The following is a 115361-nucleotide window of genomic DNA, read 5'->3' on the forward strand; positions in this document are numbered from 1 at the left end:
CAGTATTTGGGCCATAGACTAGCTTGAGAATTTGTTTCATAGCTTGAAATTCATTGTTGTATAGAGAGAAATAACCGCATTTCCCGAGTTCTCACCCGGTGAAAAGAGAGACACTTTTTAAGAACTTTAATTTTGCTTTAGTTTATTCTGCATACTTTTTTGTACATCTCTACCCATGAATTATTCTATACCATTGAAAATAAAATTAAATTGTAATGTGCTTATTTAGTGCAAACACTCATCTTCAGCTAAACTAATTATAACCATTCCATTTATTTTTTACGTCATTAGCATGGAAGATCTTGGGAAACTTTGACTAAAAAAAAATAATCCTATGAAAAATTCAACTTTTGTTTGTGTCAAACTCGTCACCTTTACATTGCATGTTCAATATGCTATCCATTGCGATAAGCAGACTTGAATATAAGAAAAAATGAAACAGAATGATGAGAAAAGCCATATTGTTCCAAAATTAAGGTTCTCAGAAAATTTTCCCAAAGTCGTGGCCTGTCTAAACATAAGAAAATAAGAATATTACTCATCATGATTGTACCAATTGACAACCATCAGGTTGAAAGTTGGTATATAATCCATTATAATCCCCCTTTAGGTTGGCGGTTGATTCCAGTCAGCTAATACCTACCAGAACAATTTATGAAAAATTTTCAAATGTGTTTTAAACTTTTGGCTACTATAGGTCATGAGTCTTTCTTTGCTAGGTTGTAGCTGTCGCTACAACCAGAATATAATATGAGTTTTGGAGGAGGGAAACGAAATTTTTAAGAGTTTTGACCTATCTAGATTTTTTTTTACTGCTGAAAATTGTTGTATGCCAATTTTCAGGGAAAATTATCGAACTAGGGAATAATATGTATGTATATAAAAAATACACATGCAATATAATTATACTCGACTATTTCTCGTTTAATAAAATAAATCTGTTTTTAAATAGCAGGCCATGAAGACATCTCAATCGGAAATTTAATGCCAAGAAAACTTCATTCAGGAAATAAACTTGGATTTTTCGATTCTCAACATCTTTTTTTAAGAACAAAAAATATTTTTAACAAATGATACAAAAATACTTTTATTTAAACAAACAAGCAGTCAACACAGTGCAGCCAGAACAGTAGAGAATAAACATAGCACATCGGAATCCAATCAATTTTGGGCATTGTTCTATTTTTTTTTACATTTCAGGATACTATAAAAGTTTATTGATAGCAGTTTCGAAAAAAAGTGATGGGAATTAAGCATCATCCTTCATTGTTTTCATGGCAACTGAATGTGAAATATTCTTTCTTTGTTCTTTCCTTTGCGGGTGGACACACCGATGTGAATGTTTCAATAAATGAATTCGAAGGTTTTATTACTTTCAGAAATATTTACTCTCCAGAGTGGTATTTATTTTCAAAAATAATATGTTTTACTGTGTTTTGCTAATTTTTCACAGTTTTTTTTAGTTTTCTTTTACTAGCTTAAAGAAAATTTTTAATGGCATTAGACCAGAGTAATTTCGATCCATAAGGCATAAGATTAATAAGTCAATCATATAACTGGAAAGACGAAAAGTATTTTTTTGTTCCTCAAATGATTAGCCTAGGGAGATAAAAGCCTAACCCATAATTATCAATGACGTTCTAATACTTGCAATTTTCCTCTATATTGGAGAAAAAACATTTTGAGGTACTCCCCATGGTCCGGACTCCTTCCTGAAAGGTCATTAAATTTTCTAAGGGGCATAAAGCGGAAACACCGAATGAAGTCTCTCTTTCCCATCGACAATAACATTCGAGTTCATGATGAATAATAGGGTAACAGACACAGGACTTTAATCCCACGGAAAAACTTGCGAAAGGTGCAAGTGTTGTAGCAATCAGAACAATGTAAAATTTTCCTTCTGAAGCTGATCAAGATTGAGGCTGAGTTAGAGAGGTACCCAAAAATTGAGGGATCTTTTTATTAGATAAATTTAAAGTGAAATTCTTAATGTAGGATTGCTAATATGAGATTTCTAATTAAATCAAACCTCGGCATTGGTTTGCTTTTTTTTAGTCTTTCCAAGGGGCTACCTACTCCAGTTCCTCCCAAGAACCTATTTTGGGCTGTGTGTATAAGATGGGGCGCAAAATAACTCAAGCAGGACAAACCCTTTAAAGCTAGGCTCGTGTTATTATTCATGGTGATAATAAAATTCAATAAACGAAGAGTATAATACAAGAACTCGTATTAGTTTTCACAATGCTGTTACAATTAAATTTCTCTCACTAACACCCTAAAAACTTACCCCCCCCCCCCCCCAAAAAAATGAGAGATAACTCGACAGAAAGAAATCTCTAAGAAATAATACAACATGTGCACATTATACTTACATACATTTTAAACTACTTCTAAAACTGGCTTCTTTTTTTTCTGATAATAGTTCACAATTTGGCCAAAAATTATGAAAAACCACTATTAAAGTTTTTCCTTATGGAAGGTGCTAATATACATAGAAAAGGCCGTATCCAAGATTTTTGCTCAGGGGAGTGAAGAGGTCATGAAATAAAAAATTTCCCGTGGACTTAGTCTTTTGGTCGACCCTATACCGTCGATCTGACCATTGTGAACGAATACACATCCGCTAATTATACTGTACTATCTTTAACTTCTTTATCTTTGTTCTAACTGGTGTATCTATTTTTTACCATAAAATGTTTACAAAACCGAGTGTATAAGCATTTGTACATATAAGATAATATATTTATAGAGCCAAACGAAATGTTTTGCAAAATAAACTAAGTACCTACAAAATGAATTCCAAAAGCGATGTTCCTCCCTGTAAAAACATCTATGGCCTTCTCGGGACGGACATATCTCTATGGATGGCAAGCAGGGCTAAACTACTCGGCCTTTCATGTTCCATTGTATTTTTCACTAGGTTCTTAGCTTTCTAAGTGCTGAGAAGAATTTTTCTGGAGAAGGAGTATTGACAGCAGTGTTGCCACTACGAATTTTCAAAACCTGTAAAAAGAAGTGCCAAAAAACCTGTGAAATTAATCAAGAAAACCTTTGACGTTTCACAGGAAACCTGTGACCGTGGCAACACAGATTGATAGGCAACGTTACAAGGACAGCCAAAAAAAGAAAAATATTTGGAAGAAAAGCGGGGAGTCGCATTTGTAAAGAGAAGATACAATCGAAGAAGGCCTTTCTTGCGGCACCATATCTCATGCTCTTGCTTCAAACAGTCTGGCTCAGGAAGAATATACTGATATTAATCAAGAAAAGACTACAAGCTCCTAGTCTTGGGATGAATAGATACAATTTTTAAAGGGACAAGAATACTAGATTGAAAAAATAGATTCTGATGAAGTTTAAAGCGCTTTTTCAACCCCAATATTAAGTAGTCTATACAGAAAGCGAGCTTACATAATTTAGCATAGATAAAGTGCTCACTAATAGTGAGCATACATAAAGGATCGATGTAGTTCTTTATGCGGGGATTATGTATGTTTCCTTAGTATCATGGTTGTATGAATAGCTGGAATTAAGCAAAGAACTAACAAAGATATAAAGCAAGTGAAAGCTTGGAAAATTGGCTTTTCTGGAGTTTTGTGCCGTATTTAACTTACTTAGCTGCCTTATTCTCTAAGTATAGAAAGAAACGAATGAGAAAAATACACGAAACAACATAATTAAATCTATCAAAACATAATTTGAAAATAAGGCGCCTTCGAAATCGTCAAAAAAAATACTGACAAAGCTAGTGCAGACAAGTCTAACAATAAAAGAACGTAACTAAGAATATCAAAGCATAACTTTTATAAGGGCACCGTAAAAAAAGGCAGAAACCATCAAAAACGCTAGCACCGACAAATCAAATCAAACATTAAAACAGTACGACTATAAATTTCAATGCATAACTTTCAAATAAGGCACCTTCTTAATATACGAAAAAACACTGACCAGACAAAAATAGCAAAGAAAGTAAAACTAATATATAGCATAAGTTAAAGTATCAAACCATAACTTTAAAAAAATTACCTTTTAAACAGACAATGAAACCATTGACAAAACTAGTACAGACAAGACCAACTTTGAGACAGCATAACTAAAAACATCAAAATACAAGTATCAAACAAGGCACCTTCGAAATAGAGACAACTCAAACCACTATAAATCATAAATAGACATATAAACCATAACTTGAAAAAAAAAAACATTAGAAATATACAAGGAAACCAACGACAAAACTAGCACTGACAAGTCAAACCCCTGAAGAGCATAACTAAATACATCAAATCATAAATTCCAACAAGGCCCGTTAGAAGTCACTTTCAACAAGGCACTCTCGAAATAGACAAAGGAACAACTGGCAAAATAGAACAGACAAGTCAAACCACAATACAGATTAACTAATTACACCGAACCATAACTTTCAAAAAAATGTCTTCAAAATATACCAAGAGCTCAACGGCAAAAATAGCATCTACTAGTCAAACGACGAGACAGCATAGCTAAACATATCAAATCATAAATTTTGAGCAAGGTACCGTTGAAATAGACAAAAAAACCATCGATAAAGCTTACACAGATGAATCCATCAATAAAACAGCATAACTAAAATATTAAAGTACAATTTTAAAACAAGGCACATTCAAAATAGATAGAGAAACCGCTTACAAACCTAGCTGAGACAAGTCAAACCACAATACAGGGCAGCTAAACATATCAAACTATAACTTCCGATTAAGACATCCTCAAAATAGACAAAGCAATGAGAAATGTACAAGTAACCTCTGACAAAAAAAACATAGACAAGTTAAAACCGAAATAGAGCCTAACTAAACATATCAAACCATAACTTTCAAAACAGGCACTTTCGAAAAACACAGAGAAACCAATGACAAAAATAACACTGACAAGTACTACAAGTGTAATAGTATTAGCCTAACCTAACATAACCTAACCTATCGTGACCTAAAAAACCTATCCTAGCCTAACGTAACCTCTCGTAAACTAACGTAACTAATCGTAGCCTAAGGTAACCTAACGTAAGCTTAACATAAAGTAACCTAACATAACCTAACCTATCGTGACCTAAGAAACCTATCCTAGCCTAACATAACCTCTCGTAAACTAACGTAACTAATCGTAGCCTAAGGTAACCTAACTTAACATAACGTAGCCAACTGTTACCTAACTTGACCCAACTTAACGTAACCTAATGTAACATAACCTAACACAACCTATCCTAACAAAACGTAACCTAACGTAAACTAGCATAACCTAACTCAAACGACCCAGGCTAGTCCAAACTAGACACATCTCCAAAATCAGTATCTTTCAGATGAATACTGATCCTACTGATCAATCTGAATCCATCGATTGATAAAGTTTCTGATAATACCGGTGCTCCCAGTTAATTTCGGCTGTTTTTGTAGAATTTTCAGTTCTTAAATTAGAAGAAGGCTCTTTTCTTGAGCACAGCTTTGTACCATACTGCAACAGATTATCTAGAGGTGCTGTGGCTGCACATTCTACTTGTTTCATCTTCTCCACATCTTTTTCCAAGTTGACAATGGTTGAATTCAGTTTTGCAATTTGAAAGTTAAAGCTGGAAATCATTCCTTTTAATTCGCGTTTTCCAAGCATGCTCTGGTAAGTTTTCAATTTTCCCGTAAGTGAATTACTAAGTCGCATAGTATCCATTATTGCTTTTCGTAATTTGAAGCTTTTCTTCAATTCTGGTGATCTATACAACATAGATAGCTTTTCCTCAAGTATGACAATCTCTTCGTCAAGTTTTTTGAACGGATCAACCTGTTTACTTCCAGCAATCTTTTCAATTTTTGATAAAATGTACGTCTGACAGGTGGCCTTTTTGTACGTCTGACCTGAATAGTCATTTTTTAATTCTACTTTTTTAGCATCTTGTCGCAGTTTAGAAGTTACATCGCCTTTAACAGAATAACGCCTTGAAAATTCATTTACACTTCTTTTCATTATTTCAAAACTTCGAATATTAACTCAGTGAAGATGGTTTGACATCAAGATACTAAACGATTCAAAGCTGAATTCAAAAATGGCAACTCATCTTCAATATTTTTGTTTTGTTTTAGTTGATGGATCCCCATAAGTTTAGCTCAGGCCAATCGACAGAGTTTTTTGCACTTTCCCCCAAATTACCTCTTGTTCTTACTTTTTTGCTAGTTTGATAGCTGCTTCTTAACAGCTTAAATTCTTGTAACGTCATATCTTTTTATTGTTCAAATTTGTCAGTAACATCTTATGAATATTTTTATTAAGCTTAAAGCTCAAGTCATCATCATGAAGGATAAAATCAAGAATACCGCAAGAATTTAGGAATTTTCGGCGGAAGGTATGACATCACACTTGGGCATCATCAAAGCAGGGCTTAGTGATGCCCTATTTTGTTCCAGAGACTGTACCTTCGACTTTCATAAATTGACCTTATTTCTTAGGTACAGTTCAGCCTTCTGATCTACAAATCTTTTAGCTTACCTTTCTTGTGACTTTCTTGTTTCATTTTAAGGAATTTCCCCAAGACCAGACAAAGTTATGAGGTAATCAAATTGTGACACTACATCAAAAATCGTAAAATTAGAGCTCATCAAAATGGCTTCAGGGCAGTTACAGATAATATATAGCCACTATAATATATTGTTTCAAAATTGAAAAGATAAGAGCTCAACTATAAGAGGTTAGAAGTAAAATAAGATTCTGGCCTCTGACATGAAAGGTGAAAAAAAGTATGTTTGCATTTACAAAAGTCTTTATCAAAACTCCTGTTTTTGGAGTTCAGGCTACTATTCACACGAATCTCTCATCACTTAAATTTCATTACAACTGACTGTTTGATCCTCTCGAAAATTAAAGCTCTTCTCAATATATTGCCAATATTTCTATTGCGGTTGTGAAAATTCTGGGCACCTTTAATTTTGAGAAATTCGCCAAAAAATGGAAAGGACACCTGACCAAGTCTTAATAAGTGTGCTTCCCCCCACCCCATTTCTATCCAAAAATTAAAAATTATGGAAGGTTGTGAGACGAATTGTATATGAAAACCTTAAGGTTGAAACAATTTATTTAAAACAATGTATGCAATATGGTATGCTATTTAACGAAAGCTATGGACCACGGTTGATGTTGTCTGTAAGAGTATTTGTACCTCATAACGACAATATCTTTATAGTTTTCCTGTAATTGCCTTTGCGCTTAGTATTATTCACCAAACTGTTTTGTTTTTTTAACGTGCATGGAACATTACCTTACTATATAAATTATATTTATTACTTTGTTAATAATAGCATAATATATTACTATTATTATTAGAGTCATATTTAGGAAGTGCTGAAAACCATCTTGTGACCGAGATGGGCCTAGGATTGCACAAGGCCTCCATTCATGGAGGCCCCAGGGACTTCTTACTGTCTGATTCTAAGCCGGCTTAAGCACTTCGTTGTAGACTTGAGAAGATATGTGATCCCCGTCCTGCACTGGTATTCGGGATCATTGCTTTTCCTGAGGCGAAAATAATTTCAATGATTTAAAGAATATAAAAATTGGAACTTAGAATTTCGTTAAAAATGACTATCGTATCGACATTGTGGCTGACGAATTCAGACGATTCGTATTGGATTTACTAGGAGTTTCAGAAACTCATATCACAGGGGTAGAAAGACTTTGGAAAATTCTTTGAGAACCTTATAGATAAATCAAAGGATAAGATTTTAATGCTGATTTCAAATATATAAGCTGCATCAAGTTTAGTCTTACCCATCAAAAATTACGCGCCGGAGAAAATTTGGCCGGCCGTTATTTAAAGGAAATGGGAACTTCATTGGCGGGCATAAAAAGGGAGGCTTTGAATAGATTGGGATGGAGGAGGAGCGTGCATAGCTGTGTTGGCCTCAGGCGGCTTGGTGCTGTGGTGAGTTGTTAGTAGTAGTAGTAGTTGTAGTATTTCATTATAAATCTATTTCGTTACAGTTAACATAATGCAAAAGCATTGATTTGTCATAATTACTTTGGATAAAAAATTCAAAAGCATTTCTACATTTTTCCATCTGCCATGTTTCTTCTGTCAGCTTTGATACTTTTCAACATATAGGTGAAATGGCAGGTTTTAAGTGACCTAACCAAATAAGAAGAAAACATGGCAAGTTTGCTTTGAATTTTTTTATTCAACTTAGTTTTGCGAAATCAATGTTTGTGAATTATACAACATTAAAAAAATGAATTTATAATGAAATAGTAAATTTGAATCAAATGTCATAACCCATTTTTATATCCAAAAAATATAGAATGAAATTATTATTTTCAAGGGTCCTAAAAGGGCTAAAAATTAAATTGGCAAAAAAAAAATTATATTCAGAAAGACCCTAAAAAATGGCATCTCTACGAACAAGAACACATAATCTAACTCTGGGGCTTCACCTGTCGGAACTTTTAGATTCTTGGCTATTTGGATAGTGAAGCTGATCCAAAAAAACAGCCCCCAGATGGTTTTTTCACTCCCACTTTCCAGCACTTTTCAGAGCTTCTACAATCATTTTGTCTTCATGTTTATTAAAGTCAATTTTTAATTTCTTATGCTTTTCTTCCCCCATTAAAATATTTTCTTTAGCGCAAAGGCTCCCATAATCCAGAAATTTGGAAGCTCAAAAGTTGCTTTTTTCGGATTGGTCCGGGGTACTTTGATCTGGCTTCACATTCCAGGTCACATGTGAAGAAAACAAACACAAAGCCTGGAAGCCGATATTCTGGAAATTCAAGGAGGTGATGCCCCAGCTTAACTTTTTTTCTATTGGATTGTATGACTCCGTTACGGTCCAAAAAAGCCAATTATTTAGGCTTATATATTTTTGATCATCCATAGGCTTCGTTCCAGGTCTGCCAAAAAGCATATAAAAAGTAGCTACTGTTGCGTTTTAGTTGAACCGATTGGAAGGAACTGTTGAATAAAATAGACCCTAGGTTTTTGAAAAGATCAACAAAAAAATTATTAACTATCTCATTGGGGATTATTTGATAAACAATCGAAAGAAAATTTGAATAGTTCTTAGCAGGATTGCGAAAGAAAAATTAAAGATTGCCATTGATACAAATTGGAGGGGGAATGACATGTAGAGTTTGAAAATTACCATCCTTTTTCTATTTTTTTTAGCTGTGTATTGAGGTACAAGTTCCCTTAACATCTTTCTTGGCAGGATAAAAAAAAACTAAATCTGAAAAAATTACACAAAAGTATTATTTTGTGTGAATCAGGGTGTAAGGGTATATTTCTGTAGGGGTACACTGAATGGAAAGTGTGTAAATCTTTTTTTTTCAGTTTAAGGAGACACTGCCCATAGAATTCGATCATTGCTGCAATGACCATGACATTTGTTATTCAGATTGTAAAAAAGGAAAAAGGGACTGCGATGACATTTTTGAAAAATGTCTACATGACGTTTGTCGTGACTCGTCACGGTATTTTGAAGCAGGCGGCGTGATTTTTTAGTTAAGAAATTGGTTTGGAAGTATTGTCTTTGATTTTCAATTTAGACGGGCACACGCTATTCTGGAAGAATGTATTACACGTCCTAATATTTTCCAACACAGAATCTGGATATCCTGCCATTTATTCGGGCGAATGGGATTTTGGCGAACGGGAACATTGGGAACACATAAAGAAAGGGAATCTACAAGAAGATGATTTGGGTTATTGCTTGGATGTCTTCCACGATCTCATGGATTATTATAGGATTCCTAGAATAGAGATAGGTATTTATATTTTCTTACTTTGTAAAAAACGGATTTTTTTAGTCTTGTTAGGAATCTTGCATATTTTATTGCACGCATGCTATATGTTCGTGCTATGAAAGCGAGAAATTACTTCCTTTTTCTCCTTGCAGGCGTAAATGTAAAATAACTGAAATAGCAATTATAAGAAATAAAAAGAAGAGAAGCTTAGATTTTTTAGAGATTTTTCAAAAGCTTTGCGAATCTGTAAGACTTGAAGCGTTGAAACAAATTTTTTACGTCAGATTAACCAGCAGCGCAAGTGGTGCCGGTGCGTAGCAACGATTTTTTTTAATGTCATCGTGTCCCTCATCGGCAGTGCACCAGTGATAAATGGATAAATTGGGTCTTGGATATAATAACCAAAACATTCATTAAGCATAAAATTTCTCATTTTGGGATTAATCCCTCATTATTCACGTAGATTCACGATTAAATCAAATAAATCATCCAGTAAACTAATTAATAAAAAAACGTGCAAAATATGGGGATCCATTACACGTCCTAATATGTTCCCTATTAACATTTATTAAAATATACCGCCACAAAATTTTGGCGTTTTATAAGAATAGTACCGGGAGCACGGCAGCTTCGCCGCCAGGCCCCAGCACTCGGCATGCGGCAGGCTTCTATATATGGATTCTCACTGTTGCTTGTCTTCTAACTGCAGACAATTTGAGACGATTTGCTGTCTTTTCATATTGCGGTCTTTTCAAAGATATTTGGCTACTAAAGCAAATCCAATTTTTAACAACGATATCTACCAACCTTCAAACTTCTTTTTTTTAAGGTTTTTGAATTGTTGTAATCCCTTGTTATATATACAAATATTTTTGCAATTACCAGCAACAGGGCCCCGGCACTTGGCACGGGGCAGGTTTCTATATATAGATACTGATTGTCGCTTGTCTTCAAATCGGAGACTATTTGCTGTCTTTTCATACTGAAGTCTTTTCAAAGGTATTAGAATATTAAAGCAAATCCGATTTCAAGAAATGATATCTACTAATCTTCAAACTTTTGGGCTTCTTTAAGGTTTTTGAATTGTTGTAATCCTTGTTAAAATATAATCAAATAATTTTGCAATTATAAATTTTTGCTTTTTAAGCAATTTAATTTCATTTCATACTGTTTTCTGTTCATAGTATTTGATTATTGAAGTGAGTCCGATTTCTAACCATAATATGTACTAAGGTTCAAACTTGTGGTTTTCTTTTTTAACCAAGTGATTAAAGTTTTTATTACCATTTGTAATAATTACAAACTATCGTTTTTTGGGCCTTCCTACAGACTTTATATAACTTGTTGCCTTAATAAAGTTTTTTTAAGGTCTTTGAATTGTTGTAATCTATTGTTAACAAATATTTCTACAATTAACAGTTGTTTGCTCTGTAAGTAATTTAATGTCTTATCATACTAAAGTCTAATCAAAGATATTTGATTATTACCGCAAGTCCGATTTCTAACACCGATTTCTGCTATACTTCGAACTTTTTGTTTTCTTTTCTTAGGGTTTCTAATTGTTGTAGTGTTTTGTCAAAATATATACAAATATTTTTGCAATTACCAATTTGTTGTAATTTACACAATTTATTTTCTTTTTATAATATGTCTTGTCAAAAATATTTGATTATTAAAGCATATCCAATTTTTAGCAAAGATTTCTACTAAGATTCAAGCTTTTGGTTTTCCTTTTGAAGCTTCTTGAATTGTTGTAATCTCTTGTTAAAATATATACAAATATTTTGCAATTAGCAATTTTTTCTCCTCTACACAATTTAATGCCTTTTCATACTGTAGGATTTTCAAAAATGGTTTGTGATTGAAGCTAGTTCGATTCCTAACAACGATATGTACTAAGCTTGAAACTTTTGGTTTTCTTTTTTAATGTTTTTAAATTGTTGTCATACCTTGTCAAAATATCAAATTCCTCATTTTGTAATAATTGCAAATTATCGTTATTGGGCCTTCCCACTGGAATTATGTATCTGGTTGGGTTCAAACCTGCAAGCTTAATCACATAGCGAGTGGATTTTGTCTAACATAAAAAAAAACTAATTTTAAACTTTTCAGGTATTTTACTAGTTTGGATTAAAGCATTAAAATTATTACTCAGACACCGTATAAATTTTTTTAGTTTACATAATAATCTTAGCAATTCTGAACTGAACTTAAATTTTTTCAACTTTTTTTCATGTCTTAAAGACATTGCTTATACATGTAAGAAAAGAAATTCGGTAATGATAATTTTCTAACGACAATTTTTACTAATTTTCAAACTTTTGGTTTTCTTTTTTTATGTTTTTAAATCATACATGAAAATTTTCAATTTTTCTACGTAAGTTTGACAACTCTGACAATGTCATTGCCATATTGATGTATATAAAAATGACGTCACTCACATAATTTTTTCCTCCTAAAATTAAGGTTCTTAACGAATATTCCCAAATACCGACCTATCTAGATCTTTGTTTTAGGCCAGAATATCTCAGGATGCCAATTTTCTCGAAAAAATATAGAGCCGTTTACGAGAAAAAATACATACATACATACATACACAGATATTGCTTGTTTATAAAGATAGTATATCATCTTTTGAAACCTTTGAAAGCGGTTATAAATATACCCTCTACATCTTTAGATAAAACAGAAATGAAATCATTAAAAATAAAAAAGTAGATATACAATATATATAATTTTCTGAATGAAAAAAAGAAAAAAAAATCCTTGAAAAAGAAAATAAGATTTACTGCTTTTTATAATAATATTTGTACTTAGCTAGATAGATTACATCGGGTGTAGTTTGATCATTAAAGTTGTAGGATTTAAGGGGGGTCTGCTTTGAGATATATTAATTTTATTTTTTAATTTTTAATCTTTATCATTTTAATTTTTACTTCTAATGGTTAATCAAAACTCCAATAATTCTTTGGATTCTCGTATTTATAATTAAAACGCCTACATGCGCTGATAACTTCCTATTCTTTGCGTTTTGTATTCATGTACTAACACATAATCGTAGAATTGTATCTATTCATAATACCAAGCTGACTTCTGTTTATTTTAACTATTCTATAAATTTCTTTAAATCAGCTCCAAAAAACGAATTGACATGAATGTACTAAAGATTGAAATTAGTTGCATTTCACACGACGCCAGCTTTACTGGTTATTTTCAATATTTTTTAATAAGCATAACAGTTTCATCAGCATCAAAGTTTCATCAAAGCAACTTGTAGTAATATTAAGAAACTTCCATAACTTACAGCCCTTGCCCCGTAAATCAAAGTTGCCCCGTAAATCAGTGAATCCAAGTATTAAAGTAACAATAATCAGCTTGCGTAACTCATAGCCCTTTCCTCGAGGCTGGGAGGAGGTTTCAGCCCCAGACGCATAGTTATTTTGCCTTTGTACTATTTTGAACAAATTGGCAATACCAAAATTTTGAACAAATACCTTTGGAGAAAGGAGGAGGGTGTCTGCTCTTTAATCACGTTATACTCTCAAAAAATAACTCCAAGTTTCAATTAACAATCGAATGAGCCCCCTTCAAAGTTAATACGACCACCCCTTCCCCAAAAACCTTGTATATTAAAATAACGAAAGTTACAAACCTTGCCCTAGGGGCTATGCAGGTTTTTAACTCCTAAGTTATAGTTATTTGTATTCTGGATTATTTTGAACAAAATGGCTATTTCAAAATTTTAATCGAATACATTTGGGGGAAAAAGCGCGCGAGGGTGGTGGGGGGGGGGGGGGGCCTCGTAACCCTCTGATGACTTTTGACTCTTAAAAAGGGCAAAAGAAATTTCAATTTCCAATCGAATGAGCCTCCTCGAAAATTTATACTACCACACCTTCCAATAGTACATGTTAACGATTGGTAACTAGCATAATTTATAGCCTTTTCCTCGAGGATTGCAGGGGGGAGGGTTCAAGAGAAAAGAAGGCGTGGAGGGGGGGTAGATGCCCTCTGATCACTTTTAACTCTTAAAAAGGAAACTAGAACTTTCAACCAATCAAACAAGGCCCCTCTGAAGTTTATACAGCCAGCCCTTACTTAAAAAAACCTTATGTGCCCTACTATGACTTAAAAAATTTTGCTCCCGGGCTCTGAGGGGTTGTGTCAACTCCGGAGTTTTCGTTATCTTTTTTTATAACTATTTTGAAAAAATGGCTATCTCAAAATTCTGATCGGATACATTTTGGGTTAAAGGTATTGGGGGAGGGGCTTGTTGGGCTCCGACAACTTTCTACTCATAAAAATGGCACTAGAACTTCTGGTTTCCAATTGAATCAGCCCCATTAGAAGTTTATACGACCATCCCTTCCATGAATACCATATATCCCCCGGGGAATACCTTACAATACCAACCCCAACACTCTGGGGTGGGGGGGGGTGTCGACCTCGGCGTTTTTTATCTGATCTTTGAACTATTTCCAACAAAATGCCTCTCTTAAAGTTTAGTCGGATTCTTTTGGGGGAGATTCACTCCGATCATCTTTGGCTCTTAAAAGGGAACTAGGACTTTGAATTTCCAATCAAGTTCCCTCTTAAGCATATACAACCACCCTTTCCATAAAAACCTTGTATGTCCCCAGAGAATAACTTACAACCCCCCCCCGAGCTCTTGGGGTTTGTGTCGACCCTGGAGGTTTTGTTATGGGATCTTTGAACTATTTTTCACAAAATGGCTCAAAAATTTTCTCGGGTGCATTTTAGGAAAAAAGGGCGGGGGGGGGAGGGAGGCTATCTGCCCTCCAATCAATTTTGGCTCTTAAAAAGGGAACTAGAACTTTTAATTTCCAATCAAATGATCCCCCTCCGAAGTTTATACGAACACCCCTTCCATAAAAACCTTGTATGGCCCCGGGGCATAACTTGTAACACCAGCCCCCAGGCTGGGAGTGGGGGGGGTGTCAAACACGAAATTGTTTATCTGATCTTTGTAATAAAGGCAACACTATAGCGTTGCCTCTAATAAAATTATGATAATCTTTTTATCTTCCCAGTTCTTTTTTTATTATTATTATCATTTTATAGATTGCATTAAAACCGCCATTGTGCTGGTGAAGGCTGTGAGAACGTTTGGATGCCGTTCCTTTAAAAATGCGAAGAAGGAGAATTGTTTATGCCGCAGACAAATAGAAGGTATAGGTAGAAGTTTTCGGATGCTGTCTGGTTAAAGGAGAGAAGATGCCTTGATGTTGCAATAAAATTTTTACAGTAGTAGTAGTATTGTTGGCTAAGGCCTTTTTAATCCATTTGAAATTGCACGTGAACCACTGTAGAAAGAAATAAACAGTATGATCATTCCCTATCCCAACCATTAGACAAAACCGGACCGAGATGCAACTGATCCATAGAATATATAAGCAAGAAGAAATTTTCTAGATTTTTTCATGGGTAGGCACGCGTGTGACATCGGTAAATTCGGTATTCACAGCCTGGAGAACCGGAAAAGAAATAAGAAAAATGGAGCGTCTAGGGGATAAGGAAGAATGCAATACGTTAAACAGATAAAAAAAATAAAAAAAAATTGGCATGGCTGTAATAATGCAAAAGGTAAAGACAAGATTGGTTTGAGACTAGAAAGAAAACAATGAATGAATTTATAAGGATAGTTGATGACATTTGATTAGGAAATTTGGTGCTTCGCATTTATTTTTCAGTTCCTTAGTTTTATCAATTTTTTCTCAAAGGAAAATTATGTGGTCGGCACGAATGCAGACTCGCAGCTAAATTAAATTTAGTCGCTTCCTTTGTCTTTGGACAGTTGTCTTAGAAAGAGAAGCAAATTATGCCAATACAGGTAAAACAAGAACTGAATGTAAAAAAAATCAACCCTTTCTCTTTCTCCAAAAAAGAAAATCCTAGAAATGCGCATGACTAAAATCGTTTGTTTTGGCATCAGGAAAAGTCTTGCTCTTAATAATTAAGCTACAGCATATTATGCAAGTAAGGCCCATTAACGGATCTGTTGAGGGGGGCCGTACCCCCCCCCCCTGGCTTGATACATGCTCTGGACAAAAAAAAGCTTGATTAGCAACTGACAATAAACTTGGTAACTAGAATGATTAAATAATTTTAAATAGTCATAACAGCATTCTGAAACATTCCGAGTTTTATACCAAACTTGCGCGTAACCCGAGACTGGAAAGATAATTAAAAGAATCGTAAGAGTAAACTTAATAAGTTATAAAGAAAATGTTTTCTGATGAAAAGTTTTTCGTAATTTGCGAGTTCGTGGCAGAATATCTACAACAATAATAACAACAAGCATTACTTTGTATTCTTTTTATAATACAATTACAATTCTTTTGATGTCCTTCAATTTTCTGGAAAATCACTAAGAATTTCTCGAAAAATACTTCTTATCAGACATTTGGTATTTTCTAGAATATGGTTGTTCCACCAGTTATTAGAAGAAAAAAAAGGTCCTACATCAAGTTTGGAAGGAAATTCTTATGGCCCCAAAAAAAGAGTAAAAAATAGGAAAAGTTCAAGGGAATATTTTTCCTTACCAAGAAGAAAAATGCCTTGAGACACTCCATGGCGCAATATTACTATCTAAAACCACCGATTATGGTTAAACCTAAGAGATAATCTTTGCTAAAACTGATTGGTTGCCCCTTTGTGGTAAAACATTTTGTGGCAAATTTCAAATAATTCCACCACTTCGTGGATCCCTCTCCCACTATTCATAAAGTTCCAGTTATTTCCTTGCTGCAGTGTTGATTAGAAGTTAACACTAGAAATTTCCGTATTTTCTTAAATTCCATCTAAACTTCCCTTTTAGAAATCATGGATGGGCTACTCAGCTAATTCATATTTCACATCTTTGAGATGGGACAGTGGTGAACCACATGACTCACTCACCCCATTTCTTTTTTCTTTCGCAATCATGATTAAGACAATTTCGCACCATTATTCAAAGTTGTTTGAGCTAATGAGAAATATACACTGGATGGTTTAAACCAAGTTTACACATAGAAAATGGAAGGAGCTTTTATACGCGCCGAGACTGTAGTAGACATATATTTTCGAATATGAATATCATGGTTAAATTTCTCTGCAGTGGTCTGAACAGACAAAAAAGGATTAAAGCGCTCCATGTAGAGAACTCGGTCTATGAAAATACTTTTTAGCAGAAAAACACTGCATTTTAAATTTTGGCGTTCAATTCGAGCTTAAATACTTGATAGTATGGGGGAGTGGGCATGAGGATCCACGGGTGCAGTTCTACTCTGAAATCATAGGAATTGAAGATCCTCAGGCCATTTTGTAAAAAAAAATATACAGCACTCTTTATTGCCAAAAAGTCGCTATTTGAAGTCCAGGTATTCACGGTCCTACTTTTTGCCAATAGCTTGCTTTGAGCAACAAAGTCAGCCTTAGCTCATTTCTAGCAGTTAATTACTAATTCCTTTTTCGAAGTGTGCCCTAACAAAGAAGTTCGGCTTCAGCCTTCAACATCAGCTCCTCAACACTTCTAAAATGGCATAACTTCAAAACAAATTTGTGCATCAAAAACTGACGCAATGTACATCGTTAGCTCTTCTAGGAGCATTCATCTGCATTAAAGAAAATTTAATCTCTTTCAACTCAAAATAATTTGATTACCATAGGACAACTTTCTAAAATCCCCAAGAAAAGAGCAAAGGCAACCTCCAACTTCCTTAGCAATAAGATAACTATGAAATGTTTAGTAGGCGCAAGTGAGACTTAGCCTCATCCTAAAACACAAACAGTAATGGTTCCTAAATGTAAAAGGCAACACTTTCGGATTCCTTAAAAATGCTCCGTTTTGAACCTATAAAATTTTGCTTTTATTTTTCAAATAAAAAATTATTGGCGACAGTAAAAGGGGTCGTTAGGAATCCTAGTATTTTTAGATTTTAGCAAAACTTCTAGTTGAAACGGCTACCTGCTAGCTTGTCTGCTTAAACAAAGCTTTTCAAAAGCAGAAACATGGATCGAATAAAAAATTATTGGCGACAGTAAAAGGAAACGAAACCTTATCAGAATGATTTCAGAAAGTCTCTCTGACATTGATCAAGACAATAACCAATGACTTCAGCCTTCACACTGTAAGCTTTGGCTCAAGGACAGTTAAAAACCACCATGTATGGCCCCAGCCGATGATTATACACAGCTATCTACAGGGTCACGACATTGACCCCCGTTCCAAACCAAATAACCAGCGACACCAGGACTCTAACCCCTGACCTCAGGATTTCAAGTCCAGAGCGCTAACCCCTTGGCGAAAATGTATACAACTTTCCCAATATCAAATACTATACGTAAACAATGGATTTGAGTTTAATTTTATAACTTAAAGACGTATCCCCAAGGGGTGTGGGGTTCATGTTATCTCCAAAGGTCTACTTCTTAGACTTTTCGACTATGTTGAACAAAATGGTTATGTCAAAATTTTCATCAGACGAATTTTGAGGGAAAAATGGTGGGAAGGGAGGCTAGTTTCCCTCCAATCTTTTTCGGTACTTAAAATGAGCACTAGAACTTTAAATTTTCGTTCGAATACAACCCCTCCCGATCTTCCAGAACCATTAATTCGAAACGATCACCCCTGGGAAAACCAACAAACTAAAACAAAATAATTAATATACACGCTTACAGAATTCCACATTTTTGCAGATAGGAGCTAGACTCCACTAGCGTAGAGTTTTCTGATACGTTAAATCTGATGATGTGATTTTCATCAAGATTCTTTGACTTTTAGGGGATGTTTTCCCCTTTTTCAAAAATCTGGCAAATTTTCTCAGGCCTGTACCCTTTGATGGGTAACACTAGGTTTATTGAATCTTATATATTTGGAATCAGCGTGATTAATATCCAATTACGATGGAATCAGCGTAATTAATATCCAAAGTCCGCTTTTTAGAGTTTTAGTTCCTATTGAGCCGCTTCCCTTCTTACTTACACTTCGCTACCATGAACTGTTTGAAAATTTTCAAAATCAAGATAGTTCATTATCCAAATTTTTTTTGCACTTGAACGTTGGTTAGGTTAGTATAAGGGATTTAGGTACAAACTCTGTGAGGATTATATATGCAAAAACATATACCAAAATATGTAAAATTTCACATTTCGTTCTCTTTAATAGCTTAACATTTCGCGCGAAATAACCAATGAAGTCGTTCTTTTGCACTGGGATGAAATCACTCAATGGATTCCTTAAACCAGGTTTAAAAATAAAATTTTTTGTCTCTCCAGAAGTTTGGAAAAAATGCAATTTCCTTACAACAATATGCTACGAGGATCAACTAACAAAACTAAGCACGCTTTTCGCTACGGAAGTAAAACATAATAATCTTTCCTTTTCTCTATGGTTGAGCTATGCTGTAATTAAATAAAAAAAAAACAGTTTTTCTTTAACTGAAAGTAAGGAACGACATTAACGAAACTTAAAACGAACAGAAATTATTCCGTATATGAAAGTGGCTGTCCCCTCCTCAACGCCTCGCTCTTTACGCTAAAGTTTTTTATTGTTTAAAAGAAAGCGAGGCGTTGAGGAGGGGACAACCCCTTTCATATACGTAATAATTTATGTTCCTTTAAGTTTTAATGTCGCTCCTTACATTAAGTTAAAAAAAACTTGTTTTTTTATTTAATTTCTGAAAGTTTTTGAATGAATGCAGCTTTGATTTTGGCTCCCCGAACATGAATAATTAAAAGGAAATTTGCATATTAATTTTACTTTTTTTTTTGGCTAAATGGCTTTCTCGAAATTTTGTTCTGACGTAACTTACGAATTAACTTACGTAACAAACTTATGTATTCGTATATTTTTATTACGTATATTAGAGGGTTTACCCTCTAGTCAATACCTCGTTCTTTACGCTAAAGTTCAAATTTTTTTCCAATTCTTTAAGACTAACCCCTTAATCACAAAGGCCGTTAATTAGAATAAATAGCTCTATTAAAAGTACAAAAAATCTTTTGCGTAAAGAGCAACGTAATGACTAGGGGGCGAACCCAATCATATACGTGATAATTTCTTTTCGTTTTAAGTTTTGATGTTGCTCCTTACTTTCAGTTGAAAAAATTGTTGTTTTTTTATTTAATTTCTAATAGTTTTTTTTTTAATAATACTGGGAAATCCCGCGCCCCTTCAGAGCAATGTCCCTTCCCCCATGAAAATTTCCGTCATAGAACAATCCTCCCACGTAACCCTATCCCCCCTCCAACTAACAGAAAAAAATTCCCCTTGAAAACATCCGTATACTTGTCAATAAACAACACTATATGTAAACATAAGGCGCAGTTCATAACTTACAGACCTTCCCCCGGGGACTGTTTGGGATTACGTTATCCTCAAAGACATAGTCATTGTATTTTTGGACCATGCTGAACAAAATGGTATCTCAAAATTTTGATCCGGTGACTTTGGGGAGAAAATGAGTGTGGGAGGGGGCCTAGTTGCCCTCCATTTTTAGATCAATTAAAAAGTGCACTAGAACTTTTGATTTCCGTTCAAATGAGCCTTCTCATGAAATTCTAGGGCCACTGAGTCGATACGATCACCCATCGGGAAAAAAACAACAAATAAATACGCATCCGTGATCTTTCTTCTCACAAAGAATACAAAATTCACATTTTTGCAGATAAGAGCTTGAAAGCTCTGTGATATGCTGAATCTGATGGTGTGATTTTTATCAAAGTTCTATGACTTATAGGGGGTGTTTCCCCCTTTTTTCGAAAATAAGGCAAATTTTCTCAGACACGTAATTTTTGATGGGTAAGATTAAATTTGGTGTAGGTTGTATATTTTAACTCAACGTAAAAATCTGATTCTTTTGATGGATCTATTGATATCAAAATTCCATATTTTAGAGTTTCGTTTACTATTGAGCAGGATCGCTCCTTACTTACAGTTCATCACCACGCACTGTTTGACTTACAATGATCCACTTACAATTCAGGACTGAAAAATCATCCCGCACGTAACAAGTGAAGAAAATGGATCTTGTTATTAGGTTTAAAAAAAAAATGTGATAAAGATAATCACAGTAGAGAATGGTCAAATTTAGGGTCATTGAGGAAAGACAGACCCAGTAAAACTAGTATGACTGCACCTTGGTAAAGAGCGAACCATGGCCAATATTAGCCTAAACTTTAAAAGGAAGTTTTTAAAGGAATTACAAAATCCTGGCATAATTTCGCTTCGAAAAGGTACAAAACCTTTCTTTTAAAAACGTGACAGTATGGGGGAGGGGTATGAGAATCCAAGAGGTCACTTTTACTCTGAAATCATACGAATTGAAAATCATCGAGTCCTTTTGTTTCAAAATATGTACAATACACCTTATTGCCAAACAGTCGGGATAAAGTCTAGGTAAGGTGTGAAGGGCCTCTTTCTTGCCAATAGGACCTACCTTTTGCCAAAGTATTGCCGAAGCCAAAACTTGTTGCCTACTTTTGCCAGTATTCTTGGGAATATTTCTTCTATGTGTCTTGTTGGGTAACTGATATTTTACAACTTGCTTATGCTGATGATATTCTTTTAATTAGCCGGTCTAAACTTAGACTATCGCAGATGGTTCATAAAGTTGGTTCAAATACATATTTTGTGTTGCCCATACTCCTCAATTGGTACTTCTGTGTGTATTATGCATACCACAGCCGAGAAGTGAAAGATAGGTCGTCACGAGACCTTTTCTTGGCAACTACGATTTTATGAGTTTCAACTTTTTAGCATATTCCAATGTTAAAGAATATTTTATATTGCCCACAATCCTCAATTGGTATTTGTGTGTATTATACAAAAAATTAAGCAAGAAAAAATGGAAAAGCTTTCTTAATTTTTCTTGCTCGTAAATGGAAAAGCAGTGTGGCCTAAGAAATTATTTGTGTGTATTATACAGACCGCAGCCGATAAGTGAAAGCTAGGTCAAGTCACGAGATCTTTTCTTGGCAACTATGACTTTATTAGTTTCAACTTTTTTAGTAGCCTCAATTGGTACTTGTGTGTGTATTATACAGACCATAGCCGAGAAGTGAAAGATAGGTCGTCACGAGACCTTTTCTTGGCAACTACGATTTTATTAGTTTCAACTTTTTAGCATATTCCAATGTTAAAGAATATTTTATATTGCCCACAATCCTCAATTGGTACTTGTCTGTATTATACGAAAAATTAAGCAAGAAAAAATGGAAAAGCTTTCTTAATTTTTCTTGCTCGTAAATGGAAAAGCAGTGTGGCCTAAGAAATTATTTGTGTGTATTATACAGACCGCAGCCGATAAGTGAAAGCTAGGTCAAGTCACGAGATCTTTTCTTGGCAACTATGACTTTATTAGTTTCAACTTTTTTAGCATAATCCAATGCTAAATAATATTTTATGTTAGTCGCACTCCTCAATTGGTACTTGTGTATTATACAGGCCACAGGCGAGAAGTGAAAGCTAGGTCAAGTCACGAGATCTTTTCTTGGCACCTATACTTTATTAGTTTCAACTTTTTTAGCATACTCCAATGCTAAAGAATATTTTATGTTAGCCGCACCCCTCAATTGGTACTTGTGTATTATACAGCCCACAGCCGAGAAGTGATAGATAAGTCAAGTTACGAGATCTTTTCTTGGCAACTACGACTTTATTAGTGTCAAATCTCTAGCATACTCCAATGCTAAAGAATATTTTATGTTGCCCACACTCCTCAATTGGTACTTGTGTGTATTATACAGACCACAGCCGAGAAGTGAAAGCTAGGTCAAGTCACGAGATCTATTCTTGGTAACAACGACTTTATTAGTTTCAACTTTCTAGCGGTGACAAGGCGATCTTGCGACTTGACCTAGCTTTCACTTCTTAGCTTTGGTCACTATAATACACAAGTACATAACATAACATAATGAGGAGTGTGCTCCACTCTCAATTAACATAAGTGAACCTAACCTTTTTGTATGTCTCTCTTAGAGGTGACAAGGCGATCTTGTGACTTGACCTAGCCTTCACTTCTTGACTGTAGTAACTATATTACACAAGTACATAATGAGGAGAGTGGGCAATATAAAATATTTTTTTAGCAATGGAGTATGCTAAAAAGTTGAAACTAATAAAGTCCTAGGCACCAAGAAAAGAATTTTCCGCTAATATTTTTATATTTAATTTGCCATATATTATTTTAACACATATGTGTCTCTAATGATGTATGAGAATAATTAAGATTTTTCATTATATTTGCTGAATATATATTATTTACGTATTGGAACATAAAACTGGTATAATCTCTCACTTCATAAGGAATTTGACTAAATATAATATGAAATTTAGGCTGACACGCTATGTTGTGTTACAAATTGCTATCGTATATCTTTATTTATTAAGAATAACCGTAAATCATAATATACTCCGTTACACCTTTATCAGTTTCAACTTTTTAGCATAATCCAACGCTAAAGAATATTTTATGTTGCCCACACTCCTCAATTGGTACTTGAGTGTGTATTATACAGACCACAGCCGAGAAGTGAAAGCTAGGTCAAGTCACGAGATCTTTTCTTGGTAACTACGACTTTATTAGTTTCAACTTACTAGCATACTCCAATGCGAAGGAATATTTATATTGCACACACTCCTCATTGGTACTTGCGTATTATACAGAACACAGCTGAGAAGTCAAAGCCAGGTCAAGTCACAAGATCACCGTCTCACCACTAAACGTTTTCACAGATTGATACCCATGACGTTATTCTAATCATATTCTAACATTTATGTCACGTTGCGTGAGACTTACCACCCCCTGAGACTTACCTCAACTGCTAAGCAGTTTTGACCCTTTTACCACTCTCATTCTATCCAAATAAAATAATATTCGTATTATTCTTATAGTAATTTTGGTTATGAAGTTGATTCTTTTTTGATTTTTTGACAAACAAATACACGGCTTGGAGTTAGGATTGTTTTCAGTAAAATACAAATTATGTTCTGGTCTTTAGAAGGCACGGTAGGCGTCAGCCTAACTCCTCTTAGTTTCCGATCGTTTTAGTTTGACTTGTTTATTCCTCATTTGTATTGACCTGTAAAATTGGATGTAAAGACTCGCCCGTCAGAAATCAAAGAGCGGAGTTTTACACCAGAATTTATTGATAGCTAAGCTGTTCAGGTAAGAACTTAAGAAAACGTTTGATAGACCTGGACTGTAGGCTATGTATGTACATTGACTTTGGAAAAATATTCAAGAAACAGATGAACTATAAGAATATTTTGATATTTCGGGGAGAAAAGGGGTTAGACAGTGACGCCAATTCACTAAAATATAGGGAGGGGGGAAATACTTGTCATTTTGGTACTTGTGTATTATTCAATACACTCGAGAATTTGGATCTACAAATCAGACAATAACCAGTTTATACTTGTCAGTATCCGAAGAAAATTAGCTTAGGCTCAGTTGAAATCTACGTTTTAGGTATATTTTTTATTAAATATTTAATATATAGAGATGGTATTTTGGTTAGGTTTGGGATTTAATATAATGTGTTCTGTGCGGCCCCATAATTCTTTGTTGTAGTTTCCATAATTTTGTTTCTAAAGTAGCCTATTATATTTTCATCATATTGGGGGGGGGGGGGTAAATAACAGAAGTATAGTGGTTGACCACATATAAAGGGAGCATAGTAATAAAATATAAATAATGCCATTAGATTCCTTATTTTAGGTTCTTTCCAAACATGATCTATTTCCTAGACCTACGTCCTAGGGCTATATCTGGACCACAAGGAGGGGGGGGCATTGTAAGAAATAGACATCATATTTGGAAAAAGTACATAGTAAGGAACCTAATGGCACTACTTTTATTAGCATGTCCCCTTTAGATGGGGTAAACCATCTAAATTTGCCAGGCATTTTTTTTTTATTTTTAATGAAAATACCATAAAATGGATTTCTCAGTAAAATCATAAGAAGAGTATTTTTGAAATTTAGGAGGGGCAAATACCTCTCCGCCTTTGATGCCATCGGGCATGGGGTCAGACCAAAACGTGCCCGCTTGGGTAAATGTATAGTTTCTTATATTAAATTTTTTTTTTTGGTACCCATTTTCTTCAGGCAAATAATAAGGAACCGGATGTCCCTTTAAGGATATCTTATTTTGAACAGGATGTCATATTTTTAAAGAACATTGAAAGACGCATAGAGTGGTGTATTTACCTAGCAAAATAATGCAATAAACTATAAAATTACCAAATTTGTTAGGAAAATTGAAAAAAAAAATCTTGAGAGGGTTGGACCTGGAGCCCTTTCTAGTATAGGGGCAATAATTCATGAAAATGAAGCGAAAAGGAATGGATTATTTTCGATTTTCAAAATGAAGACGCAAAAAAAATATTTTTTCAAAGTCTTGGGGGACGTTTGCCCTTCAATGTGCAACTCCTGCTCTGGTTCACTTATCTAACAATATTTAACAGGGCTTGACGACATGACTATAATGAGGTCTTTTTAGAAACGGAGGTGAAATTAATCTGTACCATGAGGGAAAAAGTATGAGAGAGTGGCTCTTCACATTTCACACCCCAACTCTTTTCAAATATACTATTTGTTGTTCTGACAATGAACCCCACTTTCTTGATCCGTCAAAAGTATTCACTATACCTGATTGCAAATAAATTTAAGAAAATTTAAATATGATTCAAAAGTATGGATGACAATTGTAGGAAACATGATAATTTGTTTGATCGAAACATGGTGCATGTTGTAAAGTAAGAATTTCTTTGTTTTTGTAGTCTCTTTTACTACTAATACTAGTAGTTGTTTCTTAAACAAGAAATTCTATCGGGTTAGCAGTTGTTTCTACTATACTATTAGTTGTTTCTTAAACAAGTTTCTTAGACTAGTAGTTGTTTCTTAAACAAGAAATTTTTAGTTGTTTTTTAGAAGTAGTTGTTTCTACTATGCTAGTAATTGTTTCTTAAACAAGTTTCTTATACTAGTAGTTGTTTCTTAAACAAGAGATTTTCTCGGGTGTTCTTATATTCAAATAAGCGGAAGTAAGGCCAGGTAATTAAATAGTAACTAAGTCATTCGAGAAATTTTGAGGGGAGGGGACTTGACAAAGCAGTACAAACACATTATTTGAGCATGGGGCTATAAATAAGGAACTTTGTCTTCGAACTTCGAAACACATTTTATTCTTATATTGATTATGATGGATGCGTCTTCTGAAACTGAAAAATCTTCATCACTTGCTGAAGATGAGTGGAGCAATGGGTATCTTAGTGGTGAGGAAAGGACGAGGGAGGGAGGAGAGAAGATTAATAGACGATCATCTGGGAAGGTTTCGTAGAAGATCTTTTGCAAACGTTCTGAAATTCAGGACTGGTGGGTTAAAAATCCTAGAGTTTAGCATATAGCGGAAAAAAGACCCTTACTCAGAAGATAAGGTTTACTGTTACGACTGCAAGAAATCTTTCGTCTGTAGGAAATCGGAGCTGAGAAAGCATATGGGTCCAGGCAATCACAAGACTAGGGTCAAAAGTCTAGACACGGAAAGGCAAGCTATTATTTCACTGGGTCGATACTGTAGTATCAATAGCCATGAAGTTGAAATCGTAGAGGCCAGGATTACTGCTTTCTTGGCAGAAAATGATTTTCCACTAAGCTTTAGCGATAAGCTTGTACCTTTGTTCGAAACCCTCCCTCCAAAGTACGTTCTTGAGAGGGTAGCCCTCTCCCGATCTTCTAGGATCACTGGTTCGATACGATCACCTCAAGAATAATATAAACACGCAACATAATCAAAACACCATTTTTTAGAGTCCAGTCACTACTGAGCTGAGTCACTTCTACTTACAGTACGTTATTACGAACTATCTGATATGAATCTCTTTTTTTGGACCCTTTTTTTTGTTTTTCCCTCATATTCTGTTAAGTTAGTTTTTTCTTTCTTTCTTTTCGTTAATAAAGGGCTCCAGATGTGAAGTCGAAATCTTATGACTTTTATTGTTATTTTTGCGTTAAAAAGTTTTTTCTCTGTCTTATTAAGACATTTTACGTGTTTCAAATAAATTTTTGGTTTAATTGTAAATGGAAAGGCAGTGTGATTTAAGAAATTATATAGTTAAAGAATCCTTTCATCAGACACATTTATTAATTCTTGCGATCGCTGAATGTAGTGAAAAAATTATTTTGTCCCATAAGTGAGCTCATAAGTTAATCTAACCGTATTGAACTGGTTTACCCGCAGAGAAACATTTCAACATATTTCAAATACATTTAGTTCTCTTTAATAGCTTAAATTCACATATAACAGCCAATCAGGTTTTTCTCTTGTACTGAGATAAAATCATTCAATAGATTCCTTAAACCAAGTTTAAAATCAAATTTTTGTCTCTCCAGAAATTTAGGGGAAAAAATGCAATATTTCTCACAACAATCTGCCACGATAATTAACAAATAAAATTAAAGCACACTTTTCGCCACGGAAGTAAAAGACAATAATCTCTCTTTTTCTCTGGGATTGAACTATAGGGTAATGTACTAAAGTGCATTAATTCAGGACTGGAAAACTCATCCCGCATGTGACAAGTGAAAAAAATAGCGAAAATCGATTTTGTTACAAGGTTAAAAAATGATGGGACAAAGATGTTCACAGTAGAGAATGGTCAAACTTAGGCTCATTGAGGAAAGACAGAGTACGTTAAACTAGCCTGGCTTTGGCTTAGTAAAAAGGAAACCACAACCAATTTTAGGCTACATTTTCAAAGGTAGTTTTCAAGTTTAGGTAGGGTGTGACGGTCCTACTTTTTGCCGAAGTATTGCCAATGCCAATACCTTTTGCCGCAACAAAGTCAGTTTTAGTTCGTTTTTGGCAGTCATTACCCAATTCCTTTTCCGGAGTGTGCTCCAAAAAAGAAGTTCGGCTTCAACATCAGCTCGTCAACACTTCTAAATGGTACATCTCCGAAACAAATTTTTGAATCAAAAATTGACGCCATATGCATTATTAGCTCTTCAAGCAGTATTCATCAGCACTAAAGAAAATTTAATCTCTTTTAATTCAAAATCTTATTTTCTTTCCAGAAGGCAACTTTCTAAAATCGACAAGAAAGTAACAAAGACAAGCCCTGACTTCATTAGCAATAAGAGAACTATTAAAAAATTAGTAGGCACAAATGAAACTTAACCTCAACCTCACCCGAAAACAAAATCACAATCAGAAATGGTTCCTAAATATAGAAGACAGCACTTTCGGTCCCTTGAAAAATGCTCCTTTTTTGGACCTGGAAATTTTACATATTTATTTTTCTAATAAAAAAAATTGGTGATAATGAAAGGAGTCGTCAGAAGTCTTAGAATTTTTAGATTTTAGCTAAACTTCAAGTTGAAACGGTTTCCTGCTAGCTCGTCTGCTTTTCAAAAGCAGAAACATGGCTCGAAGAAACGAAAGCTTGGCAGAACGGCTTCAGAAAGCCTCTCTGACATCGATTACAAAACTCCGCTTCAGCTTTCACATTATAGTCAAGCAAAAACCACGCTATATGGCCCCAGCCAAGAGTTATACGCAGCTTTCTCAATTGTAATATCATATTCATCAATTCCTCCAGAGGCCTACACCTTCTGTAAAAACTACGGATGTTAGCCTCTTATTGCAATCTTGCAATAAGCTGAAATTGGTGCCCTAAACAAAAAAGAAAAAAAAGTATTGCTCCATGAAAAAAAAAAAAATCTACAAACCCAAAACTGTAAACCGAAATGCTCGATCTTTCATAAAAAATTTACCATTCAGCAATAACAAGTTCATTTGTTCGGATAATATTTTCAACCTGATAATACCCGAAGTTAAGGTTTTAACCACCTAAGCTTATAGATAAATTCGAAGAGGAAACTAACTTCATTAATCCAACTACAATCGTAATATAGACATTTGTTTTTATATAGAAATTATACTGTCATAAGTTTATACAATTTAACCACAAACGCAACTTATCACTTGTATCAGCCAAATAAAACGGAAGATATGTCAGGAATTAAGCAAAGACTCTTCTTGGAAGTTCTGGTGTGCCCTGAAAAAAAGAAGAAGAAGAAAATTAAAAGAGAAAATATTAACAAAATCCTGAGTCGAATTTTCAGGGGGAAAAGGAAAATCAAATTATCCTTTCCGGATAGAAAGAAGAGGAGCTGAAACACCAGGAAAATTTTAATCCAACGTTGTCCTGAGGGAGTCCTTCGAACCAAAATTAGAATAAAAGCCTATCCCCTGCTACTTCACACAGCGATTTTCCAGCTATTTCTAGGTTTGCTTATCCTTTGGGGAGGATAGAGGACGGGAGAGTAAGGTACAAATTAAGGCTACATTTTCCTGGGAGAGCCCTTCAAATTGGGCTTTGGGCGAAAATATTATCTCCTCCTCAGAACGTACGCAGGGGGGGGGGGGAAGCTCCAAACCCAAGCTCCTGAAAACCCCCATTTACCCTGAAAACTCCATGAAGTGCTTATTATTCAAATTATAAATTCACATTATTTATTACCCCCGCCCACCCCCTCCTCCAAGAAAAAATCATGCGTATGTGCGTTCCCCTACCCGATTTCCGACACCTTTACTGTCATTCATATAAATCAGTTGTGAATGCCATAAGAAGGCATTTCCCTCCCTCTCTTCTGAAAGACAGAATATCCTACACATAGAGTATAAAATCTTGTAGTAGGACCACTTCAGACTGCCACTGCAATTGGTTTTGTGGTAGTGCTGGCGAAAATGACACAATCACATTTTGACGATGGTGCGATTCAGCTAAAGAATGTAAACGCTAAATTATTTGTCAGGTATTGTAAAATCACTAACTTGTTAATTTGCTAGAAAAGCTAGAGGCGGAAATTGTGCCATTTTAGTGAATATTAGAGGCTGGTAACTAAAGGGCATGCAAATCTTTTCATATTGCTTTTTCTTTTGGCTTACAATATGAGTTCTGTTAAATATTAAAGGAAAATTGTCCGAAAAGCGAGTACTTACCATATTCTGCATAAAAACTACATATTTTACTTAACAAAGGCTATTTTCTTTTATTGTTAAAATAATGACTGTTAATACATTTTAAATGTAGTTTAATTCTAGATTAACAACCCTTATTTTCTTTTTCTTTTTGTCTAATCTGCCTTTCATATTTTAAACATTGATTAAAAAAGCTTTTCGCTTCTGAAGTAGATTTTATCACAAGCCAAAAAGGCTTGGTGTCACTTTATTTACACAAAAATTATTATTTTTACTTCAGTTCTGTAATTTCAGACTAATCAGCAACAGTATGAATAAAGCATCATTAGTTTGGCTTAACATCTTCTATACCATCGAAGACCATCATACAAATATTTAAATCGATACGGTACTTGAAAAGGTCACCCTATCTCGTCCATTATAAACTGTTTAAGTTTGTGCGGCCAAACTAATTAGAACTGATTGGGCGGTCTTGCCATAGCTCGTAGAGCTTGGATAAGAGGTCCGAATAAACGACAGAAAATTAAACGTTAACTCTTACTTTCCAGGATTCTTAGGCAAACTATTTAGCCACTCGGGTTTTGAAGAAGGGGGGAGAGGGTTGGTTCTAGCCCCTACTCTCATGTACAATTATACAGGTCACATCTACAGTCAGGCCACATCTAAACCAAATAAGAGGTTGAAGGAGACCGGCCAGAACTAGTGTAAACGACTATTCTGAATCTCTTAAGTTTTATGAAATGTTGTAAGAATTGCTCGTCTTTCACCAAGGAGAGGGGTTGCCCCACCCTTTTTTAGTTGAATCATACTTGGAATACAATTAATTTACAGACTGAATCAATTACAGTTTTTGCATAAAATAAATGAAAAACAGTTGATATAGCCAGGAGACACAGCCCATTTCAACACAAGACGCCGAAAAATTACGGAGGTAAAAAAAAATTACTTTAGAAGGACCACATTCATTTGTTTGAGGTCTTCCTAGCCATATGAAACACACTATCCTAACCACAAGAGAAACTATTAGTTCTAGTAGGATATAGAAAATTATTGGCTAGATTCTAAGTACGTACATGAGGTTAAAAATGTTTCGTTTCAAATTGTTAAAATTTTTGTTTACTGAACAATTACCCTTACAACCTTAAAACAGCCGCTATTAGAACATATGGTTGTAGAAATGGGAAAAAAAATAATAAGGGAAATAAAGAAATAATATTAAAAAATTAAGCTCCTATACTCAAAGCCATAGTTAGTTTTCAACATATAATGCGGATTAATTTTAAAAACATTCTAGGAGTTAACAAATATTGGAAGAGTTCATTTAGAAATCCAAATGAATATATCCCCGCCAATAGCTGAAGCTTTTGAAAAAATTCCTTGTGACGCGGTACTTTTAACTCTAGCAGATTTAGCTATCCTTTATTACAGACCCACTAATTTCCTTTATGTGGTATACTAAAGGGAACCGGATGGTCAATCGGGGCACCACCTCGATTGCTGAGGAGGGGCATAAGGTACTTGGGCTCTGTTACCCATTCGAGGAATTTACTAACCCTTAGAGAAATTTGTCAATAGCACCGATGGACTAACTTCAAACAGAGCACAATTGGATTATCTACAAGGAGACACCCCGTACAGATTGCTTTCAGAAAAGCTTCGTGAAACGCTGTACCTCCATTGAAAATGGTCTCCTGAGATTTTATTCCTGAAAACCAATCTATTGATTTTGTTAGAAGGGGGTTTATAAAAAAAAAACTTTAGGACCCATATCTAGATAACTGGTAGAATAGACTGGTATCACGACCTAGTTTTTAGCCGCATAATAAATATGCAGCAAAATAATAAATATATAAAAAATAATAAATAAAAATTAACAAAATAAACAAATAAAAATGCAGCAAAATAATAAATAGCCTAAGCAGCAAAATAATATTTTAGCAGCTTGACATAATGATTTTTACCATAAAAAAACATCAGCTATTTCAAAATGCTTGTTGGAAGGGATTCATGAGGTTAATTGGCCGTACAGTGCATTTCTTTTCAATATTGCAAAATAGACATTTTTTTAAACTTGTCACTTATTGACCAGGTACATCTTGCTGAAGAAAATGTGGTAGTGGGCACGCACATATGCTCACAAAAATCATAAGTGTGTTGAGTCATGAGTCATAAAAGTCTCTGTAGTTTCCAGAAAATACCAGAATCATTATCGGAACAATTATTACACTAGGTTGTGACCGGAGTCAAATTTCGCTCCGACACCCAGATTTAAAATTCACAAAATAAAAAAAATGTCTTTATAAGGACGAATATTTTTTTCCGTAAGAAAGGGCAGATAAACGAATGGGAGCCAAAATCAAATGACTTTACTGAGAGGAGATTCTTCAGAATTCAGGAACCGGAGAAGAGATCACTTTATCAAAAAGCAGTGTAAGCTATTGATCATCAGACTGATCATCGGACTTTTAAAATTATACATGACATTAGGATATGTCAGAGGTCGATATTTCCACATCGTTAAATCAGTCTGAATATTGATACTGAACACCAAAACGAGATATTGAAAATCACACACGATATTAAGATATGTCAGAGGTCAAAATCCCTCCATTGTTATGTCGCTCTGAATATCAATCCTAAACAACAAAATAAAATACCATAGCTCGAGAACAATATTGAAGTTTGAGATTTGTCGTGAAACATTTTATATACATCACTGGATAGACACTCGATAGAAATTATAGTGGGTGAAAAATGGGAATTGAAACATTGAAATGAAAGAAATTTGTTGGAAGAAAGTAGAAGAAGAAGAGAATAAGAAGAAATAGGATAAGAAACAGATTAGATCATTCCCATTTCCTTTTCTCTTTTTTTGTTCTTTTACCTTATATCCTTTTATTTTTCAGCATCCTTGTATCTTTTTTATTTGTCATATTTGAAAGAATGATGTATTATGAGAAATGGCCGTGAAAGAAAAAAAAAGAATAAACATGATATATTATGAGAAAAGACTGTGAAAGGAAACAAAGAATAAGGGAAACAAAAGCGGTAGTTTTGTATTTTCAACATTCAATTTGACCAAAAAAACTTCAGAATTCTAAGAGTGCAGAAGAAACTATTGTCTAAAAAGGGGATGCGTAATATTTGGGCTAATATTCCTATATTGACATATTAGACTAAATATCAGTATTAAACACCAACATGAGCAATCAAAAATCACAAACAATATTAATATCACGCAATGAATTCACGCCAACATCCCTCTATCAATATATCAGACTGAATAGGATACTAACGGCACAATCAACTATCAAAGATCCCAAACGAAAGCCACGTATTTGGAGAAAAAAGAAGTAGGTAAATGTTAATAAGCACAAGGCAAACCGTGAAAAATATTTATATTTTGGGGAAATGACGAGAAAGAACCCCCCCCCCACAAAGTGCTATGATAAGTGTTTTTTTTTTTTTGGGGGGGGGGGGGGAGAGGTTGAGTTTAGAAAACCAAGCTCTTTTTTTGTCCGAAAATGGTCGCGATACCCAAGTTTTACAAATGAAACACTTCTTGTTTTTTGGTAATCTTGGTGTGGGGGTGGGGGTGTGGGAGGGGTGAAATACCTAGTTTAACCCTCTCACCAGGATTCCATGGAATTTGCATGCATTTGTCTTAGAGGTGGAGAGATTGGCATTTCCTTGCCGAATTAATATATACATATATATATATATATATATATATATATATATATATATATATATATATATATATATATATATATATATATATATATATATATATATATATGGAATACCTTTTGGAATACCAAAAGAATAAAGAAAAAGAGGTAAACCCTTCGTGGACTCTGCATACCATTCTTAAATAAGATCTTTTTTTCTTACCTTGTATTTTTACGACCAGTTTATGAATTGGAGACATATTTTTGGTGGAGGGGGGGGCTAAAACAGGATATCCCCTCCCTTAATACGGTAATGCAAGTTACATTACAAAGAAATCATTACAAATTATTGTAACCATAGTTTTTTTTTGTTTTTTTTTTGTTTTTTAAGAAAGTTGTAGAGGTGTTTAATGACTTTTAAAATTACACTTGGACGTGGACTAACTTCTTACACAAAATTAACAGTTGCTGGTGCAATGACTAATAGCCTTTGGCGAGCTCCATTACTTACAATTAGGGAGTATTAGAAAAGAAAAAAACTTCTTTGCATTCTGACCAAAGGTCTGTGTTGCTAAGGTACTGCCTTCAGCCGGGAGTATAGTGCGTGGTTGGGGGCAAATCATCCGACGCTCTACGTGTTTTCCCTTCAGATCTCATGGAGCACAGGATTCCAGTTTTTTCGGGGGGGGGGGGAAAGCAACGAGGGCGTCAAATATGGAAAAGTAATTTGTGGTATTTTATGCTAATATATAATAAATAAGGCACATCTTTGTACACTGTACAGACTTGGAATGCTCTACCTCAACAAGACACTTAGTCGCCCATTCATATATTCATAGGGTCGAAACAAACTGGACGAAAACGCAAAAGAAAAATGAAAAAACGAGGATGTGGATACATAGAGGGGGTGGATTTATATGCCCACAGAGAAACATGTCTTCATGACGTAAATGTATTTTATTTACGAAGATCTAATTTGGAAAATGAAGTAACTTCCATTGCCAAAAATAAACTCAAAACTATAAACCGAAAATAAATTATATTTTTAAAAACATAACATAATATGTAACTAAACTTGGAAAACATTCAGAAACGGCTATTACCTTTAACATTACAACACGAACTGGACGTTTCATTTTCAGATCCAGAAAGTTTTTCACCGGGAAAGCAAAATATGAGAATAAAATGTAAATTTTTCTTTAAGTACCGAGTACATGTAAACAAAAACATTTCCCCTCCCCAGGACCAATTTTATTTCTAGTCACATTTTAAAACTTCAATTTCTTAAGAATTTTCTTCTAGTTGTTTCAAAATTATGAAGTTTTTAGGGGACTACCATATTTTTTCAGGGTTGCCACTTTGAACCGGAAAAAAATGAGGCAAAATCTACTACTACTACTACTAACAACTCATCGCAGCACCAAGCCGCCTGAGGCCAACACAGCTACGCACGCTCCTCCTCCACCCCAATCTATTCAAAGCCTCCCTTTTTACACCCGCCCACGAAGTTCCCATTTCCTTTAAATCTTTCTTTATGACGTCCTCCCAACCCAGACGGGGACGACCTGCTTTCCGTTTAGCCCTAGATGGTTGGCCGAAAAGAACAATCTTCGGCAATCTGTCATCCTTCATCCGAACAACATGCCCTAACCACCTCAACCTTTCTTTCATTATAGACCTAGAAAGCGGTATTGAACCACATTTTTCGTATAGCCTATTGTTTGAAATAAGGTCTGTCAGTCGCGTACACAGAACACTCCTTAAGCAATTTCTCTGGAAAACATCTAGCAAATCTTCATCCGCTTTTCGGAGCGTCCATGCTTCATAGCCATATTTGACCACTGTCATCACTGTAGCTTCTAAGAGGCAAAATCAGTTAGTTGTAAACACATTTCGTCCGGTAGAAATTCAAACATTGACAATGTGTGCGTTCCCAAAGACAACTGCACCTTCAAAGAAAGGCTACACCTTCTTAAGCTGTTTGATGCCTCATGTGCTTATGAGATTGTTGCGCTTTCATTCAGTTTCTATTGGCCATATAAATATATTAACGGGCAACTAAGTATCATGTTGGGGAAGGCATTTCCAGGCCTTTCCCTCTAAATGGGGAAAATTGTCCCATTTCCAGGCCTTTCCCTCACCTAATAGCATAAAAGACCACCAACAACTTTTCTGTATCTGACCCCACTCACTACTTACCTCCCTCCCCCCAAAAAAGACTCCCTAACTCATGCTCTCATATCTCAAATATCAGACTAAGAATAATCAGCATCCTTTGTCATCGTGCACCACTAGTCTTATCGTCACGCACCTCTAATATGAAAGAACAGTATTGCCAAACGTGGGGGTAAATTTTGAAAAGTATGAAACAGAAAGATTTCGGTTCCCTTTTTGCTCCCCCTAATCAAAGACGAGTTTATCTGCTTACCCAGTCTCCGTTGATGTCAGCCAGATGCTCTTGAGATGCAAGTATCTTTTTATTCGATGTTGAGTTTCGCCGGCTTGTGCAGGAATCAGTGGATGACTTGCTCCCTCTCGATCTATAATAATAAATAATATTGATGAAACTATAATATAATAATAATATTGATGAAAATGAAGATAAACACAACGATTCAAATCATTATATTCGCTTAAAAACATAAGAAGTTCCGCAATATTTGCTACGCTAAGCATAAAAAACGTAATTCCATTTTTCACGATTTTTCTTAAACTATTTTTTAATAAAAAACTTATTTTTTTGTTTTTTTAGTCTTCTCGCCGAAGACATTTGAAGGAAGCGACCACTCAGAACCGAAGTTAGTCAATTTCGGTTCTTATTATACCTAAAAATCTAAATGATAAATCAAATAATTAAACATAAATTTTTTAGTCATTTTTTTTAGGTTTTAGTATAAAAACAGCTAATTGACCGTTGATTCTGTAATTTCATGAGGATTTTCTCTCTATATAGAAACAAATAGAGAAAAAAATAATCCAAAACCCATTTTAGCCATCTTAGAACGCTTAGAACGCTAAATAAATTTTATAGTATTAAAATATTCTTTTATGGTATAATTATATAGAGAAACAATCCTTTGGGAATAAAAATATGCATCAAACAAAACGTAAGGATAAGTACAAATTTCTAAATAATTAAATAATTAATTATTACTAAATATACTAATATTACTAAGATACTAAATAATTAAGTGACTGTTAAAATCTCTGTTTAAAGGAATGGGTGGGAAACTTTTTCCAGCGTAAAAACGGGAGAATACAGCAAACATAAAAAAAAAATAATAATAATAATTTTCGCAATCAAACACTAAGTAATTTTCTTTGCAATAAAATTTTTTGTATAAAAACATAAAAGTACAAATCAAACAAAATATAAGGATAAATACAAAAAGAAACTACAAAAAAATATTTAAGCTGTTGGGTACTAAACAATAATGTTGGTATTCTTGAACTTTTTTCTGTGTAAGAATACAAAAATACACATCAAAAAAAAAAAAAAATTACGACAATTTTCCCAATTAAATACTAAATCAGTTTCTTGGCATTTAAGCCCCGCCCGTTGCTTATTGAAACCCATAAATAAATAGCCCTATTCTAACTGGTTCTTGGCCAAATTTCCTGGCCAAAGGAAATGTCTCAAAAGGAAATCGCTCCAATTTTAAAACCAAACTATTCCATCAAATAAAAAAAGAGTTCAGTATAATCCATTACTGTAATAGAATTCTGACTTTAAAAAGGTATTTCAAACTGGAGTTTAATTTAAAGAATTGTGATTCTTTGGTGACAAATAATATACGCGTTTGACACAGAGCCATTCGAAGATCAAATATCTTTATTTCTGTTTTAAGATTTTCTAATTAACTAAAATCGAACTAATAGTCTATAGAATGTTTCTGTCTATAGTCTATATCTTAGTCTATGAATTATACTTTGAAAATTAAAACAGTTACAAATCCTTACTAAAAATTTTAAATTTTGATGAACAGTTTCAAAATATTTAACTAATATTTATTTCAGCATCAGTAGGTCCATGTCTCTTTAAGCCTAAATATTGCTATACTATTTTAAAAAAAGACGCCCTGTGGAAGCAAACAGGATCACAGTAAAAGTAATATACAGTAGCGAAAAGTCCTATACTCCCCATTGGAAATTTCTGACACAGATCTAAAACCACACAAGATTCATGACCCCGCCTTCGCGAACGCGCAATGACAAATGTTCCCGATGGAAAACCAAGTAGCAACTGAAACTATGGCTCTGATGTATATGCTCAGAGTCTAATTATGCGCTATGAAATGTGTGCCATGTTTAGAAAAAAAATTCACTACTGGTATATACTTATAATGTGAAACAGGGTTTACGCTCGAGTTGGCAATTCGGGATCCAGAGATTGTCCACCCTGGCGGTAAGGTGGGGCGTCAGGATTGCTACTTGTCCCTTAAAAAAAACTGCAATTGCTCTGGAGGTTCTTTATCCTTTAAAAGAGAAGACATTTCCTAAAACAGAGGGAAAGGTTTCAGCAGGTTTATCTGCCCTGTAATTCAGACTTTTGTCTATTACGAATAGCAATAACTACCACTACTGAAACTATAAGTCGATATTTTAAAAAATTCAACAAAACAGCTTGACTAAAAACTAACATTCTGTTTAGTCGAAAAATTAACCTGACTTGGCTGAAATTATGAGAACTAAGATTATGAAGCTTCAGCGGGTAAAAATTCAAAGCAAGTTTGTATGAACTTCTTTCGTCTTTTCCAACATGTCCTTGAGTAGAAACAGTGTAACCAACTATGCTAGGTAAATATCAGAATTTTTGGCGAAAAATAATTTAACTGCCCGCAATTTACCCTTTTTATAAGGATAGCAGTTATTTCGTTACTGAGACTAGAATTTTATATTTAAGAACAGCCTACAAAAATAGCTTGACTAAAAGTTAACGAACATTAACTAATTAAGCCCATTAGTCACAAACTTCAGCTCAGTAGGCTAAAATTATATGAGCGATAAAATTATGAAGGGTAATAATTCAGATCATTTTTTCTGTAACTTCTTTGTTTTCTCCACCTTGTCCTTGTAAACAGCACTGACAATGTGACCAACCTACTAAAAAGTGGTGAAAAATAATACAGGCGTTCGTCACCACAGAAGCGCTACAGCTCAAATGGAATACGCAAATAAAATGAGAGTATACAAATAAAGGGTGGCGCTTTTGATAGTGAAAAAACTTTATGTCGACGGTCGAGTTTATGTTTCTATCGCAACCTTTGATTATCTCCTTTATTTGAAGTACTACGGTTTAAACGTGAAACGACAATTTCACAATCATTCGATAGCTGAGATTCCGTTACATCCACTTCCCAAATTAAATTTTTAAATTTGTGTTGTTTTTTTTAAGACAGAGAAATGCTTTGAGAACATACGAAAAACCTACAAATGCAGGAAAATTTTCCATTTTTTAAGCAAGTTCAGATTCTTCTCTATGGAAAAGTCTAAGAAATACATTAGTTCCCGCCAATTAATCGAGAGATTTGAAATTAAAAAATCCAGTGATACAAGTATCATATCCTTCCAGTGCAAATTAAATATGAAGGCCTGTCGCAAAATCGCATTACTCGCAGGGAACATGAAGCTTTAGACTGTTTTAAAATAATGAATTTTTTAGGGCAGTAACATATTTTACTTGCAGGGAACCTGAAGCTTTAGACTGTTTTAAAATAATGATTTTTTTTATATTTTCGTCAATGCTGCTATATTGTACGATGAAAATAAATAATCAAAACTAATTAGTCAAGTATGACATCGTTTTTCGTCTGTCAGGTAAGCTATTCAAAGGTAAGCTATTCCCCTTAAAGGTAAGCTATTCCTCCTTGCACTGTTTGTTCTAAGCAGTTATTTACACATATTTCTTTTTTTATATTTTAGCGCCCGTTACTATTTAAACCTGCATAACTTCCTACGGAGGTCTGACATTCTGGTCCCCGATTGAATTCCCGAATTCCCTTAAGATATCATGCGGTTGTTTGAGTTCCCATTTAGCATAACCAATTTAAAAAATCCGAATTCAGTTACGCTCTCCATGGTAATTTCATTAAAAGTGCGACCTTTTATTTACATATATTTTCGTTACACTTTATTTATATATGGAAAAACAGCGTAGTCTAAAAAATTATTTATTATTTATATTATATGAAAGACAAATTTTTTAATAATTTTTATATTATATTGATATTATTTAGCAAGCACTAAGTTCTGCTTTAAATCAAGATTTATACTTACACTGATGGCCTTCTGGATAGAGGTCTTCTCAATTCTGGTAGCTTCAAGGACCAATGGCTATAATTAGGAGTATTGGAAGCCAACGATCGTCTTTGGTAGAAAAGAAGATAAGCTGAAGATGTAATCAAATCTTTCTCATGAACTTGGGTAACGTGGGTATCATCAAATGAATACCATTCCCCATTGACTGGGTTGCGACAACTGGCTGTATAATGGCCACCCTGAAATAGAAGATTCTGATCTTTGAACCATTTTCAACTCTATCTTTCTTTCTTTTTGGGTATTTGGCCTCTTGAATTAATGTGATCATCTATCTTAAGTTTCTTGGTGCTGAAGAGAAAATGTGACCTGTTTGATTTACCATGTTTTTATCGGAGTGAATGCAATTTGCTACCCCCCTCGGACAAGTTTTTATTTTTCAGTGTGGTCGATCAATTCAAGTTGTATCTTTTCGATTTTTTGTTAAAATTAATTTCTCTCTCTATAAAATCAAAAGACTGGAAAAAAAAATACCTAACAACAAAAATATATCTTCAAAGAATCATAAATTCCATTTACAGCTATGACATTCCTAGTTTTTCAGAAGTAGCTATGGCTTCAGGTAATTTTAACGAGAAGTATACGTGGCCTCGCAATTGAGCTTTAAAAACAAAATTTTTAATCAAACCGTAAAGCCAATTCTGGCAGAACATGGTAAATATGACTCCACGTGGATGTTAGATGTCGTTGGTAGTTGTAGACGGTTAGTAATCGGTTAGTTTTACCTTCCCTTTTTCCGTTTCATTTTTCTGTTTTCTTTTGCTAAGAAAAGAACTAAAATGCAATTTAAACACTTTTATTTAACTTTGTCAGTTTAGTATATCATTACACTTATATTATATTGTGATTTTTGCTCATCTCGTCTTTTCCTTCTCTCTTTTTGTGAGAAAATTTTGTCCAGAAGGGTGGAAGATATTTTGACCTGAAGCTCTGAAGGATTCTTTTTTGCAGGGGGTTTGAAGAATTTTCATCCTGAAATATTGCAAAAATTTTGGCTGAAAGGTTTGAAGGAGTTTCGTTCTTAAGGTTTGAAGAGATTTTGGCCTGAATCTTCGAAGGAATAATTTTGCAGGGAGTTTGAAGGAATTTTTACAAAGTTTTATAGAGAATTTCGTCCCCAGGAATGAAAGAAATTTTGGACTAAACCTTTGAAGGATTCTTTTTTTGGAGGGAGTTTGAAGGATTTTCAACCTATAGGATTGGAATAATTTTGGCTGAAAGGTTTGAAGGAGTTTGTTCCGAAGGTTTCAAGAAAATTTTAGCCTGAAGCTTTGGAAAAATATTTTGTGGTTTGGGGGGTTTGAAGGAATTTCAATTTGAATGGCTGTAAGAATTTGGGCTTAAAGGTTTGAAGGAATTTTTGCAAGATTTCTGAGAGAATTTCGTCCCGAAGGATGGACGAAGCTTTGACCTTCAGCTTTGAAGGACTTTTTTTTGCAGGGAGTAGGAAGGATTTTCATCCTGAAGGATTGCAAGAATTTTGGCTGTAAGGGTTTGAAGAAGTTTTATTCTTAAGGTTTGAAGAAATTTTGGCCTGAAGCTGGAACATTTCCTCGGAGAGGCCTGAAAGTTTCTGAAAGTTTCGAAGGAGTTCTGTTATGAAGCTTTGCAGGATTTTTGCAAATAATTTAAGGAGCTTCGGTCTGAACGACATAAAATAAATTTTGCAAGGGGGCCTCAAGGTACTTTAGCCTAAATATTTAAAGCAACTCTATCAATGAGCTGTAAGAAATACAGCTCATATATTTAAGAGCTGTTATTCAGGTTATATTTAGGTTATATTTAATTCAGGTTATATTTACCTGAAGGTCAGTGCCATGATGATTGCAAACAGCATAGAGATCATATATATCCTGGTCCTTGATAGCTGGCTGAAACATTATCGGTTGAGGGCGACGTCTTTCACGCGTTGACCCACGCTTAGATAAACGAGACCAATCTAAAGGGAAAAAAGGGTTAGAAAAATTAAAAAAAAAAAATTATTAATCGACTAAAGTGAAATAGAAAATATATGCTCGAATGCAAAACTGGGGAGTAGGAGTCAAGGGTAAATAGGTTAAAGGGGGCTGCAGCAATTCAAAATACTTCAACTGACACTTTTTTGTTAAAAGAGTATATATAGCCTGCCTTATTTATAAAAAAAAGAAAAAAAATTCGATCGAATGGACTAATTCTCGTTCTCTGATCTTATTTGGGTCTTAAATAATCTGGATTGTCAGTCCTTTTTCTTCAAATTTTTTTTTTTATGTGTTATATCTCCTATTCGAAAATACGGCAAAAGTTAGAGTTCTGACGTCAGAATTGTGTTGTTTCCTATCTTAAAAGTTTGATCAAAACCTTCCTTGCACAAAGAAATGTTCTTCAATAACAATAGAAAAATCCAAACAATGTTTTATACTTAGGCTTTTTTGCAGCAGTATGTAATTTATAATGTGTAACATAAACTCTTTTTAATTACCACGTGCCTTTTTAATTTTACATTTTTTAATTAACAGCTGCCTTTTTTCTTTTAATTTCCTTTTTAATTACCAGATTACCATCTTTTTACTTACCATTTTTATTTTAATTACTTTTTTCTTTTAAATTTTCTTTTAAATTACCAGCTACCTAAGGATGTACAGCAACGATTAAATAGAATAAAATACTTTTATGCTAAAAAATCTTATTCTTGAACCTTGCCCTGGAGATGGCGAATCTTTTATTGGCACCATTTAACGTTTTAAGGCAATAGTCTTTCAGGGAGAGAATCCTTTAACGCAGTGTCGGAAGGGGTCCCCTTTTCATTTTTTTCTTTCCGACAGGTAAGAAAAAAGGGGAGAGGGAAAGGGGACAGGTAAGAGGGAAAGGGGACAGGGGAGGGGAAAGGGGAAAGGGGACAGGTAAGAAAAAAGGGTGTAGGGGAGTGGTCTAGAGCAGAAATATAGAGCCTAAGAAGTGTATTACGCTCCGTCCCTTTACCAGGGAGCGGGTATCATGCAATTTCAGATTGATAATAATTATTATAATAATTAAAAGAAACTTGAAAAGGTTCTGCAGCGTCTATAAAAGTTAAATTTCAGAAGACTAAAACAGTGTTGCTCATTACGACGAGTCCCAACTCTCAGTTTTTGGTTTATTTATTTATTTGCCTCAAAATCAGAGTTTATTTATTTATTTGCCTCAAAATCAAGGTCAAGGAGTATATCAAATACATAAAACAAAATATATCAACAAAGCACTGTTTCAAAGAGGCTTTATAACATAACTGAATAAAATGCGTAAGAAAAAGACCCGAAAGATATCAAACATTATTTAAATTCTAGGAAAAAGGCAAAGCTTATACATAAAGAGAAAATTTTCAGACTTACAATAAAAATAATCCTAGCTAATTCCTCTTAAATCCTAGGTAATTCCAGTGACTCTTTAATTTTAAATCCCAAAACAAATTCAGCGTTTCTAAAACAAATTAGAAAACCAAGTAGAAATTTACAGTATTTAAAATAGCAAACGCGAATTGAAGAGAAATCGCAGATTTCAAAATCTCAAAAAAGAAGGGCAGGTTAGAGAGCATGCGAGAGGGCAACTACCTTAAAAAGAGAACTTAAAATACTACGATGATAGATACCACGAAGCCATATTATTGAGCCAAGTGTTTTTCTAATTTTGTCTTGAATATTGAAAATTAGCACTGACTCCGAATCTCGAGCTGAAGCGCAATAAGGTAACCCTAGATAAAGAGCAGTATCAGAACAACTGAATTTTTGACTTGTATTTTTTTATCATTTATTTTGTGTATAGTTTATTTATATTATTTAGAATCTTTTACATTATTTAATTTTGTATATTTTTAATATTCATTATTTATATATTTTTAATTTTTATGTTTTATTTATATTATTTTTGATATTTTACATATATTTTTTCTTTTACTTCCGTCTTTCGGCTCACAGAATGGACCATTCTTTTCCCCCTATTACTAAAGGGGGGTTTACTCATGATGAGGAGTCGCAGCCCTTCGTCTTAGTTTTTGGCTCTTTCAGCCTTTAGACTTTATTTTCAGTTTTTCTTTATGCTTCCTTCTTTTGGATCGGAGAATGGACGATTCGTTTTTCATTACTATTAGCCTTCGGTCCACAAAATTGAACTTACTTGAACGTAGCCAATGACTGCTTGGCTCACCCTCAGCACTACTGGCCAATGAGGATGGGGAACGTGGAGACACGTGAGATGACATATCCAATGCATGTATGGGAAAATCCACAACAGTTGACAACTTGGTCATTGTCCTTTGATTAGCATTCTACAAGAAAAGGTATATGTGAAAAAAAAACCCAGCAGATCTCAAATATTGAAAATAGAGTTCATGATATTTTTTTTTGGCTAAGACAAGGTAAAAGAATACGGCATTATACTTTACAGTCCTTACCTGTGGTGGTGATATATGTTTCACAGCCTTTCAACCAATAAGTACAATAAGGGGTTGGGGGCCAGCTATCCTGTGCTTTCGCACACTCTTCCTGTTTACCTTTCCCAGATTTCCCCAGGTACTCTTTTAGAGATGAATCGACTCTGGGAGAGCCTACAGAGTCACGCCACTAAGACTAACCAGCAAAGCCAGAACTCGAGCTCCTGTCCTCAAGGACACAGGATTTTAAGTCTAGCGTGATAACAACTCGGCTAGGATAGCTCAAGACACAACTAATTCTAGTTTTTGGAAGTCTAGAGGGTCTTTAGTTACCTCAAGAAGCCTTGAACTTAAGCATGGCCGTAACTACGCCGAGTTGGAATGGCCAATAATCACCATACCTGATGTTTTTGGGCCACTTGGGCTAACTTTCTGAGATTCATCGTGAAGATTCCTCTCTTAAATTGACTATTAGTCTTATTTTAAAAAAGAAAAAATGAAGAAGAAGGAAGCACAGCTCATTTACTTTGTTTGAAGAAAACAGATTAAGCATCCCTTGTTGGAAACAAGCAGTAATTCAAAATGAGAAGGAAGAGTAAAAGACCCTAAGAGCCGCTACCATATTACCAAAAACCATCACCATTCTAATTGGGCCTCAGCCCCCCTCCCCTACTAGGGTTGCATATAGCCTGTACAAAAATCTGCTTGAAAACTACAAATTCCCACGGTACAGTAGTATGTTCTTATCACTCCTTAATTTGGCTAGAAATTTAGGGAATTACTCGTTATCATTCCTTAACAAAACAAAAAAAATATGTCTATTCCATTTAACTACAGTTAACGTCAATCCTTAAAAACGCAGATGGCGAGCTAAGTAAAGAACGAAGTGGGCTTTATGTATTATTTACACGGAGGAATAACAATTTCTTTTCATTGTTCATTAGAAATATTACCACATATATTAAATTCAATCACATCTGAAACTACGAACACACGTGTTTTATTTTATTTATTTTCCTTAAAGTCATTACAAGTCAATTTTTTTTTTGCAAGACAGCCCCCCCCCCTATAACCAAATACGTATATAACAAAATCAGTTCACTCAATACCCCGTGTTATAGTTAATAATTTGACCATTATTTATGTGTTTTTGGAAAGTTTTTGTACAAATTTAAACAAGGCAAAAATCATCTTCTAAGCGAGAGGCATTGTTTAATTAAAAATTAGACTAAATTAATTACTTTTCTATTGTGTTTTTATAATACGGAGAAATTCTTACATAATTTTAAAAAATATTATATTTTAGATTTTTACAAAATATTTCTTTATGTTTTTATAATATAACATTCTTATATTTTTTTTTCTAGTTTTATATACTCAAGACGGCTTGGCAAAACTTGCCAAAATATCTGATTTGTTTCTTGTTTCTTACACATTAACTCAACTTCTTTATTATTTGTCCTTCTCAGATTACAAGAAGCTCATGTCTTTCGTAAAACGCATTATACTCGTTATACTCATTTTCTCAATGCTAAAATACATACAATTTTGGGGTTTCGAAATTGTTTTTGTCTTATTATTATTAATCTCGTTTTGTCTTTCTGGTTTTTTTTTTGTTTTTTTTTCTTCTCTGTTTTTAATTCAAATTATCAATATATAATCTTTATTACTACAAACAGCTCATCCCAGCACCAAGCCACCTTGCATCCTCATGCTTAGACTACGAAATTATTTTTAGCGTCATTTTTAGGCGGCTTTCATACTACGTACGCGATTTTCTAAAAAAAAAAATTGGAATATTAGAAGCTACAGTGATGACAGTGGTCAAATATGGCTGTGAAGCATGGACGCTCCGAAAAGTGAACGAAGATTTGCTACATGTTTTCAAAAGACGGCGCTCAAGGGGGGTTTTGGGTACCTAACTAACTGAGTGCATGTGGATCAATAGACTGTGCAAAAAATGCGATTCGGTAACATTAACTATGGCTATAGCGAACGAGCAGATGAGGCCGCTAGGGAACATTTTGTAAATAAAAAATAAAATATTGCAGAAGATGTCTCTTTTTGACTAACCATCTAGGACGAAACGGAAAGCAGGTCGCCCCCGTCTGGGGTGGGAGGACATCATAAAGAAAGATTTAAAGGAAATGAGAACTTCCTGGGAGGGTGTAAAAAGGGAGGCTTTGAATAGATTGAGATGGAGGAGAAGCGTGCGTAGGTGTGTTGGCCTCAGGCGGCATGGTGCTGCGGTGAATTGTTAATAGTAGTAGTAGGCGATTTTCTAAGCTACGTAGTTACGTTACATATAAACTTTCTCACTTAAAACAAGCCCTGTTACAACAAACTAACGTTCAAATCGATAAACCATCAGAATCATTATTTAGAATCATGACAATCATCATAGGCATACTATTCGAAAATTACAAATGTGGAGCGGATATGGGAATCCAAGCACTGATGATTATGCAAACTATTCAAAAATAGAAAATGTGGAACGGACATGAGGATCCAAGCCCTGATGACGCGTGAAATGCTTTCTAGGAAAAGTTTGTTGATTTATTTTCAAAATTTATTAATTATTCGTCAAGAAATTACGTTGTGTTGCCACTATGATGACTTTCCCATTGCGTAACACTTACGTCACGCAATATCACGTGAACACATTAGATCACCTTTTCTCAAATGCAAAAATTGTTGGAACTTCGGAATTTTATATCGAAATTGCTTTTGTTTCATCTTTATCGTTGCTGTTTATTCATTTGTTTCTTTATTATTTTTTTTTTCTTCTCCGTTTTTCATTCAAATTATTAAAATGTAAATTAGTTTGTTTAAGAAAATAATTGTACTAAAATGAAAAAGGAGAAATAGACCATTGTAACTACAAGAACGTGCCGTAATCAGCATTTGAGGAAGACAAAACATAAACGGTGTTGTATATTCTCGCCATCTATTTATTTAAAGGCAAATGCTTTTCCATAGGACAGAACTCAGTTGCGTCTTCATAATTGGGCTATGTAATTATTTTAAGATTATCTTGAAGCGAGTTTCACACTCCTCACGTAATTTTCCATGCTACGTAGTTACATGGGCGTAGGCAGCATATTGTTTAGGGCGGGGGGCAGATATTGTGTAGGGGGGGGGGCAGTCAATAGTGTGGTGGAGTTTTATCAACTGCCTTTTCCAAACCATCTGCTTTTTCAGCCATATCTAATGTAAATTTGAAGGTGTAAAGGGGGGGGGGCAGTTGCCCCCCCCTGCCCCCACCCCCTCCCCTCCCTACGCCCATGCGTAGTTACATTACGTTAAATATAACATTTCTCACTAATAAGTCCTTTCACAATAAAGTAATGTAAAAATTTATAAATAATTAGGATCATCGTTCAAAATCATAATAGGCAAACTGTTCAAAAATTAAAAATGTGGAAGAACATGAGGATCCAAGCTCTAATCACGCAAGAAAGGCTTTATAGAATAATTTTATTTAATTCATGTTCAAATTTATTAATTACTCATTCAGAACTTACATGTTTCTGTCATGAGTTTTTCATAGCGTATCGTGAACTAACGTCGCGCAAAATTCTATGTAGAGCTTAAGTCTAGTACGCACTGTCTAAGTTACGGACATAATTTACTCCGTAAAATTACATAACGTAACACAAAGACTTATGTTATACTGTGTGGAAGATTCTACCGTCAAAATTTTCAGTAGTCTTAAACTAAACTTCACCTGTAAGTTTCCTGTAGTTGTTTCAACTCAAGTCTGTTATTTTCCGAGTAGTTTCAAAACAAACATATTGCTATCTAAGGCTGCATTCCAAATTCAATAAAAAGTAGCTAAAAGTCACGAAAAAGTAACTTTTCATTCTAACTGACGTAGTCGTTGTAGCTGGAATTTACTTTGGAATTTACGTTGTAGCTGGAATTACTTTTCTAGTAACTTTAACTAAAGATAGTTAATGGGCATCTTTAGTGAACTAACTCTGAACCATTAACATCACTGGTATTACTATCAATTGGAAACATATTGAAGACTAAATTTTAATGAAAGAGTAACGAATACAATTGAAACTCATGAAGATAATCTGCGAACCTAACGAATCCTTACGAACCTAATATGCCCGTAGTTACATCACAACCCTTCCCGGTGGATGTCAACTTAAAGTGACTTCTGCAGTTAAAGTAAAGTTACTATGGTTTGCAACCTGGAATACACCCTCAAAATATCTTTTCCTTCTTGATATACTTATGCTTTAGCTTCACCCACTTGGGCGTTTCCCTTAATGATAAGATAAATTCAAATTCTTCAACATAAAACAATTCAAAGCTTACTTTTTTTCTTATTTTTTATTTTAGTTGTTTTCATATTACTAACTGAATGAGTCGTATATGTAATTGCCAATTATAATTAAAACGTGTCGATAATACCCATCCAATCTCTTATAAAAAAAAAATCCGATGATGTTATACAGCGAGTAACTAAAGTGAATATTTTCAGAGTATTTTCAACATCAGAGTTAATAGGTTTCCAAATACTTATCAGAGAGTATACGTTCATTAGCAAGAAGACAAGTTATGCTGGTGTGAAAGATTCAACGGTCAATATTTTCGTTAATCTGAAATGCAGCTTTAACAATTAGTATGCTAAATATAAAAGGTAGGATGTTCTTGAAAAACGATAATTTGATACATGTATAAATTTACATGTATTTCACGAAGATACGATGACTTCATGCTACTACTACTACTACTAACAACTCACTGCAGCACCAAGCCGCCTACGGCCAACAGAGCTACGCACGCTCCTCCTCCATCCGAATCTATTTAAGCCTCCCTTTTTACACCCTCCCAGGAAGTTCCCATTTCCTTTAAATCTTTCTCTATTTCGTCCTCCTACCCCAGACGAGGACAACCTGCTTTCCCTTTAGCCCTAGACGGTTGACCGGAAAGGACAATCTTTGGCAATCTGACATCCTTCATCCGCCTAACGTGCCCTAGCCACCTTAACCTTTCTTCCATTATAGCCCTAGAAAGCGGTAACGAACCACATTTTTCGTACAGCCTACTGTTTGAAATACGGTTAGTCAGCCGGGTACCCCGAAAAATCCTCAAGGAATTTCTCTGAAAAACATCTAGCAAATCTTCATCCGCTTTTCGGAGCGCCCATCTTTCAGAGCCATATTTGACCACTGTCATCACTGTAGCTTCTAATATTCTAAACTTGGTTTGCAGACTTATCTTCCTATTCTTCCATACTTTTTTTAACTGTGAAAAAAAAAACCCACTGAACCTTGGCTATTCTACTTTTAAAATCCTCACTGCTCCCACTGTCTTTACTAATAATACTACCAAGGTAAGTGAAGCTGCCCATCTGATCAATCTTTTCATTATCCAACGTCACCTTTTCACCTTCACTTACTCCTAGCCCTAGTGACTTAGTCTTCTTAACATTAATTTTACCTATTCTAGCACCCTGAACTCGCAAAACCTCTAAAACTTCATTCATTTTGGTCACACTTTCATCTAGGATACTTAAATCATCGGCATAACAGAAGTCCAGGACACTCCCCCCCCCCCCATTTGATTCCGTGGTCTCCCATTGCCTTTCATATGCTCCTTAAGACAAAGTCCATCAAAATAATCCTATAAAAATGGATAGAACACAACCCTGCTTAACTCCTGATTTAATAAAAAACCAGCTGCTAACCTCATTTCCTACCTTAAGAGCAGCAGTGTTAATACAGTTGAAACTCAGTTGAAACCAGATAAATACAGTTTAATGTATTTATCTGGTATACCATACAAGGATGAAACCTTTGCTAAAGCTCTTCTATCAACAGAATCGAACGCTTGTTCATAATCTATAAAACTGAGCACCAAAGGTGTTTGACAACCCAGGCACTTCTCAATTATTAACCTAAGAGTGAAAATTTAGTCGACACATACTCTACCTTTTCTAAAACCGCACTGTTCTTCTCTTAAAAATTTGTCTGGTGTATCTCTCAGTTTAAAAAGTGTCATATTACTATGTAATTTGCTACCTACAGAGACCAGACTAATGCCTCGATATGTACCACACTCACTCTTATCACCTTAATTATAAAGTGGCTTAATTAAGGTTTTCCTAAAATCGTCAGTTACTTCCCCTTTTTCAAAACTCATTTTCATAATCTTCAGTAACTTATTTCTAACCTCAGAGCCACCATATTTAAGAAACTCATTATCACAGTATCAACACCTGGAGCCTTATTATTTTTTAATCCTTTTAGTACTGTCACTAATACCTCCTCACAAAAAAAATCTTCCTTCACATCCAAGGTATCACAAACTTTTTCATTTTCCTCTATATCTTTTCCTGCAACTCTATCTCAGTTTAGAACCTTCTCAAAATGTTCTGCCCATCTCTTTTTAACACTTTCTTTATCGATAATCGTACTCCTGCTTTTATCTTTATCTGGGACAAGTCCTGATCAATAGTACCATCCCAACTTTTGGACATGACAGTAAAATACGTGAATGTTATGCCATCTAGCTGCATCTTCAAGATTTTCAGCAATTTTATCTATTGCCTCCATTTCACACCTTCTTAGTTCATATTTTAATGTTTTCTCCACTTTCTTTACATTCCTTTTATTTTCATATGGTCTATCACTCAGATAATTCTTGTACACGTCCCTTCTCCTTTCTATTAAACATAAAGCGTTTTCAGTAATATTCTCAGCCGCAGTCCAAGCTTTCTTCCCTAAGACACCTTAAGCAACTTCACAAATTATTTTTCTATAATTATTCCAAATATCTTCCACATTGTCAAATTTTAAAGTCTCAAGTTTAGTTTGCAACTGTTCCTGGAAAGTTTCTCTCAAATTCTCATCCTGGAGTCTACCAACATCATAACTTCCTGGGAGGTAGTTACCCTTCCGATATTTCAGCTTTAAATTAACCCTTGACACTACTAGATGGTGATCTTTACTTTTAACATCAATAACGGCACTCCTATATACCCTAGTATCTTGTATTGACCCTGCCAGTCTTCGGTTTACTATAACATAATCAATAAGGTTTGCTGTCTTACCATCACGTGAATACCATGTTAACTTATGATCCTTTTTTGACCAAACACCGTATTGGTCATAACATGATTGTTATACCTACAAAATTGCAAAAGTCTGTATCCATTACTGTTTCCTTTTCCTGCATCAAATTTACCTAGGCTAGAATACGATCTATTCCTATTTCTACCGACCTTGGGGTTAAAATCTCCTAGTGAAAACATCATATTTCTACCTGGGACCCTATCTATTTGCTCCCGTAACTGCAAGTAAAATTCATCTGTGTCACTAGTATCTCCGTCAGTCAGTTCTACAGGGGCATTTACTATTATAACTGATACCCTAAGCTTTCTAGTCATAAAATCAGCAATTAGTGTTCTATTATTAATACCTTCCCAGCCTAAGCTATACTTAGCAAATTCCTTATTCATCGTGAGCCCTACTTCCTGTCTATGTACTCCATCCTTCCTGCCTGAGTAAAAAAATTCTTTAACACCTAATTTCATGCTTCCTACCCCTGGGATATGAGTTTCTGAAACTCCTAATAAGTCCAGTTCGAATCGTCTGAATTCGTCAGTCTAAGTGTCGATACGATAGCCATTTCTTTAACATCGTAACATTCCAAGTTCCAATTTCCATGTTCTTTAAATCATTGAAATTGTTTTGGCCTCAGGTAAAGCAATAATCCCAGATACCAGTGCAGTACGGGGATCACCTATCTTCTCGAGTCTACACCTAAGTGCTAAAGTCGGCTTAGAACCGGCTTAAGCCGGTTATCTCATGAGATATATTTAACCAGAAAAAGAATGCTTACCTGACGAAACCTTTTCAAATGTACCACAAGTATGTCGGGTAAAGACCAGAGACCCAGAGTTTTGACCCCTTCCTGTTTTCTGTTACACGTAGGACAATACCAAGCATCATCGGCACTGAGTCGTTCAGCCCTTGTATAGAGCTAGAAAATAATCATATATTATTTATATATTTATTAATGTTCATCAATTAATTAATTAATTAATAATATTTATTTCTATTTTATCAAGTTATTTATTATGAACCTATCACTTCTTTATTACTATTAATTTATTATTTTTGCTTTTAATGTGCTAATTAGTTAGAATTAAATATAATTCATTATATATCCTACAGATAATTAATTACATATATATTTAATTTTATGTATTACTTAATTCAATAAAAGTCATATGAAATACTCGAAAATGAACTTGAACCAATACAGTTCAAAATAATGGGATGCAAATTTCAGTTTGATGAAAATTCACATAGCGTCTTTTGAATTACCTGGGCAAATGTTTAAAAATTCCTGTTGGTAATTTTTTTAAGAAAATACGAAGGACGTAAAAGAATGAAATTAAAAAACAGTTTCTACCATGGAACTTACGAAATGTAAGATTTTTTCTCTTGGGTTGATGGATTAAACAAAATAATATTTGTAGTAATAGGAAGTTCACATTAAATTTAATTTAAGATACTACTTATAATGCAATAATGGTTTAGAATTTTTTTTTAATAAGAGCTGAAAAACATATATCCAGCGAATTTTCCCAGTTTTCTAATATTTGATATAATAGCAAAGCGATGATCTCATCTGAAAATGATGATCTCAGTAAACAAATAAATTTATCGATATGATTAATTCACTATTTTGTAAAGACAAAGAACTGACAAAGACCACAAACATCTGTTTTATTTTATTAAAAACACATTTTATTTTCAGTAATATTTTAACAAAAATGAGTTGTCAGAAATAGGAATGTTAGATAAAAATTTTACTCATAAGTAAGTAACTACAAAAAAAAATATTTATAATATACTTATATAACGGTATTTAAAGCATTATATTAAACTTATGCAACATATATATTTAATATATTTTAATATTGTTATATAATATTAAGGGTGAAATAAGTTTGTTAAATAAATCCTTCGTAGTCCTACAGTGCTTGTAGTAAAGTTTGAATTTTTTTTACAAAGCTTTTCCCTCAGTTCATAGAAAAACAAAATACGTGAGGTTATATTTGTATACACGGAAGATTGAAGCCAAACGGCTTTTGTGACCTGAGCTTTGACCAAGACCGTAGCCAGGATTTTTGTTCCGGGGGGGGGGAGGGGCAGGATTTGGGAGATGAGGGGGAGGTGTACAAAGAGTTCCAAAACGCATCAAAATGTTTAAATACATTTTTGAAACGTTTTTACGATTTGGACAAAATTTACCGGGAGGGGGGGGGTGGTTTCAAACCCCCCCCCCCCAGATACGGCCTTGACTCAGTTTTCAAAGTCTACCCATAATAATACGAGAAGGTGGAATTCCCTCAGAATGCCTCCCCCCCCCCCCGAGAATAATTTGAAACAGAGACCTCGAAATAGACTTTTCTTGGAATTCCACCCCTTCCAAGAAAAAGACTGAGACGTCAACTCCCATTCTCCTCAAGATATTCAATACGCACACCTATGTTTGTTCAGTTTCCTATCTGTAACTCTTTCACTGAGTAGCGTGGTTTGGACTAATGTGTGCTGCTTTGGTTGTTCACCATAAGCGAAAACCCCTAAAAGTATTTTTTTTTAACTTTAGAATATCCCAATAATTTTTACAAACTGTAAAAACATACTCTGAAAAAAAAACAAGGTATTCATAGGAAAGCAAAAGGATTCTAGAAATCTTAAACATTTCTTGAATTCTTTCAAACAAGAATTGACTGCCACGGTTGCCACAACGGTCAGGACTTTTAATTACACGCTTCATCGCTAGATGGCGTTGACTTTTTTTGTCAGCAGACGCTTCATGATGATTGCAGTTATGTCACAATTGATTCATGACTTGCTTCCAAAGACAAAGACTATCATAGGAGAAAGGTCCACACAAAAATAGTGTAGATCAAATTTCTCTATAGCCAAATTAAAACGGGTTAATAGATGAAACAAAAAATGCTGAGCAACTAGCATAAATCAACAGTTTCTTTAACCAATTCAGCAACTCGATACTTTTTTTTTAAGTTAGTTGTCATGGAAACATATTTATATTTTTACACATTGGGAAAAAGACCTTGTTTAGCTTTTAAAAATTGTTTGGTCTAACTAAAGTTTACCTTGGACACAATTAGATGAACTGTAGTGGGACTACTTTCGAATAATTTTCACTCACTTTTCACCGAAGCTGTTGAAGAAACATAATAATGATTAATAATTCTTTAGCCATTTATTTTTTCAAAAGTCAAAAGGAGTAAAGTATCAAATTTTTCTGTAACAGTTATTGTAACGATTATCTGCAACACAAGTACTGTGGCGATATGTGTGTGGGGGGGGGGAGGGGTCTTCATTTCTCTAAGCCCCTTTTTGTGGGTGTACCTGCTCACACTTTACTAGCTTATGACAAAATAAACATTTGCAAGTCTTTCAGCTATTTAATAGTCAAAAATTAGACTATCAAAATTAGGAAAATCTCAAGTTTTTCTGAAGTAATTGTTTAGGATGATGATCTGCAATAAAGTATTTGGCGGCGGGGGCTTCCTCTTTCTAAATCTCCTTCTTTGGGCGTATCTGATTATACTCTACACCAACGGATATTACATTTTTTTTTTCCAGGGAGAGGCAGAAAGTAAGAAAAAAGAGAGGCATAGAGAGAATAAAAGAAGGGCTTAGGGTATAAAAAAAAGAAAAAAAAATTATAAAAAAAAATTGAAAACAACTTTTCCTGTTCTTCATTTCAATAGTTCCACTACGTTTCTACGTTTTATGTCAAAGAGATCTTATCATAATGATGTCATTGGCATTTCCATACCCAATTCTCATTTTCATTTTTTTAGACCATTAATATGTATTAATTCATTTGTTGTAGTTTTTTGGGGGAAGGAGCTAAGATATCTTCCTTAATTTGCAGCAAGGTTACATAATACTCACATCTAAACACTCTTCAAGCGTAACAGGCATTTCTTCAATCCCTTCCGTCAGACGTTTGACACTAGAATGATCTTCAATCCTTTCATCAGATTCAACAATATAGTCGTCCATTGTATCCTTATCCCACTCCAATTCTAGTTTGATATGAGTTGGGCCTGCTATGTTATCCTTTTGGTCCTCCATAATACTCAGGGCTGTTTCAACACACTCCATATAAAGAGGGTGCTGTAAGGAATGATCAAGGTAGCTTACGACCGACGAGTCCAACACTCCAGTAAGGTCAACCACTTTCATTTGAAAAAGAGGTACCTAACAAAAGAAAAAGAAAATACAAAAAAGAAAAAAAACTATTGGCTTTTCATATTTTCATTAATACAGCCATTTGGCCTTAAGCTGAAATAAAGTTTGGAAGAGCGAGAGGCGGAAGCACATAATTTAGGGGGCAGAGGGGTAAAAAAAACTACGAAAGATACCAAAAACTAATGAAAAAAACTAATAAAAATCATAAGAATTTGAAGGGGGGCACTTCCAGAGGAACGATATCAAGCAACACCAATCACTTTCAATTAAAAAAGAGGTACAAAAGAGAGAAAAAAACTTTCAGACTTCATGCTGTATTTAAATAGAAGTTTTTAAAGCAGAATCAAAGCTTGGAGGAACAAGACCCAGAGAAAGGAGGGAAGGGAAAAGCTTGAAGGGATTCAGGGGAAAAGGGGCCAAAAAAGCCAAAAAAATACCAAGAATTTGAGAAAGAAGGGCAGAGATGAAGAAACAGTATATAGTAAGGTAAACTGTTTTTAGTGGGAAAATGATAAAACGAAATGAAAGAGAAAGGAAATGGAGATAATCAAAAGAAAAAGGAAAATATAGACACAAAAATTGGAAACAACTACCGTACATTTATTATAATTTCTGTAATCTTCTAAAAACAAAGTATTTCGAATGACATTAAATGACTATACTCAAATTAATGTGACTATATTGTTTAGAGTAATTTAGCAGACAATAATATTAGTTAAAACTAACTTTTCAAAATAATACTTACAAAAAAATTTACTTTAATACAGTAATTATTGTTTAGTAGAAAATAATGACTAATCAAGAGAATTCTTAGAACGTAGCTAACTTCGGGTCATAAACCTATTAAAACAGCTAATGTATTAGAGATATTATCAATGAGAACCTGATTCAGCTGTAAACCTAGGCCTAATTGTAATTCACCCGGAAAATACGTTCCATAATAAATAAGAAAATACGTGCCATTAACAGTCACGTAAGAATAGGGGAGGGGGGCTCGGGACCAGGGTCCCCATCGTAATTCTAAATTTTCGGAAATCTTTTGGCAGTTCTAAGTCAAATTATCATTATTTATTATCGCCACCACTCCCCCGAAAAAATGGCCTTCACCTTTAAACGGCAGAGATACACAAGAAGAATGAAAAAAAAAATGCAATGCCAGATACATAAACAAAAATTAGTATTAATTGTGAAATTTTTTTTTTGTCGAATTTCAAGTTAACAACTAGACATTTATACGAGACACATACAAAAGGACATGAGTCTTTGGATTCTCGACCAGTACGAACATCCCAAGAGGTTATAATTTCTCTAATTTTCCATGCAATTCCCAAATTTTACTTTTTGTCCATATTCCCCCCCCCACCCTTCCACAATCGATTGATACATGCCAGGCATCAGCCTCTTATAACTACCGCTCGTCTTCTCTTCATAGTTTAAGCTACCACAAAATAGGCTTGATATTACATTTGTAGACTAAATTCATCAACACAGACTAGCCTCAACGACAAACATCTATTGATTAGTCATCAAATTTTTACAATGAGGAGGAGATGGCCGCAATTAAAATATTCAATGAACTATCAATGACTTTTGTCTAACAGAAGAAGACTGTATCAAATAATTCGTGGTAACGAACTGTAAGTAAGGAGCGACACGGTTCAATAGTAACCGAAACTCTAAGAAACAATGCCTTGATAACAATAAATATGTCAAAAGAATCGAATTTTCATGCTGATTCAAAATATATAAAATTCATTAAGTTTAATGTTACCCATAAAAAGTTAGGAGCCTGAAAAATTTGCTCAATTTTTTAAAAGGGGAAAAACACCCTGAAAACATCAAGTGATCTTACTGAAAATCACACCATCAGATTCAGCATATTAGAGAACCCTAATGAACAGGTTTCAAGCTCCTACATACACAAATGTAGAATTTTGCTTTTTTTTTGTCAGAAGAAAGATTACGGATGCGTGTTTATTTGTTTTGTTTTTTTGTATGTTTTCCTAGGGGTGATCGTATCAAACCAGTAATCCTAGAAAATCGGGAAAGGGCTCATTTGACTGGAAATCAAAAGTTCTAGTGTCCTTTTTAAGTGACCAAAAGATTGAAGGGCAGCCTGTCCCCCTCCCATGCCCCTTTTTCTCCAAAGTCATCTGATCAAGGTTTTGGGATAGCCATTTTGTTCAGCATAGTTGAAAGGTTCAATAACTACGCGTTTGAGGATAATATGACCCCCCCCCCCACAGACCCTGGGGAAAAGGGCTGTAAGTTACAAAATTTACCCATTGTTTAAAAGTGTTTTTCAGCGAAGATAGAATTGGGAACCCTGCGGAGGGGTATTTAACGTGGGAGGAACTTTCCATGGAGGAGTTTCTCGTGAGGAAGGGGGGTAAATCTTTCATGAAGAGGGAGCCTGCTTTACAGACATTATTTGAAAAATGATCAGAAATTAAATAAAAAACAAGTTTTTCTTTTAACTGGAAGTAAGGAGCAACATCGAGACTCAAAACGAACAGAAATTACTCCGTATATGAAGGGCAGCTAGCCCCCTCCTCAATACCTTGCTAATTACGCTGAGTTTTGACTGTTTGTCCCGATTTCTTAAGAACGACTCGTGAAAAACAGGGGTTGTTTAATTAGAATAAGAACTTTTTGTAAGTGCTAAAATTTTTTTTTGCGTGAACAGCAAGGTATTGAGGAGGGAGGCAACCCCTTCATACACAGAAAATTTCTGGGCATTTGAGTTTTAATTTTGCTCCTTACTTTCAATTGAAAAGGCATTTTTTTATTATTTAATTCTGCCACAAGACGTAGCGACTGTCGTTGATAATCGATAGGGTAGAAAGCCTTATCTTACAAAATTGGTACTCTGAAAGTCGTTTCTGAACAGCTCGAACTACCCACAGAAAGTAGACACTAGTATGCACGACGCCGTAGGACAGCAAAAGAATGGCATGTACCTTGTTAGTGAAATTTCTTACATACCTTTTGTCTTGTCACGAGTGTTTTGTGGGTTATCATGGAAGACATTTCTTTGAGGAATAGCTTCTGCAAATCTTCGTAAGAAGTCTCTCTGCTTAATTGAAGAACAAACGGCCCGCCAAATCTGCAAAAAAGAGATAAATAAATAAATTAGAGATTAATAAATAAATGCATTTATTAAATATACATAAATTTGTAATTAGCAAAACACAAACACACAAAATCGGCAAACATAAAACACAAGTCCAAAGTCAAGACATAAAATAGTCTATATCTTTAACCATTAAACTAGACGTGTCATATACAAAAAAAGAGGAGAAAAATACCATCGTAAATTATTTTTGCACCAATATTTTGGGGTTGTCTCTTGCTTGTTGTCCCACTGTTGGTTTGAACAAACTTAAAGGGACGTACGATGATTCCCTATGTTTCCTGCGTAAACCACCTCGTTACGCTACTCCAACTGAGCTGTGAGTGGATTTTCGTTTGCCAACGTTTAAGCAACTACACGTATCTACTCACTTTTTGTTACATAAGCGTCTACTGATGTCAGATAATGGCTTCTTCAACCATTATGTTGAAACTCATGATTCCGGCTAATTTCTCCTGCATTTTGTTTCTTCTTAGTTCTTTTTATACCTTTGCTTTATTTTTTTTTCCTCAAGTAGTTCTATATGTTTTATGTATTTTTTTTTGTTGTGAAATGAGAACCCAAATGCAATGATATAAATTAATGCATTTTTTGGAGTGGCAATACAATCCCATGTTACTGAGCTTCATGCTTTTTGTTGATTTTCTGTAAATAAATTATGTCTCCATTGAAAAAAAACCCGTTTGGTTTTAATAAAATTACTAAACTGAACTATAAATCAACATCTAAAAGGGTTTGTTTTTCTAATTGTAATTACATTAATGTTGTTTTAAACGAACAGTAACAAAATCAGTTGACTTCCCGAGTCCTTCTTAGTACCTTGTTGCTTTGCTATTTATACTCTTAATTATAACTTTTCTTTATTTTTAAATACACACAGTGTCCTTTATTTCCACTTTGTATATAACCTTGTAGGCTTTAAAATAAATTTCATATATCAACAGTAAACGGTCCTTTAGTCTCAATCGATAGCGTTTTACAAAGTAAACATACGGAGTGCCCTTTATTATACAATGAACGAAAATCAAATAATATACAATAATATATTATGTCTATTGAAACAGAATACATCACATTATTCAAGAAAATAATTCATGCTAAATTTTAAAAATTATACTATAATATAATAATGGCTAGCAAAAGAGCTAGCCGTAGCTATTTGCTCTTTCTTAGCCTTCATCAGCTCTTTGCAAAGCCTTCTAGTGCTTGCTCGGGACTTTGATCCTCTATTGTTTTCCTTTACCAAAATGCATGAAAAGGGCTTAATTTAAGAAAATGTATGAAAAGAGCTAAAATTATTTTTTTGGAAGTTGCTTAAAATCAATGCAAATGTTTATATAAAGGTCGTTCATGCAAATTCCTTTTTATGACATAAGATCTCCAGTATATACGTTTTCTTTTAATTTATATGCACTTAAGTAATATATATATATATATATATATATATATATATATATATATATATATATATATATATATATATATATATATATATCAGGTATCCTGTATATCCGAAAAGACCATACGTAGCATGAAGTTATTTATAAACAAGCAAATTTCAACTCAACTACAACTGTAATTGAAAGTTATTAACAACTTTCAAATCAACTACAACTGTAAGTGAAAGTTGTTAACAACTTTCAAATAAACTACATCTGTAACAATAAAAGTAGTCGAGCCACTACAACTCCACTCTCAGATGATGGCTTAACTTTCTATCATCTTCGGAGATAGTCACAAACTGTGTAATGGCTGGACTGGCCTATTGCAATTGCAAAAATACTTAGTACAATAGAGGGGCCACATAGTTTAGGGTGCAATAGGTGCCAGACTGTCTTAAGGTATTAGGGTGCATTGTTTAGGGTGCGATACGCCAGCAGATAAAAACTATTTTTTTTCAACTAATTTCACTGAAGCCATGCCTAAAAAAAAAAAAGTAAAGTCCAAGTTGATGTTATTTTTACTATCTTAAAAAGCAACTCAGTTTGGTGAATGAAACTTTCAGGAATAAATTCAGAGCCCAAACTATATCCAAGAAAGGTATTTTTAAACTAGTATTCCTACCCTTTCCTCATTTCAAGGACTTTGAAGATTGCATAGATGGCAGTTCTAACCAATCTAAATTTTAACAAAAAAAAATCATCGTATTTCTTCATTAGGGAGTTATATCTATTTTGGGTGTTCATTGGCTCTAGTTTTGGAAAATAGAATTACTATTATTATTTAAGCAGAATTCTAAGCCATGTCAAGACTTTTTCCTACATCTAAGATATTCAAATCTTAATTTTGTTTAAAGATACTAATTTTAAAATATTAAAAAATATTAATTTCAAAATATTCAAAACCTAAAAATCAGGACTAAGTAAAGGCATGATGTTCAAAACACTTTCCTTGTGCCTCATTTGAGCCGAACATCTATTTCTCAAGGTTTTACCTTTAGAATAAAAACATTTGGAATATCGTCAAAGGTAGTGCCCAATGAAGGGGGAGAGGAAAAGTCATTAAAAATACATTCCTAGGAGATGTCTAAGGATCATGACTCATTCCTGAGAGTTTCATTAACCTTCCTCAGCTAATTTCCAAAATAGACAAAAGCTCCTCATCCAGAATTTTACCCAAAATAATCCCAGGCATTTCTTACATCAGACGACTGATTGGCACAAAACAATAATGATTAACCCTTTTTTTAAAAACTACCTTTTGAGTTTTCTTTTCTTACTGTAAATAGAATAATCTCCTTGTGTTTTTTTTTTATTATTTCTTCAAATTTGCGCAAACTTTATTCTACACCCATTTTTATAGCAAGGGATTATGTAATTTATTTGTTCATTCTTATTAAGAAACATTTTATAAGAATTAATTATTCCGGAGCGTGCAATAAATTTAAAGGTTTGACTAGTTTTCAGGTGAAGAAATGAACACTTAAGAATGTTCAAACAAAGCGCATATTGCGATAAAAATTAATTTGAAAGCGGTTTTGTGTAAAGTTCAACCGTAAAAATATAAAAATAATCCCATAAGTGCAAAGGTCCTAGCCTTCGAGCGGATGAGCTGGAGGGGGGGGGGTGAATCAAATGTTTTTTCCAGGGGTGTGAAAATGTTAAGTTATGCTTTTCAGGCCTTGCAAAAGTTCCTGGATGCCCTTGAGAGTAATCTTAAAGGAAAGAAATTCAAAAGCTGAAAGAGCGACCTATGTCTCATAGTAGACCGGGTTGAAACATGGATCGTTGGGGGAGAATTCCAGGCAAATATGTTCTATTTTTGAAAATTGGTGGAAAGACCAATGACACAATGAACAAAGACATTGATATTAGACATGACATGAACAAAGACATGAACAAAGACAAAGACATTATCAAATTATATTAAGATTGGAGCCTCTCACAAAGAGCCGTTTACGTAGGTGACCCCCATAATAAAAAGCGGAGGAAAAACCACACGAGATTTAAGTAACCAACTTCCAACAAAATCGTGCCAGTGTACTCTTGTTAAAGTTTTTGAAGCACATTTCAAACCATTCCTCTGTCTTTCGTGCAGGCGCAGCAAATTAAATGTCAAACTCAGCCTCTGAAATGCCTTGAAACAGCAGATGGTAGCACTTTCAGACCCACAGGAAAACATTCCTCTTTTGGACCTCCAAATTGTTTGATTAATCATTCTAAGACAATTTTCGACAACGAGGTGTTACGGCGTTTCTTATGCTTGGTAGAACATCTTCACATTTTCATAGGTCAATACAATACCCTTTTTCGAAAACTTCTCTGTTTATATAGGACTAAGACCTGAACCGGCCGGCTTTATTCTTTAAGAAATAGATTGTACCTTTTAACTTTTCTTTAGTGTGGTAAATTTTATTTTGGAAACCAAAATATTATGAACACTAATTTGCCTGGTAACAGTGTTCCAAGTTTTCGGAATATTTGACATGTATATTGCACTAAGGCTTCCGGGAAAATTTAAATTAGGTCTCTAAGCTGTTGTTTACGTAGGAACCAAAAAAATATTGTTTCAACTTCAAGCCTTTTGTAGGCTTTACTAATAGCCGTTAAATAAAATCATCCCATCGTATACCAGGCTTAGATAAAACTCTCAGTTATTTTTATGCCAGAAAAAGTAGCTTGAGTAAATGAAGGTAAGTTACTATAATAAAATTAAAAGAAACTTAAACGAGACAAACCCGTAAAAGGTGAATTTGTAAGAAGAGGGCCTTCCTAAGTCTGTATAATTTTTGAATGTCTCTAATTCAAACGGTAATTACGTTGTACACAAGGGCACCCTCAGGGCTGACAGGCCCCCTAAAGATTTGTTAGTAAACTTTTGTAAGATTTCGTAATTTTTTCATTCTCTACTGGCAATATTTTTTTTTTTTTTAACTTGGAACCTTCTTAGAAAAATTCTAGAGATCCACCTATCACCCCTCAAAAAATATATCACTCCCTTGTGTGCAGATATGTTAAAAAAAAAGGTATACCTTTGCAGGAGAACACATTTTTCTCATGGCTAGTAGCTCCAGAAAATTTTCTGCGTCGGCTGATTGCATGGGAAGTCATTTCAAAATTCAAATTATTAATTATTTCAATAATATATTTCAAAATTCAAAATTATTTTATTTATATTATTTTATTTTTTATTTGGTTATTTGGAATGTACTGGGATTTTTGTTTTTTGAAGAGCAACCTTTTTATTCCAGTATCTTGAGATGGTAATATTTATTTATTGTTGAGTGTATAAACCCACACACGAGTTATTCTCACTGTCGGTGATTAATTCGATAGTTTTGTGAAAGTATTGTTTATTGATTAATCAAGAACTTGAACTTGAACCACAAAACTTAATGAGTAATGTTTATTAACGTAACTATACTTTTCTTTTCGTTAAAAGTTCCTTTTTATTCCTTATAAAAATGTCGCCTTACGCTAGGCTTATGGCTTTCGTTTGAACGTAGAAAAGGATCCAGGGAAGCAAATAAAGACAAGGGGGAGCTATGTTCCTTCCTGGTAAAGGAATCAAGACAGGGATGCCTCTGAAAAGATTGTTTCACAAGGAAATGCGAAGCTTCGATGGTGGACAAGTGGTTTGATCCCTACCTGGAGATAAGTGATCCAGGGTTCGATCTGGCTATGGCAAGGCCGATGTAAGGACCTTTGCAATCGAAAAAGCACCATTAATCAATGAATGAAATAAAAGTATGTGATGATTTCAGTATACAGAATCCACCATGCCTTTCCCAACGAATCGGTAAGTGAGGTCCCTAATTATTAAAACTCGAGTTAAATACCTTCTACACGATTCTTTTTATCCTCCAAACATGGGAGTGACTACTGAATTTCAATAAGAAACGGATGACATCAGCGAGACATGACAAGAATGACAAATTCTAGTATTTGCTTCACTTTTGAAAAATGACAGTAATTGAAATGCTACCTGTCTTGGCTATTTTCTACTTCTTTTTGTGCATGATGACTGAAACTATATCCAACGGAGTTTAGCAACAGCCCTATAGAAATATTTACATTAAGAGGATTCTTGGTATGGCTCCGAATTGCTGGACGAAGCTTTGATACATATTCCAAAAGATGATCCGCCAAGCGACTCAGGTTGGATCAACTTTGCGTCGAAGTCTTCTCTTGACGATTGCCAAGGAAGTTATCAGGCTGTCAGATATGCCCTTTCAAAATTTTCAAGTTTTCTTAAAAACAATATCGCTGTTACGTCTAAAGGTTTCGTCCGATATTTCAAACATCTGAGGTGGTTTCTAAAAACCGCTTGTTAAGCTGTTCTCAAATGGAGGATAAGTAGGTTCATGTAGACCAGGAAGATGGAAGCGTGATTGAACATTAATTGTTTCTGATCCTCCTTTAGAATACAGCTCAGCCAACAGCTTTTGACAATTGTTTCAGAAGTTTGAAAACGTCAGACATGACCTTTAGGCGTAACAGCGATATTAAGGCAGAGCAATATCTCACCGCTCAAGGTACTTCAGAGTCAAAATAAGCCATTCTTGTAACCATCAGGAACGGCAGCACGCAGCTTGTTATAGTCTTAGTCTGTGCGCTGCCAAATGCAGCTTCGAGCGCATCACCTTCTGTTTAGAATGCCAATAGCATATCACTGAATTGCAGTAATTGATACCCTGCTGGCTTCAGCAATTATATTTTTCCCTATATAACCAAATTAACGGAATTTAAACAAAAGCCATATAGATATAAACTTTTTGGGGAAGACGCTCCACTTGCAAACTGACCGCCAGTCGAAGCCTAGGTAAACATCCCAAGGAAGCTTGCACAAAGTTACTTCTGATTTTTCGCCTCTAGCAGAAATTGTAATAAAAATTGTAATAAAAATTTTGGGGAAGACGCTCCACTTGCAAACTGACCGCCAGTCGAAGCCTAGGTAAACATCCCAAGGAAGCTTGCACAAAGTTACTTCCGATTTTTCGCCTCTAGCAGAAATTGTAATGAAAATTGTGCAGGGTTCATAAGGGGATTCGATACCTTTTAATCTTTTTGCAAGCCTCGGCTGACCGTCTCAAAGACAAAAGACCAATTAACGAATGCTCCCTTGGGCAAGCAACCATCAAGAGCCATTGATAATCTGTGGCTTGACTATGGAATTTGATTGAAAGACAATAAAACTTTACGCCGCTTGTGTCGACAAGGGTTTTAATCAAAGTGGTTACACCATAGAGAACTCCCACAGCTGCTAAATTACCCAAATAATTAGGCAAAATTGATGGCTGATGTTTTGAAAATGTAAAGATAGGAGCTTGGAACAATAGTTTCGATGATCCTCAAATTATCATCATTGACTAAGCTGTTTTTTGACACATCCAAGAGACAACAACTACTAACAAATTAATTCAAGCACCGTGTAAGAAGGAAACACCCCATTTAACGCCCTTTACAAAAGCCTAGAAGTTGAAATAATATTTTTTGGTTGTCATATACCGAAAGTTTAGAGGTTTAATTATCCTTTTCCCTGGAAACCCATTATATAATTTATACGTTACATATTCCCACCACTTGGAAACAATGTTACCATCCAATTGAATGTTTATAACACATAGGCTTTAAAAATAGACTTTATTGTTTTGAGGGAGAGTCACACGGTACAATTCATGATTAAAATGTAAGCACAACATGTTTTCCTAGCAGCAAGATCTTTCTATTTCCTTTGCCTGTTCATAACGTTTTTAGAGAAAATCTGAGGGATATCAACATTTTGACTCAGTCTTTCCCTAGATCTGAAACTTTTTTTGCAAGCTTATTTTGCGAGGATGTTTTAACCATGCTCTACTTCTCAAGAAATGGGTCTTGGCTACGATTCATTCAAAAATGAGTATCTTATATTGAAGTGAGCAGCCCTAACCAGGCGACAAACTTTCACAAGGGAAATTGGTACGCATAAGCTGTACCTTAAGGAGCAAAGTCTACGAGCACAGATCTTATTCCTTGACATGCGATGAAAAATACCTAATATCTCTGTGTCAAACACCCTTTTCCTCTGCCCCTTCCCTCATTATCAATTTTGGTTTAGATACCTTCAAAAATGTTCCCTCTTCATCTTAACTTAGAACACTGGCATTATTTATGTTCGGTCGTAAACGCATTTTATTTTTAGTATAATTCGTGTTCTTCTTTTAGTTTCTGTTCTGAATCTTAAGGCCCCTTAACACTGACCTAACGGGGCCAAAGTTGTCAATTTTTCAGAGGGGAGCTGAAGTTATTAGATTGGGTGTAACCCAGTTGCAGTGTTCTCAAAGGAACATTAATAGGTCCTGAAGGCCCCTTTCTAGCATTTTATACGGGGCTCAACTCCCCCTCCCCTAGTGTTTTGGCGGGGCATAGCCTCCCATTTTCTAACGAAGTTGGTCCCTGCTTGCTGTCTTCTGTTCTAGGAAGATGCTTCTAGCAAAAAATTTAAAGCTATATATAGCTATTTCTGTAGATGTTAGTATTTTCGTGTATTTTATTATTTTCTAAAATAACGAAACCTGTTAGTATTTTTGTGGTCTTTATTGAACCGAACAAGGAATTTTACCGATTTCTATTTTTTACCGAGTGAACAAAAACTTCGGGGGGGGGGGGCTTCCCCCCTACCAACTCACAGAGAGTACCAAAGAAAGTGACACAAGAAAGTACCATAAGAGGTGAATTAGCTTCATGAGTGGTGTTGTGCGTTATAAACTAATACGAGATTGAAGCAATTAACATCGACTATATCTGCTTCTGATTTGATTCTTGCCAAAATCAGATTTTTTTTTTCTTATAAAAATTTGCAGTTTTACCAATTACTTTACCAAGACAACCGGGCTGCCTCAAGCTTAATTAATAGGGCGAGGGGAATTAAAAATGAAAATGATTGGTTAAAAACATTCACCAAAAAGATCACTGAGGAAACTGACTGGATTAAAAAATACTTTTATGTATTTACCTTCCTTTCCTCTATCTTTGGCAAATTATTAGTACCTCATACGATAACTGACCGTTTCTTATGATAACTGACCATCAGATGAAGCATTTTAATAAAAAACGTATGCAAAGATTCCCTTCTTATCAATTATTACGGGGATTTTAGCACCATCATAGGCAGGGCGCTAGCGCTGCCTAAGTAAAGAACGATGTAGGCACAATGTGTTTTTTTTTCCTCCATACCCGGGCACTTCGTATCGAAGGAGTTTTCGTAGAAACTTCGAAAAGGGTTCATTCGATTGGAAATTGGAGTGGCTAGTGCCCTTTTTAATAGTCAAAAGTAATTGGAGGGCAAGTAGCCCCCCCCCCACGCCCATCATTCCAGCAAACATATCCAATCAAAAACTTGAGATAACCATTTTGTTTAGCGTAGTTGATTTCCAGATAGAAAAAATATTTTTGAGGAGGACACTCCCCCACAACCCTCGGGGCAAGGGTTTTAAGTTATGCCCTGAGGGCATATAAGAACGGTTTTTGCACAATGTACTATATATTTATTATTTTTTTTTTTTAGAGAAGGGCACTTCATATGGAAGGGGTCGTCGTAGAAACTTCAAAAAGTTCATTCGATTGCAAATTCGAAGGGCTAGTCGAAAGGGATTGGAGGGCAACTAGCCCCCCCTCCCACGCCCAACATTCCCCCACACACAACTAATAAAAATTTTGAGATAGCCATTTTGAAATATGTTTTTGAGGAGAATACTCCCGCACAACCCTCAGGGCAAGGGTTTTGAGGTATGCCCTGGGGGCATATAAGGTTTTTATAGAAGACATTGTCGTAGAAACTTCAAAAGAGGCTCATTCGATTGGAAATTCAAAGGGCTAGTGCCCTTTTTAATAGTCAAAAGTGATTGGAGTGCAACAAGCCCCCCTCCCACGCCCATCATTTCCCCAAACACATCCAATCAAAATTTTGAGATAGTCACTTTGTTCAGAGTGGTTGATTTCCAGATAGAAAATATGTTTTTGAGGAGGACACTCCCCTACAGCCCTCAGAGCAAGGGTTTTAAGTTATGTCCTGGGGGCATATAAGATTTTTAAAGAAGGCGTTGTCGTAGAAACTTCAAAAAAAGCTCATTCGATTCAAAATTCAAAGGGCTAGTGCCCTTTTTAATAGTCAAAAGTGATTTGAGGGCAACTAACCCCCCTCTCATGCCCACTTTTCTCCCAAACACATCCAATGAAAACTTTTAGATATCCATTTTAGTCAATGTAATTGAGTTTTGAAAACTAGGTCTTTAAGGATGACCACCCCTCCCCCCACAGCCCTTAGTGTGAGCGCTTCAATTTTTACACTAGTGGCATATAAGGAACTTATTGAAATGCTTTATCGTAGAAACTTTAAATTGGATCACTCAATTAGAAATTAAGAGGCCATGTGTCTTTTTTCATAGCTGAAAACGACTTTAGAGCAACTACCGCCCCTATCATGCCCACCATTTTCCCAAACACATCGAATTAAAATTTTGAGATATCGATTTTGTTCAACGTAGTTGAAAGTTCTGGAAATTATGTATTTAAGGATGAGAGCCCCCTCAGAGCCCACAGTGCAAGGGTTGTAAGTTATGCCCTGGGGGCATATAAGGTTTATATAGAAAGTTGTTGCATAAATCATTTGCAGCAGGATCGCGCTGCCTAAGTAAAGAACGGGGACACTCGAGATCAAGACAAGAAACAGGGACTAAGTAAAGAGGAGGACACTCCCCCACAACCTTCAGGGCAAGGGTTTTAAATTATGCCCTGGGGGCATAAAAGAACGATGTGGGCACTATGTATTATTTATTAATTTTTTCCTTTAGAGCAGGGCACTTTGTATCGAAGAAGTTGTCGTAGAAGCTTCAAAAAGCACTCATTCAATTGTAAATTCGAGTGGCTTGTGCCCTTTTTATTAGTCGAAAGTGATTGGAAGGCGACTAACACCTCTTCCACGCCCATCATTTACCGAAACACATCAAATCAAAATTTTTGATAGCGATTTTGTTCAGCGTAGTTTACTTTAAAATAGAAATTGTATTTTTGGGGGTAGTCTCCCGCAGCTCTTTGGACGCGGGTCGCAAGTTATGCTTTGGAGCGCTCTGAGGTTTTTTATAGAAACTATTTGCGTAGAGAGTTCAAAAAAGGTTCATTTGATTGGAAATTCAAAGGGCTAGTGCCCTTTTTAATATTCGAAAGTGACTAAGAGGGCACCTAACCCGCCTTTCACGCCCACCTTTTCCCCAAACACATCTAATCAAAACTTCGAGATAGCCATTTTATTCAACGTATTTTTAAGTTCTGGAAATTATGTATTTGAGGATGACACCCCCCCCCCACACAGCCCTCAGGGCAAGGTTTGTAATTTATGCTCAGGGGGCATATAAGTTTTTTATATAACGCATTGTCGTAGAAACCTCAAAAAAGGTTCATTCAATTCAACCTTCAGAGCAAGGGTTTTAAATTATGCTCTGGGGGCATAGAAGAACGATGTTGGCACGATGTATTATTTATTAATTTTTTCCTTTAGAGCAGGGCACTTTGTATCGAAGAAGTTGTCGTAGAAGCTTCAAAAAGCACTCATTCAATTGTAAATTCGAGTGGCTTGTGCCCTTTTTATTAGTCGAAAGTGATTGGAAGGCGACTAACACCCCTTCCACGCCCACCATTTCCCGAAACACATCCAATCAAAATTTTGATAGCCATTTTGTTCAGCGTAGTTGATTTCCAGATAGAAATTATGTTTTTGAGGGTAGTTTCCCACAACCCTTAGGGCAAGGGTTGTAAGTTATGCCCTGGGGGCATATAAGGTTTTTTATAGAAGGCGTTGTCGTAGAAACTTTAAAAAAGGCTCATTCGATTGGAAATTCAAAGGGCTAGTGCCCTTTTTAATAGTCGAAAGTGACTAAGAGGGCAACTAACCCGCCTTTCACGCCCACCTTTTCCCCAAACACATCTAATCAAAACTTCGAGATAGCCATTTTATTCAACGTAGTTTTAAGTTCTGGAAATGAGGTCTTTGGGGATGAAACCCCCCCTCCCCCAACAACCCTCAGGGCAAGGGTTGTAAATTATGCTCAGGGGGCATATAAGGTTTTTATATAACGCGTTGTCGTAGAAACCTCAAAAAGGGCTCATTCGATTGGAAATCGAAATAGCTAGTGCTCTTTTTAATTTTCGACAGTGATTGGAAAGCAACTAACACCCCTTCCACGCCCACCATTTCCCCAAACACATCCAATACAGATTTTGAGATAGCCATTGTGTTCCACGCAGTTCAAAGTTCAGAAGAATATAGCTTTAAGCAGGACACTCCCCAAACTGTCTTCGGGGCAACAGTTTTAAGTTATAACCTGGTGGCATATAAGGTTTTTTATTGAAATCTTTGTCGTAGAAACTTGAAAAAGGACTCATTCGACTGGAAATTCAAAGGCCTAGTGCCCTTTTTAATAGTCGAAAGCGATTTGAGGGCAACTAACCCCCCTCTCACGCCCATAAGGTGTTTATAGAAAGCGTTGTCGTTTCCAAAAGGGCTCATTCGATTGGAAATCGAAAAGCCTAGTGCCCTTTTTAATAGTCGAAAGTGATTGGAAGGCTTGACATTTTTATAGTACAGATCGATATGGGTATAATGTATTATTTTGTTGTTGTTGATGTTTAGACCAGGGCACTTCGTATCGAAGGAGTTGTCATGGGAACTTCGAAAGGAGCTCATTCGATTGAAAATAGAAAGGGCTGATGCTCTTTTTAAAAGTCGAAAGTGATTGGAGGGCAACTAATCCCCCTTCCACTCGCACGCCAACCCTCCCATTTCTGTTCTTAAAAATTAACCAAATCAAAATAGCGTAAGTGTATCCAGGCTATCAAAGAAAGTAAACATATTTTTTTGCAAATGGTATCGAGTTTTCCATTTCAGTAGATAATTTCGGAGGCCACACTGCCTTTCCATGACGATAAAATAAAAGTTCAAAATAGGGATAAAATCCTTTTTAATAGACAGTGTTTAGAAAATTCACAAAAAATACCAGATATTTCGGTCAAATATACAGTGACCGTCATCAGTAGTAAAACTATACTGATGACGGTCACTGTATATGTGACCGAAATATCTGGTATTTTTTGTGAATTTTCTAAACACTGTCTATTAAAAAGGATTTTATCCCTATTTTGAACTTTTATTTTATTTCCATTTCAGGTCAACTAGAGGAGGTATGAAACTAAATTAAACAGTACTATTTGTGTCCAGATTTTTAAAAGGGTGTATGTTGTTAAATATTGCTGAAAATTTTTCTCCAGCATACAGATAGCAGGCCAAACTGTAAATTCTTAAAAAACGAAAATATTTAAAGTATTACTTGCTTTTTCCCTGAAAAGACTATGTCAATATAAAACGAACAGAAATTATTTTAAAAAAAAACTTTTTCCACAAAAAAAGTTTTTCAAAGAAAAGTAAAGAACTCCATTAAACAAAAAATGAGCAAAAACAAAAATAAAACCACAAATCAGCATCGATATATAAATTAAACCCAAAACGAACAGAAATTACAACAAATAACTGATTCAAACTCAAAACGAGCAGAAATTAACATAAGTTGGGCGCAAAACCCCCATGCCTTCCCAAGGCCAGAACAAAATTTATAATTTACTAAAAAAATACAAATGAATGAGCATTGTCAGTTGAATATAGATATACTAATATTTAGTAATCAAAATTTTGATATTATTTGATTTATTAAAGTTATAAAAGTAAAAACATTTAGTAAAGTTATAAAAGTAAAAGTTAAAAAAAGTAAAATCACATCGAGAGGACGAGATCTTACATCATTGGATTCATTTTTTTCAGACCTATCCATCGAATGAGCTATATTTATTATATTATTTAAGAGTTTTCCTTAAAGAATTATCTAAACTTGCTTAAAAAATAGGAAAATCAACCGATTTGTCATGGTTTCAACGTATTTTTCAATCTAAAAAAATGCAAAGCAAATATAAAAAATCTTATTTGGTAGATGTAGAAAGCTGAATATCAGCAATTGAATAAATATGAACCTTAATCGGGAAAAGTCGTGAGTGTAATCCAGGAAGGAATTTCGAATTAATTCGTATTTACTTCAAGTTTAAAGCAAATTAACAGCGAACCTCGTACGGTTTATTAGCTAACGCTTAATACGCATTATATTTGATTGTTAAAATATGAGTCTCGATGCCTCATTACTCATTTTAGACTGGTCATTTGCCTCCATTTTCAAAATTTGATGATGATTGTGAAGAAGTTAAAACACAAAAGATGCTAGTTAATCGTATTCAGAAAAATGTAATACAAAGTCGATTTACAATTGATCCAGTTGTTATTTTGCTCTCATCTGGACCGAAAAATTTAGTCTTTATTAAATACTATTCACTTTCTGTCGAACCTGGAAAACAATTTTTATCAATTTCATTTGCCAAGTACAATTTTACTAGCCAGACCAGGCGCTCATAAATGGTATATTTAGCCCAAATTTATTTGGGCGAATCTGGCCAATTCTAACAATTGACATAGATTGACATACACCTATCTAATTTATTACCCTTAAACGAGAATTTTTTTTTATCAATTTCAATTACCCAGTTAAAATTCACTGACCCAACTGGCAGAAACTAGCGTTCATGAAGTGGCATATTTAGCCCAAATTTTATCGGGTAAGTCTGGCCAATTTTAACAATTGACATGGATTGGGATGAATCTATCCAATTTAATACCCTTAAACAGGATTTTTTTTTCTTATAAATTTTAACTACCCAGTTAAAATTTACTGACCCAACTGGCAGACACTAGCCAAACCGGGCGTTCATGAAATGGCATATTTAGCCCAGATCTAATTGGAAAAACCTGCCCAATTTTAACAATTGACACGGATTGGGATGAATCTATCAAATTTATTACTCCTTTGTAAAGGAATTTTTTTTTCGATTTCAATTACGAAGTTCAAGTTTACTGGCATCATTTGCAGTAACTAGCCAAACCTGGTGCTAAAAAAAAAAAAAGCGGCCTATTTAGCCCAAATCCAACAAGGTTAATCTCAGTGGCGAATCCAGGGGGCGCACCCCCCCCCTAAAATAGTCTAAAGTAGTGGAATTTACTTAATTAACGCAAGTCTGCGTTAAATAAACCTGTTCCTGACGCAAGTTTATCGGATCAACCTATTTTGCGCCCCCCCCCCCAAGAACAATCCTGGATCCACCCCTGGTTAATCTGGCCAATTTTAACAATCGTCACCAGTTTAGCCGAGTCCCTCTAATTTACTACACTTACTGGGGAAATTTTTTATCAATTCAATTTATCAGGTTTAATTTTACAGGCACAATTAGCGGAAACCAGCCAAACCTCGTGTTCACAAAATGGCCTAGTGCATGACGCCTTGACTGAATTTTGATATGAAAAAGTTGAAATCAGAGAAACATGCTCAGACTATCGAAATTTTTGTTCTTGCCACACTTTAGGAGGACGGCAACGAATTGAAATGCATCACTTCAGAGATAGCACATAAAATAACAATATAAAACGACTCGCGTCATTTGTTATATGGTGAATGCTAAACCAAAACAACTTAGGCATAATCTTTGGCCATTTGAGTAACTTAGAAACTTCGATATGCGGATGTAAAATAATAGAAATAATCAGCGAAAAAATATATATATAAGTAATTTATAAAGAAACATATTCAAAATATAATATAACTGATGAGTAATATATTCCATAAGCAATTATTTAAGTAATTTCGAAAGAAATAATAGAGCTAATCAGAGTTTTACGCTTTTTAAACATAAGATTAGAAATCGTAGTTTAATATGACTAGTTGATTATAGGAATCTTTATAATAAATGACGTAGCAAAAACAACGCATTTTTGCCATGTACAGAAACATTACTAATAGGACACTGCGTTGGAAAAAAAACCACCAACACTAGGAATGTAAGCAGGGGGGAGAGGCACGGCCCCCTTAGATCCTAAATTTTCTTTTATTTCTAGGCACTTCTTGTTCGAATCACAATTAAAACGAAACGAAAATATTGAGATACAGATAAAACTTCTTATAAGATGGTGAAACAAAAGGCAAAAACAAAAATTTCGGTACAATAATGATAATAGAAGTACGAACATTTCGGCGTCACATATGGAAGCCTTATTCAAGAGGGCAAAAAATATAGCTTAATCAAACATACTAAAAAATATGATAAAAAAAGAACACACGCACAAACTCTACAAAAAACATCTACAGGCAGGATCTAAAAGCATCTACAAAAAGCAAACTTTACAGGCAGGATGTCTGCTATAGATCACTGTGCTCTCCCTAAAATTATGTTATTTAATAAAAATACCGATTTTTCTACTTTCCCATCGGTTTTTCAGACTTACCACATCATGGTGTTTTAGTTGTGTGTTTTTTTATGTTTCAACTAATACTATTTACAGTTATGATTGTCACTTTTTACTATCCACAAAGACGTTGGAAAGGGATTTGTCCCTTCTGAGACTTTATCCAAAGATTACTATTTCAATTTTAAAATACCAACATTATAGATGTGTTTTTGTTACATTTGACACCATCCTCCTTTTCCCCCAGGAATTTCCAGTTAGAAATTCTTTTCCTCTCGATGGATTCACGCCCAGAAAAGGGACAACCACAACAAATCCTGGCAACGCCCTGCAGGCTGATTAGTATAATTAAACCTTATTAGACTTGACAGCTATCCGAGAAAACAAGTCATTTTTTGGAAGAATAAAACGAGCAGCACGTGGTTGAGGGGGCACCCACTTTCCTCCACCTGGTGTATATCAGAACGCCATGGTTTCACATGGTTCCGCCATGCTTGGCACAGTTTCCGCCACGCTTGGCACGCACCATCTGATGTAAATGATTTCTGAAAGTGAGCACCCCTTCGTACGTGGCATGGAATCAGCTTAACGACATCAAACAATTAGAGAAGCCATAACAAAGACAATCTAAAGTTGGAACAATGTGTTTCGGCCTTTCATAAACAAAGCTTACATACATACTTTTATTTTATTTTTTTTTTCTGGAGGCCTTACTTTATATGTCGAATTTCTCCAAAACTTAGAAACGCTGTTACCACGCAATCTCATATTTAGACAAATTTAAGTCTGGGCTATGAAAATAGACTTTATTCCATTAAGAAAGAGGTACAAGGTACAATCAAGCGTTTTTCAAAAAAAAAAAAAAAAAAAAAAAACTGAACCTGCTGGTGCAAATTAGCAAGTGAAGGTTTAACTTATTCTGAGACGGGAGAGTATGGCTAAATTTCGTTTTAATAAAATTAGATAACCTTCTATATAATTATATAATTTTTATTATTTATTATTAATTATAGCTATTAACTGTATAATTATAAATTTTATATAGCCATCTACAAATTTACATACCCTCTATAAACATAGCAAAAAAATCGGCCAATTTTTTTTTTAGGGAGGAAGGGGTCATAATATTTTCGAAAAAAACTGATTTTACCGTGAAGGAAATCCTTTTTCAGAAGTGAATATCCAGATTTTGAAAATGTTTCTGTTTTTTGGAAGATTATTTTTTTTCCTGACGAGTATTGAGAAACTTACCCAAAAATTGTCCCCTCCAAGACCAAAAGAAAATTCAAGGGAAAGCTAAGAATATTAGTGAAAAAGCTTTATGTTTAATAGAAAGGAGAAAGGACTTGAACAAGAATTATCTGAGTGATAGATGGTATGAAAACAAAAGAAATGTAAAGAAAGTGGAGAAAGCATTAAAATATGAAGTAAGGAAGTGTGAAGTGGAGGCCATGGATAAAATTACCGAGTATCTGGAAGATGCAGCTAGACGGCATAATAGTAAAATATTGTACTGGCACGTTAACAAATTGAGAGGGAGTAGTCAATCCGGACTTGTCCCAGTTAAACATAGGAATGGGGTCGCAATTAGCGATAAGGAAAAAACTAAAGAGAGATGGGCGGAGCATTTTGAGAACTTGCTTAAACGAGATAAAGTTGCAGGAAATAATGCAGAGGAAGAAGAAAAACTATGTGGTCCGTTATGTGTGAATGAAAACTTACTTCAAGGTAATGAATTGGAGGCAGTTTTTAAAATGTCGAAAACTAGTAAGTATTCAGAGACAGACTAGGCGGTAAGTGAGTATTTCAAATATAGTGAGTCTTTGGTTAGAAATTGGCTACTGAAGATTAGGAATATTACTTTTGAAAAAGGGGAAGTAACTAACGATTTTAAGAAAACGTTAATTAAGCCACTTTATAAGAAAGGTGATAAAAGGGAGTGTGGTAATTATCAAGGCATTAGTCTGGTCTCTGTAGGTAGTAAATTACTTAGTAATATGATACTTTTTAGACTGAGAGATGTCGTAGATAAAGTTTTAAGAGAAGAGCAGTGGGGTTTTAGTAAAGGTAGATGATGTGTCGACCAAATTTTCACTCTTAAGCTAATAATTGAAGAGTGCCTGAGTTTTCAAACACCTTTGGTCCTCAGTTTTATAGATTACGAGCAAGCATTCGATTCTGTTGATAGAAGAGATTTAGTAAAGGTTTTATCCTTGTATGGTATACCAGACAAATACATTAAAGTGATTAGTGCTATGTACGAGAATAACACTGCTGCGGTTAAGGTAGGAAATGAGGTAAGCAGCTGGTTTTGTATTAAATCAGGAGTTAAGCAGGGTTGTGTTCTATCCCCCTTTATATGGATTATTTTGATGGACTTTGTCTTAAGAAGCACAGAAAAGGCAATGGGAAACCACGGAATCCAAAGGGGAGGAAAAGTTTGCAGAAATTAAATTATGCTGATGATTTGAGAATAATAGATCAAAAAAAGAAAAAAATGCATGGCGTTTCAGTTGTTTTACAAGTTAATTGTACTAATATTGGTTTGGAAATTAATTTTAAGAAGGCTAAGTCGCTAAGGCTATGTATAAGTGAAGATGGAAACTCGACGCTTGGTAATGAAAACGTTGATCAGGTGGGTAGTTTCATTTACCTTGCTAGTATTATTAGTAGTGGATATGTGCGCACTTAAGATGTTAAACGAAGAATAGCTAAGCCTGTGGGTGTTTTTTTCACAGTTAAAAAAAAAGTCTGGAAGAATAGGAAAATAATTCGTAAAACCAAGATTATAATCTTTACAATGATGACAGTGGTCAAATATGGGTCTGAAGCATGGACGCTCCGAAAAGCGGATGAAGATTTGCTAGATGTTTTCCAGAGAAATTGCTTAAGGATTGTTCTGGGTACCCGGCTGACTGACCGTATTTCAAACAATAGGCTATATGAAAAATGTGGTTCAATACCGCTCTCTTGGGCTATAATGAAAGAAAGGTTGAGGTGGTTAGGGCATGTTGTACGGATGAAGGATGACAGATTGCCGAAGATTGTTCTTTTCGGCCAACCGTCTAGGGCTAAACGGAAAGCAGGTCGTCCCCATCTGGGGTGGGAGGACGTCATAAAGAAAGATTTAAAGGAAATAGGAACTTAGTGGGCAGGTGTAAAAAGGTAGGCTTTGAATAGATTGGGGTGGATGAGGATCGTGCGTAGCTGCGTTGGCCTCAGGCGGCTTGGTGCTGCGGTGAGTTGTTAGTAGTAGTAGTAGTATACCAGAAAAATACATTAAAGTGATTAGTGCTATGTACAAGAATAACACCGCTGCGATTAAGGTAGGAAATGAGGTTAGCAGCTGGTTTTGTATTAAATCAGGAGTTAAGCAGGGTTGTGTTCTATCCCCCTTTAACAGGGTTATTTTGATGGACTTTGTCTTAAGAAGCATAGGAAAGGCAATGGGAGACCACGGAATCAAATGGGGAAGAAAATGTCTCCTGGACTTAGATTATTCTGGTGATTTAAGCATCCTAGATGAAAGTGTGAGCAAAATGAACGAACTTCTAGAGGTTTAGAATAGGTTTGAAAATTCTAGGCTAGAATATATATATATATATATATATATATATATATATATATATATATATATATATATATATATATATATATATATATATATATATATATATATATATATATATATATATATATATATATATATATATAAATATATATATATATAAAGATTACAATAATAATTATACTAATATTATATACAATTATATAAATTAATTATCTAAGAATTAATAGTAAATTAATTATTTTTGTATTTAATTTGTTTTATTGATCTAATAAATTTATTTTAGATATCTCTAACATGGGCTTGGAAGTGATGATAATAAAAATAACAAGGTACAAACATAAGGCAGACATTACAAAACCGATAACAAGTACTTTCTGTCAAAAACTGATAAGACTCTTCATTTCAAATTTCTATCCATTCACAAACAAAAGGTTTATTTTTAAGTAAACAAACCTAACATTCACAGACTAAAATAAAATAAATTTCCACAGAGATTTGGGGAGGATAACAAATAAGGAACTGTTTATTACTTTCAAATGATTTGGTTTATTACATGATTAACAAAATTAGTATTCATTTTGATTTAGTTTTGAAACAATATTAATTTAATGACAACTTGATGATCTTGGATCAAAAGGTCCCCTCCCTCCCCCCAATGGAAAATATATGAAAAAAGCAACGAGCTTGAATTTTTTGATAGTTATTCTTGGCTTAGAAACCAGAATTAAGAGAGATCTTAAGACTGTTTAAACAATAGTGCAATCACAAGAAACACCTTGAGCTAGTACTTGAGCCAAAAAACATGAGGAGATTATAAGAAACCAATAAAAAATAGTCCAGGAAATCGAAAAATAGGGAAGGGTAGGGTAGGGAAGGGTAGATCCCTTCCCTAGTTCGTTCTAAAGTCTCCGAAGAAAATTACCAATGCATTAAGAGCTTTATTTGAATGGTAGAAGGCCCAAAGTTATCTTTAGCAGTAATCCCCCCCCCCCCAGAAGCAAAGACCAAAATCCTGCCAAAAAATCTCCAGCTTTTTAGAACAAACCTTCCCGGGGATTTTGTCCAACTTTGTTCATCAAGTCCCAAAAACAAAACTAAGCAAATCCCACGAGAAACCGTGAAAACCTAGATATTTACATAGTTTAAGCCCAAAAGCCCCCCCTCCTTATGTACGTGCTTAACATACTCCATTCATTGATTTATCATATGGTATTACATTGAGAAACTGCTGCAGCAACTGACAGCTGCAGTCAAACCCACCTGAGGCCAGAAGAGCACAAAAAAACCTCAACAGCTTCTTGGTTTACCAAAGGGTCACAACTCCATTAGGAAAAACATACTCTCCAGAGTTTTCAGGCATGACTTTTCTATTTCACTATTACACGGTATAAGCCTACAAATCAGGCTATTAACTCCCGCAACTACAAAATCAATTACTAACCTTTGTCTTTTATCGCCGTTGACGAGTACATTGCACCACGTTATTATGAGTGAAGCTCCGTCATCATCGTAATTCAGCTTTGGAAGTTCTAGTGCGTATAAGGATGTACTTTCATCAATTACATCAATACTAGATGTCTCTGAAAGAAAAACCCTCAATGTAATCAGTCATAATAATAATGGGAAAAACATGTTTAATTTGGAAGAAGAAATGTCATTTATTACTACAGCTACTATGTCTGCTAAAAACTCACTTCAGCACCCAAGCCACCAGAGGCCAACACAGCTGCACACGCTCTTCCTCCTCCCCAAAAGAAACAGACATAATAAATCACATAACTAGAAAGATGCTATTCAGCAAAAAAAAAAAAAAAAAAAAAAAAAAAAAAACCTGAACACCTGAACAAACGAAGCCCACAAAGAGTTACTGATCAATCCTAATCCAGTGCAATGCACTGTCATTTACTAGGCTATATTTTCCTCGAGGGGTGTCACTCCTCAAGGTCACCCTGTATTGCTGTTAGCAGTCAAAGTTCTGATTAGGCGAAGTCACGGAAGGTCCACCCGACACCATTCTGAGGCCACAAAAGCATGTCACGCCTTCCGGAAATAGTGATGGAGCAAGCAGCTTATGACATTGAAGATCACTCTGAACCATCTCACAACACCAAAACAGGTCCAGCCTTCTATACCAGCTTATCCTCGTCAAGGTATTCGCGAGGAACTCACATTTGGCTAGATGCCACTTGTCCCTCTAAGAAACATGATCTAAGACTATCTTTCGTCTATTTAGCAGGCTAGAGACCCTCTTCCGGTACAAAAAGCAACCAGATAAGTCATCCCACCAACTAAGAATAGTCATGCAATATCACCCACTGACTCAAATGAGGTCTCAGTCCGTCAATTTTTCCAAAGTCCGGGTCTTGTAAGGTGAGATGAGGCCTAGTTAGGTTTACTGCGCTGATTCAAAAGTCGCAGCAAATTTACATTATCTGTACGATGAAAATAACTTAATCTGGCTTTTCGACAAAGATCTAGGTTAGAGACTAGACTAAAGGGGTGGTTCTTAAGCCCCCTTCTCTTTCAAATCGTGGTATTACAAAGAAAAATTCTTATTTCACTAAAATTAATACTCAAGCTGCGTTTGAATTTAATTCCAATATAGCTTGGGAAACAAACCCTCCTCCCTCCATTTTCAATGAACAACGCATTTTTGTTCTCGTGGTGTTTATCTTTCATCATAAAATCAGAAAGAGATACACAGGGAAAGGAACAGAAAAAGGAGAGAAAAAAAAGAGACAGATGAAGAGCTAAATTCATAGACACGTGCCGTAGCAAGTCCCAAAAACGATAAAACCGAGAGCTGATTCAATATTACCTAAGAAAGTTCGATGGAATCCAAGGTCATCAATTTCTACAATAACTGCCTCGTTTTCATGAATTCCAGAGTCACGAGAAATGGCGGCTTTCAGGTCATGTATAGAAGCATGTCCATCAACGGTTATACCAAGTCGAACCTGCAATTTATAATAACTACAATAAAACTAACAGGCTAAAAATAACAGCCATAAACACAGATAAGGAAACGATAGAAAAAATACTAAATCTGGAATTCTGTTATTTTTTTTCGGGAAGGATGATCACAGATGCCTCTTTAAGAGGTTCAATAGAAAGGAAATTGAAAGTTACAGAGCCCTTTTCTAAGAAAAAAAAACTGGGCCACAGCAAAGTGACGTTTTCTGCCATTTCTTGGATCGACATTACAATTTTGGATCAAAGGGTGCCAAATAATCACTGACTGAAAATTCTGGATAGCCAATCAAATTAAAATTATTGAAAAACTATATGTTGAGTTTTCCAAATTCGAAGGTCATAATGCCATGCGGTGGCGAAGTTATTCCTAAGAATGTGCGCAGTCTGAACAAAATAGACGATTAATACAGAAATTTGTTTTAAAGCTTCATTTAAATAGGTTAACTCATTTGAGGCTTGATAAGACTATGCAAGGTGGTATATCTTCTGCATTAGCGGATAGGAAACAGAGCTTTGTGTGGGTGTGGCTCTCAATTTTGGAAAAAAAATATTTATGTAAGACGCCACCTTTATGAATATTTATGACGCCACCTTTATGAATAAATATGTTTGAGACACATTTTAACAATATTCTATGAAAAGCAGAGAAAGAAAATTTTCCACTGAATGTTAGAAATGTTGTACACAAGGCTTACATGAATAAACACATGATTCCAAGGCCGTACCCAGGATTTTTTTCGGAAGGGGTTTTACTCAAATTTTTTTTTTTTGGGGGAGGGGGGGGTTACACAAAAAAAACTTCAAAAACGCATGCAAAATTTTTTATATCCATTTTCATTACGTTTTTACGAGTCAGACAAACATTTCGGGGGGGGGGGCAAACCCCCCTAAACCCCCCTCAGGGTATGGCCTTGCATGATTCAGTTATTAGGAGCTGACCTTAGTTAGTACCTGTATCAGTGAGAAATTGAATTACTAAAGACCGAGCAAGTTAACAAACACCGAGTAAATACAAATAGAAATGAATGAAGAACAATAGTTCGTTTAAACATACTGAACCTGCAATTTTATAATAATTATAATAAAAACCAGGCTAAAAACAACACCCATAAACACAGATAAGGAAACAATACAATAATCTTAAAAAAGAGTCAATATTTCATGAGGGAGTGGGTGCAACATGGTTTCGCTAGATAAATGATACAAAAACTTTTTTATGGTCGCAATGTTGCTCATCAGATGAAAATTTCCAAGAAAGGGCTTACATCTAGTCAATTAGATGGCTTAAAATAAAGTAAATTCGTTATTTTTGATTACAGGCAATATGTTTTTTTTTATTTCTAATAGGTTTTATCTGAATATTAAACTGTCCTCTTTTCACCACGAGCAACCATGAACGCAGCTAAAAAGAAATGAAGGGTTAGTCCCCCAAAAGGAAATTCCTTAAACACATGAGTGAAAACAAAGACAGAAAACGGTAGATCTACTAAGTTGACTGTTACCCCCCCCCCCTCCTTTAGAAAAAGTCCTTAGCTATGCCATAGGTGGTACCACACAAGAAAATTTGCATATTTTAACAAAAAGGAAAAAAAGGTAGGAAAAAGCTCGCTTTTCATTAACCAAAAAGCCAACATCTCACTTTTCTATGATTTAAAGAATTTCAAGCTCATCAGGAATATACATTTCGACGGGAATCAAATTTCGCTTCGGCAGCAAGATTTGACGTCGTTTGATGAAAAAAAGGTCTCCAAATACACAAATATTCAGACTGCTTCTATTTCAAATTAGAGTTTAAAATTTCGTTCCTTAATGGATGATATTATGTTCGACACAAGCAAAAGCTCTTTGTTTATCCAATAGTTGAAAAAAAGGTGCCGGTATTTATATAATTTTACTAGATATACTACATTTATTTTTATGTGTTTATTATATTCATATAATATATTTATTCATTTAACACGTGTTTCATTTGCTATATTTACCACAGGTACCCAAAATAATTTTGCCAAAGAAATCATCATGGACGGCCAGAAAATTTTGCTTAAAATCAGACATGCCTGTCAGAATTCTCACAGCGATGTTGTTTCTTCGTTTGCAATTCACAATATTTAGCTTGGTTCTAGATGTTCTAATAGAACCAAGTTTCAAGGTTTACCGTCTCATTTTCTTCAATTCCAGAGTATCCCTAGATCCACGCCAGAGAAAATTGATTTCCTTTGGCTTCAGTGTTTCATGGCATTTTAACTCACTTCTTTTTCGACTCTCTATATTCTAAAAAGCCTTAACAAGGTATGCATAGTTATCAGTCAAAATGCATACTTTTCTGCTTAAACTTTCTTTTTGGACCAGTGTTCTAGCTGCCTGTTCTATTTCAAACATTTCATCCAGGAAAACCGTGGCAAATCACCTAAATGATAACTAATTATCACTTTACCCGAATCATTTCGGGTATGTTACTACTGCAGTTACCCATTCCCCATTAAATCACGAATCATCCAGAAAGAGTTATTACGTTACTTTTACGGAGCAGCTCAATCCTCCTGCATATTTCTTTATTATCCTTTAGGGTAATCTGGAACTGTCTGTCAAGTTTGACTATTGGGGTGATGTTTTCCTCAGGCTTCTCCACCTTCTTGTATCTCATCGAGTTACAGATACTAACATAGTTTTTGAACTTTTCAATTTCGTTCGTGCTGCCTGTTTGTCCATTGCTCACTAATCTAGAGTCTGACAACACTTTTTACTGCTTCTTCCTCTATAGAATTTTTTCCAGGTTCTAGTCCTAGTACTAGTTCCATGGTATGCCGACAGGATCATTAGACACGCTAGATTTTAAATCCTTAATAAAATCGTTGTGTGGCTTTTTATCGGAGTCGGATCGACCCAAGCCACTGCTCCATATACCAAATCGGTCTGATTTAGTCTTACACAGTCTTATTTGGAAAGAACGGTGAGTAAAAAACCCTGGGAGGAAGGAGCACAAGCTTTGTGCAATAAATAATTGGCATCAGTAAAATCTTCCTTCCCATCCCTGGGAGGAAAGAACTGGGGTTTAGTGCATAAATAATTGTCATCAGTAAAATCTTTCTTCCCATCCCTGGGAGGAAAGAACTGGGGTTTAGTGCATAAATAATTGGCATCAGTAAAATCTTTCTTCCCATCCCTGGGAGGACAGAACTGGGGTTTAGTGCATAAATAATTGGCGTCAGTAAAATCTTTCTTCCCATCCCTGGGAGGAAAGAACTAGGGTCTAGTGCATAAATAATTGGCATCAGTAAAATCTTTCTTCCCATCCCTGGGAGGAAAGAACTGGGATTTAGTGCATAAATAATTGGCATCAATAAAATCTTTCTTCCCATCCCTGGGAGGAAAGAACTGGGGTTTAGTGCATAAATAATTGGCATCAGTAAAATCTTTCTTCCCATCCATGGAAGGAAAGAACTGGGGTTTAGTGCATAAATAATTGGCATCAGTAAAATCTTTCTTCCCATCCCTGGGAGGAAAGAACTGGGGTTTAGTGCATAAATAATTGGCATCAGTAAAATCTTTCTTCCCATCCCTGGAAGGAAAGAACTGGGGTTTAGTGCATAAATAATTGGCATCAGTAAAATCTTTCATCCCATCAATGGGAGGAAAGAACCAGGGTTTAGTGCATAAATAATTGGCATCACTAAAATCTTTCTTCCCATCCCTGGGAGGAAAGAACTGGGGTTTAGTGCATAAATAATTGTCATCACTAAAATCTTTCTTCCCATCCCTGGGAGGAAAGAACTGGGGTTTAGTGCATAAAAAATTGGCATCAGTAAAATCTTTCTTCCCATCCCTGGGAGGAAAGAACTGCGGTTTAGTGCATAAATAATTGGCATCAGTAAAATCTTTCTTCCCATCCCTGGGATGAAAGAACTGGGGTTTAGTGCATAAATAATTGGCATCAATAAAATCTTTCGTCCCATCCCTGGGAGGAAAGAACTGGGGTTTAGTGCATAAATAATTGGCATCAGTAAAATCTTTCTTCCCATTCCTTGGAGGAAAGAACTGGGATTTAGGGCAATAAATAATTGGTATCTGCAAAATCTTTCCTCCCATCCCCGGGAGGAAAGAGCTGGGGTTTAGTGCATAAATAATTGGCATCACTAAAATCTTTCTTCCCATCCCTGGGAGGAAAGAACTGGGGTTTAGTGCATAAATAATTGGCATCAGTAAAATCTTTCTTCCCATCCCTGGGAGGAAAGAACTGGGGTTTAGTGCATAAATAATTGGCATCACTAAAATCTTTCTTCCCATCCCTGGGAGGAAAGAACTGGGGTTTAGTGCATAAATAATTGGCATCAGTAAAATCTTTCTTCCCATCCCTGGTAGGAAAGAACTGAGGTTTAGTGCATAAATAAGTGGCATCAGGAAAATCTTTCTTCCCATCCCTGGGAAGAAATAACTGGGGTTTAGTGCATAAATAATTGGCATCAATAAAATCTTTCCTCCCATTCCTGGGAGGAAAGAACTGGGGTTTAGTGCATAAATAATTGGCATCAGTAAAATCTTTCTTCCCATTCCTTGGAGGAAAGAACTGGGATTTAGGGCAATAAATAATTGGTATCTGCAAAATCTTTCCTCCCATCCCCGGGAGGAAAGAGCTGGGGTTTAGTGCATAAATAATTGGCATCAATAAAATCTTTCTTCCCATCCCTGGGAGGAAAGAACTGGGGTTTAGTGCATAAATAATTGGCATCAGTAAAATCTTTCTTCCCATCCCTGAGAGGAAAGAACTGGGGTTTAGTGCATAAATAATTGGCATCAATAAAATCTTTCCTCCCATCCCTGGGAGGAAAGAACTGGGGTTTAGTGCATAAATAATTGGCATCAGTAAAAACTTTCTTCCCATCCCTGGAAGGAAAGAACTGGGGCTTAGTGCATAAATAATTGGCATCAGTAAAATCTTTCATCCCATCCCTGGGAGGAAAGAACCAGGGTTTAGTGCATAAATAATTGGCATCAATCAAATCTTTCTTCCCATCCCTGGGAGGAAAGAACTGAGGTTTAGTGCATAAATAATTGACGTCAGTAAAATCTTTCTTCCCATCCATGGGAGGACAGAACTAGGGGCTAGTGCATAAATAATTGGCGTCAGTAAAATCTTTCTTCCCATCCCTGGGAGGAAAGAACTGAGGTTTAGTGCATAAATAATTGGCATCAGTAAAATCTTTCTTCCCCGCCCCAAGAAGAAAAAGCTGGTATTGAGTGCATTCAAACTTTGCTTTTGTACTAACTGTCCGCCCATCCATGGGAGGACAGACAAGAGTTGGAGTGCAGAAAAACGTAGCATCCGGAATTACTATTTACACCCCCAGTAGCAGACCTACCTGAGGTTTTATGATGAAAAACTTGACATCAGTAAAATCTTTCTTCCCATCCCTGGGAGGAAAGAACTGGGGATTAGTGCATAAATAATTGGCATCAATAAAATCTTTCCTCCCATCCCTGGGAGGAAAGAACTGGGGTTTAGTGCATAAATAATTGGCATCAGTAAAATCTTTCCTCCCATCCCTGGGAGGAAAGAACTGGGGTTTAGTGCATAAATAATTGGCCTCAGTAAAATCTTTCTTCCCATCCCTGGGAGGAAAGAACTGGGGTTTAGTGCATAAATAATTGGCATCAGTAAAATCTTTTTTCCCATCCCTGGGAGGAAAGAACTGGGGTTTAGTGCATAAATAATTGGCATCACTAAAATCTTTCCTCCCATCCCTGGGAGGAAAGAACTGGGGTTTAGTGCATAAATAATTGGCATCACTAAAATCTTTCTTCCCATCCCTGGGAGGAAAGAACTGGGGTTTAGTGCATAAATAATTGGCATCAGTAAAATCTTTCTTCCCATTCCTTGGAGGAAAGAACTTGGATTTAGGGCAATAAATAATTGGTATCTGCAAAATCTTTCCTCCCATCCCTGGGAGGAAAGAACTGGGGTTTAGTGCAAAAATAATTGGCATCAGTAAAATCTTTCTTCCCATCCCTGGGAGGAAAGAACTGGGGCTTAGTGCATAAATAATTGGCATCAATAAAATCTTTCTTCCCATCCCTGGGAGGAAAAAACTGGGGTTTAGTGCATAAATAATTGGCATTAATAAAATCTTGCTTCCCATCCCTGGGAGGAAAGAACTGGGGTTTAGTGCATAAATAATTGACATCAGTAAAATCTTTCTTCCCATTCCTTGGAGGAAAGAACTGGAATTTAGGGCAATAAATAATTGGTATCTGCAAAATCTTTCCTCCCATCCCTGGGAGGAAGGAACTGGGGGTTGGTGCATAAATAATTGGCATCAGTAAAATCTTTCTTCCCATTCCTTGGAGGAAAGAACGGGGGTTTAGGGCAATAAATAATTGGCATCTGTAAAAATCTTTCCTCTCATCACTGGGAGGAAAGAACTGGGGTTTAGTGCATAAATAATTGGCATCAGTAAAATCGTAATATAAATTGTCAGTTGTTGGTAGTAATGATGATCTTCGGCGCGTTTTTTAATTCACACACTAAAGTCTGAGCCGAATTAACTAAAAATGTCTTCCGTCAGAGAAGTAAAATCTAGCTGTTTGATTACTAAAACACAAACCTAGTTGAAGCACAAGTTCAGCGAGTCCGAGAACCTTAACATTCGACCTTTCAAATCCAAATTTAGATATTTTTTTCGCATAAGAATATTATTTTTTCCCAATAGCCTCGTGTTCGAAAAACTTTTATAAACCGGATACCCTATTTAGAAAATAATGAACACTGACACTGAAGTAATACATTACTTATTAGCAAGAAACAAAACATTAGAAACTGCGCCACAAGACTTTTCCCCTTTTTCTCTCTAATAATTATTACTAAGGTTCCATAGCTACTAGTAAAGTTTTTTTTCTTCAAATAATAGGATGTAAAACGAGATTATAATGCACCCGGTAATACAATCCCTGAATCACGTTAGGTTCTGCTTCAAAGCAATCAGTAAAGTTTATGGTTCAAACACATCATGCAAAAAAGTCGTAATAGATTCCAACTGGAAAACAACTAAATGAAAATAGCTGGATACAAACATAGCTACAATTTCGCGATTGAAAATAATGCATAAAATGTACCTGCAGTGACGGATCCAGGATATATTTTTTTTTTTTTTGGGGGGGGGGGGGGCCCAAAAAAGATTGATCCGATAAACTTGCGTTAGGAGCAAATTTAATTTAACTCAAACTTGCGTTAATAAAGTAAATTACACTGCCTCAGACTATGTTAGGGGGAGGGGGTGCCCCCCTCGCCCCTCCCATGGATCCGCCACTGTGTACCTGCACATAGAGGAATTGGATAAGTCCCCTTTTGGATGGTTGGAAGGGCTACCAAAGAAAAGTTTATGACGAACACGTTAAATAAAAGACAATTCGGTACTTGTTAAATATCCCAAAATCACTCAAGAAGTTTGATCTGTGTGATCTGAGAAAACCGGTTTGTTTTTCGCATCCGGTTATAATTAGCTTAGTCTCAGTGAGAAAAACCGATGAAGGTATATTTTAATTAAATATTTCATATATAGAGGTGGTTAGGTTAGGTATTTAACACAACGCATTCTGGGTGGCCTGCTTTCCCTAATTTTCTTCTGTAGTTTCCATAATTTTGCTTATAAAGTATTATATTTTCATCATATTATGGTATATTTCATTATGATTAACCTAACTTCACTTCTTGAATGTTTTCGGGATATTTAACAAATAACGAAAATTTTTATAGCTACACCTCAAAACGGGCTTTATGATACATCAAGTCCTCTTCTCGGTGGAAATGACTTTATATCTCCCACCAACCTCAAAATACATGAAATAAATGACACAGCAATTGAAGCACAGAGAGCGGGTAAGGGGACGACTGGCCTGTTTACAGACATGCAAAATATTTTACCCCCCAACTCCCCCTGTATGAAGTACCAAATCTGATTCGTAATTTGCACAATTGTGAATTATTTCGCAATTTGAAATACAACAGCACATTTTGCCAAAGATATTGTAAAATTACGGTCAAAATCGAAAATTTGGCATTTCAGGGGATCGATCGCCATCTCAGTCTGAAAAAAACCTGTCAGAACAATCTTATCAAAATCAAGAACGGCTACTATCCTTGTAATCAATAGAAGATGGCCAACGCCGTTTCAACTGGATTTTGGAGCTTGATAAGCCTTGGTAATATTAATATCTTATCGTGAATGTAACTTTAAGCTAGAGGACGTTATTCGTGACCTGGCTCGCGAAACCGGCATATATTATCTGATATTCGCTATTAGCAGAAAGTCGGTAGACCGATATTGGCGAGCAGATAAGAATTGGGTAGAATTAAAAACAATTTCAGGCCGCTAATGGAAAGGATTTCTGGCTAGTAGTTTTGGGCACTAAATTCAAATTAGTTACTCATGGCTTAAAAAAAATCAATTTTGACTGTTTTTTCAATATTATTTTGTTTATCAGTTTCAAATGACAAGCAAACTTTGCAAAATCATTACTGAGACCCAATTATTAATGCTAGTTTAATCATAAAAGATTGATCATTACAATGGAAGCGTGGCCAATTTTCAAAAAACTTACTTTTTCAGTCAATATTTGTGACAAATTTCACCGGTCTGTCTTATAAACCAGCTTCATATTCCGTTAGATGTTCGGAAAATGACACTTTTCTGCCATCAAGACACTGCCTGTCATAAATAGCCCTTCTAGATTTTGATAGGAATAGAATTTCGCATCAACAGCCAGATTTAGCGTTGATCAATAAAAAAGTCTTATTTGATCGAAAAACGTTGATAAAAAAAGCCTTTCTATGCATATTTTTTTGCGTTGGAAATGCATTTTTTTTTCAAAGAAAATTTCAAGGAAGAAATTCCCTAGAATAGTAGGCTATTTCGTTTTCAATGAAACATAGCAGCCGGAACTGACAGCATTGTAACTTCGTCAATTTTATTCCACAAAATTTTACACCTTCAGTCAGTTTCAAGGACCTTTTACAAAAATACTTAACTGATACCAATATTTCTGATTGGCTTAAATTAGCACTAGCTCAATATCGGTTTTTTTTTAGATTTATCGTTTGATGAGAACAATCACACGTTTTTACGCAGACGACACGCGTTAGCAACATAAGCAGTGGAGTCCTTGAAACGATACCTGTTATATCATCACATGCTCTGTTCCGACTTATAGAGGATAAACATAACAAACGGTGTCTAAACAGCAAAACACTTAAGTCGCGAATATCAATAGAAAGTGATACTGGCTTATAAAACCGTCTAGCCTAAAAAAAAAAATCGCAAATACCAACTGAAAAGGTAGACTACTCAGAAATTACGCCTACTTCAACACTTATTGCTTATTCTCTGTCAAAATTTAATATATATATATATATATATATATATATATATATATATATATATAATATATATATATATATGTATAAAGATGGAGTATATAAGAATAGAGAAAAACAAAAGAAACATTTACACTTCAACACAAGACAGTATAATCCAGAATTTATTAACATTGCTTTCATCAGTTCTAAATTTAGCAATCCTTCTCTAAGAACTAGAATAAGACCCATGATACGGTACATCTCCAATACAAGGCTATTTTTGTGCCGTAGGGGAAGATTTAAAATCAGCTTAACTGAACCAGCAGCTACGCCTATTATAGTAACTTATATGCCTGTAGTAATTTTAGTAACTTATGCTTATAGTAATTATAGTAACTGTGCCTAGATTATAATTCTATATGGTTTTCAATAAAACTATAGTAATTTCTTATTTAAAATATAAAGCAGGATTCATAGCTTGTTAAAAAGCCAAGAAAATAATAATTTGAATTTTGCGCTAAAAAAAAACTATGCGTAAGTACTTTTCATGAGGTGTGCATTTCCTTTCCGTGCATAACTAATTCTTTCCAAATCGCGAATATTGCTTGGACAACTTTCCACTGAGTGCTGATTAACTTCTAGCTCACAAAATCACTCCTCAATGCCCCATTCATAAAGAGATTTTTACTAACACTAAGATTTAACTAGCTCTAATTCAAGCCAATCGGAGTTTTTCAAAGAATTTTTCAGCCAAATTCTCTGTAGCTCAAATAAGTCTTAGCTAATTCTCGATATTGATAAAATCTCATCACAAATAGGTCTTTAGTGCTTTGCTTTGAGCTCAATACTTACAAATCCCGATTAAAAAGCTGATAACTCCATTCGACTCGTTTCCACAAAGTTATTAAATCGAGGTGTATGACACTTGAAATGAAATTTGAAAAAGGAAGTGCATTAACAATATATCAACCATTAACACCATTAAAAATATACCATTAACCATAAACCATATCAACCATAAACCATATACCATATCAACCATAAACCATTAACAATATAACAATATATCATTAACAATATATAGAGTTCGGAGAGAAAATCCTAACTGAGTCGAAACGTCCCTTAAAAGGCATAAATGCATCAAATTGACAACACTGGCAGATGATTCTAAGAATAATAAATGTAGAAATACCTCTGAGGTGTAAGATTTTAAGAGGAAGAAAAGTACCCATACCTCTCTCGGCTGCTGGTTCAGGTACAATACAGTTACATAAAAGTGTCTCACTGTCTTCCGCAAAATAGGTACAGATAGGCACAGGAATGGATCGAAGGTCGAAGAGTGCTTCAAACAGTTTGGACAAGATAGCGCTGATCGAAACTGAGCCTGAAATAAAGGAAAAGTTGCCTCCAATATCTTGAAAGAAATAATTTAAAGGCCATAGAAACATTCCCACAAGATAATTAGACATGCTCGTAGCCAAAACCAAACATGAATATAAACAATGTAGAAATATACTATCAATAATAATACAATATTATATAAAATATAACATGACACGTTGATACACCACATCCAGATATTTAAACAAACACAGTCTTAATTTATGATAATTATACATTGTTCCGAATCTACCCGCTATTAAGCGCTTGGATTCTTTTATATTCTTTTTACCTTTTTCTCGTACTTTCTTTTTTCTTCTCTATGTTCCATTTTTTCATTATGTTTATACATAATGGTAGTTGACCATTGAATCATTATTGTTTAATTCAATATTGGATTTCTCTAAGCCTCTCGAACTCAACTTTTTGCTGGGAAAAAAACATTTATTTCCCTGTGTATTTTAGTTATGTTTCTACCTTTCCCTTTTTCATTGTATTCGATTTACTATGTTCTAATAAAGTTTCTGATTCTTACAATGCAGCAAAAGTACTTATTTTGAGAACATGCAAATTCCTTACCAGACTGGTTCAATAGATAACTCCCCCTATAAAAACCTGAATTAAAACGTAAAACAATTTTTGTGCATTATTAACCCCTCTATCCCTCTACCCCATCCACCATTCCCTTATTTTTTCGTCTACTCCGATAGTACTTATATTTTCGAACAAAAGTAAATATTATGAACGTATTAGTATTATTGTTTAAGGCGGTAAAAACAGTTTAAAATTTAAAAAATATCTTATATAAGAAACGTATAAGAAACTGACATCTATCTGCGGTCTAAAATCAAAAATAGAGCTTACAACTAGTAACAAATTCTTAACCGAAACATTTACACAAGAAACCTTTAAAAATATCTTACTACTAACAACACCACAATACAAGTAACAACACACTCCAGCACCAAGCCGCCTGAGGCCAACACAGCTACACACGCTCCTCCTCCATCCCAATCTATTCAAAGTCTCTCTCTCTTAACATTCTCCCAAGAAGTTCCGATTTCCATTAGATCTTTCCTTACGACCTCTTCCCACCCCATTCGGGGATGACCTGCTTTTTGTTTGGCCCTAGATGGTTGGCCAAAAAGGATGATCTTTGGCAATATTTCATCCTTCATCCACAGAACGTGAGGTTAGGTAAAGATACCTTACCCCTTGGCGGTCCTGGCCTCTCTTGCGCCCGGAGCAAAGTCTTGATTAGCCCCACCCCCCTGTTTCCAAAAAATTTACAGGTCAAATTTTAACAAAACATTTATTTATTAACGGAATTTGGATACTAAATATCATAAAACATTTAAATTAATTAAATTAGGCCTACTTACTTTTATTATTAAGGAATGATGATGAAGATATGGGGAAAATAAAAATCTCGGATTCAATTAGCTTATAGACTACTTACTACCAACTGTACCCTCTACTTTATTTTCATAAAAATAGAATCTGAAAAATTACAAAATGAATATAACCGTCACATTATTTATTTAAAGTTTTGCGCCCCTAAATTTTCCACGCCCAGTGCAAGTACCCTTTTTACCCCCCCCCCCCCCCTAAAACTGCCTCTGACTTTACTTCACTCTAAATATCTAATAGCCTATATTAACCAGATAATCGATCAATTAAAAAAAAATGAAACTGGATTTGCAGTCATAAATTCTACTTTTAATTAAGAAAATTATTTAAAAACCTTGGGAAACGCTTCATCTGCAAGTTTTTCTCTAAATAGTGATCAAATTGCATGGAAGTCAAGAGAAAAAGCTAAATACTACGAATCGAAGAGAAAAAGAAACTGTTTCCCTATAATTCCATGGTAAGAAGTCGGCTTTCATTTTATTGGTTTACATCTGTGACGTATATTCGTACGCCAACAGCATTATTTCTGATTTCTGGAGGGACAAACGGCCCCGTCCTTTTAAAACCTGATTGGTAAAAAAAAAAACTTGTGGATTTTAAGCCAATAAAAGAACGCAAAGTTAAATCCATTTCGGTTGCAGTGTTCCTTATACGTGCTCTCTTTGTTTCTCCATGCTAAGAACAATCAACAAAACAAAAACAGTGCTGTCCCATCAAAAAAATTAAGTTACAATCAGAAAAAAAGCTTACCAAATCTCAGCCCAATTCTAAAATTCTAAAAGAGTTTTAATTAAATTCTTTTAACAGATTTATCTGTGTTGTCCAATGAAGATTTTCCATGAAAAAAAAAACGTTCAAATATTTATAACACAAATCAATACTTTAGTACTGACACTTTGACCCTTAAATATTTGGTGTTTTGTTGACTTGAGAACATACTATTTCAGAAAATAGTATTTTATGTTGTACGAGGCGTGTTTTCTAATTAAGGTCCGTTTTATTGTAGACGCGAGTAGTTTGCACACATACCGCTAAGAGCGTTTCGTCGTGTACCAGCATGTCTGAGGAAGAACTGTGCTCAGCTTCAGCTGTGTAGCTAACCTGTATGGTTCTGTTTTGTGTTTTCAAAATGTTTAAGAATATCAAGTCGCCCGCCATGTTTGAGGTTCGCTCAGTGATACGGTTTTTATCAGCAAGGAACTTGTCTCCTTCAGAAATTCATCAACAAATTTGTGAAGTGCACAGTGATACTGTTACGAGCGAAGGCAAAGGGCGTAATTGGGTACGAGAATTCAAAGATGGCCGTGACAACGTCCATGATGAGGTCCGCTCTGGTCGCCCTTCTTTGATTACAGACGATTTGGTGGTTTCAGCTGGAGTGAGGATTCGTGAGAACGGGCGTTTCACAATAATAAGTCTATCAAATGAGTTTCCTGAGGTTTCAAGGTCAGTACTTTACAATATTGCTTCTCAAAACCTACAGTTTAGGAAACTGTGTTCCCGTTGGGTCTCAAAACTCCTAACAGAGGACCACAAAAACGAAAGACTTGAATGTGTGATGAAGTTCTTGAATCATTATCACGAAGAGGGTGACACATTCTTGAATGAGATAGTAACTGGAGATAAAACATGGGTTTCGCATATCACGCCCGAATCGAAGCAACAGAGCATGGAATGGGAACGCATACACTCTCCTGTAAAGCTGAAGGCCAAACAAACTCTGTTCCAGCACAAAATCATGGCGTCGGTGTTTTGGGATAGGTACGGTGTTTTGTTGGTCGACTTTATGCAGCGAGATACCACTATCAATGCAGAAGAATACGACCAAACCATCAGAAAGCTATGCAGAGCGATTCAAAACAAAAGACGTGACATGATGACAAAGAGAATTGCCCTCCTTCATGACAATACAACACCTCATACTGCAGGTCAGACCCGCAATTTGTTGGACGGTTTTGGCTGAGAGGCTTTAGACCACTCACCCTACAGTCCTAATCTAGCGCCGAGCGGTTACCATCTGTTTCTCCACCCCAAACAACAGCTCAGTGGCAACCATTACAATGATGATGACGACGTGAAAATGGCAATACACTCTTAATTATCGGAGCAGGCAGCAAGCTTTTATGAAGAGGGTATTTTAAAATTGGTTGAGAAAGTGTTTGAATAAACTTGGCAACTATGTCAAAAAATAGATTAAAATGTGTGCTTTCTGAAAATAAAATTTGCTTTTGAAATAATCTTTCGTTGTGTACTTATGTTCAAACGGACCTCACTTAAAAAACATCTCTTGTAATTACGATCCAATTAACACCGTGACAAAACCTCAACTATAATTTAGTTCGCTTTGGCTAACCAGTCTTATCACAGTAATTTACTTAAGGTCCCAAAGAATATAAGCTTGATTGTGACTGGCGATATACATATATATACATATATATATATATATATATATATATATATATATATATATATATATATATATATATATATATATATATATATATATATATATATATATATATATATATATATATATATATATATATATATATATCTATATATATATATATATATATATATATATATATATATATATATATATATATATATATATATATATATATATATATATATATATATATATATATATATATATATATATATATATATATATATATATATATATATATATATATATATATATATATATATATATATATATATATATATATATATATATATATATATATATATATATATATATATATATATATATATATATATATATATATATATATATGCTAAAGGGTCCTAGAGCGGGTTTTAGGGAAGAATCAACCACCCCCATCCCCTGTGTTGATGTGGAAAAAAGACGATACCTGAAAATGTCTCTGGATGAAACTGGCATTGCAACGTAGATGATTTCGAAGGGTTTCAGCAGCCACCTCTTCATCAGATCTTCCAAAAGTATTCTAAAAGAAGAATGATAAACTAGTCAAGTTGAATATCAAAACAACAGAGAAAAAGACGTATATAGAAAAACTCAGAAGGTACCGTAAAAGTCAATATGTTCGCTTGTTGGTTTTCCAAGAAATTATGGAATAAAGTATACCATTTTGCAACAGAAGTACAAAAATTTTATAGTTGCACAAATCTATTTCATAGGCAAACAACAGAAACCATAGATGCTCTCATTATTCCTATATTACAATTGCCATTAGGGTAGGCTATGCCAGGTACGTACAACAGTTCTTTCCAAAGGGGAGCAGGATTGACAACCAACCCCCCCCCTCCTAAAAACAACAACAGGGAAACCATATATAAAATACACGAGGATCGGACGAAATATGGGCACTTGGGAAAAGGCAGGGGCCCAGAAATCCCTAACCTGCATGCCTACCATGGCTATAAACATTTTTTTTATCCTTCAGAGAACAAGGCAAGTTTGGTCAGATATTTTAATTGCGAGGTAATTTATACAAATAGTAGATTTTTTGCGGGGGGAGGGGTTGGGGGGGATGCCATTCAGTTCATTTACTTTTTTTAATTCGGTAATGTATACCATCCGGAGCAAGCAAAATAAGCAATTGCACACATTTCGATAAGTTATCAACTAAGGGACAAGTTATCACCCAAACGGCCGATTGCAAAGGGAAAGGACAGGCTATTGTGACAAAATAACAGAAAATATAACATGTGGAAAGCCCAGATTAGCCTAATGCAATGAGTCAAAACACAAATTGCTTTCATGCAACAACATTAACGGAAAATTTTTAAGAGAAAGGGTGAAATCTAAGTTTGGTCACAGTTTCAATAGAACTTTCAATGGAAGATTGAAAACAAGTGTTTTTTTAAATTAAAGTGTAAATGATAATCCTAAGAAATCATATTATAATTTGGCATACTGGCACTCCAGAAGGCCTATTTCTCAGAGCAGAAACGAGAAACTGAGGCCTAAGGCTTAATCACCTGCAAAATACGGAGAAAGACATGATACTAACCTACAATTTATTATAAAATAGCAGAATGCAGGACACTCGCACTTATGTCAAGGAGGGGGGGGGTGAACTTGTAAACGCAAATTATATGATCGTTCAATTATTTAGACACCATAAGAAATTATTGCGGCAATCGTAAAAACATCATGAATTATGGAGGAGCACAAGGGCTTGAGCCCCATCCTTTCTGACAGCTAGAAGCGCCTTCTAGCTTCAATAAAATCAGACAATACGAAAGAAGTAAAGTTAAAGAAGTGAATATACAAAACAAAGAAGGAGTGAAAAACCACAGCGGAAAAATCAGGAGTTACCAGCAAAATTTCCCTTGAAGAATTAGTCCAAGCGAGCCACTACTAAATGCAAGCACATCCTACTACTTAAGCTTAAGGTATATTTCAAGTAGTAACAGGGTAAGTAGTAACACTTAATAAAGAAGTGAGTTTTATCTGTTACTTTTAAATAATTTCAATTTTTTTGCTTCTCAATTTTTTTTTTTTTTTTGCTTCTCAAGTAGCCGCTAAACTGTGGTTGTTACTATATATATATATATATATATATATATATATATATATATATATATATATATATATATATATATATATATATATATATATATATATATATGTATATATATATATATGTATATATATATATATATGTATATATATATATATATATGTATATATATATTAAAAAAAAATTTTAAATCTCTTTTTGAGCTTTTGCTGGGTGACCTTACATTTACTTATAAAAACGGCTAGCATAAATTAAAAGTTTGCAAAAAAACTGAATCCTGTAAAAAATTATTTTGGGATAGGAGTCAAAATGCCCTTAAGATTGTCTTGGCAGACATTCAGAAAACTCTGGGAGACTTAGACCTAAAATCAGATTTTTGGTGGCTCTAGACTCTACCCGCATAAATCTTCATTTTAGTGGTGATACATATCCAGGGCTGTTTCCTTAAAGATAAATTAGGGGGTTGGAGCATGCGGACCTAATATACTTTCGTCCATAGGTGTACAAAGCCAAAACGGTTGTTACAAATGCTTTCCCGACCAAATTCAAGAGGTATGATCTGTTTAAAACCGGTTTTTCCATGTGTACTCTAAGATAGTCAGCTTAGCCTGGGTGAGATAAACTATTATGCAGGCATATTTTAATTAAATAATCAATATATAGAGTTGATTAGGTTAGGTATTTGATATGATGCGTTCTGGACGGCCTGCTTTCCATAATTCTCGGTTGTAGTTTCCATAATTGTGTTACTATTTTCATAAAGTATTACATTTTCATCATATATAGGCATATCTCATTATGATTAACCTAACTTCACTTCTTGAGTATGGTCGGGATAACACGTAAATACCATCTACAACTACTGGGGGGAGGATTGGAAAAATCTTGAGGGGAGCCTCTAATCCTGGACGATACAAACAAAATACATCCATGAGTCTCTACACGGTCAAAACTATTAAAGAATAACCACAGAGCAGTTTCAGGGGGATCCTCCTCGCCCATAGATCACCGGATTTTGTACATATCGGCGTATTTTTTTCCCAATAGCTTTTTCCCCCGGATGATCCTAAAGGAGGGATTGGCCCCCTATGTCCCTATTTTCCGGCATACCAACTATACATGCACTGAGTGATTCAATTCTTTAGAAGGGATGAGGCGGGACGCTTCAATAAGAACGTTTTATTATTGTCTCCCTAAGAGAGATCTTTTAACTAATATTACACAGATCGCTCATGAAAGTCCTCTTGTTTCCTAGTACAGCCATCATTCAAATTCAAATCTTTAAACCAATCTTCAATAATTCATTTTCATTCATTCTTGATTACTCAGTTTTTGCGACGCAAAAGCTGAGCACCAGGTGCGCATTTAGAATTGTTTAACATGCAAGCCATATCAGATAGGGAGGATAAACAACACTAAATACTAAAAACGTTTATCGCTAATATAATTTACAACTTCATTATAATATCCACGCAAAGTTCAAAATGCGTATATATATATATATATATATATATATATATATAACAGGTAGATCTAAAGGCCAGAACAAAATTTGCACTTTACTGAAAAAAATACAAATGAATGTGCATTGTCAGTTTAACATATATATACTAGTATTTAGTAATCAAAATGTTAAAATTATTTGATTTATTAAAGTTATAAAAGTAAAAACATTTATATTTTTTTCAGTAAAGTGCAAATTTTGTTCTGGCCTTGGGAAGGCATAGGGGTTTTGCGCCCAACTTATGTTAATTTCTGGTCGTTTTGAGTTTGACTCGGTTATTTATTTTAATTTCTGTTCGTTTTGGGTTTCACTTATTTATCGATGCTGATTTGTGGTAGTTTCGAGCTTGGTGGATTATTTGATTTTATTTTTGCTCATTTTTGTTTAATGGAGTTCTTTACTTTTCTTTGAATAACCTATTTTGTGGAAAGTTTTTTTAATTAATTTCTGTTCGCTTTATATTGACATAGTCTTTTCGGGGAAAAAGAAAATAACACTTTAGATCTTTTCGTTTTTTAAGACTTTATAGTTTGGCCTGCTATTTGTATGCTGGAGAAATTTTTTTAGCAATTTTTAACAACATACACCATTTTAAAAATCTGGACACAAATAGTACTGTTTGACTTAGTTTCATACCTCCTCTAGTTGACCTGAAATGGAAAACTTGATACCATTCGCAAAAAAATCTGTTTACTCTCTTTTATTGCTTGGATACACTTACACTATTTTGATTTGGTTAAATTTTAAGAGCAGAAGTAGCCTCGAAAGATTGAACATAATACCCTCAGTCGTTCTTGAGATACTGCTGAGACGCTTTATTGGGAATTAGCATTGCCACAGCGTATTTTGATTTAATCTTAAGGCAAAATTTAGTTTTAAACATAATGAGCGAATGGGAGGGTGGGAGTGGAAGGGGGATTAGTTGCCCTCCAATCACTTTCAACTATTAAAAAGGGCATCAGCCCTTTCTATTTTCAATTAAATGAGCCCCTTTCGAAGTTCCCTTGACAACTCCTTCGATACGAAGTGCCATGGTCTAAACGACAACAACAACAACAAAAAATATTACTAATCACTTTCGACTATTAAAAAGGGCACTAGCCCTTTGCATTTCAAATCAAATGAACCCTTTTCTGAAGATTCTATGACAACGTCTTCTATAAAAAACCTTATATGCCCCCCCTTGCCCTGAGTATCCTCCTCAAAAACATATTTTCTATCTGTAAATTAACTACGCTCAACAAAATGGCTATCTCGAAATTTTTATTGTATGTGTTTGGGGGAATGATTGGCGTAGGGGGGGGGGGGGCTAGTTGCGCTCCAATCACTTTCGACTATTAAAAGGGGCACTAGCCCGTTGAATTTCCAATCAAATGAGCTTTTTTTGAAGTTTCTACGACAACGCCTTTTATAAAAACATTATATGCCCCCTGGGCGTAACTTAAAACCCTTGCACTGAGGGTTGTGGGGGAGTGTCCTCCTCAAAAATATATTTTCTATCTGGAAATCAACCACGCTGAACAAAATGGCTATCTCAAAACTTTGATTTGATGTGTTTGGGTGAATGATGGACGTGGGGGGGGGGCTAGTTTCACTCCAATTACTTTCAACTATTAAAAAGGGCACTATCCCTTTTGATTTCCGATTAAATGAGCCCCTTTCGAAGTTTCTATGACAACGCCTTCTATAAAAACCTTATAAACCCTAGGATATAACTTAAAACCCTTGCCCTAAGGCTTGTTGGGGAGTGTCCTCCTCAAAAACGTATTTTGTATCTGGAAATCAACTACGCTGAACAAAAAGGCTATCTAAAAATTTTAATTGGATGTGTTTCGGAGAATAATGGGCACGGGGCAGGGGCTAGTTCCCCCAATCACTTTTGACTATTAAAAAGAGAACTAGCCCTTTGAATTTCCAACCAAATGAGCCCCTTTTAAAGTTTCTATGACAACACCTTCTATGAAAACCTTACATACCCCAGGATATAACTTAAAACCCTTGCCCTGAGGGTTGTTGGGGAGTGTCCTCCTCAAAAATGTATTTTCTATCTGGAAATTAACTATGCTGAACAAAATGGCTATCTCAAAATTTTAATTGGATGTCTTTGGGGGAATGATGGGCGTGGGGGGGGGGGGGCTAGTTGCCCTCCAATCACTTTCGACTATTAAAAAGGGAATAGCCCTTTGATTTTCCAATCGAATGAGCCTGTTTTGAAGTTTCTACGACAACGTCTTCTATAAAAACCTTATATGCCCCCAGGGCATAACTTAAAACCCTTGCCCTGAGGGATGTGGGGGGGGGGGGGTTATCCTCCTCGAAAACATAATTTCTATCAGGAAATCAACTATGCTGAACAAAATGGCTATCTCAAAATTTTGATTGGACGTGTTTGGGGCAATTATGGGCGTGGGGGGACTAGTTGCCCTCCAATCACTTGCGACTATTAAAAGGGCACTAGCCACTCCAATTTGCAATCGAATGAGCCCTTTTCAAACTTTCTACGACAACTCCTTCGATACGAAGTGCCCGGGTGTGGAGAAAAAAAAAAACTAAAACAACACATTGTGCCCACATCGTTCTTTACTTAGGCAGCGCTAGCGCGCTGCCTATGATTCTCATTGTCACTTGTCTTCCAACTGTAGACAATGCGAACTTCTTGATGTCATAGTGGCACCATAGGTTTGATACAACCACCCTGGGAAAAGGCTAATTCCTCCTTAGAGTTGTCACCTATTTAGATTGTTCTTGTGGCCAGAAATGTCAATATGCCAGTTTTAAAAAGAAAAAAAAAACTATACAACCACTCTTGGAATAATAAGAATTCCTCCTTAGAGTTGTCACCTATTTAGATTGTCCTTGTGGCCAGAGATGTTAATATGCCAATTTTAAGGAAAAATCTATAAGGATGTAAGTACATAATAATTACTCAATAATTTTTTTTTTTAGCACAATCTAACAATACGATGTTTTGTTGGCAGTTGTCAGGGCTTCCTTCCATACAGCGTTACATGTCCGTCGTTTATTTTCAAGAGGTAGCAGAAATTTTAAGCATTTTAAGCAGAAATTTTAAAGAAATTGTCTTTTAACACGAGAAAACGCCATGTACAACATACTATGATTAAAAACAGGAGTACAGAGGTCGTCACCAACAATTTCAAGTTTTTGGCCTTGTGACTTATGTACAGTCATGGAAAATAAAGGTCGAATTTGAAATTTATGTCGTTGAACAATACATCCAAGTTGACCTTTAATAGAGTCAAGCATAACTCAAGAAATGTGAACTTTGTTTCCTAATTTTTTCCCAGCAATTACATTCACCGTAATTATGTTGTTATATAATTCAGTAACAATAAGACGGGTTCCATTACATATTCCTCCTAAAATATCTAAGTTACGCAAAAGCATAACTATTGTATTTTTTATTGTTAGCCTAAGTAATGGGGTGGTAAATCTGCAATATCAATTGGATTGATGAATTCTCGAGTGAATTCAATACCTCCTTGCTCTTGATCTTTTATTAAATCATGACTTTTTTTAAGATTTGTATTCTCCTGGTAGGCGATCTACAATTTTCGCATTTATTTTACTAACTTCTTTGTTGAATTCTTGCTAAAAATTCTTGCTGTCTGGGTCTAAGCCAGCTTAAATACTTTGAGTAGATTTGAGAAGCTATGTTAATCCTCGGCCTGCTAGTGGCAGTTCTAGACTTGAGAATGAGAGGGAGCAGCCTCCCCCCAGTTTTTCTGACATTAAATTCCTTTTGTTTTATACTTTTATGCTCCTATTAAGGTACTTAATTGACAAAAAGGTATTCTTGTATACATTCCCCCCCCCCCGTTTATGAGGCCTAAAACCCGTTTTTGCGTCCTGCACTGCTTCTGGGACCATTGCTTTGCCTGAGGCCATAATAATTTCAATGATTTAAAGAATATAAAAATTGCAGTCTGGAATGTTACAATGTTAAAAAAAACGTCTATCGTATCGACATACTGACAGACGAATTCAGATGTTTCGAACTGGACTTAATAGGAGTTTCAGAAACTCATATCCAGGGGTATGGAATATTAAATTCGGTGATCTAGAACTTATTTACTCAGGCTGGAAGGATGGGGTGCGTTGGCAGGGAGTAGAGTTCATGATGAACAAAGAAACTGCCAAGTCTTCTTAAGGTTTAGAAGGTATTAATAGTAGAATGCCAGTCGCTCATTTTATGACCAAAATGTACAGGGTATCATTCATAGTAATATATGCTCCTGTAGAACCAAATGATAGAGATACTAGTGACTCAGATAAATTTTATTTATACTTACAGGAGTAAATAGACACAAGGTAAAAACATGAGTCTTTATTAAATACTTTTATTGCCCAGGTCAATAGAAATAGGGTTAAATATAATCCTATCCTAGGTAAATTTGGTCTAGAAAAAGAAAACAGTACCATAATGATTACAGACTGCTGTGATTTTGTATGTCTAATAATCTAGTTATAACCAATATAGTATTTGGTCATAAAATGGCCCATAAGTTAATATGGTATTCACACAATGTTAAGACAGCTAACCTTATTGATTATGTTATTGCAAGCCGAAGACTAGCAGGATCAATACAAGATATTACTGTATATAGGAATGTTGTTATTGATGTTCAAAGTAAAGCTCACTATCTAGTAGTGTCTAGGGTTAATTTAAAGCTGAAATTTAGGAAGGGTAACTACCTTCCAGGAAGTTATGATGTTGGTAGAATCCAGGATGAGAATTTAAGAGGAACGTTCCAAGAACAGTTGAATATTAAACTCGAGAGTTCAAAACTTGACAATATAGAAGATAGATGGAATAATTTCATGAAAATAATTTGTGAAGTCGTTGATGGTATCTTAGGGAAGAAAGTAAGGATGCACCTTGGAATACTAGTGAACTGCTTTATGTTAAATAGAGAGGAGGGGCCTGTACAAGAATTATCTGAGCAATAGATCATACGAAAATAAGAGGAACGTGAGTTAAGACATTAAATTCACAGATGAATTTAGACATTAATTCACATTAATATATGAATTAAGGAGATATGAAGTGGATTCCATAGATAAAATTGCCAAAGATCTGGAAGATACAGCCAGATGTCATAGTAGTAAAATATTGCACTGGTATGTTAATAAATTGAGAGGGAATAGTCTGTCTGAACTTGTCCTAGTTAAAGATAGGAACAAGGCCACAATTAGAGAGAAGGAAACAGTTAGAGAGATGGTCAAAACATTTTGAGAATGTGCTAAACCATGACAAAGTTACAGGAAAGATGTAAAAGAATCTCTTCCTTCACATCCTTCACCTTGGATGTGAAGGAAGATTTATTTTATGAGGAAGAATTAGTGATAATAATAAATAGATAAGAAAATAATAAGGTCCCAGATTCTGATAATATTTTTTTTTCTTTTTTAATATGGTGATTGTGAGGTCAGAGATAATATGAATATGATTTTTAAAAAGGGGACGTAACTGGCGATTTCAGTAAAACTTTAACTAAACCCCTCCATAAGAAAGGTGATAAGAGAGAGTATGTTGATTATAAAGGCATTTGCTTGGTTTCTTTAGGAAGCAAATTACTTAGTATGATAATACTTTTTAGACTTAAGACATTCTGTAGATGCAATTTTAAGAGAAGAACAGAGTGATTTCAGGAAGGGTAGAGGATATGTTGACCAAGTTTTACTCTTAGATTAATAATTGAGAAGTGCATGAGCCATCAAACAGCTTTAGTTCTCAATTTTAAAGATTATAAGGAAGCATCTGATCCAGCTGACAGAAGAACTTTTGCAAAGGTCCTACCCTTGTATGGTAGCTGGTTTCATATTAATTAAGGAGTTAAGCAGGTATGTGTTCCATCCCCATTTATATGATCATTTTGATGTGCTTTGTCCTTAGGAGCACAGCAAACTATCCTAGACTTAGATTGTGCTAATGATTTAAGCATTCTAGACGAAAATTTTAGCAAAATAGATGAACTTTCAGAGGTTTTACGATTTCAGGGTGCAAGAAAAGGTTTGAAAATTATTGTCAAGAAGACTGAGTTGTTAAGACTAAAAAAATGAAGGTGAAGAGGTGATATTGGGTAACGAGATGATTGATCAAGCAAACAGCTTCAATTACCTAGGTAGTTATTAGTAAAGACTGTGGGTGCTGTGAAGATGTTAAAAGTAGAATAGCCAAGTCCCAGGGTGTATTTTCACAGTTGAAAAAAGCTTGGAAGAGTAGGAAGGAGTCTGCAAACCAGGATTAGAATATTGGACACTACAGTGATGACATTGCTCAAGTATGGTTCTGAAGCGCAAAAACTCCAAAAAACAAAAACGAAAAGTTGCTAGATGTTTTTGAGATATATTGCCTATTGATTGTTTTGGGTACCCAACTGACTGACCATATCTCAAATAGTAAGTTATATGAAAATGTAGTTCAATTACGTTTTCTAGGCATGAAGGATGACAGATTGCCATAGATTGTCCTTGTCAGATTGTCAAAGATTGACCTTGTTAGGGCTAAACAAAAATTGGATCATTCTCAAATGGTGTGGGAAGATGCCATAAGTAAGGATTTAAGGGAAACGAGAACTTCTTTGTATGGTATAAAGAGGGAGGCTTTGAATAGATTGGGATGGAGGAGGAGCATGCATAGCTATATTGGCCTCAGGCAGCTTGGTGCTGCTGTGACTTGTTAGTACTAGTAGTATTAGAAAGCTTTTATTTGACACACACTAGTAGATAATAATGCACTTGGAGTAACTAATATAAATAAATACTCATGCACAAAAAAAAACTTCATATTTTAGAACTAAATCAAGGATCCTGAAATTCATACTTATGGGATGAAGTATTTTGTTTCTGGATCAGGTCTTGTTCATTTTGTATTTTGCTTTTGGGCGTTTTGTAATTTGTTTTTTTTAGTGATTTCCTTGTTTTGATGTATTTTGTATATGCACCATGGGCTATGCACCATTGCCATAGTCATAGGCATATGATTTCATGTGAGTATTTTTGTCTCCTCTGGCTAAGCTTATTGGTATCAATACCACTGTTTATTTAATTCAAAGTGATTCTGTCTTTTTAGCTGAATGTTTGACAAGCTTCATTTACAAGCCATGGCAAAATACATGGGCATCATGCTGTGTCTCACCTTAAAAATGATTACCATAACCCTCTCCCCCAAAAATACCTCTATAAGTGTGTTCAATAATGCATAAATTTTCGCCCAATTCTGGCATTAAATTACATAAAAGCTTACACATGGGAATTTTAAAAATCCTTACTTTAATTTTTATTTTTATGCTGAAACAAAGTTGACATGTGTTTTTATAGCAGATTTAAAATTGTAGTGCATCATGTTGTGCTCCACCTCAAAACCCCACTAACCCAAAAGTCCCTCCCCCTAAACATTGGTGTTACATATGTGTTTAACCTTTTCAGCATAACACCACCAAACTAGCTGTAAATTACATAAAATCTTAGATAATATCAGTTTAAAGGCCTTACTTTGATTTTCTTATATTTTGTCTTTGTGGCAGAGTTGAGATCTTCATGGACTTTGTCTAAAAGCCACATCAAAAATTCCTGGGCATCATGTTGTGCCCCACCCCGAAAATGATTACCATGCTTTTCAACAGTCTGTTTAAACTCCAATGACAACTGAGAATCTTGCTTTGCTATCCACAAACTTTTCACTAAACTTGCTAGACATTCAGTCAACTCCCCTTTGGTACCAAAATCAAGTTTGGTAGGTAACAGTGATTTCTTTCTGTGACAAAGGTCATTCTTATAATTATCCATCACAAGATATTTTGCCATTAAATCTGTGTGACTTAAACACTGCACAATAGAATTGATGAAACATGTATTTCCATGATTTTTCAACCCAATGACTGCTGGGATTCTCTCTGGTAAGACAGTTTCAATGGTCTCAAAATCAGGCTGGTCATCATAGTTGGCAAAGGACTTATCAACTGCATCTTGAAGATATTCTTGGTAGGTTTGGCCCTGGGATTTGGGAATAATGAAGTCTCTGAATGATTTTTTTCGTCTAAAGGCTTTAGATCCATTAGAAAAGGCATCTTCGATTTTTCCAACTTCTTTAGCTATTCTTTTCTGCTCTTTGCGATCTTGGTGTTTCTTAATCCGTGAAGCAAATAATGGGTGTCTGGGTAAAGTAAAAGCCCCAAGACTCCATCCAGAGTTCAAAATACTTTCATCATTTGCATCTCCCATTCTGAAAAGAAAACAAATAAGACTTCTGAAAAGAAATTCTGAAAAGAAAACAAAAAATAATCACTAAAAATGTTTTGTAATAAATGCAATAAAACATACTGTTGACACCAAACAATGAACATTTTCTTCATTCTTCAGACCCATTTTGAACAGAAAATAATTAAGTATGACTGCAAAAATAATTAACTTACATGTTGGAACTTTATATAAACAAAGCAGTGATGCTATTAAAGAAAAAAACTACTAAAGAAGTAACATCAAAATTTTGTAACCAAAATCACCCAAAAGGTTTCAACAAATACTATTTTTTCAACACAGTGGCATATTCAGGATTAATTGGGGCAGTTGCCTAGCATTAATGTTAAAAAAAAATCTTAAATGAGTCTTGCCAGCAATAAGAATGATCCCTGTAGATGCCAGTAAGTAATGATAAAGACTGCTCATTGGAGCAGATCAAACCAGTCAATAAAAGGGATAAACAATTTGGGCAAATCCCTTGTCTCTCCCAGCCATTCTTGCTAGTAATGCCTCTACCTACAGGGACGTTCCCCTCCCATAGACTAAGAATATTTTGTAAGAACTTCTCCAAATACACCATCCATTTTTTTCCAGAAACCTTTGGCTTTTTTATGTGCCCATTTATGCCTGGTTTCCAAAAGATCTTATCTTCTTTTCAGGACATAACAATTAATTGACACAAAAGAGACAGATAGGCTACACTAATCAATTCAGCAGGACAATCTGATCTTAAGATTGTATATAACTCTGCTGCACTGATCTTTGTCAACTGCTGGGTTGAAGGCTTCAATATTAGGATACTTGACATCATTCCAGGCAAGTGACTTCAAGAGACTAAATACTTAGTGGGGGGAGACTATTTTGCAGCCAGACATTAGCACACTTCAAGTAGAGCTTCTGGGTACCCTCCTGTTCTTAAGTTGCTGTTTACCTGGAATATGTTAAGAACACTATCCTAGTCACAGACTAATTTACGCATTATTGATACAACTTCTTTTCTTGAATTGGTATGCAATAGGTGGTATGTTGAGTTTATGGAGCTGGAACATAGAACATGGCAGATATTAGAAATCCTTCATGCATATTGTTAATTGTTGTTGCAGATACCAGGACATACTGATCACAATCATTAACTGGAGTACCAATGCATATTGCAAATTCTAAATTTGGTCAAATTAGGCCTTTAAGAAGCTTGGTAAATATGGCTGACAATCTACTGCAGAATATTGTTCAGATTATGCCAAGGGTTTGGCTGACCCTGGCTTCTATAGAGTATGTGTGTAAATTAAACTTAGCTTTTTGTCAATAAAAACTTCCAAACCTTTTTTGTTGAGGCTGCTTATGAGTGGTTGCTTAAACCATCATTAGATTCCATATGGCACTGGTACTGAGGATTATGATAATTCCCATTATCTACTATCGTCAAGAGCAGAAGACTAAGACAGGTCAGCCATTTTACAAGGTTTAATACCTGACAAACCACTCCTTCTATTTGAACCACCTTTCCACTAAACATGGGTGGAACTGGGATTAGTCATGGATTCAAATCATCTATGTTAAAACAAAACATCAAAAAAAGTGGCACAATATGGCACAAAAATCTTTAGTAAAATTAACAGCCTGTACCTTGTCTCAAGTACAAGTTAGGTTAACACAATAAAGTGGAATACTATTATTTTATCAAACATTTCAGCTGAATAGCTGAATTTTACCTACACCCAGACTGAAAGAGTTTAGCAACAGTCATTCAATAAGTAAGAAGACAAATTGCTGTAGCTCAGAAACGATTTCTTTAATCTATTTAAGACTTTGGCTACTTCTTAACACAGTCAACATTTAACAACATGTATGTACCTCTTCAATCATTGTCTAATCATACTCATCCATTCTTGTGGATTCTATGGATTGGGACTCCTAATTTTACATGCATTACTAATTTTTTCCATTCTACAAAGCAATAATTTCTCATAAGCTTGTTTTCCAGCCACCAATTCAGGAACCACTCCCCATTCATATTAATTGTTTTCCAAGCTTGGACTTGGCCATGGAAGAGTCCTTCAGACAAAAACTTCTTCTTTACTTCTTGTTTTTCATCCAGTATGAAAGAGCAAATGCTTAAAGGTAAATTTAAAAATATGTTTTGTTTTCAGTAAAATGTAAATGCTGTGCTAACCATGAGATTGCTTTTGGGGCATTAGATCTACTCCTGTTTGTGGTAATTTCTTTTTGTTAGACATGATCAAGGATTGTAATTTCAGTTCATTTTGGTATTCATCAATAGTGATTTCTGTGCATTTTGAGTTTGAGCTATCACTAGAATTAATTTCTTCTTGCCTTTGGTTTAATTTAGCTCTTTACTTTTATTTAATAATAATAATAATAATATAATGCAAAACAAATAGGCCACAGGGCCTCTACAAAAATCTAATTGAAAAAAATTGTAGGCACTTTCACTGTAGTATTTGTCCAGTTCCAGCTTGAACAAATTTAATGAGTTGGCATTGATGACTTCAAAGGGGAGCTTGTTCCAGTGTTGTTTTACTTGGTTCTTGAACACCCAATGGCCAATGTCTTTTTGGAACCTCTTCTCTTGAAGCTTGAGGCTGTGACCACGAAGGTTCGTGTGGCTGAAGCTGAGAACATTGGTAGCCTGGATGTTTTCGTAGGAGGCGTAGCTAAGCCTGTATACCTCAATGAGGTCTCCTCAGTGCAGTCAATAAGCTAGTGAAGGAAGTTTGAGCTTGTGGAGCCTATCTTTGTAGGATAAATTTCTCAAAGTGAGACAGAACTTTGTTATTTGTCTTTGAACTTCTTCAAGAGCTTTGATTTCTTTGTTGTAAAAGGGACGTGTAGTGCAATGACCATATTCAAGGATTGGCTGTACCAAATCTTTGTAGAGAAGGCAAAGGATCTTATCATTTTCAAAAGTGAAGTTGCACCTAAAAACTCCTGCAACACAATTTGCTTTCCCAATAATGCTGTTGTAAGGGGCCTGGAAGTTGAGGTTGCTGTCAATGACTACTTCCAAGTTACGCTTCTCCTGGAAAGATGGGATTTGTAAGTTTACTAATCTATATCCATAGTGGATAGGCTAGTAGGTTTTTTTCTCATTAGATTATGACTTTTGTTATTATTGATTACTACCAGCAGCTTGAACACTATACTATTAAGCTGGTCGAGGTCCTCTTGCAGAGACTGTGCATTGGCAACAGTTTTGATTACTTTATACAGCTTGGTGTCATCTGCATACAGTATAATCTCAGAGTTGATTCCTTCTACTAGATCATTGAGATACAGGTTAAATAAGAGAGGGCCAAGGACCAAGCCCTGGGGAACACTGCTGATTACCTCTACTTCAAGTGTGCTCAAAACTCCATCTACTGATACTGTTTGAGACCTTCCAATAAGAAACTGTTCGATCCAATCAACTATGGCTCCCAGACCTAGGTTGCAGAGTTTATATAAGCAGCGACAATGAGGTACTTTGTCAAAGGCCTTTTTAAGGTCTATGATGACAATGACTTGATCACCTTTATCTGCATGCATTTTCTAGTTTTCAACCACCATAAGAAGCTGTGACTCTGCAGACCATCTCTTCAAGAACCCAAATTGCTTGCTAGTGATTATCTTTCTTTTGCTCATGTGCTCAAGGATGTGATCAGATATGATAGATTCCAGTATTTTGCAGGTTATGCAGGTTAGACTGATCAGGTGGTAATTTACAGGATCTTGGCGGTTTCCCTTTTTGTGCAATGGTATCACCATTGCCTTTTTCCAGATACTAGGGAGTTCATTCGACTGTAAGGATTTTTGAAAAGTCATCAGTAGGGGCTCTGCAATTAGATCTGTGGTTTCTTTTAACACTCTGGGATGAAGTCCATTTGGACCTGGCAATTTGCTTATCCCTAGCTCTTTGAGTTTCTTCAGGACCACCTGTGGGTCTATCTTGACTCTGGGTGTTTGGTCAGAGACTATGGTTTGCAAGGTTTGATAAACTTTTTTTTGGGGGGGGGGGAGGGTTTTTAAATTAACTTGCTTGTTTTTAATTTATAATGTTTCTTTTTATTGCTTAATAAAAAGGGCGTTTGTTTTATTTGGATTTATTTGCTTAAGAATTAGAATTTTAGCTTGCTATTCATATTTTGGACAACATATTAGTTAGGGTTAGTCAATTTTCCCAAATCAAGTGAAAATGACAGTAAAAACTGAAAAATGAGCCATTTGGTACCATGAAAGCACTATATAGTACTATAAAGATGCTTTATAGTACTATAAAGGTAAATATATGCTAAACAAAACTCATCTGACTCTGCTGATGCTTAAATTATGTAGACTCATCTTAGTTTTAACAAGATTTTTGAAGAAAATAAATTTCACCTGGGGGCAAACTGGGGTCGGGGGGACGGGGGGTGCAAACCAAGGTCTGGAAGGGGCAGCTGACCCCCCCTGCCCCATAGAAAATTATGCCCCTGTCTATTTCATGCATTAGGAGGATAGGGCTGGGATTGTCACTATAGGTGTAGAAACTCTTGCAACCTATTTAGAAAGAGTGCTTGATGGGAAATCAAATGATGCTAGGCTACTTTGTAGTTGTCATTGTAGTTGTTTCACAGTAAAATTCTAGAAAAGTTACTTACTTTTTGCTATCTTGGTAAGGTTAGAAAACTTTCAGTAATAAATCTAAGCCAAAAACATATTCAGGGGAGATGTTGCCAAGCTACAATGTTAATGACTATCATCTTGTCTCAAGTGGAGAGAGACTTTGGGGGTCATAGGGACATCCACCACATGGCTAATATGGGAGTAAAGTTCATTTGTGATGCAAATGGATGTTATATTTAGATTGAGGATGCAATTCTAGGTATATATTTACACATTAAGGGGGTGGGGTATATATTCTGTCAATATAGCCTACAGGCTCTAAGAAATTCATGAATTTCTTAGAAAAACTGGGAAAACAAGGAAAGAAGTGATGATAAAGGCTCTCCCCCTGCAAAATGTGCTAACTAGGATTATTCTACATATTATGGAGTAAGAATAGTTTTTTTAATATGTTTCCTTTTGTCCAGCTGGACTCTTAGGCTTAAAATACTGGTTGGCCAGTTGGCTAATTTAAAGATTTGTATATACTGTTAAGTTAGCCATCTGGTGGTATCCCAGGGGCATAGTTGATAAAGAATTAAAGTTCACTATGCACACACAGACAGCTGTAGCCAAAGCACCCTTGGCATTATAAAAAGAACTTTACCCCCCCCCCCTAATGTGCAAATATACACCCAGAATTGTTGACAGCAAAGTTTTGAATTGCAAAATTCAGTGCTATTTGTGTCAATGGCATTTGAAAAACTTGAAACAGTAGCCTATGAAAATGGTTTGAATTGAATTACTTAATAAATGAAGTTAGAATTGTTATAAATAAGTATTTTTGAAATATATTACTCTTGAACAACTTATTTATTAACTAGTGATATGTTTTTAACCACTTTTCAATAACTTAACTAGTGTTGATAACTTCTTTGTATGGTTACAAAAAATGTAATAGGCCTAGGGCCTACCTTTGGGGCCCCTCAAGATGCAATTTGCAACAGAAGCAGTTATTGTATTATGAAACAGCATAAAAAAGGCATCAAATGACATTGTAACTTTCATCCTAGCTAAATTATAGTTCCACCTGGAAATTTACCCTTCCCTGGACATGCTTTAGTTTGTAGATTCATCCCTTAAAGTTTCATTCCCCTAACCTAGGCCCAACCACTTTCCACAATAGTGAAGCTTTTAGAATTGTCTAGAATCCTACCTTGGTCCAGAAAAGGAAGCTGCATCAAGATTTCAATTTCTTTTTCAAGTAAAACCTCATTTTTTTGTGCTGGTAGGCCTAGGCTATCTTATTAAACAAGACGTCTAAAAATAATTTTCTACCCTAAGCTACTTCAGACAGCTAGGACAATACAATCTATATCCGCTGTTCTAAGCTAAGAAAAAACAATTAGCTTCTCACTTTTCTACAATACAGCTTGAGTCATAAAACAATCTTCCTTTTTTCACATTCTCCACCCAACTGAAACAACTAATCGTCCAGTTCTTCTAAAACTATTTAAATTTGATATATGCTACTATTGCTATCTATGGTATTTTTATTATAGGATGTCTTGCTTCTTTTGCCCAGTTCTTTCGACAGGTTTTCACAGAGAAAGAAAAACGAATAAATGCCGAATTTTGTAGAACTTCGAAGTCAGATTTTACTATTGATTTGGATACATTCTAACTTTCGGAATATAGTAAATGAAATAAATTGTAAAATCAGTGGGAATCTGGTCTTAATTCTTTTTTCTATCTTTATGTTGGTTTATGAATTTTGGCTCAAAGTCATGGAACAGCTAATTGAAGCCAGAATCTAAAAAATTTTGGGGTCGGATTTCCTGTCAACCTGGAGTCACGTCCTTCAGATTTGAATTATCTTAAAACTGGTGAAAAAAAATAAACCAACGCTGTTTCGTCTATGCGTCTTATCTGTCTCATGCTGTCTTTTGGCGATTTTCTTCGAAATCGAAGAAAATCGCCAAAAGACAGCATATTTTGCATAAATAAATTTTAAAATAAATTTTCTTGTGAAATATTATCGCATTTAATCAGCAGTTGTACCGAACCAATCCTGCTCAATTCATCCTCAGGGCTATACTGTAGTGTTTATCTTCCCAATAGTATAGTGCAGACGGTTTGATATCATTCTATTATCACTTCTTGTTGCAGTTTTGTTTTTGTTTAAAGCTTTGTCCAATAGGTAATGATTGCAAGTCCTCCAAAAAAAAAGTTTCATCAAATCCTACTACAAATGCCAATGAAAGTGAGACCCATCCTGGCTGGTAAAGCACTCTTTCTCAATGTTCAAATGATAGCTCCAATTCTGAGAAGAGGGCAATGATAAGAGTAGGGGCTAAAGTCACCATAGCTGATGATAATGGGTTTCAAGAGGTCCTCTCTAGAAGCTCTAAAAAAAGGAAAAAAATCTCCCCAATCAAAAGCATTTCTCCTCTCCCTGCCCAAGATCCTCCCTCCAGAAACTTAGGAATTTACCTTAAAATTACTCCTACTACTTCCTTTGAAATAAAAAAGATTACTGCAATAAGAGTTGCAATTTTCAAATTGATAAAATCAATGTTCTCTCTTAATATTAACCGTGATGGATCTCTGCTAATAGCTGTCCAAGATCAGAAATCAGCAGACACAATAATTACCCAAAAATTCTTTCTGAATACCCTATTTAATGCATCTAAATGGAACCCAAAACAATCACCAACAAAGATAGTAGTTTATAATATTCCCTCCGAGATATCCATTCAGGAGTTAAAAGAAGGGATCTTAGATAGGGCTGGCAACTCAATCCAAGTTGAAGACGTTACCCAACTTGGCAAACCTAACTCTAATGGCCTAAAAACTAGTAGATCCTTCTTATTCACACTGGAGGAAAAAATTAGCATCACAGAAAAGTTATTCCTATTTGGGCAAATCAAACCACACAAAGAATACAAACCTTAGCCTATCCAGTGTCAAAAGTGTCTCAAACTGGGACACACAACAAACAAATGCAATGAAATTCTACTAGAGTGTAGTAATTGTAAAGCATACCATCCTAAAGAGTTGACAACTTGCAACAACACTCAGCCTACATGTATCAATTGCAAAGGCCCACATGAATCTACAAATAAATCACTTTGACCTGCAGATAAGAAAAGAGCTCTAACACCCCAAATAGCAACAGAGAAGGCCATCCCATACCCCTTTGCAGCAATGGAAGCAAATGCTCCACAACAATACCAAATAAAGCCCTTTATGAACCTAATCGCCAACCTCCAGTCAATCACCCCCAATGCCTCCCGTCCCCCGTATAAAACACCATCTTCTAGGCCCCCTAGCTCACATCCCTATCAGAAGGAATCACCAAGTCAACAAGTATCCTTGTCCGGTGAGATGAGGTCAGCCCGGACCCCCCCCCCTCCCAAGAAGAAACAAACCAGAAACACTACCATGAATTATTTCCTGAACTGACAAACAGGATGAACAACCAAACATGCAATCCCCAAATATATGCTTA

The 115361-nt window shown here is 35.1% G+C and overlaps 1 protein-coding gene across 1 annotated transcript; it reads right to left on the reverse strand.

Moving 5' to 3' along the window:
• Positions 1-28661: 28661 nt before the first annotated feature.
• LOC148941951 (ubiquitin carboxyl-terminal hydrolase 43-like) lies at positions 28662-113340 on the reverse strand. Its single transcript, XM_089102988.1, has 14 exons — positions 113268-113340; positions 106523-107252; positions 95869-95961; positions 91434-91583; positions 80699-80837; positions 79322-79460; positions 58358-58478; positions 55073-55381; positions 51969-52109; positions 43853-44003; positions 41527-41663; positions 39686-39906; positions 35838-35949; positions 28662-28812 (listed from the first exon to the last, which is right to left on the reverse strand). Exons 2-14 carry the CDS (start codon positions 107249-107251, stop codon positions 28777-28779), a joined length of 2478 nt encoding a protein of 825 aa, XP_088959114.1. The 5' UTR covers position 107252; positions 113268-113340; the 3' UTR covers positions 28662-28776.
• Positions 113341-115361: the final 2021 nt, after the last annotated feature.

Source organism: Artemia sp. Qi Xiang Cuo, chromosome 17 (genome assembly GCF_049724085.1).
Source record: "Artemia sp. Qi Xiang Cuo chromosome 17, ASM4972408v1, whole genome shotgun sequence".
Lineage (NCBI taxonomy): Eukaryota > Metazoa > Arthropoda > Branchiopoda > Anostraca > Artemiidae > Artemia > Artemia sp. Qi Xiang Cuo.

What these genes read in the sequence shown, in the direction of transcription:
- LOC148941951 (XM_089102988.1), bottom strand. Translation starts at nt 107,251, where the DNA reads ATGGGAGATGCAAATGATGAAAGTATTTTGAACTCTGGATGGAGTCTT. An exon ending in TCATCCAGAGACATTTTCAG is followed by an intron (nt 91,584 to 95,868) that starts GTATCGTCTTTT and finishes CCTTTATTTCAG; the next exon opens with GCTCAGTTTCGATCAGCGCT. An exon ending in CTGACATCAACGGAGACTGG is followed by an intron (nt 28,813 to 35,837) that starts GTAAGCAGATAA and finishes TCTTTTTTTCAG; the next exon opens with GGCACACCAGAACTTCCAAG.